We start from the raw sequence: 144,179 nt of genomic DNA on the forward strand, positions 1-144,179 counted from the left end.
ATTCGTTTACGAAAGCGACAAAAATGTTGTAAGCCAAAGATTGGTGGAGAAACTCCAGTTACCAACAAGCTTCCATCCAAATCCAGCAAGGATCAAATTCAGTACATGACAATGTGTGAAAGAAGTATTATGTGATATTGCTCCCACGAACTCTTGTCATCTTCTTTTGAGATGGGCATGGCTTCATTTTAAAACGGTCAATCTTGATGAATGTTCCCTTTATTTGAGGCATGAGGGACATGAAATGAAGTTGAAATTTATGACACCAAGACAAGCCAAGAAGGATCAACATACGTTGAAGGAGAAAATAGAAAAAGAAGAAATATAAACTGGAGAAGGAAGGGAAATTGAAGAAAAATAAAAGGAAGTAAAGAAAAACATTATGGAAAAGGTAGTAGAGAACAAGGTGTTTAATCGAAGGCCAGCCATGTTCAGTTGCATTCGTTTACGAAAGCGACAAAAATGTTGTAAGCCAAAGATTGGTGGAGAAACTCCAGTTACCAACAAGCTTCCATCCAAATCCAGCAAGGATCAAATTCAGTACATGACAATGTGTGAAAGAAGTATTATGTGATATTGCTCCCACGAACTCTTGTCATCTTCTTTTGAGATGGGCATGGCTTCATTTTAAAACGGTCAATCTTGATGAATGTTCCCTTTATTTGAGGCATGAGGGACATGAAATGAAGTTGAAATTTATGACACCAAGACAAGCCAAGAAGGATCAACATACGTTGAAGGAGAAAATAGAAAAAGAAGAAATACAAACTGGAGAAGGAAGGGAAATTGAAGAAAAATAAAAGGAAGTAAAGAAAAAGATTATGGAAAAGGTAGTAGAGAACAAGGTGTTAAATCCAAGGCCACGCATGTTCAGTTGCATTCGTTTACGAAAGCGACAACAATGTTGTAAGCCAAAGATTGGTTGGGAAACTCAAGTTACCAACAAGCTTTCATCCAAATCAAGCAAGGATGCAATTCAGTACATGACAATGTGTGAAAGAAGTATTATGTGAAATTGCTCCCACGAACTCCTGTCATCTTCTTTTGAAATGGGCATGGCTGAATTTTAAAACGGTCAATCTTGATGAACGTTCCCTTTATATGAGGCATGAGGGACATGAAATGAAGTTAAAATTTATGACACCAAGACAAGCCAAGAAGGATCAACATACGTTGACGGAGAAAATAGAAAAAGAAAGAATAGAAAAAGAAGAAATATAAACTGCAGAAGGAAGGGAAATTGAAGAAAAAGAAAAGGAAGTAAAGAAAAAGATTATGGAAAAGGTAGTAGAAAACAAGGTGTTTAATCGAAGGCCACCCATGTTCAGTTGCATTCGTTTACGAAAGTGACAACAATGTTCTAAGCCAAAGATTGGTGGAGAAACTCCAGTTACCAACAAGCTTTCTACCAAATCAAGCAAGGATCAAATTCAGTACAGGACATTGTGTGAAAGAAGTATTATGTGATATTTCTCCCACGAACTCTTGTCATCTTCTTTTGAGATAGGCGTGGCTTCATTTTAAAATGCACAATCTTGATGAACGTTCCCTTTATTTGAGGCATGTGGGACATCAAATGAAGTTGAAATTTATGACACCAAGACAAGCCAAGAAGGATCAACATACGTTGAAGGAGAAAATAGAAAAAGAAGAAATATAAACTGGAGAAGGAAAGGAAATTGAAGAAAAATAAAAGGAAGTAAAGAAAAAGATTATGGAAAAGGTAGTAGAGAACAAGGTGTTTAATCGAAGGCCACCCATGTTCAGTTGCATTCGTTTACGAAAGCGACAACAATGTTGTAAGCCAAACATTGGTGGAGAAACTCAAGTTACCAACAAGCTTTCATCCAAATCAAGCAAGGATCAAATTCAGTACATAACAATGTGTGAAAGAAGTATTATGTGATATTGCTCCCACGAACTCTTGTCATATTCTTTTGAGATAGGCTTGGCTTCATTTTACAACGGTCAATCTTGATGAACGTTTCCTTTATTTGAGCCATGAGGGACGTGAAATGAAGTTGAAATTTATGACACCAAGACAAGCCAAGAAGGATCAACATACATTGAAGGAGAAAATAGAAAAAGAAAGAATAGAAAAAGAAGAAATATAAACTGCAGAAGGAAGGGAAATTGAAGAAATATAAAAGGAAGTAAAGAAAAAGATTATGGAAAAGGTAGTTGAAAAAAACGTGTTTAATCGAAGGCCACCCATGTTTAGTTGCATTCGTTTACGAAAGCGATAATAATGTTGTAAGCCAAAGATTGGTGGAGATACTCCAGTTACCAACAAGCTTTCATCTGAATCAAGAAAGGATCAAATTCGGTACACGACAATGTGTGGAAGAAGTATTATGTGATATTACTCTCACAATCTCTGGTCATCTTCTTTTGAGATGGGCATGGCTTCATTTTAAAATGCGCAATCTCGATGAACGTTCCCTTTATTTGAGGCATGAGGGACATGAAATGAAGTTGAGATTTATTACACCAAGACAAGCCAAGAAGGATCAACATACGTTGAAGGAGAAAATAGAAAAAGAAAGAATAGAAAAAGAAGAAATATAAACTGCAGAAGGAAGGGAAATTGAAGAAAAAGAAAAGGAAGTAAAAAAAAGATTATGGAAAAGGTAGTGGAGAATAAGGTGTTTAATCGAAGGCCACCCATGTTCAGTTGCATTCATTTACGAAAGCAACTGAACATGAGGGACATGAAATGAAGTTGAGATTTATTACACCAAGACAAGCCAAGAAGGATCAACTTACATTGAAGGAGAAAATAGAAAAAGAAAGAATAGAAAAAGAAGAAATATAAACTGCAGAAGGAAGGGAAATTGAAGAAAAAGAAAAGGAAGTAAAAAAAAGATTATGGAAAAGGTAGTGGAGAACAAGGTGTTTAATCGAAGGCCACCCATGTTCAGTTGCATTCGTTTACGAAAGTGACAACAATGTTGTAAGCGAAAGATTGGTGGAGAAACTCCAGTTACCAACAAGCTTTCATCCGAATCAAGCAAGGACCAAATTCAGTACAGGACAATGTGTGAAAGAAGTATTATGCGATATTACTCCCACGAACTCTCGTCATCTTCTTTTGAGATGGGCATGGCTTCATTTTAAAGCGCTCAATCTTGATGAACGTTCCCTATGTTTAAGGCATAGGGGACATGAAATGAAGTTGAAATTTATGACACCAAGACAAGCCAGTAAGGATCAACATAGACTGAAGGAGAAAATAGAAAAAGAAGAAATATAACCTGCAGAAGGAAGGAAAATTGAAGAAAACAAAATGGAAATAAATATAAAGATGATGGAAAAGGAAGTAGAGAAACAAGGTGTTTAATCGAATGCCACCCATGTTCAGTTGCATTCGTTTACGAAAGCCACAACAATGTTGTAAGCCAAAGATTGGTGGAGAAACTCCAGTTACCAACAAGATTTCATCCAAATCAAGCAAGGATCAAATTCGGTACAGGACAATGTGTGAAAGAAGTATTATGTTATATTACTCTCACGAACTCTTGTCATCTTCTTTTGAGATGGGCATGGCTTCATTTTAAAACTCGCAATCTTGATGAACGTTCCCTTTATTTGAGGCATGAGGGACATAAAATGAAGTTGAGATTTATGACACCAAGACAAACCAAGAAGGATCAACATACATTGAAGGAGAAAATAGAAAAAGAAAGAATAGAAAAAGAAGAAATATAAACTGCAGAAGGAAGGGAAATTGAAGAAAAAGAAAAGGAAGTAAAGAAAATGATTATGGAAAAGGTAGTAGAGAACAAGGTGTTTAATCGAAGGCCACCCATGTTCAGTTGCATTCGTTTACGAAAGCGACAACAATGTTGTAAGCCAAAGATTGGTGGAGAAACTCCAGTTACCAACAAGCTTTCATCCGAATCAAGCAAGGAACAAATTCGGTACAGGACAATGTGTGAAAGAAGTATTATGTGATATTACTCTCACGAACTCTTGTCATCTTCGTTTGAGATGGGCATGGCTTCATTTTAAAACGCGCAATCTTGATGAGCGTTCCCTTTATTTGAGCCATGAGGGACATGAAATGAAGTTGAGATTTATTACACCAAGACAAACCAAGAAGGATCAACATAGGCTGAAGGAGAAAATAGAAAAAGAAAGGATAGAAAAAGAAGAAATATAAACTGCAGAAGGAAGGGAAATTGAAGAAAAAGAAAAGGAAGTAAAGATAAAGATGATGGAAAAGGAAGTAGAGAAACAAGGTGTTTAATCGAAGGCCACCCATGTTCAGTTGCATTCGTTTACGAAAGCGACAACAATGTTGTAAGCCAAAGATTGGTGGAGAAACTCCAGTTACCAACAAGCTTACATCCGAATCAAGCAAGGATCAAATTCAGTACAGGACAATGTGTGAAAAAAGTATTGTGTGATATTACTCCCACGAACTCTTGTCATCTTCTTTTGAGATGGCATGGCTTCATTTTAAAGCGCTCAATCTTGATGAACGTTCCCTTTATTTGAGGCATGAGGGACATGAAATGAAGTTGAAATTTATGACACCAAGACAAGCCAGTAAGGATCAACATAGGGTGAAGGAGAAAATAGAAAAAGAAGGAATAGAAAAAGAAGAAATATAAACTGCAGAAGGAAGGAAAATTGAAGAAAAAGAAAAGGAAGTAATGATAAAGATGATGGAAAAGGAAGTAGAGAAACAAAGTGTTTAATCGAAGGCCACTCATGTTCAGTTGCATTCGTTTACGGAAGCGACAACAATGTTCTAAGCCAAAAATTGGTGGAGAAACTCAAGTTACCAACAAGCTTTCATCCAAATCAAGCAAAGATCAAATTCAATACATGACAATGTGTGAAAGAAGTATTATGTTATATTACTCCCACGAACTCTTGTCATCTTCTTTTGAGATGGGCATGGCTTCATGTTAAAGCGCTCAATCTTGATGAGCGTTCGCTTTATTTGAGGCATTAGGGACATGAAATGAAGTTGAAATTTATGACACCAAGACAAGCCAGTAAGGATCAACAAAGGCTGAAGGAGAAAATAGAAAAAGAAAGAATAGAAAAAGAAGAAATATACACCGCAGAAGGAAGGGAAATTGAAGAAAAAGAAAAGGAAGTAAAGATAAAGATGATCGAGAAGGAGGTAGAGAAACAAGGTGTTTAATTCAAGGCCACCCATGTTCAGTTGCATTCGTTTACGAAAGCGACAACAATGTTGTAAGCCAAAGATTGGTGGAGAAACTCCAGTTACCAACAAGCTTACATCCGAATCAAGCAAGGATCAAATTCAGTACAGGACAATGTGTGAAAGAAGTATTGTGTGATATTACTCCCATAAACTCTTGTCATCTTCTTTTGAGATGGGCATGGCTTCATCTTAAAGCTCTCAATCTTGATCAACGTTCCCTTTATTTAAGGCATGAGAGACATGAAATGAAGTTGAAATTTATCACACCAAGACAAGCCAGTAAGGATCAACATAGGGTGAAGTAGAAAATAGAAAAAGAAAGAATAGAAAAAGAAGAAATATAAACTGCAGAAGGAAGGAAAATTGAAGAAAAAGAAAAGGAAGTAAAGATAAAGATGATGGAAAAGGAATTAGAGAAACAAGGTGTTTAATCGAAGGCCACCCATGTTCAGTTGCATTCGTTTACGAAAGCGACAACAATGTTGTAAGCCAAAGATTGGTTGAGAAACTCCAGTTACCAACAAGCTTACATCCGAATCAAGCAAGGATCAAATTCAGTACAGGACAATGTGTGAAAGAAGTATTGTGTGATATTACTCCCACAAACTCTTGTCATCTTCTTTTGAGATGGGCATGGCATCATTTTAAAGCGCTCAATCTTGATCAACGTTCCCTTTATTTGAGGCATTAGGGACATGAAATGAAGTTGAAATTTATGACACCAAGACAAGCCAGTAAGGATCAACAAAGGCTGAAGGAGAAAATAGAAGAAGAAAGAATAGAAAAAGAAGAAATATACACCGCAGAAGGAAGGGAAATTGAAGAAAAAGAAAAGGAAGTAAAGATAAAGATGATCGAGAAGGAGGTAGAGAAACAAGGTGTTTAATTCAAGGCCACCCATGTTCAGTTGCATTCGTTTACGAAAGCGACAACAATGTTGTAAGCCAAAGATTGGTGGAGAAACTCCAGTTACCAACAAGCTTACATCCGAATCAAGCAAGGATCAAATTCAGTACAGGACAATGTGTGAAAGAAGTATTGTGTGATATTACTCCCACGAACTCTTGTCATCTTCTTTTGAGATGGGCATGGCTTCATTTTAAAGCGCTCAATCTTGATGAACGTTCCCTTTATTTGAGGCATGAGGGACATGAAATGAAGTTGAAATTTATGACACCAAGACAAGCTAGTAACGATCAACATAGGCTGAAGGAGAAAATAGAAAAAGAAGAAATAGAAACTGTAGAAGGAAGGGAAATTGAAGAAAAAGAAAAGGAAGTAAAGATAAAGATGATGGAAAAGGAAGTAGAGAAACAAGGTGTTTAATCGAAAGTCACCCATGTTCAGTTGCATTCGTTTACGAAAGCGACAACAATGTTGTAAGCCAAAGATTGGTGGAGAAACTCCAGTTACCAACAAGCTTACATCCGAATCAAGCAAGGATCAAATTCAGTACAGGACAATGTGTGAAAGAAGTATTGTGTGATATTACTCCCACGAACTCTTGTCATCTTCTTTTGAGATGGGCATGGCTTCATTTTAAAGCGCTCAATCTTGATGAACGTTCCCTTTATTTGAGGCATGAGGGACATGAAATGAAGTTGAAATTTATGACACCAAGACAAGCCAGTAAGGATCAACATAGGGTGAAGGAGAAAATAGAAAAAAAAGAATAGAAAAAGAAGAAATATAAACTGCAGAAGGAAGGAAAATTGAAGAAAAAGAAAAGGAAGTAAAGATAAAGATGATGGAAAAGGAAGTAGAGAAACAAGGTGTTTAATCGAAGGCCACCCATGTTCAGTTGCATTCGTTTACGGAAGCGACAACAATATTGTAAGCCAAAGATTAGTGGAGAAACTCAAGTTACCAACAAGCTTTCATCCAAATCAACCAAGCATCAAATTCAGTACATGACAATGAGTGAAAGAAGTATTATGTGATATTACTCCCACGAACTCTTTTCATCTTCTTTTGAGATGGGCATGGCTTCATTTTAAAGCGCTCAATCTTGATGAACGTTCCCTTTATTTGAGGCATGAGGGACATGAAATGAAGTTGAAATTTATGACACCAAGACAAGCCAGTAAAGATCAACATAGGGTGAAGGAGAAAATAGAAAAAGAAAGAATAGAAAAAGAAGAAATATAAACTGCAGAAGGAAGGAAAATTGAAGAAAAAGAAAAGGAAGTAAAGAAAAAGATTATGGAAAAAGTAGTAAGGAACAAGGTGTTTAATCGAAGGCCACCAATGTTCAGTTGCATTTGTTTACGAAAGCGACAACAATGTTGTAAGCCAAAGATTGGTGGAGAAACTCAAGTTACCAACAAACTTTCATTCAAATCAAGGAAGGATCAAATTCAGTACATGACAATGTGGGAAAGAAGTATTATGTGATATTGCTCCCACGAACTCTTGTCATCTTCTTTTGAGATGGGCTTGGCTTCATTTTACAACGGTCAATCTTGATGAACGTTACCTTTATTTGACGCATGAAGGACATGAAATGAAGTTGAAATTTATTACACCAAGGAAAGCCAAGAAGGATTAACATGCATTGAAGGAGAAAATAGAAAAAGAAGAAATATAAACTGCAGAAGGAACGGAAATTAAAGAAAAAGAAAAGGAAGTAAAGAAAAAGATTATGGAAAAGGTAGTAGAGAACAAGGTGCTTAATCGAAGGCCACCCATGTTCAGTTGCATTCGTTTACGAAAGCGACAACAATGTTGTAAGCCAAAGATTGGAGGAGAAACTCCAGTTACCAAGAAGCTTTCATCCGAATCAAGCAAGGATCAAATTCAGTACAGGACAATGTGTGAAAGAAGTATTGTGTGATATTACTCCCACGAACTCTTGTCATCTTCTTTTGAGATGGGCATGGCTTCATTTTAAAGCGCTCAATCTTGATGAACGTTCCCTTTATTTGAGGCATGAGGGACATGAAATGAAGTTGAAATTTATGACACCAAGACAAGCCAGTAAAGATCAACATAGGGTGAAGGAGAAAATAGAAAAAGAAAGAATAGAAAAAGAAGAAATATAAACTGCAGAAGGAAGGAAAATTGAAGAAAAAGAAAAGGAAGTAAAGAAAAAGATTATGGAAAAAGTAGTAGGGAACAAGGTGTTTAATCGAAGGCCACCAATGTTCAGTTGCATTTGTTTACGAAAGCGACAACAATGTTGTAAGCCAAAGATTGGTGGAGAAACTCAAGTTACCAACAAACTTTCATCCAAATCAAGTAAGGATCAAATTCAGTACATGACAATGTGGGAAAGAAGTATTATGTGATATTGCTCCCACGAACTCTTGTCATCTTCTTTTGAGATGGGCTTGGCTTCATTTTACAACGGTCAATCTTGATGAACGTTACCTTTATTTGAGGCATGAAGGACATGAAATGAAGTTGAAATTTATTACACCAAGGAAAGCCAAGAAGGATTAACATGCATTGAAGGAGAAAATAGAAAAAGAAGAAATATAAACTGCAGAAGGAAGGGAAATTGAAGAAAAAGAAAAGGAAGTAAAGAAAAAGATTATGGAAAAGGTAGTAGAGAACAAGGTGTTTAATGGAAGGCCACCCATGTTCAGTTGCATTCGTTTACGAAAGCGACAACAATGTTGTAAGCCAAAGATTGGAGGAGAAACTCCAGTTACCAACAAGCTTTCATCCGAATCAAGCAAGGATCAAATTCAGTACAGGACAATGTTTGAAAGAAGTATTGTGTGATATTACTCCCACGAACTCTTGTCATCTTCTTTTGAGATGGGCATGGCTTCATTTTAAAGCGCTCAATCTTGATGAACGTTCCCTTTATTTGAGGCATGAGGGACATGAAATGAAGTTGAAATTTATGACACCAAGACAAGCCAGTAGAGATCAACATAGGGTGAAGGAGAAAATAGAAAAAGAAAGAATAGAAAAAGAAAGAATAGAAAAAGAAGAAATATAAACGGCAGAAGGAAGGAAAATTGAAGAAAAAGAAAAGGAAGTAAAGAAAAAGATTATGGAAAAGGTAGTAGAGAACAAGGTGTTTAATGGAAGGCCACCGATGTTCAGTTGCATTCGTTTACGGAAGCGACAACAATGTTGTAAGCCAAAGATTGGTGGAGAAACTCAAGTTACCAACAAGCTTTCATCCAAATCAAGCAAAGATCAAATTCAGTACATGACAATGTGTGAAAGAAGTATTATGTGATATTGCTCCCACGAATTCTTGTCATCTTCTTTTGAGATGGGCATGGCTTCATTTTAAAACGGTCAATCTTGATGAACGTTCCCTTTATTTGAGGCATGAGGGACATGAGATGAAGTTGAAATTTATGACACCAAGACAAGCCAAGAAGGATCAACATACGTTGAAGGAGAAAATAGAAAAAGAAGAAATATAAACTGCAGAAGGAAGGGAAATTGAAGAAAAAGAAAAGGAAGTAAAGAAAAAGATTATGGAAAAAGTAGTAGAGAACAAGGTGTTTAATCGAAGGCCACCAATGTTCAGTTGCAATCGTTTACGAAAACGACAACAATGTTGAAGCCAAAGATTGGTGGAGAAACTCAAGTTACCAACAAGCTTTCATCCAAATCAAGCAAGGATCAAATTCAGTACATGACAATGTGTGAAAGAAGTATTATGTGAAATTGCTCCCACGAACTCTTGTCATCTTCTTTTGAGATGGGCATGGCTTCATTTTAAAACGGTCAATCTTGATGAACGTTCCCTTTATTTGAGGCATGAGGGACATGAGATGAAGTTGAAATTTATGACACCAAGACAAGCCAAGAAGGATCAACATACGTTGAAGGAGAAAATAGAAAAAGAAAGAATAGAAAAAGAAGAAATATAAACTGCAGAAGGAAGGGAAATTGAAGAAAAAGAAAAGGAAGTAAAGAAAAAGATTATGGAAAAAGTAGTAGAGAACAAGGTGTTTAATCGAAGGCCACCCATGTTCAGTTGCATTCGTTTACGGAAGCGACAACAATGTTGTAAGCCAAAGATTGGTGGAGAAACTCAAGTTACCAACAAGCTTTCATCCAAATCAAGCAAAGATCAAATTCAGTAGATGACAATGTGTGAAAGAAGTATTATGTTATATTACTCCCACGAACTCTTGTCATCTTCTTTTGAGATGGGCATGGCTTCATTTTAAAGCGCTCAATCTTGATGAGCGTTCCCTTTATTTGAGGCATGAGGGACATGAAATGAAATTGAAATTTATGACACCAAGACAAGCTAGTAACGATCAACATAGGCTGAAGGAGAAAATAGAAAAAGAAGAAATATAAACTGTAGAAGGAAGGGAAATTGAAGAAAAAGAAAAGGAGGTAAAGAAAAAGATTATGGAAAAGGTAGTAGAGAACAAGGTGTTTAATCGAAGGCCACCCATGTTCAGTTGCATTCGTTTACGAAAGCGACAACAATGTTGTAAGCCAAAGAGTGGTGGAGAAACTCCAGTTACCAACAAGATTTCATCCAAATCAAGCAAGGATCAAATTCGGTACAGGACAATGTGTGAAAGAAGTATTATGTGATATTACTCTCACGAACTCTTGTCATCTTCTTTTGAGATGGGCATGGCTTCATTTTAAAACTCGCAATCTTGATGAACGTTCCCTTTATTTGAGGCATGAGGGACATAAAATGAAGTTGAGATTTATGACACCAATACAAACCCAGAAGGATCAACATACATTGAAGGAGAAAATAGAAAAAGAAAGAATAGAAAAAGAAGAAACATAAACTGCAGAAGGAAGGGAAATTGAAGAAAAAGAAAAGGAAGTAAAGAAAAAGATTATGGAAAAGGTAGTAGAGAACAAGGTGTTTAATCGAAGGCCACCCATGTTCAGTTGCATTCGTTTACGAAAGCGACAACAATGTTGTAAGCCAAAGATTGGTGGAGAAACTCCAGTTACCAACAAGCTTTCATCCGAATCAAGCAAGGATCAAATTCGGTACAGGACAATGTGTGAAAGAAGTATTATGTGATATTACTCTCACGAACTCTTGTCATCTTCTTTTGAGATGGGCATGGCTTCATTTTACAACGCGCAATCTTGATGAACGTTCCCTTTATTTGAGCCATGAGGGACATGAAATGAAGTTGAAATTTATGACACCAAGACAAGCCAGTAAGGATCAACATAGGGTGAAGGAGAAAATAGAAAAAGAAAGAATAGAAAAAGAAGAAATATAAACTGCAGAAGGAAGGAAAATTGAAGAAAAAGAAAAGGAAGTAAAGATAAAGATGATGGAAAAGGAAGTAGAGAAACAAGGTGTTTAATTGAAGGCCACCCATGTTCAGTTGCATTCGTTTACGGAAGCGACAACAATGTTGTAAGCCAAAGATTGGTGGAGAAACTCAAGTTACCAACAAGCTTTCATCCAAATCAAGCAAAGATCAAATTCAGAAGATGACAATGTGTGAAAGAAGTATTATGTTATATTACTCCCACGAATTCTTGTCATCTTCTTTTGAGATGGGCATGGCTTCATTTTAAAGCGCTCAATCTTGATGAGCGTTCCCTTTATTTGAGGCATGAGGGACATGAAATGAAGTTGAAATTTATGACACCAAGACAAGCTAGTAACGATCAACATAGGCTGAAGGAGAAAATAGAAAAAGAAGAAATATAAACTGTAGAAGGAAGGGAAATTGAAGAAAAAGAAAAGGAGGTAAAGAAAAAGATTATGGAAAAGGTAGTAGAGAACAACGTGTTTAATCGAAGGCCACCCATGTTCAGTTGCATTCGTTTACGAAAGCGACAACAATGTTGTAAGCCTTAGATTGGTGGAGAAACTCCAGTTACCAACAAGCTTTCAGCCAAATCAAGCAAGGATCAAATTCGGTATAGGACAATGTGTGAAAGAAGTATTATGTGTTATTACTCCTACGAACTCTTGTCATCTTCTTTTGAGATGGGCATGGCTTCATTTTAAAACGCGCAATATTGATGAACGTTCCCTTTATTTGAGCCATGAGGGACATGAACTGAAGTTGAGATTTATGACACCAAGACAAACCAAGAAGGATCAACATACATTGAAGGAGAAAATAGAAAAAGAAAGAATAGAAAAAGAAGAAATATAAACTGCAAAAGGAAGGGAAATTGAAGAAAAAGAAAAGGAAGTAAAGAAAAAGATTATGGAAAAGGTAGTAGAGAAACAAGGTGTTTAATCGAATGCCACCCATGTTCAGTTGCATTCGTTTACGAAAGCCACAACAATGTTGTAAGCCAAAGATTGGTGGAGAAACTCCAGTTACCAACAAGATTTCATCCAAATCAAGCAAGGATCAAATTCGGTACAGGACAATGTGTGAAAGAAGTATTATGTTATATTACTCTCACGAACTCTTGTCATCTTCTTTTGAGATGGGCATGGCTTCATTTTAAAACTCGCAATCTTGATGAACGTTCCCTTTATTTGAGGCATGAGGGACATAAAATGAAGTTGAGATTTATGACACCAAGACAAACCAAGAAGGATCAACATACATTGAAGGAGAAAATAGAAAAAGAAAGAATAGAAAAAGAAGAAATATAAACTGCAGAAGGAAGGGAAATTGAAGAAAAAGAAAAGGAAGTAAAGAAAATGATTATGGAAAAGGTAGTAGAGAACAAGGTGTTTAATCGAAGGCCACCCATGTTCAGTTGCATTCGTTTACGAAAGCGACAACAATGTTGTAAGCCAAAGATTGGTGGAGAAACTCCAGTTACCAACAAGCTTTCATCCGAATCAAGCAAGGAACAAATTCGGTACAGGACAATGTGTGAAAGAAGTATTATGTGATATTACTCTCACGAACTCTTGTCATCTTCGTTTGAGATGGGCATGGCTTCATTTTAAAACGCGCAATCTTGATGAGCGTTCCCTTTATTTGAGCCATGAGGGACATGAAATGAAGTTGAGATTTATTACACCAAGACAAACCAAGAAGGATCAACATAGGCTGAAGGAGAAAATAGAAAAAGAAAGGATAGAAAAAGAAGAAATATAAAGTGCAGAAGGAAGGGAAATTGAAGAAAAAGAAAAGGAAGTAAAGATAAAGATGATGGAAAAGGAAGTAGAGAAACAAGGTGTTTAATCGAAGGCCACCCATGTTCAGTTGCATTCGTTTACGAAAGCGACAACAATGTTGTAAGCCAAAGATTGGTGGAGAAACTCAAGTTACCAACAAGCTTACATCCGAATCAAGCAAGGATCAAATTCAGTACAGGACAATGTGTGAAAGAAGTATTGTGTGATATTACTCCCACGAACTCTTGTCATCTTCTTTTGAGATGGGCATGGCTCCATTTTAAAGCGCTCAATCTTGATGAACGTTCCCTTTATTTGAGGCATGAGGGACATGAAATGGAGTTGAAATTTATGACACCAAGACAAGCCAGTAAGGATCAACATAGGGTGAAGGAGAAAATAGAAAAAGAAAGAATAGAAAAAGAAGAAATATAAACTGCAGAAGGAAGGAAAATTGAAGAAAAAGAAAAGGAAGTAAAGATAAAGATGATGGAAAAGGAAGTAGAGAAACAAGGTGTTTAATCGAAGGCCACCCATGTTCAGTTGCATTCGTTTACGGAAGCGACAACAATGTTGTAAGCCAAAGATTGGTGGAGAATCTCAAGTTACCAACAAGCTTTCATCCAAATCAAGCAAAGATCAAATTCAGTAGATGACAATGTGTGAAAGAAGTATTATGTTATATTACTCCCAGGAACTCTTGTCATCTTCTTTTGAGATGGGCATGGCTTCATTTTAAAACGCGCTATCTTGATGAACGTTCCCTTTATTTGAGGCATGAGGGACATGAAATGAAGTTGAAATTTATGACACCAAGACAAGCCAGTAAGGATCAACATAGGGTGAAGGAGAAAATAGAAAAAGAAAGAATAGAGAAAGAAGAAATATAAACTGCAGAAGGAAGGAAAATTGAAGAAAAAGAAAAGGAAGTAAAGATAAAGATGATGGAAAAGGAAGTAGAGAAACAAGGTGTTTAATCGAAGGCCACCCATGTTCAGTTGCATTCGTTTACGGAAGCGACAACAATGTTGTAAGCCAAAGATTGGTGGAGAAACTCAAGTTACCAACAAGCTTTCATCCAAATCAAGCAAAGATCAAATTCAGTAGATGACAATGTGTGAAAGAAGTATTATGTCATATTACTCCCACGAACTCTTGTCATCTTCTTTTGAGATGGGCATGGCTTCATTTTAAAGCGCTCAATCTTGATGAGCGTTCCCTTTATTTGAGGCATCAGGGACATGAAATGAAGTTGAAATTTATGACACCAAGACAAGCTAGTAACGATCAACATAGGCTGAAGGAGAAAATAGAAAAAGAAGAAATATAAACTGTAGAAGGAAGGGAAATTGAAGAAAAAGAAAAGGAGGTAAAGAAAAAGATTATGGAAAAGGTAGTAGAGAACAAGGTGTTTAATCGAAGGCCACCCATGTTCAGTTGCATTCGTTTACGAAAGCGACAACAATGTTGTAAGCCAAAGATTGGTGGAGAAACTCCAGTTACCAACAAGCTTTCATCCAAATCAAGCAAGGATCAAATTCGGTATAGGACAATGTGTGAAAGAAGTATTATGTGTTATTACTCCTACGAACTCTTGTCATCTTCTTTTGAGATGGGCATGGCTTCATTTTAAAACGCGCAATATTGATGAACGTTCCCTTTATTTGAGCCATGAGGGACATGAACTGAAGTTGAGATTTATGACACCAAGACAAACCAAGAAGGATCAACATACATTGAAGGAGAAAATAGAAAAAGAAAGAATAGAAAAAGAAGAAATATAAACTGCAGAAGGAAGGAAAATTGAAGAAAAAGAAAAGGAAGTAAAGATAAAGATGATGGAAAAGGAAGTAGAGAAACAAGGTGTTTAATTGAAGGCCACCCATGTTCAGTTGCATTCGTTTACGGAAGCGACAACAATGTTGTAAGCCAAAGATTGGTGGAGAAACTCAAGTTACCAACAAGCTTTCATCCAAATCAAGCAAAGATCAAATTCAGAAGATGACAATGTGTGAAAGAAGTATTATGTTATATTACTCCCACGAATTCTTGTCATCTTCTTTTGAGATGGGCATGGCTTCATTTTAAAGCGCTCAATCTTGATGAGCGTTCCCTTTATTTGAGGCATGACGGACATGAAATGAAGTTGAAATTTATGACACCAAGACAAGCTAGTAACGATCAACATAGGCTGAAGGAGAAAATAGAAAAAGAAGAAATATAAACTGTAGAAGGAAGGGAAATTGAAGAAAAAGAAAAGGAGGTAAAGAAAAAGATTATGGAAAAGGTAGTAGAGAACAACGTGTTTAATCGAAGGCCACCCATGTTCAGTTGCATTCGTTTACGAAAGCGACAACAATGTTGTAAGCCTTAGATTGGTGGAGAAACTCCAGTTACCAACAAGCTTTCATCCAAATCAAGCAAGGATCAAATTCGGTATAGGACAATGTGTGAAAGAAGTATTATGTGTTATTACTCCTACGAACTCTTGTCATCTTCTTTTGAGATGGGCATGGCTTCATTTTAAAACGCGCAATATTGATGAACGTTCCCTTTATTTGAGCCATGAGGGACATGAACTGAAGTTGAGATTTATGACACCAAGACAAACCAAGAAGGATCAACATACATTGAAGGAGAAAATAGAAAAAGAAAGAATAGAAAAAGAAGAAATATAAACTGCAAAAGGAAGGGAAATTGAAGAAAAAGAAAAGGAAGTAAAGAAAAAGATTATGGAAAAGGTAGTAGAGAAACAAGGTGTTTAATCGAATGCCACCCATGTTCAGTTGCATTCGTTTACGAAAGCCACAACAATGTTGTAAGCCAAAGATTGGTGGAGAAACTCCAGTTACCAACAAGATTTCATCCAAATCAAGCAAGGATCAAATTCGGTACAGGACAATGTGTGAAAGAAGTATTATGTTATATTACTCTCACGAACTCTTGTCATCTTCTTTTGAGATGGGCATGGCTTCATTTTAAAACTCGCAATCTTGATGAACGTTCCCTTTATTTGAGGCATGAGGGACATAAAATGAAGTTGAGATTTATGACACCAAGACAAACCAAGAAGGATCAACATACATTGAAGGAGAAAATAGAAAAAGAAAGAATAGAAAAAGAAGAAATATAAACTGCAGAAGGAAGGGAAATTGAAGAAAAAGAAAAGGAAGTAAAGAAAATGATTATGGAAAAGGTAGTAGAGAACAAGGTGTTTAATCGAAGGCCACCCATGTTCAGTTGCATTCGTTTACGAAAGCGACAACAATGTTGTAAGCCAAAGATTGGTGGAGAAACTCCAGTTACCAACAAGCTTTCATCCGAATCAAGCAAGGAACAAATTCGGTACAGGACAATGTGTGAAAGAAGTATTATGTGATATTACTCTCACGAACTCTTGTCATCTTCGTTTGAGATGGGCATGGCTTCATTTTAAAACGCGCAATCTTGATGAGCGTTCCCTTTATTTGAGCCATGAGGGACATGAAATGAAGTTGAGATTTATTACACCAAGACAAACCAAGAAGGATCAACATAGGCTGAAGGAGAAAATAGAAAAAGAAAGGATAGAAAAAGAAGAAATATAAAGTGCAGAAGGAAGGGAAATTGAAGAAAAAGAAAAGGAAGTAAAGATAAAGATGATGGAAAAGGAAGTAGAGAAACAAGGTGTTTAATCGAAGGCCACCCATGTTCAGTTGCATTCATTTACGAAAGCGACAACAATGTTGTAAGCCAAAGATTGGTGGAGAAACTCCAGTTACCAACAAGCTTACATCCGAATCAAGCAAGGATCAAATTCAGTACAGGACAATGTGTGAAAAAAGTATTGTGTGATATTACTCCCACGAACTCTTGTCATCTTCTTTTGAGATGACATGGCTTCATTTTAAAGCGCTCAATCTTGATGAACGTTCCCTTTATTTGAGGCATGAGGGACATGAAATGAAGTTGAAATTTATGACACCAAGACAAGCCAGTAAGGATCAACATAGGGTGAAGGAGAAAATAGAAAAAGAAGGAATAGAAAAAGAAGAAATATAAACTGCAGAAGGAAGGAAAATTGAAGAAAAAGAAAAGGAAGTAAAGATAAAGATGATGGAAAAGGAAGTAGAGAAACAAAGTGTTTAATCGAAGGCCACTCATGTTCAGTTGCATTCGTTTACGGAAGCGACAACAATGTTCTAAGCCAAAAATTGGTGGAGAAACTCAAGTTACCAACAAGCTTTCATCCAAATCAAGCAAAGATCAAATTCAATACATGACAATGTGTGAAAGAAGTATTATGTTATATTACTCCCACGAACTCTTGTCATCTTCTTTTGAGATGGGCATGGCTTCATGTTAAAGCGCTCAATCTTGATGAGCGTTCGCTTTATTTGAGGCATTAGGGACATGAAATGAAGTTGAAATTTATGACACCAAGACAAGCCAGTAAGGATCAACAAAGGCTGAAGGAGAAAATAGAAAAAGAAAGAATAGAAAAAGAAGAAATATACACCGCATAAGGAAGGGAAATTGAAGAAAAAGAAAAGGAAGTAAAGATAAAGATGATCGAGAAGGAGGTAGAGAAACAAGGTGTTTAATTCAAGGCCACCCATGTTCAGTTGCATTCGTTTACGAAAGCGACAACAATGTTGTAAGCCAAAGATTGGTGGAGAAACTCCAGTTACCAACAAGCTTACATCCGAATCAAGCAAGGATCAAATTCAGTACAGGACAATGTGTGAAAGAAGTATTGTGTGATATTACTCCCACGAACTCTTGTCATCTTCTTTTGAGATGGGCATGGCTTCATTTTAAAGCGCTCAATCTTGATGAACGTTCCCTTTATTTGAGGCATGAGGGACATGAAATGAAGTTGAAATTTATGACACCAAGACAAGCAGTAAGGATCAACATAGGCTGAAGGAGAAAATAGAAAAAGAAAGAATAGAAAAAGAAGAAATATAAACTGCAGAAGGAAGGGAAATTGAAGAAAAAGAAAAGGAAGTAAAGATAAAGATGATCGAAAAGGAATTAGAGAAACAAGGTGTTTAATCGAAGGCCACCCATGTTCAGTTGCATTCGTTTACGAAAGCGACAACAATGTTGTAAGCCAAAGATTGGTTGAGAAACTCCAGTTACCAACAAGCTTACATCCGAATCAAGCAAGGATCAAATTCAGTACAGGACAATGTGTGAAAGAAGTATTGTGTGATATTACTCCCACGAACTCTTGTCATCTTCTTTTGAGATGGGCATGGCTTCATTTTAAAGCGCTCAATCTTGATGAACGTTCCCTTTATTTGAGGCATGAGGGACATGAAATGAAGTTGAAATTTATGACACCAAGACAAGCTAGTAACGATCAACATAGGCTAAAGGAGAAAATAGAAAAATAAGAAATAGAAACTGTAGAAGGAAGGGAAATTGAAGAAAAAGAAAAGGAAGTAAAGATAAAGATGATGGAAAAGGAAGTAGAGAAACAAGGTGTTTAATCGAAAGTCACCCATGTTCAGTTGCATTCGTTTACGAAAGCGACAACAATGTTGTAAGCCAAAGATTGGTGGAGAAACTCCAGTTACCAACAAGCTTACATCCGAATCAAGCAAGGATCAAATTCAGTACAGGACAATGTGTGAAAGAAGTATTGTGTGATATTACTCCCACGAACTCTTGTCATCTTCTTTTGAGATGGGCATGGCTTCATTTTAAAGCGCTCAATCTTGATGAACGTTCCCTTTATTTGAGGCATGAGGGACATGAAATGAAGTTGAAATTTATGACACCAAGACAAGCCAGTAAGGATCAACATAGGGTGAAGGAGAAAATAGAAAAAGAAAGAATAGAAAAAGAAGAAATATAAACTGCAGAAGGAAGGGAAATTGAAGAAAAAGAAAAGGAAGTAACGATAAAGATGATCGAAAAGGAGGTAGAGAAACAAGGTGTTTAATTCAAGGCCACCCATGTTCAGTTGCATTCGTTTACGAAAGCGACAACAATGTTGTAAGCAAAAGATTGGTGGAGAAACTCCAGTTACCAACAAGCTTTCATCCAAATCAAGCAAGGATCAAATTCAGTACAGGACAATGTGTGAAAGAAGTATTGTGTGATATTACTCCCATAAACTCTTGTCATCTTCTTTTGAGATGGGCATGGCTTCATCTTAAAGCTCTCAATCTTGATCAACGTTCCCTTTATTTAAGGCATGAGAGACATGAAATGAAGTTGAAATTTATCACACCAAGACAAGCCAGTAAGGATCAACATAGGGTGAAGTAGAAAATAGAAAAAGAAAGAATAGAAAAAGAAGAAATATAAACTGCAGAAGGAAGGAAAATTGAAGAAAAAGAAAAGGAAGTAAAGAAAAAGATTATGGAAAAGGTAGTAGAGAACAAGGTGTTTAATGGAAGGCCACCCATGTTCAGTTGCATTCGTTTACGGAAGCGACAACAATGTTGTAAGCCAAAGATTGGTGGAGAAACTCAAGTTACCAACAAGCTTTCATCCAAATCAAGCAAAGATCAAATTCAGTACATGACAATGTGTGAAAGAAGTATTATGTGATATTGCTCCCACGAATTCTTGTCATCTTCTTTTGAGATGGGCATGGCTTCATTTTAAAACGGTCAATCTTGATGAACGTTCCCTTTATTTGAGGCATGAGGGACATGAGATGAAGTTGAAATTTATGACACCAAGACAAGCCAAGAAGGATCAACATACGTTGAAGGAGAAAATAGAAAAAGAAGAAATATAAACTGCAGAAGGAAGGGAAATTGAAGAAAAAGAAAAGGAAGTAAAGAAAAAGATTATGGAAAAAGTAGTAGAGAACAAGGTGTTTAATCGAAGGCCACCAATGTTCAGTTGCAATCGTTTACGAAAACGACAACAATGTTGAAGCCAAAGATTGGTGGAGAAACTCAAGTTACCAACAAGCTTTCATCCAAATCAAGCAAGGATCAAATTCAGTACATGACAATGTGTGAAAGAAGTATTATGTGAAATTGCTCCCACGAACTCTTGTCATCTTCTTTTGAGATGGGCATGGCTTCATTTTAAAACGGTCAATCTTGATGAACGTTCCCTTTATTTGAGGCATGAGGGACATGAGTTGAAGTTGAAATTTATGACACCAAGACAAGCCAAGAAGGATCAACATACGTTGAAGGAGAAAATAGAAAAAGAAAGAATAGAAAAAGAAGAAATATAAACTGCAGAAGGAAGGGAAATTGAAGAAAAAGAAAAGGAAGTAAAGAAAAAGATTATGGAAAAAGTAGTAGAGAACAAGGTGTTTAATCGAAGGCCACCAATGTTCAGTTGCATTCGTTTACGAAAACGACAACAATGTTGTAAGCCAAAGATTGGTGGAGAAACTCAAGTTACCAACAAGCTTTCATCCAAATCAAGCAAGGATCAAATTCAGTACATGACAATGTGTGAAAGAAGTATTATGTGAAATTGCTCCCACGAACTCTTGTCATCTTCTTTTGAGATGGGCATGGCTTCATTTTAAAACGGTCAATCTTGATGAACGTTCCCTTTATTTCAGGCATGAGGGACATGAGATGAAGTTGAAATTTATGACACCAAGACAAGCCAAGAAGGATCAACATACGTTGAACCAGAAAATAGGAAAAGAAAGAATAGAAAAAGAAGAAATATAAACTGCAGAAGGAAGGGAAATTGAAGAAAAAGAAAAGGAAGTAAAAAAAAGATTATGGAAAAGGTAGTAGAGAACAAGGTGTTTAATCGAAGGGCACCCATGTTCAGTTGCATTCGTTTACGAAAGCGACAACAATGTTGTAAGCCAAAGATTGGTGGAGAAACTCAAGTTACCAACAAGCTTTCATCCAAATCAAGCAAGGATCAAATTCAGTACATGACAATGTGTGAAAGAAGTATTATGTGAAATTGCTCCCACGAACTCTTGTCATCTTCTTTTGAGATGGGCATGGCTTCATTTTAAAACGGTCAATCTTGATGAACGTTCCCTTTATTTGAGGCAAGAGGGACATGAGATGAAGTTGAAATTTATGACACCAAGACAAGCCAAGAAGGATCAACATACGTTGAACCAGAAAATAGAAAAAGAAAGAATAGAAAAAGAAGAAATATAAACTGCAGAAGGAAGGGAAATTGAAGAAAAAGAAAAGGAAGTAAAGAAAAAGATTATGGAAAAAGTAGTAGAGAACAAGGTGTTTAATCGAAGGCCACCAATGTTCAGTTGCATTCGTTTACGAAAGCGACAACAATGTTGTAAGCCAAAGATTGGTGGAGAAACTCAAGTTACCAACAAACTTTCATCCAAATCAAGCAAGGATCAAATTCAGTACATGACAATGTGGGAAAGAAGTATTACGTGATATTGCTCCCACGAACTCTTGTCATCTTGTTTTGAGATGGGCTTGGCATCATCTTACAACGGTCAATCTTGATGAACGTTACCTTTATTTGAGGCATGAAGGACATGAAATGAAGTTGAAATTTATCACACCAAGGAAAGCCAAGAAGGATTAACATGCATTGAAGGAGAAAATAGAAAAAGAAGAAATATAAACTGCAGAAGGAAGGGAAATTGAAGAAAAAGAAAAGGAAGTAAAGAAAAAGATTATGGAAAAGGTAGTAGAGAACAAGGTGCTTAATCGAAGGCCACCCATGTTCAGTTGCATTCGTTTACGAAAGCAACAACAATGTTGTAAGCAAAGATTGGAAGAGAAACTCCAGTTACCAACAAGCTTTCATCCGAATCAAGCAAGGATCAAATTCAGTACAGGACAAGGTGTGAAAGAAGTATTGTGTGATATTACTCCCACGAACTCTTGTCATCTTCTTTTGAGATGGGCATGGCTTCATTTTAAAGCGCTCAATCTTGATGAACGTTCCCTTTATTTGAGGCATGAGGGACATGAAATGAAGTTGAAATTTATGACACTAAGACAAGCCAGTAAGAATCAACATAGGGTGAAGGAGAAAATAGAAAAAGAAAGAATAGAAAAAGAAGAAATATAAACTGCAGAAGGAAGGGAAATTGAAGAAAAAGAAAAGGAAGTAAAGAAAAAGATTATGGAAAAAGTAGTAGAGAACAAGGTGTTTAATCGAAGGCCACCAATGTTCAGTTGCATTCGTTTACGAAAGCGACAACAATGTTGTAAGCCAAAGATTGGTGGAGAAACTCAAGTTACAAACAAACTTTCATCCAAATCAAGCAAGGATCAAATTCAGTACATGACAATGTGGGAAACAAGTATTACGTGATACTGCTCCCACGAATTCTTGTCATCTTCTTTTGAGATGGGCATGGCTTCATTTTAAAACAATCAATCTTGATGAACGTTCCCTTTATTTGAGGCATGAGGGACATGAGATGAAGTTGAAATTTATGACACCAAGACAAGCCAAGAAGGATCAACATACGTTGAAGGAGAAAGTAGAAAAAGAAGAAATATAAACTGCAGAAGGAAGGGAAATTGAAGAAAAAGAAAAGGAAGTAAAGAAAAAGATTATGGAAAAGGTAGTAGAGAACAAGGTGTTTAATGGAAGGCCACCCATGTTCAGTTGCATTCGTTTACGAAAGCGACAACAATGTTGTAAGCCAAAGATTGGTGGAGAAACTCAAGTTACCAACAAGCTTTCATCCAAATCAAGCAAAGATCAAATTCAGTACATGACAATGTGTGAAAGAAGTATTATGTGATATTACTCCCACGAACTCTTGTCATCTTCTTTTGAGATGGCCATGGCTTCATTTTAAAGCGCTCAATCTTGATGAACGTTCCCTTTATTTGAGGCATGAGGGACATGAAATGAAGTTGAAATTTATGACACCAAGACAAGCCAAGAAGGATCAACATACGTTGAAGGAGAAAATAGAAAAAGAAGAAATATAAATTGCAGAAGGAAGGGAAATTGAAGAAAAAGAAAAGGAAGTAAAGAAAAAGATTATGGAAAAAGTAGTAGAGAACAAGGTGTTTAATCGAAGGCCACCAATGTTCAGTTGCAATCGTTTACGAAAACGACAACAATGTTGAAGCCAAAGATTGGTGGAGAAACTCAAGTTACCAACAAGCTTTCATCCAAATCAAGCAAGGATCAAATTCAGTACATGACAATGTGTGAAAGAAGTATTATGTGAAATTGCTCCCACGAACTCTTGTCATCTTCTTTTGAGATGGGCATGGCTTCATTTTAAAACGGTCAATCTTGATGAACGTTCCCTTTATTTGAGGCATGAGGGACATGAGATGAAGTTGAAATTTATGACACCAAGACAAGCCAAGAAGGATCAACATACGTTGAAGGAGAAAATAGAAAAAGAAAGAATAGAAAAAGAAGAAATATAAACTGCAGAAGGAAGGGAAATTGAAGAAAAAGAAAAGGAAGTAAAGAAAAAGATTATGGAAAAAGTAGTAGAGAACAAGGTGTTTAATCGAAGGCCACCAATGTTCAGTTGCATTCGTTTACGAAAACGACAACAATGTTGTAAGCCAAAGATTGGTGGAGAAACTCAAGTTACCAACAAGCTTTCATCCAAATCAAGCAAGGATCAAATTCAGTACATGACAATGTGTGAAAGAAGTATTATGTGAAATTGCTCCCACGAACTCTTGTCATCTTCTTTTGAGATGGGCATGGCTTCATTTTAAAACGGTCAATCTTGATGAACGTTCCCTTTATTTCAGGCATGAGGGACATGAGATGAAGTTGAAATTTATGACACCAAGACAAGCCAAGAAGGATCAACATACGTTGAACCAGAAAATAGAAAAAGAAAGAATAGAAAAAGAAGAAATATAAACTGCAGAAGGAAGGGAAATTGAAGAAAAAGAAAAGGAAGTAAAAAAAAGATTATGGAAAAGGTAGTAGAGAACAAGGTGTTTAATCGAAGGGCACCCATGTTCAGTTGCATTCGTTTACGAAAGCGACAACAATGTTGTAAGCCAAAGATTGGTGGAGAAACTCAAGTTACCAACAAGCTTTCATCCAAATCAAGCAAGGATCAAATTCAGTACATGACAATGTGTGACAGAAGTATTATGTGAAATTGCTCCCACGAACTCTTGTCATCTTCTTTTGAGATGGGCATGGCTTCATTTTAAAACGGTCAATCTTGATGAACGTTCCCTTTATTTCAGGCATGAGGGACATGAGATGAAGTTGAAATTTATGACACCAAGACAAGCCAAGAAGGATCAACATACGTTGAACCAGAAAATAGAAAAAGAAAGAATAGAAAAAGAAGAAATATAAACTGCAGAAGGAAGGGAAATTGAAGAAAAAGAAAAGGAAGTAAAGAAAAAGATTATGGAAAAAGTAGTAGAGAACAAGGTGTTTAATCGAAGGCCACCAATGTTCAGTTGCATTCGTTTACGAAAGCGACAACAATGTTGTAAGCCAAAGATTGGTGGAGAAACTCAAGTTACCAACAAACTTTCATCCAAATCAAGCAAGGATCAAATTCAGTACATGACAATGTGGGAAAGAAGTATTACGTGATATTGCTCCCACGAACTCTTGTCATCTTGTTTTGAGATGGGCTTGGCTTCATTTTACAACGGTCAATCTTGATGAACGTTAACTTTATTTGAGGCATGAAGGACATGAAATGAAGTTGAAATTTATCACACCAAGGAAAGCCAAGAAGGATTAACATGCATTGAAGGAGAAAATAGAAAAAGAAGAAATATAAACTGCAGAAGGAAGGGAAATTGAAGAAAAAGAAAAGGAAGTAAAGAAAAAGATTATGGAAAAAGTAGTAGAGAACAAGGTGTTTAATCGAAGGCCACCAATGTTCAGTTGCATTCGTTTACGAAAGCGACAACAATGTTGTAAGCCAAAGATTGGTGGAGAAACTCAAGTTACCAACAAACTTTCATCCAAATCAAGCAAGGATCAAATTTAGTACATGACAATGTGGGAAAGAAGTATTACGTGATACTGCTCCCACGAAATCTTGTCATCTTCTTTTGAGATGGGCATGGCTTCATTTTAAAACAATCAATCTTGATGAACGTTCCCTTTATTTGAGGCATGAGGGACATGAGATGAAGTTGAAATTTATGACACCAAGACAAGCCAAGAAGGATCAACATACGTTGAAGGAGAATGTAGAAAAAGAAGAAATATAAACTGCAGAAGGAAGGGAAATTGAAGAAAAAGAAAAGGAAGTAAAGAAAAAGATTATGGAAAAGGTAGTAGAGAACAAGGTGTTTAATGGAAGGCCACCCATGATCAGTTGCATTCGTTTACGGAAGCGACAACAATGTTGTAAGCCAAAGATTGGTGGAGAAACTCAAGTTACCAACAAGCTTTCATCCAAATCAAGCAAAGATCAAATTCAGTACATGACAATGTGTGAAAGAAGTATTATGTGATATTACTCCCACGAACTCTTGTCATCTTCTTTTGAGATGGCCATGGCTTCATTTTAAAGCGCTCAATCTTGATGAACGTTCCCTTTATTTGAGGCATGAGGGACATGAAATGAAGTTGAAATTTATGACACCAAGACAAGCCAAGAAGGATCAACATACGTTGAAGGAGAAAATAGAAAAAGAAGAAATATAAACTGCAGAAGGAAGGGAAATTGAAGAAAAAGAAAAGGAAGTAAAGAAAAAGATTATGGAAAAAGTAGTAGAGAACAAGGTGTTTAATCGAAGGCCACCATTGTTCAGTTGCATTCGTTTACGAAAACGACAACAATGTTGTAAGCCAAAGATTGGTGGAGAAACTCAAGTTACCAACAAGCTATCATCCAAATCAAGCAAGGATCAAATTCAGTACATGACAATGTGTGAAAGAAGTATTATGTGAAATTGCTCCCACGAACTCTTGTCATCTTCTTTTGAGATGGACATGGTTTCATTTTAAAACGGTCAATCTTGATGAACGTTCCCTTTATTTGAGGCATGAGGGACATGAGATGAAGTTGAAATTTATGACACCAAGACAAACCAAGAAGGGTCAACTTACGTTGAAGGAGAAAATAGAAAAAGAAAGAATAGAAAAAGAAGAAATATAAACTACAGAAGGAAGGGAAATTGAAGAAAAAGAAAAGGAAGTAAAGAAAAAGATGATGGAAGAGGAAGTAGAGAAACAAGGTGTTTAATCAAAGGCCACCCATGTTCAGTTGCACTCGTTTACCAAAGCGACAACAATGTTGGAAGCCAAAGATTGGTGGAGAAACTCAAGTTACCAACAAGCTTTCATTCGAATCAAGCAAGGATCAAATTCGGTACAGGACAATGTGTGAAAGAAGTATTATGTGATATTGCTCCCACGAACTCTTGTCATCTTCTCTTGAGATGGGCATTGCTTCATTTTAAAACGCTCAATCTTGAAGAATGTTCCCTTTGTTTGAGGCATGAGGGACATGAAATGAAGTTGAAATTTATGACACCAAGACAAGCCAAGAAGGATCAATATACGTTGAAAGAGAAAATAGAAAAAGAAAGAATAGAAAAAGAAGAAATTTAAACTGCAGAAGGAAGGGAAATTGAAGAAAAAGAAAAGGAAGTAAAGAAAAAGATGATGGAAGAGGAAGTAGAGAAACAAGGTGTTTAATCAAAGGCCACCCATGTTCAGTTGCACTCGTTTACCAAAGCGACAACAATGTTGTAAACCAAAGATTGGTGGAGAAACTCCAGTTACCAACATGCTTTCATTCGATTTAAGCAAGGATCAAATTCGGTACAGGAAAATGTGTGAAAGAAGTATTATGTGATATTGCTCCCACGAACTCTTGTCATCATCTTTTGAAATGGGCATTGCTTCATTTTACCACGCTCAATCTTGATGAACGTTCCCTTTGTTTGAGGCATGAGGGACATGAAATGAAGTTGAAATTTATGACACCAAGACAAGCCAAGAAGGATCAACATACGTTGAAGGAGAAAATAGAAAAAGAAAGAATAGAAAAAGAAGAAATTTAAACTGCAGAAGGAAGGGAAATTGAAGAAAAAGAAAAGGAAGTAAAGAAAAAGATGATGGAAGAGGAAGTAGAGAAACAAGGTGTTTAATCAAAGGCCACCCATGTTCAGTTGCACTCGTTTACCAAAGCGACAACAATGTTGTAAACCAAAGATTGGTGGAGAAACTCCAGTTACCAACAAGCTTTCATTCGAATCAAGCAAGGATCAAATTCGGTACAGGACAATGTGTGAAAGAAGTATTATGTGATATTGCTCCCACGAACTCTTGTCATCTTCTTTTGATATGGGCATTGCTTCATTTTAACACGCTCAATCTTGATGAACGTTCCCTTTCTTTGAGGCATGAGGGACATCAAATGAATTTGAAATTTATGACACCAAGACAAGCCAAGAAGGATCAACATACGTTGAAGGAGAAAATAGAAAAAGAAAGAATAGAAAAAGAAGACATATAAACTGCAGAAGGAAGGGAAATTGAAGAAAAAGAAAAGGAAGTAAAGAAAAAGATGATGGAAGAGGAAGTAGAGAAACAAGGTGTTTAATCAAAGGCCACCCATGTTCAGTTGCAATCGTTTACCAAAGCGACAACAATGTTGTAAACCAAAGATTGGTGGAGAAACTCCAGTTACCAACAAGCATTCATTCGAATCAAGCAAGGATCAAATTCGGTACAGGACAATGTGTGAAAGAAGTATTATGTGATATTACTCCCACGAACTCTTGTCATCTTCTCTTGAGATGGGCATTGCTTCATTTTAAAACGCTCAATCTTGATGAACGTTCCCTTTGTTTGAGGCATGAGGAACATGAAATGAAGTTGAAATTTATGACACCAAGACAAGCCAAGAAGGATCAACATACGTTGAAAGAGAAAATAGAAAAAGAAAGAATAGAAAAAGAAGAAATATAAACTGCAGAAGGAAGGGAAATGGAAGAAAAAGAAAAGGAGGTAAAGAAAAAGATTATGGAATAGGTAGTAGAGAACAACGTGTTTAATCGAAGGCCACCCATGTTTAATTGCGTTCATTTACGAAAGCGACAACAATGTTGGAAGCCAAAGATTGGTGGCGAAACTCAAGTTACTAACAACCTTTCATCCGAATCAAGCAAGGATCAAATTCAGTACATTACAATGTGTGAAAGAAGTATTATGTGATATTGCTCCCACGAACTCTTGTCATCTTCTGTTGAAATGGGCATGGCTTCAATTTAAAACGCTCAATCTTGATGAACGATCCCTTTGTTTGAGGCATGAGGGACATGAAATGAAGTTGAAATTTATGACACAAAGACAAGCCAAGAAGGATCAACATACGTTGAAGGAGAAAATAGAAAAAGAAAGAATAGAAAAAGAAGAAATATAAACTGCAGAAGGAAGGGAAATTGAAGAAAAAGAAAAGGAAGTAAAGAAAAGGAACTCTTGTCATCTTCTTTTGAGATGGGCATGACTTCATTTTAAAACGCTCAATCTTGATGAACGATCCCTTTGTTTGAGGCATGAGGGACATGAAATGAAGTTGAAATTTATGACACCAAGACAAGCCAAGAAGGATCAACATACGTTGAAGGAGAAAATAGAAAAAGAAAGAATAGAAAAAGAAGAAATATAAACTGCAGAAGGAAGGGAAGTTGAAGAAAAAGAAAAGGAAGTAAAGAAAAAGATTATGCAAAAGGTAGTAGAGAACAAGGTGTTTAATCGAAGTCCACCCATGTTCAGTTGCCTTCGTTTACCAAAGCGACAACAATGTTGGAAGCAAAGATTGGTGGAGAAACTCAAGTTACCAACAAGCTTTCATCCGAATCAAGCAAGGATCAAATTCAGTACATGACAATGTCTGAAAGAAGTATTATGTGATATTGCTCCCACGAGCTCTTGTCATCTTCTGTTGAGATGGGCATGGCTTTAATTTAAAACGCTCAATCTTGATGAACGATCCCTTTGTTTGAGGCATGAGGGACATGAAATGAAGTTGAAATTTATGACACCAAGACAACCCAAGAAGGATCAACATACGTTGAAGGAGAAAATAGAAAAAGAAAGAATAGAAAAAGAAAAAATATAAACTGCAGAAGGAAGGGAAATTGAAGAACAAGAAAAGGAAGTAAAGAAAAGGAACTCTTGTCATCTTCTTTTGAGATGGGCATGACTTCATTTTAAAACGCTCAATCTTTATGAACGATCCCTTTGTTTGAGGCATGAGGGACATGAAATGATGTTGAAATTTATGACACCAAGACAAGCCAAGAAGGATGAACATACGTTGAAGGAGAAAATAGAAAAAGAAAGAATAGAAAAAGAAGAAATATAAACTGCAGAAGGAAGGGAAATTGAAGAAAAAGAAAAGGAAGTAAAGAAAAAGATTATGCAAAAGGTAGTAGAGAACAAGGTGTTTAATCGAAGGCCACCCATGTTCAGTTGCATTCGTTTACCAAAGCGACAACAATGTTGTAAGCCAAAGATTGGTGGAGAAACTCAAGTTACCAACAAGCTTTCATTCGAATCATGCAAGGATCAAATTCGGTACAGGACAATGTGTGAAAGAAGTATTATGTGATATTGCTCCCACGAACTCTTGTCATCTTCTTTTGAGATGGGCATTGCTTCATTTTAAAACCCTCAATCTTGATGAACGTTCCCTTTGTTTGAGGCATGAGGGACATGAAATGAAGTTGAAATTTATGACACCAAGACAAGCCAAGAAGGATCAACATACGTTGAAGGAGAAAATAGAAAAAGAAAGAATAGAAAAAGAAGAAATATAAACTGCAGAAGGAAGGGAAATTGAAGAAAAAGAAAAGGAAGTAAAGAAAAAGATTATGGAAAAGGTAGTAGAGAACAACGTGTTTAATCGAAGGCCACCCATGTTTTGTTGCGTTCATTTACGAAAGCGACAACAATGTTGTAAGCCAAAGATTGGTGGCGAAACTCAAGTTACCAACAACCTTTCATCCGAATCAAGCAAGGATCAAATTCAGTACATGACAATGTGTGAAAGAAGTATTATGTGATATTGCTCCCACGAACTCTTGTCATCTTCTGTTGAGATGGGCATGGCTTCAATTTAAAACGCTCAATCTTGATGAACGATCCCTTTGTTTGAGGCATGAGGGACATGAAATGAAGTTGAAATTTATGACACCAAGACAAGCCAAGAAGGATCAACATACGTTGAAGGAGAAAATAGAAAAAGAAAGAATAGAAAAAGAAGAAATATAAACTGCAGAAGGAAGGGAAATTGAAGAAAAAGAAAAGGAAGTAAAGAAAAGGAACTCTTGTCATCTTCTTTTGAGATGGGCATGACTTCATTTTAAAACGCTCAATCTTGATGAACGATCCCTTTGTTTGAGGCATGAGGGACATGAAATGAAGTTGAAATTTATGACACCAAGACAAGCCAAGAAGGATCAACATACGTTGAAGGAGAAAATAGAAAAAGAAAGAATAGAAAAAGAAGAAATATAAACTGCAGAAGGAAGGGAAGTTGAAGAAAAAGAAAAGGAAGTAAAGAAAAAGATTATGCAAAAGGTAGTAGAGAACAAGGTGTTTAATTGAAGGCCACCCATGTTCAGTTGCATTCGTTTACCAAAGCGACAACAATGTTGTAAGCCAAAGATTGGTGGAGAAACTCAAGTTACCAACAAGCTTTCATCCGAATTAAGCAAGGATCAAATTCAGTACATGACAATGTGTGAAAGAAGTATTATGTGATATTGCTCCCACGAACTCTTGTCATCTTCTTTTGAGATGGGCATGGCTTCAATTTAAAACGCTCAATCTTGATGAACGATCCCTTTGTTTGAGGCATGAGGGACATGAAATGAAGTTGAAATTTATGACACCAAGACAAGCCAAGAAGGATCAACATACGTTGAAGGAGAAAATAGGAAAAGAAAGAATAGAAAAAGAAGAAATATAAACTGCAGAAGGAAGGGAAATTGAAGAGAAAGAAAAGGAAGTAAAGAAAAGGAACTCTTGTCATCTTCTTTTGAGATGGGCATGACTTCATTTTAAAACGCTCAATCTTGATGAACGATCCCTTTGTTTGAGGCATGAGGGACATGAAATGAAGTTGAAATTTATGACACCAAGACAAGCCAAGAAGGATCAACATACGTTGAAGGAGAAAATAGAAAAAGAAAGAATAGAAAAAGAAGAAATATAAACTGCAGAAGGAAGGGAAATTGAAGAAAAAGAAAAGGAAGTAAAGAAAAGGAACTCTTGTCATCTTCTTTTGAGATGGGCATGACTTCATTTTAAAACGCTCAATCTTGATGAACGATCCCTTTGTTTGAGGCATGAGGGACATGAAATGAAGTTGAAATTTATGACACCAAGACAAGCCAAGAAGGATCAACATACGTTGAAGGAGAAAATAGAAAAAGAAAGAATAGAAAAAGAAGAAATATAAACTGCAGAAGGAAGGGAAGTTGAAGAAAAAGAAAAGGAAGTAAAGAAAAAGATTATGCAAAAGGTAGTAGAGAACAAGGTGTTTAATTGAAGGCCACCCATGTTCAGTTGCATTCGTTTACCAAAGCGACAACAATGTTGTAAGCCAAAGATTGGTGGAGAAACTCAAGTTACCAACAAGCTTTCATCCGAATTAAGCAAGGATCAAATTCAGTACATGACAATGTGTGAAAGAAGTATTATGTGATATTGCTCCCACGAACTCTTGTCATCTTCTTTTGAGATGGGCATGGCTTCAATTTAAAACGCTCAATCTTGATGAACGATCCCTTTGTTTGAGGCATGAGGGACATGAAATGAAGTTGAAATTTATGACACCAAGACAAGCCAAGAAGGATCAACATACGTTGAAGGAGAAAATAGGAAAAGAAAGAATAGAAAAAGAAGAAATATAAACTGCAGAAGGAAGGGAAATTGAAGAGAAAGAAAAGGAAGTAAAGAAAAGGAACTCTTGTCATCTTCTTTTGAGATGGGCATGACTTCATTTTAAAACGCTCAATCTTGATGAACGATCCCTTTGTTTGAGGCATGAGGGACATGAAATGAAGTTGAAATTTATGACACCAAGACAAGCCAAGAAGGATCAACATACGTTGAAGGAGAAAATAGAAAAAGAAAGAATAGAAAAAGAAGAAATATAAACTGCAGAAGGAAGGGAAGTTGAAGAAAAAGAAAAGGAAGTAAAGAAAAAGATTATGCAAAAGGTAGTAGAGAACAAGGTGTTTAATCGAAGTCCACCCATGTTCAGTTGCATTCGTTTACCAAAGCGACAACAATGTTGGAAGCAAAGATTGGTGGAGAAACTCAAGTTACCAACAAGCTTTCATCCGAATCAAGCAAGGATCAAATTCAGTACATGACAATGTGTGAAAGAAGTATTATGTGATATTGCTCCCACGAACTCTTGGCATCTTCTGTTGAGATGGGCATGGCTTCAATTTAAAACGCTCAATCTTGATGAACGATCCCTTTGTTTGAGGCATGAGGGACATGAAATGAAGTTGAAATTTATGACACCAAGACATGCCAAGAAGGATCAACATACGTTGAAGGAGAAAATAGAAAAAGAAAGAATAGAAAAAGAAGAAATATAAACTGCAGATGGAAGGGAAATTGAAGAAAAAGAAAAGGAAGTAAAGAAAAGGAACTCTTGTCATCTTCTTTTGAGATGGGCATGACTTCATTTTAAAACGCTCAATCTTTATGAACGATCCCTTTGTTTGAGGCATGAGGGACATGAAATGATGTTGAAATTTATGACACCAAGACAAGGCAAGAAGGATGAACATACGTTGAAGGAGAAAATAGAAAAAGAAAGAATAGAAAAAGAAGAAATATAAACTGCAGAAGGAAGGGAAATTGAAGAAAAAGAAAAGGAAGTAAAGAAAAAGATTATGCAAAAGGTAGTAGAGAACAAGGTGTTTAATCGAAGGCCACCCATGTTCAGTTGCATTCGTTTACCAAAGCGACAACAATGTTGTAAGCCAAAGATTGGTGGAGAAACTCAAGTTACCAACAAGCTTTCATTCGAATCATGCAAGGATCAAATTCGGTACAGGACAATGTGTGAAAGAAGTATTATGTGATATTGCTCCCACGAACTCTTGTCATCTTCTTTTGAGATGGGCATTGCTTCATTTTAAAACCCTCAATCTTGATGAACGTTCCCTTTGTTTGAGGCATGAGGGACATGAAATGAAGTTGAAATTTATGACACCAAGACAAGCCAAGAAGGATCAACATACGTTGAAGGAGAAAATAGAAAAAGAAAGAATAGAAAAAGAAGAAATATAAACTGCAGAAGGAAGGGAAATTGAAGAAAAAGAAAAGGAAGTAAAGAAAAAGATTATGGAAAAGGTAGTAGAGAACAACGTGTTTAATCGAAGGCCACCCATGTTTTGTTGGGTTCATTTACGAAAGCGACAACAATGTTGTAAGCCAAAGATTGGTGGCGAAACTCAAGTTACCAACAACCTTTCATCCGAATCAAGCAAGGATCAAATTCAGTACATGACAATGTGTGAAAGAAGTATTATGTGATATTGCTCCCACGAACTCTTGTCATCTTCTGTTGAGATGGGCATGGCTTCAATTTAAAACGCTCAATCTTGATGAACGATCCCTTTGTTTGAGGCATGAGGGACATGAAATGAAGTTGAAATTTATGACACCAAGACAAGCCAAGAAGGATCAACATACGTTGAAGGAGAAAATAGAAAAAGAAAGAATAGAAAAAGAAGAAATATAAACTGCAGAAGGAAGGGAAATTGAAGAAAAAGAAAAGGAAGTAAAGAAAAGGAACTCTTGTCATCTTCTTTTGAGATGGGCATGACTTCATTTTAAAACGCTCAATCTTGATGAACGATCCCTTTGTTTGAGGCATGAGGGACATGAAATGAAGTTGAAATTTATGACACCAAGACAAGCCAAGAAGGATCAACATACGTTGAAGGAGAAAATAGAAAAAGAAAGAATAGAAAAAGAAGAAATATAAACTGCAGAAGGAAGGGAAGTTGAAGAAAAAGAAAAGGAAGTAAAGAAAAAGATTATGCAAAAGGTAGTAGAGAACAAGGTGTTTAATCGAAGTCCACCCATGTTCAGTTGCATTCGTTTACCAAAGCGACAACAATGTTGGAAGCAAAGATTGGTGGAGAAACTCAAGTTACCAACAAGCTTTCATCCGAATCAAGCAAGGATCAAATTCAGTACATGACAATGTGTGAAAGAAGTATTATGTGATATTGCTCCCACGAACTCTTGTCATCTTCTGTTGAGATGGGCATGGCTTCAATTTAAAACGCTCAATCTTGATGAACGATCCCTTTGTTTGAGGCATGAGGGACATGAAATGAAGTTGAAATTTATGACACCAAGACAAGCCAAGAAGGATCAACATACGTTGAAGGAGAAAATAGAAAAAGAAAGAATAGAAAAAGAAGAAATATAAACTGCAGAAGGAAGGGAAATTGAAGAAAAAGAAAAGGAAGTAAAGAAAAGGAACTCTTGTCATCTTCTTTTGAGATGGGCATGACTTCATTTTAAAACGCTCAATCTTGATGAACGATCCCTTTGTTTGAGGCATGAGGGACATGAAATGAAGTTGAAATTTATGACACCAAGACAAGCCAAGAAGGATCAACATACGTTGAAGGAGAAAATAGAAAAAGAAAGAATAGAAAAAGAAGAAATATAAACTCCAGAAGGAAGGGAAGTTGAAGAAAAAGAAAAGGAAGTAAAGAAAAAGATTATGCAACAGGTAGTAGAGAACAAGGTGTTTAATCGAAGTCCACCCATGTTCAGTTGCATTCGTTTACCAAAGCGACAACAATGTTGGAAGCAAAGATTGGTGGAGAAACTCAAGTTACCAACAAGCTTTCATCCGAATCAAGCAAGGATCAAATTCAGTACATGACAATGTCTGAAAGAAGTATTATGTGATATTGCTCCCACGAACTCTTGTCATCTTCTGTTGAGATGGGCATGGCTTCAATTTAAAACGCTAAATCTTGATGAACGATCCCTTTGTTTGAGGCATGAGGGACATGAAATGAAGTTGAAATTTATGACACCAAGACAAGCAAAGAAGGATCAACATACGTTGAAGGAGAAAATAGAAAAAGAAAGAATAGAAAAAGAAGAAATATAAACTGCAGAAGGAAGGGAAATTGAAGAAAAAGAAAAGGAAGTAAAGAAAAGGAACTCTTGTCATCTTCTTTTGAGATGGGCATGACTTCATTTTAAAACGCTCAATCTTGATGGACGATCCCTTTGTTTGAGGCATGAGGGACATGAAATGAAGTTGAAATTTATGACACCAAGACAAGCCAAGAAGGATCAACATACGTTGAAGGAGAAAATAGAAAAAGAAAGAATAGAAAAAGAAGAAATATAAACTGCAGAAGGAAGGGAAATTAAAGAAAAAGAAAAGGAAGTAAAGAAAAAGATTATGCAAAAGGTAGTAGAGAACAAGGTGTTTAATCGAAGGCCACCCATGTTCAGTTGCATTCGTTTACCAAAGCGACAACAATGTTGTAAGCCAAAGATTGGTGGAGAAACTCAAGTTACCAACAAGCTTTCATTCGAATCATGCAAGGATCAAATTCGGTACAGGACAATGTGTGAAAGAAGTATTATGTGATATTGCTCCCACGAACTCTTGTCATCTTCTTTTGAGATGGGCATTGCTTCATTTTAAAACCCTCAATCTTGATGAACGTTCCCTTTGTTTGAGGCATGAGGGACATGAAATGAAGTTGAAATTTATGACACCAAGACAAGCCAAGAAGGATCAACATACGTTGAAGGAGAAAATAGAAAAAGAAAGAATAGAAAAAGAAGAAATATAAACTGCAGAAGGAAGGGAAATTGAAGAAAAAGAAAAGGAAGTAAAGAAAAAGATTATGGAAAAGGTAATAGAGAACAACGTGTTTAATCGAAGGCCACCCATGTTTTGTTGCGTTCATTTACGAAAGCGACAACAATGTTGTAAGCCAAAGATTGGTGGCGAAACTCAAGTTACCAACAACCTTTCATCCGAATCAAGCAAGGATCAAATTCAGTACATGACAATGTGTGAAAGAAGTATTATGTGATATTGCTCCCACGAACTCTTGTCATCTTCTGTTGAGATGGGCATGGCTTCAATTTAAAACGCTCAATCTTGATGAACGATCCCTTTGTTTGAGGCATGAGGGACATAAAATGAAGTTGAAATTTATGACACCAAGACAAGCCAAGAAGGATCAACATACGTTGAAGGAGAAAATAGAAAAAGAAAGAATAGAAAAAGAAGAAATATAAACTGCAGAAGGAAGGGAAATTGAAGAAAAAGAAAAGGAAGTAAAGAAAAGGAACTCTTGTCATCTTCTTTTGAGATGGGCATGACTTCATTTTAAAACGCTCAATCTTGATGAACGATCCCTTTGTTTGAGGCATGAGGGACATGAAATGAAGTTGAAATTTATGACACCAAGACAAGCCAAGAAGGATGAACATACGTTGAAGGAGAAAATAGAAAAAGAAAGAATAGAAAAAGAAGAAATATAAACTGCAGAAGGAAGGGAAATTGAAGAAAAAGAAAAGGAAGTAAAGAAAAAGATTATGCAAAAGGTAGTAGAGAACAAGGTGTTTAATCGAAGTCCACCCATGTTCAGTTGCATTCGTTTACCAAAGCGACAACAATGTTGGAAGCAAAGATTGGTGGAGAAACTCAAGTTACCAACAAGCTTTCATCCGAATCAAGCAAGGATCAAATTCAGTACATGACAATGTCTGAAAGAAGTATTATGTGATATTGCTCCCACGAACTCTTGTCATCTTCTGTTGAGATGGGCATGGCTTCAATTTAAAACGCTCAATCTTGATGAACGATCCCTTTGTTTGAGGCATGAGGGACATGAAATGAAGTTGAAATTTATGACACCAAGACAACCCAAGAAGGATCAACATACGTTGAAGGAGAAAAAAGAAAAAGAAAGAATAGAAAAAGAAGAAATATAAATTGCAGAAGGAAGAGAAATTGAAGAAAAAGAAAAGGAAGTAAAGAAAAGGAACTCTTGTCATCTTCTTTTGAGATGGGCATGACTTCATTTTAAAACGCTCAATCTTTATGAACGATCCCTTTGTTTGAGGCATGAGGGACATGAAATGATGTTGAAATTTATGACACCAAGACAAGCCAAGAAGGATGAACATACGTTGAAGGAGAAAATAGAAAAAGAAAGAATAGAAAAAGAAGAAATATAAACTGCAGAAGGAAGGGAAATTGAAGAAAAAGAAAAGGAAGTAAAGAAAAAGATTATGCAAAAGGTAGTAGAGAACAAGGTGTTTAATCGAAGGCCACCCATGTTCAGTTGCATTCGTTTACCAAAGCGACAACAATGTTGGAAGCAAAGATTGGTGGAGAAACTCAAGTTACCAACAAGCTTTCATCCGAATCAAGCAAGGATCAAATTCAGTACATGACAATGTCTGAAAGAAGTATTATGTGATATTGCTCCCACGAACTCTTGTCATCTTCTGTTGAGATGGGCATGGCTTCAATTTAAAACGCTCAATCTTGATGAACGATCCCTTTGTTTGAGGCATGAGGGACATGAAATGAAGTTGAAATTTATGACACCAAGACAACCCAAGAAGGATCAACATACGTTGAAGGAGAAAATAGAAAAAGAAAGAATAGAAAAAGAAGAAATATAAACTGCAGAAGGAAGGGAAATTGAAGAAAAAGAAAAGGAAGTAAAGAAAAGGAACTCTTGTCATCTTCTTTTGAGATGGGCATGACTTCATTTTAAAACGCTCAATCTTAATGAACGATCCCTTTGTTTGAGGCATGAGGGACATGAAATGATGTTGAAATTTATGACACCAAGACAAGGCAAGAAGGATGAACATACGTTGAAGGAGAAAATAGAAAAAGAAAGAATAGAAAAAGAAGAAATATAAACTGCAGAAGGAAGGGAAATTGAAGAAAAAGAAAAGGAAGTAAAGAAAAAGATTATGCAAATGGTAGTAGAGAACAAGGTGTTTAATCGAAGGCCACCCATGTTCAGTTGCATTCGTTTACCAAAGCGACAACAATGTTGTAAGCCAAAGATTGGTGGAGAAACTCAAGTTACCAACAAGCTTTCATTCGAATCATGCAAGGATCAAATTCGGTACAGGACAATGTGTGAAAGAAGTATTATGTGATATTGCTCCCACGAACTCTTGTCATCTTCTTTTGAGATGGGCATTGCTTCATTTTAAAACCCTCAATCTTGATGAACGTTCCCTTTGTTTGAGGCATGAGGGACATGAAATGAAGTTGAAATTTATGACACCAAGACAAGCCAAGAAGGATCAACATACGTTGAAGGAGAAAATAGAAAAAGAAAGAATAGAAAAAGAAGAAATATAAACTGCAGAAGGAAGGGAAATTGAAGAAAAAGAAAAGGAAGTAAAGAAAAAGATTATGGAAAAGGTAGTAGAGAACAACGTGTTTAATCGAAGGCCACCCATGTTTTGTTGCGTTCATTTACGAAAGCGACAACAATGTTGTAAGCCAAAGATTGGTGGCGAAACTCAAGTTACCAACAACCTTTCATCCGAATCAAGCAAGCATCAAATTCAGTACATGACAATGTGTGAAAGAAGTATTATGTGATATTGCTCCCACGAACTCTTGTCATCTTCTGTTGAGATGGGCATGGCTTCAATTTAAAACGCTCAATCTTGATGAACGATCCCTTTGTTTGAGGCATGAGGGACATGAAATGAAGTTGAAATTTATGACACCAAGACAAGCCAAGAAGGATTAACATACGTTGAAGGAGAAAATAGAAAAAGAAAGAATAGAAAAAGAAGAAATATAAACTGCAGAAGGAAGGGAAATTGAAGAAAAAGAAAAGGAAGTAAAGAAAAGGAACTCTTGTCATCTTCTTTTGAGATGGGCATGACTTCATTTTAAAACGCTCAATCTTGATGAACGATCCCTTTGTTTGAGGCATGAGGGACATGAAATGAAGTTGAAATTTATGACACCAAGACAAGCCAAGAAGGATCAACATACGTTGAAGGAGAAAATAGAAAAAGAAAGAATAGAAAAAGAAGAAATATAAACTGCAGAAGGAAGGGAAATTGAAGAAAAAGAAAAGGAAGTAAAGAAAAAGATTATGCAAAAGGTAGTAGAGAACAAGGTGTTTAATCGAAGTCCACCCATGTTCAGTTGCATTCGTTTACCAAAGCGACAACAATGTTGGAAGCAAAGATTGGTGGAGAAACTCAAGTTACCAACAAGCTTTCATCCGAATCAAGCAAGGATCAAATTCAGTACATGACAATGTCTGAAAGAAGTATTATGTGATATTGCTCCCACGAACTCTTGTCATCTTCTGTTGAGATGGGCATGGCTTCAATTTAAAACGCTCAATCTTGATGAACGATCCCTTTGTTTGAGGCATGAGGGACATGAAATGAAGTTGAAATTTATGACACCAAGACAACCCAAGAAGGATCAACATACGTTGAAGGAGAGAAAAGAAAAAGAAAGAATAGAAAAAGAAGAAATATAAATTGCAGAAGGAAGAGAAATTGAAGAAAAAGAAAAGGAAGTAAAGAAAAGGAACTCTTGTCATCTTCTTTTGAGATGGGCATGACTTCATTTTAAAACGCTCAATCTTTATGAACGATCCCTTTGTTTGAGGCATGAGGGACATGAAATGATGTTGAAATTTATGACACCAAGACAAGGCAAGAAGGATGAACATACGTTGAAGGAGAAAATAGAAAAAGAAAGAATAGAAAAAGAAGAAATATAAACTGCAGAAGGAAGGGAAATTGAAGAAAAAGAAAAGGAAGTAAAGAAAAAGATTATGCAAAAGGTAGTAGAGAACAAGGTGTTTAATCGAAGGCCACCCATGTTCAGTTGCATTCGTTTACCAAAGCGACAACAATGTTGGAAGCAAAGATTGGTGGAGAAACTCAAGTTACCAACAAGCTTTCATCCGAATCAAGCAAGGATCAAATTCAGTACATGACAATGTCTGAAAGAAGTATTATGTGATATTGCTCCCACGAACTCTTGTCATCTTCTGTTGAGATGGGCATGGCTTCAATTTAAAACGCTCAATCTTGATGAACGATCCCTTTGTTTGAGGCATGAGGGACATGAAATGAAGTTGAAATTTATGACACCAAGACAACCCAAGAAGGATCAACATACGTTGAAGGAGAAAATAGAAAAAGAAAGAATAGAAAAAGAAGAAATATAAACTGCAGAAGGAAGGGAAATTGAAGAAAAAGAAAAGGAAGTAAAGAAAAGGAACTCTTGTCATCTTCTTTTGAGATGGGCATGACTTCATTTTAAAACGCTCAATCTTAATGAACGATCCCTTTGTTTGAGGCATGAGGGACATGAAATGATGTTGAAATTTATGACACCAAGACAAGGCAAGAAGGATGAACATACGTTGAAGGAGAAAATAGAAAAAGAAAGAATAGAAAAAGAAGAAATATAAACTGCAGAAGGAAGGGAAATTGAAGAAAAAGAAAAGGAAGTAAAGAAAAAGATTATGCAAAAGGTAGTAGAGAACAAGGTGTTTAATCGAAGGCCACCCATGTTCAGTTGTATTCGTTTACCAAAGCGACAACAATGTTGTAAGCCAAAGATTGGTGGAGAAACTCAAGTTACCAACAAGCTTTCATTCGAATCATGCAAGGATCAAATTCGGTACAGGACAACGTGTGAAAGAAGTATTATGTGATATTGCTCCCACGAAATCTTGTCATCTTCTTTTGAGATGGGCATGGCTTCAATTTAAAACGCTCAATCTTGATGAACGATCCCTTTGTTTGAGGCATGAGGGACATGAAATGAAGTTGAAATTTATGACACCAAGACAAGCCAAGAAGGATCAACATACGTTGAAGGAGAAAATAGAAAAAGAAAGAATAGAAAAAGAAGAAATATAAACTGCAGAAGGAAGGGAAATTGAAGAAAAAGAAAAGGAAGTAAAGAAAAAGATTATGGAAAAGGTAGTAGAGAACAACGTGTTTAATCGAAGGCCACCCATGTTTTGTTCCGTTCATTTACGAAAGCGACAACAATGTTGTAAGCCAAAGATTGGTGGCGAAACTCAAGTTACCAACAACCTTTCATCCGAATCAAGCAAGGATCAAATTCGGTACAGGACAATGTGTGAAAGAAGTATTATGTGATATTGCTCCCACGAACTCTTGTCATCTTCTGTTGAGATGGGCATGGCTTCAATTTAAAACGCTCAATCTTGATGAACGATCCCTTTGTTTGAGGCATGAGGGACATGAAATGAAGTTGAAATTTATGACACCAAGACAACCCAAGAAGGATCAACATACGTTGAAGGAGAAAATAGAAAAAGAAAGAATAGAAAAAGAAGAAATATAAACTGTAGAAGGAAGGGAAATTGAAGAAAAAGAAAAGGAAGTAAAGAAAAGGAACTCTTGTCATCTTCTTTTGAGATGGGCATGACTTCATTTTAAAACGCTCAATCTTGATGAACGATCCCTTTGTTTGAGGCATGAGGGACATGAAATGAAGTTGAAATTTATGACACCAAGACAAGCCAAGAAGGATCAACATACGTTGAAGGAGAAAATAGAAAAAGAAAGAATAGAAAAAGAAGAAATATAAACTGCAGAAGGAAGGGAAATTGAAGAAAAAGAAAAGGAAGTAAAGAAAAAGATTATGCAAATGGTAGTAGAGAACAAGGTGTTTAATCGAAGGCCACCCATGTTCAGTTGCATTCGTTTACCAAAGCGACAACAATGTTGTAAGCCAAAGATTGGTGGAGAAACTCAAGTTACCAACAAGCTTTCATTCGAATCATGCAAGGATCAAATTCGGTACAGGACAATGTGTGAAAGAAGTATTATGTGATATTGCTCCCACGAACTCTTGTCATCTTCTTTTGAGATGGGCATTGCTTCATTTTAAAACCCTCAATCTTGATGAACGTTCCCTTTGTTTGAGGCATGAGGGACATGAAATGAAGTTGAAATTTATGACACCAAGACAAGCCAAGAAGGATCAACATACGTTGAAGGAGAAAATAGAAAAAGAAAGAATAGAAAAAGAAGAAATATAAACTGCAGAAGGAAGGGAAATTGAAGAAAAAGAAAAGGAAGTAAAGAAAAAGATTATGGAAAAGGTAGTAGAGAACAACGTGTTTAATCGAAGGCCACCCATGTTTTGTTGCGTTCATTTACGAAAGCGACAACAATGTTGTAAGCCAAAGATTGGTGGCGAAACTCAAGTTACCAACAACCTTTCATCCGAATCAAGCAAGGATCAAATTCAGTACATGACAATGTGTGAAAGAAGTATTATGTGATATTGCTCCCACGAACTCTTGTCATCTTCTGTTGAGATGGGCATGGCTTCAATTTAAAACGCTCAATCTTGATGAACGATCCCTTTGTTTGAGGCATGAGGGACATGAAATGAAGTTGAAATTTATGACACCAAGACAAGCCAAGAAGGATTAACATACGTTGAAGGAGAAAATAGAAAAAGAAAGAATAGAAAAAGAAGAAATATAAACTGCAGAAGGAAGGGAAATTGAAGAAAAAGAAAAGGAAGTAAAGAAAAGGAACTCTTGTCATCTTCTTTTGAGATGGGCATGACTTCATTTTAAAACGCTCAATCTTGATGAACGATCCCTTTGTTTGAGGCATGAGGGACATGAAATGAAGTTGAAATTTATGACACCAAGACAAGCCAAGAAGGATCAACATACGTTGAAGGAGAAAATAGAAAAAGAAAGAATAGAAAAAGAAGAAATATAAACTGCAGAAGGAAGGGAAATTGAAGAAAAAGAAAAGGAAGTAAAGAAAAAGATTATGCAAAAGGTAGTAGAGAACAAGGTGTTTAATCGAAGTCCACCCATGTTCAGTTGCATTCGTTTACCAAAGCGACAACAATGTTGGAAGCAAAGATTGGTGGAGAAACTCAAGTTACCAACAAGCTTTCATCCGAATCAAGCAAGGATCAAATTCAGTACATGACAATGTCTGAAAGAAGTATTATGTGATATTGCTCCCACGAACTCTTGTCATCTTCTGTTGAGATGGGCATGGCTTCAATTTAAAACGCTCAATCTTGATGAACGATCCCTTTGTTTGAGGCATGAGGGACATGAAATGAAGTTGAAATTTATGACACCAAGACAACCCAAGAAGGATCAACATACGTTGAAGGAGAAAAAAGAAAAAGAAAGAATAGAAAAAGAATAAATATAAATTGCAGAAGGAAGAGAAATTGAAGAAAAAGAAAAGGAAGTAAAGAAAAGGAACTCTTGTCATCTTCTTTTGAGATGGGCATGACTTCATTTTAAAACGCTCAATCTTTATGAACGATCCCTTTGTTTGAGGCATGAGGGACATGAAATGATGTTGAAATTTATGACACCAAGACAAGGCAAGAAGGATGAACATACGTTGAAGGAGAAAATAGAAAAAGAAAGAATAGAAAAAGAAGAAATATAAACTGCAGAAGGAAGGGAAATTGAAGAAAAAGAAAAGGAAGTAAAGAAAAAGATTATGCAAAAGGTAGTAGAGAACAAGGTGTTTAATCGAAGGCCACCCATGTTCAGTTGCATTCGTTTACCAAAGCGACAACAATGTTGGAAGCAAAGATTGGTGGAGAAACTCAAGTTACCAACAAGCTTTCATCCGAATCAAGCAAGGATCAAATTCAGTACATGACAATGTCTGAAAGAAGTATTATGTGATATTGCTCCCACGAACTCTTGTCATCTTCTGTTGAGATGGGCATGGCTTCAATTTAAAACGCTCAATCTTGATGAACGATCCCTTTGTTTGAGGCATGAGGGACATGAAATGAAGTTGAAATTTATGACACCAAGACAACCCAAGAAGGATCAACATACGTTGAAGGAGAAAATAGAAAAAGAAAGAATAGAAAAAGAAGAAATATAAACTGCAGAAGGAAGGGAAATTGAAGAAAAAGAAAAGGAAGTAAAGAAAAGGAACTCTTGTCATCTTCTTTTGAGATGGGCATGACTTCATTTTAAAACGCTCAATCTTAATGAACGATCCCTTTGTTTGAGGCATGAGGGACATGAAATGATGTTGAAATTTATGACACCAAGACAAGGCAAGAAGGATGAACATACGTGGAAGGAGAAAATAGAAAAAGAAAGAATAGAAAAAGAAGAAATATAAACTGCAGAAGGAAGGGAAATTGAAGAAAAAGAAAAGGAAGTAAAGAAAAAGATTATGCAAAAGGTAGTAGAGAACAAGGTGTTTAATCGAAGGCCACCCATGTTCAGTTGTATTCGTTTACCAAAGCGACAACAATGTTGTAAGCCAAAGATTGGTGGAGAAACTCAAGTTACCAACAAGCTTTCATTCGAATCATGCAAGGATCAAATTCGGTACAGGACAACGTGTGAAAGAAGTATTATGTGATATTGCTCCCACGAAATCTTGTCATCTTCTTTTGAGATGGGCATGGCTTCAATTTAAAACGCTCAATCTTGATGAACGATCCCTTTGTTTGAGGCATGAGGGACATGAAATGAAGTTGAAATTTATGACACCAAGACAAGCCAAGAAGGATCAACATACGTTGAAGGAGAAAATAGAAAAAGAAAGAATAGAAAAAGAAGAAATATAAACTGCAGAAGGAAGGGAAATTGAAGAAAAAGAAAAGGAAGTAAAGAAAAAGATTATGGAAAAGGTAGTAGAGAACAACGTGTTTAATCGAAGGCCACCCATGTTTTGTTCCGTTCATTTACGAAAGCGACAACAATGTTGTAAGCCAAAGATTGGTGGCGAAACTCAAGTTACCAACAACCTTTCATCCGAATCAAGCAAGGATCAAATTCGGTACAGGACAATGTGTGAAAGAAGTATTATGTGATATTGCTCCCACGAACTCTTGTCATCTTCTGTTGAGATGGGCATGGCTTCAATTTAAAACGCTCAATCTTGATGAACGATCCCTTTGTTTGAGGCATGAGGGACATGAAATGAAGTTGAAATTTATGACACCAAGACAACCCAAGAAGGATCAACATACGTTGAAGGAGAAAATAGAAAAAGAAAGAATAGAAAAAGAAGAAATATAAACTGTAGAAGGAAGGGAAATTGAAGAAAAAGAAAAGGAAGTAAAGAAAAGGAACTCTTGTCATCTTCTTTTGAGATGGGCATGACTTCATTTTAAAACGCTCAATCTTGATGAACGATCCCTTTGTTTGAGGCATGAGGGACATGAAATGAAGTTGAAATTTATGACACCAAGACAAGCCAAGAAGGATCAACATACGTTGAAGGAGAAAATAGAAAAAGAAAGAATAGAAAAAGAAGAAATATAAACTGCAGAAGGAAGGGAAATTGAAGAAAAAGAAAAGGAAGTAAAGAAAAAGATTATGCAAATGGTAGTAGAGAACAAGGTGTTTAATCGAAGGCCACCCATGTTCAGTTGCATTCGTTTACCAAAGCGACAACAATGTTGTAAGCCAAAGATTGGTGGAGAAACTCAAGTTACCAACAAGCTTTCATTCGAATCATGCAAGGATCAAATTCGGTACAGGACAATGTGTGAAAGAAGTATTATGTGATATTGCTCCCACGAACTCTTGTCATCTTCTTTTGAGATGGGCATTGCTTCATTTTAAAACCCTCAATCTTGATGAACGTTCCCTTTGTTTGAGGCATGAGGGACATGAAATGAAGTTGAAATTTATGACACCAAGACAAGCCAAGAAGGATCAACATACGTTGAAGGAGAAAATAGAAAAAGAAAGAATAGAAAAAGAAGAAATATAAACTGCAGAAGGAAGGGAAATTGAAGAAAAAGAAAAGGAAGTAAAGAAAAAGATTATGGAAAAGGTAGTAGAGAACAACGTGTTTAATCGAAGGCCACCCATGTTTTGTTGCGTTCATTTACGAAAGCGACAACAATGTTGTAAGCCAAAGATTGGTGGCGAAACTCAAGTTACCAACAACCTTTCATCCGAATCAAGCAAGGATCAAATTCAGTACATGACAATGTGTGAAAGAAGTATTATGTGATATTGCTCCCACGAACTCTTGTCATCTTCTGTTGAGATGGGCATGGCTTCAATTTAAAACGCTCAATCTTGATGAACGATCCCTTTGTTTGAGGCATGAGGGACATGAAATGAAGTTGAAATTTATGACACCAAGACAAGCCAAGAAGGATCAACATACGTTGAAGGAGAAAATAGAAAAAGAAAGAATAGAAAAAGAAGAAATATAAACTGCAGAAGGAAGGGAAATTGAAGAAAAAGAAAAGGAAGTAAAGAAAAGGAACTCTTGTCATCTTCTTTTGAGATGGGCATGACTTCATTTTAAAACGCTCAATCTTGATGAACGATCCCTTTGTTTGAGGCATGAGGGACATGAAATGAAGTTGAAATTTATGACACCAAGACAAGCCAAGAAGGATCAACATACGTTGAAGGAGAAAATAGAAAAAGAAAGAATAGAAAAAGAAGAAATATAAACTGCAGAAGGAAGGGAAGTTGAAGAAAAAGAAAAGGAAGTAAAGAAAAAGATTATGGAAAAGGTAGTAGAGAACAACGTGTTTAATCGAAGGACACCCATGTTTTGTTGCGTTCATTTACGAAAGCGACAACAATGTTGTAAGCCAAAGATTGGTGGCGAAACTCAAGTTACCAACAACCTTTCATCCGAATCAAGCAAGGATCAAATTCAGTACATGACAATGTGTGAAAGAAGTATTATGTGATATTGCTCCCACGAACTCTTGTCATCTTCTGTTGAGATGGGCATGGCTTCAATTTAAAACGCTCAATCTTGATGAACGATCCCTTTGTTTGAGACATGAGGGACATGAAATGAAGTTGAAATTTATGACACCAAGACAAGCCAAGAAGGATCAACATACGTTGAAGGAGAAAATAGAAAAAGAAAGAATAGAAAAAGAAGAAATATAAACTGCAGAAGGAAGGGAAATTGAAGAAAAAGAAAAGGAAGTAAAGAAAAGGAACTCTTGTCATCTTCTTTTGAGATGGGCATGACTTCATTTTAAAACGCTCAATCTTGATGAACGATCCCTTTGTTTGAGGCATGAGGGACATGAAATGAAGTTGAAATTTATGACACCAAGACAAGCCAAGAAGGATCAACATACGTTGAAGGAGAAAATAGAAAAAGAAAGAATAGAAAAAGAAGAAATATAAACTGCAGAAGGAAGGGAAGTTGAAGAAAAAGAAAAGGAAGTAAAGAAAAAGATTATGGAAAAGGTAGTAGAGAACAACGTGTTTAATCGAAGGACACCCATGTTTTGTTGCGTTCATTTACGAAAGCGACAACAATGTTGTAAGCCAAAGATTGGTGGCGAAACTCAAGTTACCAACAACCTTTCATCCGAATCAAGCAAGGATCAAATTCAGTACATGACAATGTGTGAAAGAAGTATTATGTGATATTGCTCCCACGAACTCTTGTCATCTTCTGTTGAGATGGGCATGGCTTCAATTTAAAACGCTCAATCTTGATGAACGATCCCTTTGTTTGAGGCATGAGGGACATGAAATGAAGTTGAAATTTATGACACCAAGACAAGCCAAGAAGGATCAACATACGTTGAAGGAGAAAATAGAAAAAGAAAGAATAGAAAAAGAAGAAATATAAACTCTAGAAGGAAGGGAAGTTGAAGAAAAAGAAAAGGAAGTAAAGAAAAAGATTATGCAACAGGTAGTAGAGAACAAGGTGTTTAATCGAAGTCCACCCATGTTCAGTTGCATTCGTTTACCAAAGCGACAACAATGTTGGAAGCAAAGATTGGTGGAGAAACTCAAGTTACCAACAAGCTTTCATCCGAATCAAGCAAGGATCAAATTCAGTACATGACAATGTCTGAAAGAAGTATTATGTGATATTGCTCCCACGAACTCTTGTCATCTTCTGTTGAGATGGGCATGGCTTCAATTTAAAACGCTCAATCTTGATGAACGATCCCTTTGTTTGAGGCATGAGGGACATGAAATGAAGTTGAAATTTATGACACCAAGACAAGCAAAGAAGGATCAACATACGTTGAAGGAGAAAATAGAAAAAGAAAGAATAGAAAAAGAAGAAATATAAACTGCAGAAGGAAGGGAAATTGAAGAAAAAGAAAAGGAAGTAAAGAAAAGGAACTCTTGTCATCTTCTTTTGAGATGGGCATGACTTCATTTTAAAACGCTCAATCTTTATGAACGATCCCTTTGTTTGAGGCATGAGGGACATGAAATGAAGTTGAAATTTATGACACCAAGACAAGCCAAGAAGGATCAACATACGTTGAAGGAGAAAATAGAAAAGGAAAGAATAGAAAAAGAAGAAATATAAACTGCAGAAGGAAGGGAAATTGAAGAAAAAGAAAAGGAAGTAAAGAAAAAGATTATGCAAAAGGTAGTAGAGAACAAGGTGTTTAATCGAAGGCCACCCATGTTCAGTTGCATTCGTTTACCAAAGCGACAACAATGTTGTAAGCCAAAGATTGGTGGAGAAACTCAAGTTACCAACAAGCTTTCATTCGAATCATGCAAGGATCAAATTCGGTACAGGACAATGTGTGAAAGAAGTATTATGTGATATTGCTCCCACGAACTCTTGTCATCTTCTTTTGAGATGGGCATTGCTTCATTTTAAAACCCTCAATCTTGATGAACGTTCCCTTTGTTTGAGGCATGAGGGACATGAAATGAAGTTGAAATTTATGACACCAAGACAAGCCAAGAAGGATCAACATACGTTGAAGGAGAAAATAGAAAAAGAAAGAATAGAAAAAGAAGAAATATAAACTGCAGAAGGAAGGGAAATTGAAGAAAAAGAAAAGGAAGTAAAGAAAAAGATTATGGAAAAGGTAGTAGAGAACAAGGTGTTTAATCGAAGGCCACCCATGTTCAGTTGCATTCGTTTACCAAAGCGACAACAATGTTGGAAGCAAAGATTGGTGGAGAAACTCAAGTTACCAACAAGCTTTCATCCGAATCAAGCAAGGATCAAATTCAGTACATGACAATGTCTGAAAGAAGTATTATGTGATATTGCTCCCACGAACTCTTGTCATCTTCTGTTGAGATGGGCATGGCTTCAATTTAAAACGCTCAATCTTGATGAACGATCCCTTTGTTTGAGGCATGAGGGACATGAAATGAAGTTGAAATTTATGACACCAAGACAAGCCAAGAAGGATCAACATACGTTGAAGGAGAAAATAGAAAAAGAAAGAATAGAAAAAGAAGAAATATAAACTGCAGAAGGAAGGGAAATTGAAGAAAAAGAAAAGGAAGTAAAGAAAAGGAACTCTTGTCATCTTCTTTTGAGATGGGCATGACTTCATTTTAAAACGCTCAATCTTGATGAACGATCCCTTTGTTTGAGGCATGAGGGACATGAAATGAAGTTGAAATTTATGACACCAAGACAAGCCAAGAAGGATCAACATACGTTGAAGGAGAAAATAGAAAAAGAAAGAATAGAAAAAGAAGAAATATAAACTGCAGAAGGAAGGGAAGTTGAAGAAAAAGAAAAGGAAGTAAAGAAAAAGATTATGGAAAAGGTAGTAGAGAACAACGTGTTTAATCGAAGGACACCCATGTTTTGTTGCGTTCATTTACGAAAGTGACAACAATGTTGTAAGCCAAAGATTGGTGGCGAAACTCAAGTTACCAACAACCTTTCATCCGAATCAAGCAAGGATCAAATTCAGTACATGACAATGTGTGAAAGAAGTATTATGTGATATTGCTCCCACGAACTCTTGTCATCTTCTGTTGAGATGGGCATGGCTTCAATTTAAAACGCTCAATCTTGATGAACGATCCCTTTGTTTGAGGCATGAGGGACATGAAATGAAGTTGAAATTTATGACACCAAGACAAGCCAAGAAGGATCAACATACGTTGAAGGAGAAAATAGAAAAAGAAAGAATAGAAAAAGAAGAAATATAAACTGCAGAAGGAAGGGAAATTGAAGAAAAAGAAAAGGAAGTAAAGAAAAGGAACTCTTGTCATCTTCTTTTGAGATGGGCATGACTTCATTTTAAAACGCTCAATCTTGATGAACGATCCCTTTGTTTGAGGCATGAGGGACATGAAATGAAGTTGAAATTTATGACACCAAGACAAGCCAAGAAGGATCAACATACGTTGAAGGAGAAAATAGAAAAAGAAAGAATAGAAAAAGAAGAAATATAAACTCCAGAAGGAAGGGAAGTTGAAGAAAAAGAAAAGGAAGTAAAGAAAAAGATTATGCAACAGGTAGTAGAGAACAAGGTGTTTAATCGAAGTCCACCCATGTTCAGTTGCATTCGTTTACCAAAGCGACAACAATGTTGGAAGCAAAGATTGGTGGAGAAACTCAAGTTACCAACAAGCTTTCATTCGAATCATGCAAGGATCAAATTCGGTACAGGACAACGTGTGAAAGAAGTATTATGTGATATTGCTCCCACGAAATCTTGTCATCTTCTTTTGAGATGGGCATGGCTTCAATTTAAAACGCTCAATCTTGATGAAGATCCCTTTGTTTGAGGCATGAGGGACATGAAATGAAGTTGAAATTTATGACACCAAGACAAGCCAAGAAGGATCAACATACGTTGAAGGAGAAAATAGAAAAAGAAAGAATAGAAAAAGAAGAAATATAAACTGCAGAAGGAAGGGAAATTGAAGAAAAAGAAAAGGAAGTAAAGAAAAAGATTATGGAAAAGGTAGTAGAGAACAACGTGTTTAATCGAAGGCCACCCATGTTTTGTTCCGTTCATTTACGAAAGCGACAACAATGTTGTAAGCCAAAGATTGGTGGCGAAACTCAAGTTACCAACAACCTTTCATCCGAATCAAGCAAGGATCAAATTCGGTACAGGACAATGTGTGAAAGAAGTATTATGTGATATTGCTCCCACGAACTCTTGTCATCTTCTGTTGAGATGGGCATGGCTTCAATTTAAAACGCTCAATCTTGATGAACGATCCCTTTGTTTGAGGCATGAGGGACATGAAATGAAGTTGAAATTTATGACACCAAGACAACCCAAGAAGGATCAACATACGTTGAAGGAGAAAATAGAAAAAGAAAGAATAGAAAAAGAAGAAATATAAACTGTAGAAGGAAGGGAAATTGAAGAAAAAGAAAAGGAAGTAAAGAAAAGGAACTCTTGTCATCTTCTTTTGAGATGGGCATGACTTCATTTTAAAACGCTCAATCTTGATGAACGATCCCTTTGTTTGAGGCATGAGGGACATGAAATGAAGTTGAAATTTATGACACCAAGACAAGCCAAGAAGGATCAACATACGTTGAAGGAGAAAATAGAAAAAGAAAGAATAGAAAAAGAAGAAATATAAACTGCAGAAGGAAGGGAAATTGAAGAAAAAGAAAAGGAAGTAAAGAAAAAGATTATGCAAATGGTAGTAGAGAACAAGGTGTTTAATCGAAGGCCACCCATGTTCAGTTGCATTCGTTTACCAAAGCGACAACAATGTTGTAAGCCAAAGATTGGTGGAGAAACTCAAGTTACCAACAAGCTTTCATTCGAATCATGCAAGGATCAAATTCGGTACAGGACAATGTGTGAAAGAAGTATTATGTGATATTGCTCCCACGAACTCTTGTCATCTTCTTTTGAGATGGGCATTGCTTCATTTTAAAACCCTCAATCTTGATGAACGTTCCCTTTGTTTGAGGCATGAGGGACATGAAATGAAGTTGAAATTTATGACACCAAGACAAGCCAAGAAGGATCAACATACGTTGAAGGAGAAAATAGAAAAAGAAAGAATAGAAAAAGAAGAAATATAAACTGTAGAAGGAAGGGAAATTGAAGAAAAAGAAAAGGAAGTAAAGAAAAAGATTATGGAAAAGGTAGTAGAGAACAACGTGTTTAATCGAAGGCCACCCATGTTTTGTTGCGTTCATTTACGAAAGCGACAACAATGTTGTAAGCCAAAGATTGGTGGCGAAACTCAAGTTACCAACAACCTTTCATCCGAATCAAGCAAGGATCAAATTCAGTACATGACAATGTGTGAAAGAAGTATTATGTGATATTGCTCCCACGAACTCTTGTCATCTTCTGTTGAGATGGGCATGGCTTCAATTTAAAACGCTCAATCTTGATGAACGATCCCTTTGTTTGAGGCATGAGGGACATGAAATGAAGTTGAAATTTATGACACCAAGACAAGCCAAGAAGGATCAACATACGTTGAAGGAGAAAATAGAAAAAGAAAGAATAGAAAAAGAAGAAATATAAACTGCAGAAGGAAGGGAAATTGAAGAAAAAGAAAAGGAAGTAAAGAAAAGGAACTCTTGTCATCTTCTTTTGAGATGGGCATGACTTCATTTTAAAACGCTCAATCTTGATGAACGATCCCTTTGTTTGAGGCATGAGGGACATGAAATGAAGTTGAAATTTATGACACCAAGACAAGCCAAGAAGGATCAACATACGTTGAAGGAGAAAATAGAAAAAGAAAGAATAGAAAAAGAAGAAATATAAACTGCAGAAGGAAGGGAAGTTGAAGAAAAAGAAAAGGAAGTAAAGAAAAAGATTATGGAAAAGGTAGTAGAGAACAACGTGTTTAATCGAAGGACACCCATGTTTTGTTGCGTTCATTTACGAAAGCGACAACAATGTTGTAAGCCAAAGATTGGTGGCGAAACTCAAGTTACCAACAACCTTTCATCCGAATCAAGCAAGGATCAAATTCAGTACATGACAATGTGTGAAAGAAGTATTATGTGATATTGCTCCCACGAACTCTTGTCATCTTCTGTTGAGATGGGCATGGCTTCAATTTAAAACGCTCAATCTTGATGAACGATCCCTTTGTTTGAGGCATGAGGCACATGAAATGAAGTTGAAATTTATGACACCAAGACAAGCCAAGAAGGATCAACATACGTTGAAGGAGAAAATAGAAAAAGAAAGAATAGAAAAAGAAGAAATATAAACTGCAGAAGGAAGGGAAATTGAAGAAAAAGGAAAGGAAGTAAAGAAAAGGAACTCTTGTCATCTTCTTTTGAGATGGGCATGACTTCATTTTAAAACGCTCAATCTTGATGAACGATCCCTTTGTTTGAGGCATGAGGGACATGAAATGAAGTTGAAATTTATGACACCAAGACAAGCCAAGAAGGATCAACATACGTTGAAGGAGAAAATAGAAAAAGAAAGAATAGAAAAAGAAGAAATATAAACTCCAGAAGGAAGGGAAGTTGAAGAAAAAGAAAAGGAAGTAAAGAAAAAGATTATGCAACAGGTAGTAGAGAACAAGGTGTTTAATCGAAGTCCACCCATGTTCAGTTGCATTCGTTTACCAAAGCGACAACAATGTTGGAAGCAAAGATTGGTGGAGAAACTCAAGTTACCAACAAGCTTTCATCCGAATCAAGCAAGGATCAAATTCAGTACATGACAATGTCTGAAAGAAGTATTATGTGATATTGCTCCCACTAACTCTTGTCATCTTCTGTTGAGATGGGCATGGCTTCAATTTAAAACGCTAAATCTTGATGAACGATCCCTTTGTTTGAGGCATGAGGGACATGAAATGAAGTTGAAATTTATGACACCAAGACAAGCAAAGAAGGATCAACATACGTTGAAGGAGAAAATAGAAAAAGAAAGAATAGAAAAATAAGAAATATAAACTGCAGAAGGAAGGGAAATTGAAGAAAAAGAAAAGGAAGTAAAGAAAAGGAACTCTTGTCATCTTCTTTTGAGATGGGCATGACTTCATTTTAAAACGCTCAATCTTTATGAACGATCCCTTTGTTTGAGGCATGAGGGACATGAAATGAAGTTGAAATTTATGACACCAAGACAAGCCAAGAAGGATCAACATACGTTGAAGGAGAAAATAGAAAAAGAAAGAATAGAAAAAGAAGAAATATAAACTGCAGAAGGAAGGGAAATTGAAGAAAAAGAAAAGGAAGTAAAGAAAAAGATTATGGAAAAGGTAGTAGAGAACAACGTGTTTAATCGAAGGCCACCCATGTTTTGTTGCGTTCATTTACGAAAGCGGCAACAATGTTGTAAGCCAAAGATTGGTGGAGAAACTCAAGTTACCAACAAGCTTTCATTCGAATCATGCAAGGATCAAATTCGGTACAGGACAATGTGTGAAAGAAGTATTATGTGATATTGCTCCCACGAACTCTTGTCATCTTCTTTTGAGATGGGCATTGCTTCATTTTAAAACCCTCAATCTTGATGAACGTTCCCTTTGTTTGAGGCATGAGGGACATGAAATGAAGTTGAAATTTATGACACCAAGACAAGCCAAGAAGGATCAACATACGTTGAAGGAGAAAATAGAAAAAGAAAGAATAGAAAAAGAAGAAATATAAACTGCAGAAGGAAGGGAAATTGAAGAAAAAGAAAAGGAAGTAAAGAAAAAGATTATGGAAAAGGTAGTAGAGAACAACGTGTTTAATCGAAGGCCACCCATGTTTTGTTGCGTTCATTTACGAAAGCGACAACAATGTTGTAAGCCAAAGATTGGTGGCGAAACTCAAGTTACCAACAACCTTTCATCCGAATCAAGCAAGGATCAAATTCGGTACAGGACAATGTGTGAAAGAAGTATTATGTGATATTGCTCCCACGAACTCTTGTCATCTTCTGTTGAGATGGGCATGGCTTCAATTTAAAACGCTCAATCTTGATGAACGATCCCTTTGTTTGAGGCATGAGGGACATGAAATGAAGTTGAAATTTATGACACCAAGACAACCCAAGAAGGATCAACATACGTTGAAGGAGAAAATAGAAAAAGAAAGAATAGAAAAAGAAGAAATATAAACTGCAGAAGGAAGGGAAATTGAAGAAAAAGAAAAGGAAGTAAAGAAAAGGAACTCTTGTCATCTTCTTTTGAGATGGGCATGACTTCATTTTAAAACGCTCAATCTTGATGAACGATCCCTTTGTTTGAGGCATGAGGGACATGAAATGAAGTTGAAATTTATGACACCAAGACAAGCCAAGAAGGATCAACATACGTTGAAGGAGAAAATAGAAAAAGAAAGAATAGAAAAAGAAGAAATATAAACTGCAGAAGGAAGGGAAATTGAAGAAAAAGAAAAGGAAGTAAAGAAAAAGATTATGCAAAAGGTAGTAGAGAACAAGGTGTTTAATCGAAGGCCACCCATGTTCAGTTGCATTCGTTTACCAAAGTGACAACAATGTTGTAAGCCAAAGATTGGTGGAGAAACTCAAGTTACCAACAAGCTTTCATTCGAATCATGCAAGGATCAAATTCGGTACAGGACAATGTGTGAAAGAAGTATTATGTGATATTGCTCCCACGAACTCTTGTCATCTTCTGTTGAGATGGGCATGGCTTCAATTTAAAACGCTCAATCTTGATGAACGATCCCTTTGTTTGAGGCATGAGGGACATGAAATGAAGTTCAAATTTATGACACCAAGACAAGCCAAGAAGGATCAACATACGTTGAAGGAGAAAATAGAAAAAGAAAGAATAGAAAAAGAAGAAATATAAACTGCAGAAGGAAGGAAAATTGAAGAAAAAGAAAAGGAAGTAAAGAAAAGGAACTCTTGTCATCTTCTTTTGAGATGGGCATGACTTCATTTTAAAACGCTCAATCTTGATGAACGATCCCTTTGTTTGAGGCATGAGGGACATGAAATGAAGTTGAAATTTATGACACCAAGACAACCCAAGAAGGATCAACATACGTTGAAGGAGAAAATAGAAAAAGAAAGAATAGAAAAAGAAGAAATATAAACTGCAGAAGGAAGGGAAGTTGAAGAAAAAGAAAAGGAAGTAAAGAAAAAGATTATGCAAAAGGTAGTAGAGAACAAGGTGTTTAATCGAAGTCCACCCATGTTCAGTTGCATTCGTTTACCAAAGCGACAATAATGTTGTAAGCCAAAGATTGGTGGAGAAACTCAAGTTACCAACAAGCTTTCATCCGAATTAAGCAAGGATCAAATTCAGTACATGACAATGTCTGAAAGAAGTATTATGTGATATTGCTCCCACGAACTCTGGTCATCTTCTGTTGAGATGGGCATGGCTTCAATTTAAAATGCTCAATCTTGATGCACGATCCCTTTGTTTGAGGCATGAGGGACATGAAATGAAGTTGAAATTTATGACACCAAGACAACCCAAGAAGGATCAACATACGTTGAAGGAGAAAAAAGAAAAAGAAAGAATAGAAAAAGAAGAAATATAAATTGCAGAAGGAAGAGAAATTGAAGAAAAAGAAAAGGAAGTAAAGAAAAGGAACTCTTGTCATCTTCTTTGGAGATGGGCATGACTTCATTTTAAAACGCTCAATCTTTATGAACGATCCCTTTGTTTGAGGCATGAGGGACATGAAATGATGTTGAAATTTATGACACCAAGACAAGGCAAGAAGGATGAACATACGTTGAAGGAGAAAATAGAAAAAGAAAGAATAGAAAAAGAAGAAATATAAACTGCAGAAGGAAGGGAAATTGAAGAAAAAGAAAAGGAAGTAAAGAAAAAGATTATGCAAAAGGTAGTAGAGAACAAGGTGTTTAATCGAAGGCCACCCATGTTCAGTTGCATTCGTTTACCAAAGCGACAACAATGTTGGAAGCAAAGATTGGTGGAGAAACTCAAGTTACCAACAAGCTTTCATCCGAATCAAGCAAGGATCAAATTCAGTACATGACAATGTTTGAAAGAAGTATTATGTGATATTGCTCCCACGAACTCTTGTCATCTTCTGTTGAGATGGGCATGGCTTCAATTTAAAACACTCAATCTTGATGAACGATCCCTTTGTTTGAGGCATGAGGGACATAAAATGAAGTTGAAATTTATGACACCAAGACAAGCCAAGAAGGATCAACATACGTTGAAGGAGAAAATAGAAAAAGAAAGAATAGAAAAAGAAGAAATATAAACTGCAGAAGGAAGGGAAATTGAAGAAAAAGAAAAGGAAGTAAAGAAAAGGAACTTTTGTCATCTTCTTTTGAGATGGGCATGACTTCATTTTAAAACGCTCAATCTTGATGAACGATCCCTTTGTTTGAGGCATGAGGGACATGAAATGAAGTTGAAATTTATGACACCAAGACAAGCCAAGAAGGATCAACATACGTTGAAGGAGAAAATAGAAAAAGAAAGAATAGAAAAAGAAGAAATATAAACTGCAGAAGGAAGGGAAGTTGAAGAAAAAGAAAAGGAAGTAAAGAAAAAGATTATGCAAAAGGTAGTAGAGAACAAGGTGTTTAATCGAAGTCCACCCATGTTCAGTTGAATTCGTTTACCAAAGCGACAATAATGTTGTAAGCCAAAGATTGGTGGAGAAACTCAAGTTACCAACAAGCTTTCATCCGAATTAAGCAAGGATCAAATTCAGTACATGACAATGTCTGAAAGAAGTATTATGTGATATTGCTCCCACGAACTCTGGTCATCTTCTGTTGAGATGGGCATGGCTTCAATTTAAAATGCTCAATCTTGATGCACGATCCCTTTGTTTGAGGCATGAGGGACATGAAATGAAGTTGAAATTTATGACACCAAGACAACCCAAGAAGGATCAACATACGTTGAAGGAGAAAAAAGAAAAAGAAAGAATAGAAAAAGAAGAAATATAAATTGCAGAAGGAAGAGAAATTGAAGAAAAAGAAAAGGAAGTAAAGAAAAGGAACTCTTGTCATCTTCTTTGGAGATGGGCATGACTTCATTTTAAAACGCTCAATCTTTATGAACGATCCCTTTGTTTGAGGCATGAGGGACATGAAATGATGTTGAAATTTATGACACCAAGACAAGGCAAGAAGGATGAACATACGTTGAAGGAGAAAATAGAAAAAGAAAGAATAGAAAAAGAAGAAATATAAACTGCAGAAGGAAGGGAAATTGAAGAAAAAGAAAAGGAAGTAAAGAAAAAGATTATGCAAAAGGTAGTAGAGAACAAGGTGTTTAATCGAAGGCCACCCATGTTCAGTTGCATTCGTTTACCAAAGCGACAACAATGTTGGAAGCAAAGATTGGTGGAGAAACTCAAGTTACCAACAAGCTTTCATCCGAATCAAGCAAGGATCAAATTCAGTACATGACAATGTTTGAAAGAAGTATTATGTGATATTGCTCCCACGAACTCTTGTCATCTTCTGTTGAGATGGGCATGGCTTCAATTTAAAACGCTCAATCTTGATGAACGATCCCTTTGTTTGAGGCATGAGGGACATAAAATGAAGTTGAAATTTATGACACCAAGACAAGCCAAGAAGGATCAACATACGTTGAAGGAGAAAATAGAAAAAGAAAGAATAGAAAAAGAAGAAATATAAACTGCAGAAGGAAGGGAAATTGAAGAAAAAGAAAAGGAAGTAAAGAAAAGGAACTCTTGTCATCTTCTTTTGAGATGGGCATGACTTCATTTTAAAACGCTCAATCTTGATGAACGATCCCTTTGTTTGAGGCATGAGGGACATGAAATGAAGTTGAAATTTATGACACCAAGACAAGCCAAGAAGGATCAACATACGTTGAAGGAGAAAATAGAAAAAGAAAGAATAGAAAAAGAAGAAATATAAACTGCAGAAGGAAGGGAAATTGAAGAAAAAGAAAAGGAAGTAAAGAAAAAGATTATGCAAAAGGTAGTAGAGAACAAGGTGTTTAATCGAAGTCCACCCATGTTCAGTTGCATTCGTTTACCAAAGCGACAACAATGTTGGAAGCAAAGATTGGTGGAGAAACTCAAGTTACCAACAGGCTTTCATCCGAATCAAGCAAGGATCAAATTCAGTACATGACAATGTCTGAAAGAAGTATTATGTGATATTGCTCCCACGAACTCTTGTCATCTTCTGTTGAGATGGGCATGGCTTCAATTTAAAACGCTCAATCTTGATGAACGATCCCTTTGTTTGAGGCATGAGGGACATGAAATGAAGTTGAAATTTATGACACCAAGACAACCCAAGAAGGATCAACATACGTTGAAGGAGAAAAAAGAAAAAGAAAGAATAGAAAAAGAAGAAATATAAATTGCAGAAGGAAGAGAAATTGAAGAAAAAGAAAAGGAAGTAAAGAAAAGGAACTCTTGTCATCTTCTTTTGAGATGGGCATGACTTCATTTTAAAACGCTCAATCTTTATGAACGATCCCTTTGTTTGAGGCATGAGGGACATGAAATGATGTTGAAATTTATGACACCAAGACAAGGCAAGAAGGATGAACATACGTTGAAGGAGAAAATAGAAAAAGAAAGAATAGAAAAAGAAGAAATATAAACTGCAGAAGGAAGGGAAATTGAAGAAAAAGAAAAGGAAGTAAAGAAAAAGATTATGCAAAAGGTAGTAGAGAACAAGGTGTTTAATCGAAGGCCACCCATGTTCAGTTGCATTCGTTTACCAAAGCGACAACAATGTTGGAAGCAAAGATTGGTGGAGAAACTCAAGTTACCAACAAGCTTTCATCCGAATCAAGCAAGGATCAAATTCAGTACATGACAATGTCTGAAAGAAGTATTATGTGATATTGCTCCCACGAACTCTGGTCATCTTCTGTTGAGATGGGCATGGCTTCAATTTAAAATGCTCAATCTTGATGCACGATCCCTTTGTTTGAGGCATGAGGGACATGAAATGAAGTTGAAATTTATGACACCAAGACAACCCAAGAAGGATCAACATACGTTGAAGGAGAAAAAAGAAAAAGAAAGAATAGAAAAAGAAGAAATATAAATTGCAGAAGGAAGAGAAATTGAAGAAAAAGAAAAGGAAGTAAAGAAAAGGAACTCTTGTCATCTTCTTTGGAGATGGGCATGACTTCATTTTAAAACGCTCAATCTTTATGAACGATCCCTTTGTTTGAGGCATGAGGGACATGAAATGATGTTGAAATTTATGACACCAAGACAAGGCAAGAAGGATGAACATACGTTGAAGGAGAAAATAGAAAAAGAAAGAATAGAAAAAGAAGAAATATAAACTGCAGAAGGAAGGGAAATTGAAGAAAAAGAAAAGGAAGTAAAGAAAAAGATTATGCAAAAGGTAGTAGAGAACAAGGTGTTTAATCGAAGGCCACCCATGTTCAGTTGCATTCGTTTACCAAAGCGACAACAATGTTGGAAGCAAAGATTGGTGGAGAAACTCAAGTTACCAACAAGCTTTCATCCGAATCAAGCAAGGATCAAATTCAGTACATGACAATGTTTGAAAGAAGTATTATGTGATATTGCTCCCACGAACTCTTGTCATCTTCTGTTGAGATGGGCATGGCTTCAATTTAAAACGCTCAATCTTGATGAACGATCCCTTTGTTTGAGGCATGAGGGACATAAAATGAAGTTGAAATTTATGACACCAAGACAAGCCAAGAAGGATCAACATACGTTGAAGGAGAAAATAGAAAAAGAAAGAATAGAAAAAGAAGAAATATAAACTGCAGAAGGAAGGGAAATTGAAGAAAAAGAAAAGGAAGTAAAGAAAAGGAACTCTTGTCATCTTCTTTTGAGATGGGCATGACTTCATTTTAAAACGCTCAATCTTGATGAACGATCCCTTTGTTTGAGGCATGAGGGACATGAAATGAAGTTGAAATTTATGACACCAAGACAAGCCAAGAAGGATCAACATACGTTGAAGGAGAAAATAGAAAAAGAAAGAATAGAAAAAGAAGAAATATAAACTGCAGAAGGAAGGGAAATTGAAGAAAAAGAAAAGGAAGTAAAGAAAAAGATTATGCAAAAGGTAGTAGAGAACAAGGTGTTTAATCGAAGTCCACCCATGTTCAGTTGCATTCGTTTACCAAAGCGACAACAATGTTGGAAGCAAAGATTGGTGGAGAAACTCAAGTTACCAACAGGCTTTCATCCGAATCAAGCAAGGATCAAATTCAGTACATGACAATGTCTGAAAGAAGTATTATGTGATATTGCTCCCACGAACTCTTGTCATCTTCTGTTGAGATGGGCATGGCTTCAATTTAAAACGCTCAATCTTGATGAACGATCCCTTTGTTTGAGGCATGAGGGACATGAAATGAAGTTGAAATTTATGACACCAAGACAACCCAAGAAGGATCAACATACGTTGAAGGAGAAAAAAGAAAAAGAAAGAATAGAAAAAGAAGAAATATAAATTGCAGAAGGAAGAGAAATTGAAGAAAAAGAAAAGGAAGTAAAGAAAAGGAACTCTTGTCATCTTCTTTTGAGATGGGCATGACTTCATTTTAAAACGCTCAATCTTTATGAACGATCCCTTTGTTTGAGGCATGAGGGACATGAAATGATGTTGAAATTTATGACACCAAGACAAGGCAAGAAGGATGAACATACGTTGAAGGAGAAAATAGAAAAAGAAAGAATAGAAAAAGAAGAAATATAAACTGCAGAAGGAAGGGAAATTGAAGAAAAAGAAAAGGAAGTAAAGAAAAAGATTATGCAAAAGGTAGTAGAGAACAAGGTGTTTAATCGAAGGCCACCCATGTTCAGTTGCATTCGTTTACCAAAGCGACAACAATGTTGGAAGCAAAGATTGGTGGAGAAACTCAAGTTACCAACAAGCTTTCATCCGAATCAAGCAAGGATCAAATTCAGTACATGACAATGTCTGAAAGAAGTATTATGTGATATTGCTCCCACGAACTCTTGTCATCTTCTGTTGAGATGGGCATGGCTTCAATTTAAAACGCTCAATCTTGATGAACGATCCCTTTGTTTGAGGCATGAGGGACATGAAATGAAGTTGAAATTTATGACACCAAGACAACCCAAGAAGGATCAACATACGTTGAAGGAGAAAATAGAAAAAGAAAGAATAGAAAAAGAAGAAATATAAACTGCAGAAGGAAGGGAAATTGAAGAAAAAGAAAAGGAAGTAAAGAAAAAGATTATGCAAAAGGTAGTAGAGAACAAGGTGTTTAATCGAAGGCCACCCATGTTCAGTTGTATTCGTTTACCAAAGGGACAACAATGTTGTAAGCCAAAGATTGGTGGAGAAACTCAAGTTACCAACAAGCTTTCATTCGAATCATGCAAGGATCAAATTCGGTACAGGACAATGTGTGAAAGAAGTATTATGTGATATTGCTCCCACGAAATCTTGTCATCTTCTTTTGAGATGGTCATGGCTTCAATTTAAAATGCTCAATCTTGATGAACGATCCCTTTGTTTGAGGCATGAGGGACATGAAATGAAGTTGAAATTTATGACACCAAGACAACCCAAGAAGGATCAACATACGTTGAAGGAGAAAATAGAAAAAGAAAGAATAGAAAAAGAAGAAATATAAACTGCAGAAGGAAGGGAAATTGAAGAAAAAGAAAAGGAAGTAAAGAAAAGGAACTCTTGTCATCTTCTTTTGAGATGGGCATGACTTCATTTTAAAACGCTCAATCTTGATGAACGATCCCTTTGTTTGAGGCATGAGGGACATGAAATGAAGTTGAAATTTATGACACCAAGACAAGCCAAGAAGGATCAACATACGTTGAAGGAGAAAATAGAAAAAGAAAGAATACAAAAAGAAGAAATATAAACTGCAGAAGGAAGGGAAATTGAAGAAAAAGAAAAGGAAGTAAAGAAAAAGATTATGCAAAAGGTAGTAGAGAACAAGGTGTTTAATCGAAGGCCACCCATGTTCAGTTGCATTCGTTTACCAAAGTGACAACAATGTTGTAAGCCAAAGATTGGTGGAGAAACTCAAGTTACCAACAAGCTTTCATTCGAATCATGCAAGGATCAAATTCGGTACAGGACAATGTGTGAAAGAAGTATTATGTGATATTGCTCCCACGAACTCTTGTCATCTTCTGTTGAGATGGGCATGGCTTCAATTTAAAACGCTCAATCTTGATGAACGATCCCTTTGTTTGAGGCATGAGGGACATGAAATGAAGTTGAAATTTATGACACCAAGACAAGCCAAGAAGGATCAACATACGTTGAAGGAGAAAATAGAAAAAGAAAGAATAGAAAAAGAAGAAATATAAACTGCAGAAGGAAGGGAAATTGAAGAAAAAGAAAAGGAAGTAAAGAAAAGGAACTCTTGTCATCTTCTTTTGAGATGGGCATGACTTCATTTTAAAACGCTCAATCTTGATGAACGATCCCTTTGTTTGAGGCATGAGGGACATGAAATGAAGTTGAAATTTATGACACCAAGACAAGCCAAGAAGGATCAACATACGTTGAAGGAGAAAATAGAAAAAGAAAGAATAGAAAAAGAAGAAATATAAACTGCAGAAGGAAGGGAAGTTGAAGAAAAAGAAAAGGAAGTAAAGAAAAAGATTATGCAAAAGGTAGTAGAGAACAAGGTGTTTAATCGAAGTCCACCCATTTTCAGTTGCATTCGTTTACCAAAGCGACAATAATGTTGTAAGCCAAAGATTGGTGGAGAAACTCAAGTTACCAACAAGCTTTCATCCGAATTAAGCAAGGATCAAATTCAGTACATGACAATGTCTGAAAGAAGTATTATGTGATATTGCTCCCACGAACTCTGGTCATCTTCTGTTGAGATGGGCATGGCTTCAATTTAAAATGCTCAATCTTGATGAACGATCCCTTTGTTTGAGGCATGAGGGACATGAAATGAAGTTGAAATTTATGACACCAAGACAACCCAAGAAGGATCAACATACGTTGAAGGAGAAAAAAGAAAAAGAAAGAATAGAAAAAGAAGAAATATAAATTGCAGAAGGAAGAGAAATTGAAGAAAAAGAAAAGGAAGTAAAGAAAAGGAACTCTTGTCATCTTCTTTGGAGATGGGCATGACTTCATTTTAAAACGCTCAATCTTTATGAACGATCCCTTTGTTTGTGGCATGAGGGACATGAAATGATGTTGAAATTTATGACACCAAGACAAGGCAAGAAGGATGAACATACGTTGAAGGAGAAAATAGAAAAAGAAAGAATAGAAAAAGAAGAAATATAAACTGCAGAAGGAAGGGAAATTGAAGAAAAAGAAAAGGAAGTAAAGAAAAAGATTATGCAAAAGGTAGTAGAGAACAAGGTGTTTAATCGAAGGCCACCCATGTTCAGTTGCATTCGTTTACCAAAGCGACAACAATGTTGTAAGCTAAAGATTGGTGGAGAAACTCAAGTTACCAACAAGCTTTCATTCGAATCATGCAAGGATCAAATTCGGTACAGGACAATGTGTGAAAGAAGTATTATGTGATATTGCTCCCACGAAATCTTGTCATCTTCTTTTGAGATGGGCATGGCTTCAATTTAAAACGCTCAATCTTGATGAACGATCCCTTTGTTTGAGGCATGAGGGACATGAAATGAAGTTGAAATTTATGACACCAAGACAAGCCAAGAAGGATCAACATACGTTGAAGGAGAAAATAGAAAAAGAAAGAATAGAAAAAGAAGAAATATAAACTGCAGAAGGAAGGGAAATTGAAGAAAAAGAAAAGGAAGTAAAGAAAAAGATTATGGAAAAGGTAGTAGAGAACAAGGTGTTTAATCGAAGGCCACCCATGTTCAGTTGCATTCGTTTACCAAAGCGACAACAATGTTGGAAGCAAAGATTGGTGGAGAAACTCAAGTTACCAACAAGCTTTCATCCGAATCAAGCAAGGATCAAATTCAGTACATGACAATGTCTGAAAGAAGTATTATGTGATATTGCTCCCACGAACTCTTGTCATCTTCTGTTGAGATGGGCATGGCTTCAATTTAAAACGCTCAATCTTGATGAACGATCCCTTTGTTTGAGGCATGAGGGACATGAAATGAAGTTGAAATTTATGACACCAAGACAACCCAAGAAGGATCAACATACGTTGAAGGAGAAAATAGAAAAAGAAAGAATAGAAAAAGAAGAAATATAAACTGCAGAAGGAAGGGAAATTGAAGAAAAAGAAAAGGAAATAAAGAAAAGGAACTCTTGTCATCTTCTTTTGAGATGGGCATGACTTCATTTTAAAACGCTCAATCTTAATGAACGATCCCTTTGTTTGTGGCATGAGGGACATGAAATGATGTTGAAATTTATGACACCAAGACAAGGCAAGAAGGATGAACATACGTTGAAGGAGAAAATAGAAAAAGAAAGAATAGAAAAAGAAGAAATATAAACTGCAGAAGGAAGGGAAATTGAAGAAAAAGAAAAGGAAGTAAAGAAAAAGATTATGCAAAAGGTAGTAGAGAACAAGGTGTTTAATCGAAGGCCACCCATGTTCAGTTGCATTCGTTTACCAAAGCGACAACAATGTTGTAAGCTAAAGATTGGTGGAGAAACTCAAGTTACCAACAAGCTTTCATTCGAATCATGCAAGGATCAAATTCGGTACAGGACAATGTGTGAAAGAAGTATTATGTGATATTGCTCCCACGAAATCTTGTCATCTTCTTTTGAGATGGGCATGGCTTCAATTTAAAACGCTCAATCTTGATGAACGATCCCTTTGTTTGAGGCATGAGGGACATGAAATGAAGTTGAAATTTATGACACCAAGACAAGCCAAGAAGGATCAACATACGTTGAAGGAGAAAATAGAAAAAGAAAGAATAGAAAAAGAAGAAATATAAACTGCAGAAGGAAGGGAAATTGAAGAAAAAGAAAAGGAAGTAAAGAAAAAGATTATGGAAAAGGTAGTAGAGAACAACGTGTTTAATCGAAGGCCACCCATGTTTTGTTGCGTTCATTTACGAAAGCGACAACAATGTTGTAAGCCAAAGATTGGTGGCGAAACTCAAGTTACCAACAACCTTTCATCCGAATCAAGCAAGGATCAAATTCAGTACATGACAATGTCTGAAAGAAGTATTATGTGATATTGCTCCCACGAACTCTTGTCATCTTCTGTTGAGATGGGCATGGCTTCAATTTAAAACGCTCAATCTTGATGAACGATCCCTTTGTTTGAGGCATGAGGGACATGAAATGAAGTTGAAATTTATGACACCAAGACAACCCAAGAAGGATCAACATACGTTGAAGGAGAAAATAGAAAAAGAAAGAATAGAAAAAGAAGAAATATAAACTGCAGAAGGAAGGGAAATTGAAGAAAAAGAAAAGGAAGTAAAGAAAAGGAACTCTTGTCATCTTCTTTTGAGATGGGCATGACTTCATTTTAAAACGCTCAATCTTGATGAACGATCCCTTTGTTTGAGGCATGAGGGACATGAAATGAAGTTGAAATTTATGACACCAAGACAAGCCAAGAAGGATCAACATACGTTGAAGGAGAAAATAGAAAAAGAAAGAATAGAAAAAGAAGAAATATAAACTGCAGAAGGAAGGGAAATTGAAGAAAATGAAAAGGAAGTAAAGAAAAAGATTATGCAAAAGGTAGTAGAGAACAAGGTGTTTAATCGAAGGCCACCCATGTTCAGTTGCATTCGTTTACCAAAGCGACAACAATGTTGTAAGCCAAAGATTGGTGGAGAAACTCAAGTTACCAACAAGCTTTCATTCGAATCATGCAAGGATCAAATTCGGTACAGGACAATGTGTGAAAGAAGTATTATGTGATATTGCTCCCACGAACTCTTGTCATCTTCTTTTGAGATGGGCATTGCTTCATTTTAAAACCCTCAATCTTGATGAACGTTCCCTTTGTTTGAGGCATGAGGGACATGAAATGAAGTTGAAATTTATGACACCAAGACAAGCCAAGAAGGATCAACATACGTTGAAGGAGAAAATAGAAAAAGAAAGAATAGAAAAAGAAGAAATATAAACTGCAGAAGGAAGGGAAATTGAAGAAAAAGAAAAGGAAGTAAAGAAAAAGATTATGGAAAAGGTAGTAGAGAACAACGTGTTTAATCGAAGGCCACCCATGTTTTGTTGCGTTCATTTACGAAAGCGACAACAATGTTGTAAGCCAGAGATTGGTGGCGAAACTCAAGTTACCAACAACCTTTCATCTGAATCAAGCAATGATCAAATTCAGTACATGACAATGTCTGAAAGAAGTATTATGTGATATTGCTCCCACGAACTCTTGTCATCTTCTGTTGAGATGGGCATGGCTTCAATTTAAAACGCTCAATCTTGATGAACGATCCCTTTGTTTGAGGCATGAGGGACATGAAATGAAGTTGAAATTTATGACACCAAGACAACCCAAGAAGGATCAACATACGTTGAAGGAGAAAATAGAAAAAGAAAGAATAGAAAAAGAAGAAATATAAACTGCAGAAGGAAGGGAAATTGAAGAAAAAGAAAAGGAAGTAAAGAAAAGGAACTCTTGTCATCTTCTTTTGAGATGGGCATGACTTCATTTTAAAACGCTCAATCTTGATGAACGATCCCTTTGTTTGAGGCATGAGGGACATGAAATGAAGTTGAAATTTATGACACCAAGACAAGCCAAGAAGGATCAACATACGTTGAAGGAGAAAATAGAAAAAGAAAGAATAGAAAAAGAAGAAATATAAACTGCAGAAGGAAGGGAAATTGAAGAAAAAGAAAAGGAAGTAAAGAAAAAGATTATGCAAAAGGTAGTAGAGAACAAGGTGTTTAATCGAAGGCCACCCATGTTCAGTTGCATTCGTTTACCAAAGCGACAACAATGTTGTAAGCCAAAGATTGGTGGAGAAACTCAAGTTACCAACAAGCTTTCATTCGAATCATGCAAGGATCAAATTCGGTACAGGACAATGTGTGAAAGAAGTATTATGTGATATTGCTCCCACGAACTCTTGTCATCTTCTTTTGAGATGGGCATTGCTTCATTTTAAAACCCTCAATCTTGATGAACGTTCCTTTTGTTTGAGGCATGAGGGACATGAAATGATGTTGAAATTTATGACACCAAGACAAGCCAAGAAGGATCAACATACGTTGAAGGAGAAAATAGAAAAAGAAAGAATAGAAAAAGAAGAAATATAAACTGCAGAAGGAAGGGAAATTGAAGAAAAAGAAAAGGAAGTAAAGAAAAAGATTATGGAAAAGGTAGTAGAGAACAACGTGTTTAATCGAAGGCCACCCATGTTTTGTTGCGTTCATTTACGAAAGCGACAACAATGTTGTAAGCCAGAGATTGGTGGCGAAACTCAAGTTACCAACAACCTTTCATCCGAATCAAGCAAGGATCAAATTCAGTACATGACAATGTCTGAAAGAAGTATTATGTGATATTGCTCCCACGAACTCTTGTCATCTTCTGTTGAGATGGGCATGGCTTCAATTTAAAACGCTCAATCTTGATGAACGATCCCTTTGTTTGAGGCATGAGGGACATGAAATGAAGTTGAAATTTATGACACCAAGACAACCCAAGAAGGATCAACATACGTTGAAGGAGAAAATAGAAAAAGAAAGAATAGAAAAAGAAGAAATATAAACTGCAGAAGGAAGGGAAATTGAAGAAAAAGAAAAGGAAGTAAAGAAAAGGAACTCTTGTCATCTTCTTTTGAGATGGGCATGACTTCATTTTAAAACGCTCAATCTTGATGAACGATCCCTTTGTTTGAGGCATGAGGGACATGAAATGAAGTTGAAATTTATGACACCAAGACAAGCCAAGAAGGATCAACATACGTTGAAGGAGAAAATAGAAAAAGAAAGAATAGAAAAAGAAGAAATATAAACTGCAGAAGGAAGGGAAATTGAAGAAAAAGAAAAGGAAGTAAAGAAAAAGATTATGCAAAAGGTAGTAGAGAACAAGGTGTTTAATCGAAGGCCACCCATGTTCAGTTGCATTCGTTTACCAAAGCGACAACAATGTTGTAAGCCAAAGATTGGTGGAGAAACTCAAGTTACCAACAAGCTTTCATTCGAATCATGCAAGGATCAAATTCGGTACAGGACAATGTGTGAAAGAAGTATTATGTGATATTGCTCCCACGAACTCTTGTCATCTTCTTTTGAGATGGGCATTGCTTCATTTTAAAACCCTCAATCTTGATGAACGTTCCCTTTGTTTGAGGCATGAGGGACATGAAATGAAGTTGAAATTTATGACACCAAGACAAGCCAAGAAGGATCAACATACGTTGAAGGAGAAAATAGAAAAAGAAAGAATAGAAAAAGAAGAAATATAAACTGCAGAAGGAAGGGAAATTGAAGAAAAAGAAAAGGAAGTAAAGAAAAAGATTATGGAAAAGGTAGTAGAGAACAACGTGTTTAATCGAAGGCCACCCATGTTTTGTTGCGTTCATTTACGAAAGCGACAACAATGTTGTAAGCCAGAGATTGGTGGCGAAACTCAAGTTACCAACAACCTTTCATCCGAATCAAGCAAGGATCAAATTCAGTACATGACAATGTCTGAAAGAAGTATTATGTGATATTGCTCCCACGAACTCTTGTCATCTTCTGTTGAGATGGGCATGGCTTCAATTTAAAACGCTCAATCTTGATGAACGATCCCTTTGTTTGAGGCATGAGGGACATGAAATGAAGTTGAAATTTATGACACCAAGACAACCCAAGAAGGATCAACATACATTGAAGGAGAAAATAGAAAAAGAAAGAATAGAAAAAGAAGAAATATAAACTGCAGAAGGAAGGGAAATTGAAGAAAAAGAAAAGGAAGTAAAGAAAAGGAACTCTTGTCATCTTCTTTTGAGATGGGCATGACTTCATTTTAAAACGCTCAATCTTGATGAACGATCCCTTTGTTTGAGGCATGAGGGACATGAAATGAAGTTGAAATTTATGACACCAAGACAAGCCAAGAAGGATCAACATACGTTGAAGGAGAAAATAGAAAACGAAAGAATAGAAAAAGAAGAAATATATACTGCAGAAGGAAGGGAAATTGAAGAAAAAGAAAAGGAAGTAAAGAAAAAGATTATGCAAAAGGTAGTAGAGAACAAGGTGTTTAATCGAAGGCCACCCATGTTCAGTTGCATTCGTTTACCAAAGCGACAACAATGTTGTAAGCCAAAGATTGGTGGAGAAACTCAAGTTACCAACAAGCTTTCATTCGAATCATGCAAGGATCAAATTCGGTACAGGACAATGTGTGAAAGAAGTATTATGTGATATTGCTCCCACGAACTCTTGTCATCTTCTTTTGAGATGGGCATTGCTTCATTTTAAAACCCTCAATCTTGATGAACGTTCCCTTTGTTTGAGGCATGAGGGACATGAAATGAAGTTGAAATTTATGACACCAAGACAAGCCAAGAAGGATCAACATACGTTGAAGGAGAAAATAGAAAAAGAAAGAATAGAAAAAGAAGAAATATAAACTGCAGAAGGAAGGGAAATTGAAGAAAAAGAAAAGGAAGTAAAGAAAAAGATTATGGAAAAGGTAGTAGAGAACAACGTGTTTAATCGAAGGCCACCCATGTTTTGTTGCGTTCATTTACGAAAGCGACAACAATGTTGTAAGCCAGAGATTGGTGGCGAAACTCAAGTTACCAACAACCTTTCATCCGAATCAAGCAATGATCAAATTCAGTACATGACAATGTCTGAAAGAAGTATTATGTGATATTGCTCCCACGAACTCTTGTCATCTTCTGTTGAGATGGGCATGGCTTCAATTTAAAACGCTCAATCTTGATGAACGATCCCTTTGTTTGAGGCATGAGGGACATGAAATGAAGTTGAAATTTATGACACCAAGACAACCCAAGAAGGATCAACATACGTTGAAGGAGAAAATAGAAAAAGAAAGAATAGAAAAAGAAGAAATATAAACTGCAGAAGGAAGGGAAATTGAAGAAAAAGAAAAGGAAGTAAAGAAAAGGAACTCTTGTCATCTTCTTTTGAGATGGGCATGACTTCATTTTAAAACGCTCAATCTTGATGAACGATCCCTTTGTTTGAGGCATGAGGGACATGAAATGAAGTTGAAATTTATGACACCAAGACAAGCCAAGAAGGATCAACATACGTTGAAGGAGAAAATAGAAAAAGAAAGAATAGAAAAAGAAGAAATATAAACTGCAGAAGGAAGGGAAATTGAAGAAAAAGAAAAGGAAGTAAAGAAAAAGATTATGCAAAAGGTAGTAGAGAACAAGGTGTTTAATCGAAGGCCACCCATGTTCAGTTGCATTCGTTTACCAAAGCGACAACAATGTTGTAAGCCAAAGATTGGTGGAGAAACTCAAGTTACCAACAAGCTTTCATTCGAATCATGCAAGGATCAAATTCGGTACAGGACAATGTGTGAAAGAAGTATTATGTGATATTGCTCCCACGAACTCTTGTCATCTTCTTTTGAGATGGGCATTGCTTCATTTTAAAACCCTCAATCTTGATGAACGTTCCCTTTGTTTGAGGCATGAGGGACATGAAATGAAGTTGAAATTTATGACACCAAGACAAGCCAAGAAGGATCAACATACGTTGAAGGAGAAAATAGAAAAAGAAAGAATGGAAAAAGAAGAAATATAAACTGCAGAAGGAAGGGAAATTGAAGAAAAAGAAAAGGAAGTAAAGAAAAAGATTATGGAAAAGGTAGTAGAGAACAACGTGTTTAATCGAAGGCCACCCATGTTTTGTTGCGTTCATTTACGAAAGCGACAACAATGTTGTAAGCCAAAGATTGGTGGCGAAACTCAAGTTACCAACAACCTTTCATCCGAATCAAGCAAGGATCAAATTCAGTACATGACAATGTCTGAAAGAAGTATTATGTGATATTGCTCCCACGAACTCTTGTCATCTTCTGTTGAGATGGGCATGGCTTCAATTTAAAACGCTCAATCTTGATGAACGATCCCTTTGTTTGAGGCATGAGGGACATGAAATGAAGTTGAAATTTATGACACCAAGACAACCCAAGAAGGATCAACATACGTTGAAGGAGAAAATAGAAAAAGAAAGAATAGAAAAAGAAGAAATATAAACTGCAGAAGGAAGGGAAATTGAAGAAAAAGAAAAGGAAGTAAAGAAAAGGAACTCTTGTCATCTTCTTTTGAGATGGGCATGACTTCATTTTAAAACGCTCAATCTTGATGAACGATCCCTTTGTTTGAGGCATGAGGGACATGAAATGAAGTTGAAATTTATGACACCAAGACAAGCCAAGAAGGATCAACATACGTTGAAGGAGAAAATAGAAAAAGAAAGAATAGAAAAAGAAGAAATATAAACTGCAGAAGGAAGGGAAATTGAAGAAAAAGAAAAGGAAGTAAAGAAAAAGATTATGCAAAAGGTAGTAGAGAACAAGGTGTTTAATCGAAGGCCACCCATGTTCAGTTGCATTCGTTTACCAAAGCGACAACAATGTTGTAAGCCAAAGATTGGTGGAGAAACTCAAGTTACCAACAAGCTTTCATTCGAATCATGCAAGGATCAAATTCGGTACAGGACAATGTGTGAAAGAAGTATTATGTGATATTGCTCCCACGAACTCTTGTCATCTTCTTTTGAGATGGGCATTGCTTCATTTTAAAACCCTCAATCTTGATGAACGTTCCCTTTGTTTGAGGCATGAGGGACATGAAATGAAGTTGAAATTTATGACACCAAGACAAGCCAAGAAGGATCAACATACGTTGAAGGAGAAAATAGAAAAAGAAAGAATAGAAAAAGAAGAAATATAAACTGCAGAAGGAAGGGAAATTGAAGAAAAAGAAAAGGAAGTAAAGAAAAAGATTATGGAAAAGGTAGTAGAGAACAACGTGTTTAATCGAAGGCCACCCATGTTTTGTTGCGTTCATTTACGAAAGCGACAACAATGTTGTAAGCCAAAGATTGGTGGCGAAACTCAAGTTACCAACAACCTTTCATCCGAATCAAGCAAGGATCAAATTCAGTACATGACAATGTCTGAAAGAAGTATTATGTGATATTGCTCCCACGAACTCTTGTCATCTTCTGTTGAGATGGGCATGGCTTCAATTTAAAACGCTCAATCTTGATGAACGATCCCTTTGTTTGAGGCATGAGGGACATGAAATGAAGTTGAAATTTATGACACCAAGACAACCCAAGAAGGATCAACATACGTTGAAGGAGAAAATAGAAAAAGAAAGAATAGAAAAAGAAGAAATATAAACTGCAGAAGGAAGGGAAATTGAAGAAAAAGAAAAGGAAGTAAAGAAAAGGAACTCTTGTCATCTTCTTTTGAGATGGGCATGACTTCATTTTAAAACGCTCAATCTTGATGAACGATCCCTTTGTTTGAGGCATGAGGGACATGAAATGAAGTTGAAATTTATGACACCAAGACAAGCCAAGAAGGATCAACATACGTTGAAGGAGAAAATAGAAAAAGAAAGAATAGAAAAAGAAGAAATATAAACTGCAGAAGGAAGGGAAATTGAAGAAAAAGAAAAGGAAGTAAAGAAAAAGATTATGCAAAAGGTAGTAGAGAACAAGGTGTTTAATCGAAGGCCACCCATGTTCAGTTGCATTCGTTTACCAAAGCGACAACAATGTTGTAAGCCAAAGATTGGTGGAGAAACTCAAGTTACCAACAAGCTTTCATTCGAATCATGCAAGGATCAAATTCGGTACAGGACAATGTGTGAAAGAAGTATTATGTGATATTGCTCCCACGAACTCTTGTCATCTTCTTTTGAGATGGGCATTGCTTCATTTTAAAACCCTCAATCTTGATGAACGTTCCCTTTGTTTGAGGCATGAGGGACATGAAATGAAGTTGAAATTTATGACACCAAGACAAGCCAAGAAGGATCAACATACGTTGAAGGAGAAAATAGAAAAAGAAAGAATAGAAAAAGAAGAAATATAAACTGCAGAAGGAAGGGAAATTGAAGAAAAAGAAAAGGAAGTAAAGAAAAAGATTATGGAAAAGGTAGTAGAGAACAACGTGTTTAATCGAAGGCCACCCATGTTTTGTTGCGTTCATTTACGAAAGCGACAACAATGTTGTAAGCCAAAGATTGGTGGCGAAACTCAAGTTACCAACAACCTTTCATCCGAATCAAGCAAGGATCAAATTCAGTACATGACAATGTCTGAAAGAAGTATTATGTGATATTGCTCCCACGAACTCTTGTCATCTTCTGTTGAGATGGGCATGGCTTCAATTTAAAACGCTCAATCTTGATGAACGATCCCTTTGTTTGAGGCATGAGGGACATGAAATGAAGTTGAAATTTATGACACCAAGACAACCCAAGAAGGATCAACATACGTTGAAGGAGAAAATAGAAAAAGAAAGAATAGAAAAAGAAGAAATATAAACTGCAGAAGGAAGGGAAATTGAAGAAAAAGAAAAGGAAGTAAAGAAAAGGAACTCTTGTCATCTTCTTTTGAGATGGGCATGACTTCATTTTAAAACGCTCAATCTTGATGAACGATCCCTTTGTTTGAGGCATGAGGGACATGAAATGAAGTTGAAATTTATGACACCAAGACAAGCCAAGAAGGATCAACATACGTTGAAGGAGAAAATAGAAAAAGAAAGAATAGAAAAAGAAGAAATATAAACTGCAGAAGGAAGGGAAATTGAAGAAAATGAAAAGGAAGTAAAGAAAAAGATTATGCAAAAGGTAGTAGAGAACAAGGTGTTTAATCGAAGGCCACCCATGTTCAGTTGCATTCGTTTACCAAAGCGACAACAATGTTGTAAGCCAAAGATTGGTGGAGAAACTCAAGTTACCAACAAGCTTTCATTCGAATCATGCAAGGATCAAATTCGGTACAGGACAATGTGTGAAAGAAGTATTATGTGATATTGCTCCCACGAACTCTTGTCATCTTCTTTTGAGATGGGCATTGCTTCATTTTAAAACCCTCAATCTTGATGAACGTTCCCTTTGTTTGAGGCATGAGGGACATGAAATGAAGTTGAAATTTATGACACCAAGACAAGCCAAGAAGGATCAACATACGTTGAAGGAGAAAATAGAAAAAGAAAGAATAGAAAAAGAAGAAATATAAACTGCAGAAGGAAGGGAAATTGAAGAAAAAGAAAAGGAAGTAAAGAAAAAGATTATGGAAAAGGTAGTAGAGAACAACGTGTTTAATCGAAGGCCACCCATGTTTTGTGGCGTTCATTTACGAAAGCGACAACAATGTTGTAAGCCAGAGATTGGTGGCGAAACTCAAGTTACCAACAACCTTTCATCCGAATCAAGCAATGATCAAATTCAGTACATGACAATGTGTGAAAGAAGTATTATGTGATATTGCTCCCACGAACTCTTGTCATCTTCTGTTGAGATGGGCATGACTTCAATTTAAAACGCTCAATCTTGATGAACGATCCCTTTGTTTGAGGCATGAGGGACATGAAATGAAGTTGAAATTTATGACACCAAGACAAGCCAAGAAGGATCAACATACGTTGAAGGAGAAAATAGAAAAAGAAAGACTAGAAAAAGAAGAAATATAAACTGCAGAAGAAAGGGAAATTGAAGAAAAAGAAAAGGAAGTAAGGAAAAGGAACTCTTGTCATCTTCTTTTGGGATGGGCATGACTTCATTTTAAAACGCTCAATCTTGATGAACGATACCTTTGTTTGAGGCATGAGGGACATGAAATGAAGTTGAAATTTATGACACCAAGACAAGCCAAGAAGGATCAACATACGTTGAAGGAGAAAATAGAAAAAGAAAGAATAGAAAAAGAAGAAATATAAACTGCAGAAGGAAGGGAAGTTGAAGAAAAAGAAAAGGAAGTAAAGAAAAAGATTATGCAAAAGGTAGTAGAGAACAAGGTGTTTAATCGAAGTCCACCCATGTTCAGTTGCATTCGTTTACCAAAGCGACAACAATGTTGGAAGCAAAGATTGGTGGAGAAACTCAAGTTACCAACAAGCTTTCATCCGAATCAAGCAAGGATCAAATTCAGTACATGACAATGTGTGAAAGAAGTATTATGTGATATTGCTCCCACGAACTCTTGTCATCTTCTGTTGAGATGGGCATGGCTTCAATTTAAAACGCTCAATCTTGATGAACGATCCCTTTGTTTGAGGCATGAGGGACATGAAATGAAGTTGAAATTTATGACACCAAGACAACCCAAGAAGGATCAACATACGTTGAAGGAGAAAATAGAAAAAGAAAGAATAGAAAAAGAAGAAATATAAACTGCAGAAGGAAGGGAAATTGAAGAAAAAGAAAAGGAAGTAAAGAAAAGGAACTCTTGTCATCTTCTTTTGAGATGGGCATGACTTCATTTTAAAACGCTCAATCTTTATGAACGATCCCATTGTTTGAGGCATGAGGGACATGAAATGATGTTGAAATTTATGACACCAAGACAAGCCAAGAAGGATGAACATACGTTGAAGGAGAAAATAGAAAAAGAAAGAATAGAAAAAGAAGAAATATAAACTGCAGAAGGAAGAGAAATTGAAGAAAAAGAAAAGGAAGTAAAGAAAAAGATTATGGAAAAGGTAGTAGAGAACAACGTGTTTAATCGAAGGCCACCCATGTTTTGTTGCGTTCATTTACGAAAGCGACAACAATGTTGTAAGCCAAAGATTGGTGGCGAAACTCAAGTTACTAACAACCTTTCATCCGAATCAAGCAAGGATCAAATTCAGTACATGACAATGTGTGAAAGAAGTATTATGTGATATTGCTCCCACGAACTCTTGTCATCTTCTGTTGAGATGGGCATGGCTTCAATTTAAAACGCTCAATCTTGATGAACGATCCCTTTGTTTGAGGCATGAGGGACATGAAGTGAAGTTGAAATTTATGACACCAAGACAACCCAAGAAGGATCAACATACGTTGAAGGAGAAAATAGAAAAAGAAAGAATAGAAAAAGAAGAAATATAAACTGCAGAAGGAAGGGAAATTGAAGAAAAAGAAAAGGAAGTAAAGAAAAGGAACTCTTGTCATCTTCTTTTGAGATGGGCATGACTTCATTTTAAAACGCTCAATCTTTATGAACGATCCCATTGTTTGAGGCATGAGGGACATGAAATGATGTTGAAATTTATGACACCAAGACAAGCCAAGAAGGATGAACATACGTTGAAGGAGAAAATAGAAAAAGAAAGAATAGAAAAAGAAGAAATATAAACTGCAGAAGGAAGGGAAATTGAAGAAAAAGAAAAGGAAGTAAAGAAAAAGATTATGGAAAAGGTAGTAGAGAACAACGTGTTTAATCGAAGGCCACCCATGTTTTGTTGCGTTCATTTACGAAAGCGACAACAATGTTGTAAGCCAAAGATTGGTGGCGAAACTCAAGTTACTAACAACCTTTCATCCGAATCAAGCAAGGATCAAATTCAGTACATGACAATGTGTGAAAGAAGTATTATGTGATATTGCTCCCACGAACTCTTGTCATCTTCTGTTGAGATGGGCATGGCTTCAATTTAAAACGCTCAATCTTGATGAACGATCCCTTTGTTTGAGGCATGAGGGACATGAAATGAAGTTGAAATTTATGACACCAAGACAACCCAAGAAGGATCAACATACGTTGAAGGAGAAAATAGAAAAAGAAAGAATAGAAAAAGAAGAAATATAAACTGCAGAAGGAAGGGAAATTGAAGAAAAAGAAAAGGAAGTAAAGAAAAGGAACTCTTGTCATCTTCTTTTGAGATGGGCATGACTTCATTTTAAAACGCTCAATCTTGATGAACGATCCCTTTGTTTGAGGCATGAGGGACATGAAATGAAGTTGAAATTTATGACACCAAGACAAGCCAAGAAGGATCAACATACGTTGAAGGAGAAAATAGAAAAAGAAAGAATAGAAAAAGAAGAAATATAAACTACAGAAGGAAGGGAAGTTGAAGAAAAAGAAAAGGAAGTAAAGAAAAAGATTATGCACAAGGTAGTAGAGAACAATGTGTTTAATCGAAGTCCACCCATGTTCAGTTGCATTCGTTTACCAAAGCGACAACAATGTTGGAAGCAAAGATTGGTGGAGAAACTCAAGTTACCAACAAGCTTTCATCCGAATCAAGCAAGGATCAAATTCAGTACATGACAATGTTTGAAAGAAGTATTATGTGATATTGCTCCCACGAACTCTTGTCATCTTCTGTTGAGATGGGCATGGCTTCAATTTAAAACGCTCAATCTTGATGAACGATCCCTTTGTTTGAGGCATGAGGGACATGAAATGAAGTTGATATTTATGACACCAAGACAACCCAAGAAGGATCAACATACGTTGAAGGAGAAAATAGAAAAAGAAAGAATAGAAAAAGAAGAAATATAAACTGCAGAAGGAAGGGAAATTGAAGAAAAAGAAAAGGAAGTAAAGAAAAGGAACTCTTGTCATCTTCTTTTGAGATGGGCATGACTTCATTTTAAAACGTTCAATCTTTATGAACGATCCCTTTGTTTGAGGCATGAGGGACATGAAATGATGTTGAAATTTATGACACCAAGACAAGGCAAGAAGGATGAACATACGTTGAAGGAGAAAATAGAAAAAGAAAGAATAGAAAAAGAAGAAATATAAACTGCAGAAGGAAGGGAAATTGAAGAAAAAGAAAAGGAAGTAAAGAAAAAGATTATGCAAAAGGTAGTAGAGAACAAGGTGTTTAATCGAAGGCCACCCATGTTCAGTTGCATTCGTTTACCAAAGCGACAACAATGTTGTAAGCCAAAGATTGGTGGAGAAACTCAAGTTACCAACAAGCTTTCATTCGAATCATGCAAGGATCAAATTCGGTACAGGACAATGTGTGAAAGAAGTATTATGTGATATTGCTCCCACGAACTCTTGTCATCTTCTTTTGAGATGGGCATGGCTTCAATTTAAAACGCTCAATCTTGATGAACGATCCCTTTGTTTGAGGCATGAGGGATATGAAATGAAGTTGAAATTTATGACACCAAGACAAGCCAAGAAGGATGAACATACGTTGAAGGAGAAAATAGAAAAAGAAAGAATAGAAAAAGAAGAAATATAAACTGCAGAAGGAAGGGAAATTGAAGAAAAAGAAAAGGAAGTAAAGAAAAAGATGATGGAAAAGGAAGTAGAGAAACAAGGTGTTTAATCAAAGGCCACCCATGTTCAGTTGCACTCGTTTACCAAAGCGACAACAATGTTGTAAACCAAAGATTGGTGGAGAAACTCCAGTTACCAACAAGCTTTCATTCGAATCAAGCAAGGATCAAATTCGGGACAGGACAATGTGTGAAAGAAGTATTATGTGATATTGCTCCCACGAACTCTTGTCATCTTCTTTTGAGATGGGCATTGCTTCATTTTAAAACGCTCAATCTTGATGAACGTTCCCTTTGTTTGAGGCATGAGGGACATGAAATGAAGTTGAAATTTATGACACCAAGACAAGCCAAGAAGGATCAACATCTGTTGAAGGAGAAAATAGAAAAAGAAAGAATAGAAAAAGAAGAAATATAAACTGCAGAAGGAAGGGAAATTGAAGAAAAAGAAAAGGAAGTAAAGAAAAAGATTATGGAAAAGGTAGTAGAGAACAACGTGTTTAGTCGAAGGCCACCCATGTTTTGTTGCGTTGATTTACGAAAGCGACAACAATGTTGTAAGCCAAAGATTGGTGGCGAAACTCAAGTTACCAACAACCTTTCATCCGAATCAAGCAAGGATCAAATTCAGTACATGACAATGTCTGAAAGAAGTATTATGTGATATTGCTCGCACGAACTCTTGTCATCTGTTGTTGAGATGGGCATGGCTTCAATTTAAAACGCTCAATCTTGATGAACGATCCTTTTGTTTGAGGCATGAGGGACATGAAATGAAGTTGAAATTTATGACACCAAGACAACCCAAGAAGGATCAACATACGTTGAAGGAGAAAATAGAAAAAGAAAGAATAGAAAAAGAAGAAATATAAACTGCAGAAGGAAGGGAAATTGAAGAAAAAGAAAAGGAAGTAAAGAAAAGGAACTCTTGTCATCTTCTTTTGAGATGGGCATGACTTCATTTTAAAACGCTCAATCTTTATGAACGATCCCTTTGTTTGAGGCATAAGAGACATGAAATGATGTTGAAATTTATGACACCAAGACAAGCCAAGAAGGATGAACATACGTTGAAGGAGAAAATAGAAAAAGAAAGAATACAAAAAGAAGAAATATAAACTGCAGAAGGAAGGGAAATTGAAGAAAAAGAAAAAGAAGTAAAGAAAAAGATTATGCAAAAGGTAGTAGAGAACAAGGTGTTTAATCGAAGGCCACCCATGTTCAGTTGCATTCGTTTACCAAAGCGACAACAATGTTGTAAGCCAAAGATTGGTGGAGAAACTCAAGTTACCAACAAGCTTTCATTCGAATCATGCAAGGATCAAATTCGGTACAGGACAATGTGTGAAAGAAGTATTATGTGATATTGCTCCCAAGAACTCTTGTCATCTTCTTTTGAGATGGGCATTGCTTCATTTTAAAACCCTCAATCTTGATGAACGTTCCCTTTGTTTGAGGCATGAGGGACATGAAATGAAGTTGAAATTTATGACACCAAGACAAGCCAAGAAGGATCAACATACGTTGAAGGAGAAAATAGAAAAAGAAAGAATAGAAAAAGAAGAAATATAAACTGTAGAAGGAAGGGAAATTGAAGAAAAAGAAAAGGAAGTAAAGAAAAAGATGATGGAAAAGGAAGTAGAGAAACAAGGTGTTTAATCAAAGGCCACCCATGTTCAGTTGCACTCGTTTACCAAAGCGACAACAATGTTGTAAACCAAAGATTGGTGGAGAAACTCCAGTTACCAACAAGCTTTCATTCGAATCAAGCAAGGATCAAATTCGGGACAGGACAATGTGTGAAAGAAGTATTATGTGATATTGCTCCCACGAACTCTTGTCATCTTCTTTTGAGATGGGCATTGCTTCATTTTAAAACCCTCAATCTTGATGAACGTTCCCTTTGTTTGAGGCATGAGGGACATGAAATGAAGTTGAAATTTATGACACCAAGACAAGCCAAGAAGGATCAACATCTGTTGAAGGAGAAAATAGAAAAAGAAAGAATAGAAAAAGAAGAAATATAAACTGCAGAAGGAAGGGAAATTGAAGAAAAAGATGATGGAAAAGGAAGTAGAGAAACAAGGTGTTTAATCAAAGGCCACCCATGTTCAGTTGCACTCGTTTACCAAAGCGACAACAATGTTGTAAACCAAAGATTGGTGGAGAAACTCCAGTTACCAACAAGCTTTCATTCGAATCAAGCAAGGATCAAATTCGGGACAGGACAATGTGTGAAAGAAGTATTATGTGATATTGCTCCCACGAACTCTTGTCATCTTCTTTTGAGATGGGCATTGCTTCATTTTAAAACGCTCAATCTTGATGAACGTTCCCTTTGTTTGAGGCATGAGGGACATGAAATGAAGTTGAAATTTATGACACCAAGACAAGCCAAGAAGGATCAACATCTGTTGAAGGAGAAAATAGAAAAAGAAAGAATAGAAAAAGAAGAAATATAAACTGCAGAAGGAAGGGAAATTGAAGAAAAAGAAAAGGAAGTAAAGAAAAAGATTATGGAAAAGGTAGTAGAGAACAACGTGTTTAGTCGAAGGCCACCCATGTTTTGTTGCGTTGATTTACGAAAGCGACAACAATGTTGTAAGCCAAAGATTGGTGGCGAAACTCAAGTTACCAACAACCTTTCATCCGAATCAAGCAAGGATCAAATTCAGTACATGACAATGTCTGAAAGAAGTATTATGTGATATTGCTCGCACGAACTCTTGTCATCTGTTGTTGAGATGGGCATGGCTTCAATTTAAAACGCTCAATCTTGATGAACGATCCTTTTGTTTGAGGCATGAGGGACATGAAATGAAGTTGAAATTTATGACACCAAGACAACCCAAGAAGGATCAACATACGTTGAAGGAGAAAATAGAAAAAGAAAGAATAGAAAAAGAAGAAATATAAACTGCAGAAGGAAGGGAAATTGAAGAAAAAGAAAAGGAAGTAAAGAAAAGGAACTCTTGTCATCTTCTTTTGAGATGGGCATGACTTCATTTTAAAACGCTCAATCTTTATGAACGATCCCTTTGTTTGAGGCATAAGAGACATGAAATGATGTTGAAATTTATGACACCAAGACAAGCCAAGAAGGATGAACATACGTTGAAGGAGAAAATAGAAAAAGAAAGAATACAAAAAGAAGAAATATAAACTGCAGAAGGAAGGGAAATTGAAGAAAAAGAAAAAGAAGTAAAGAAAAAGATTATGCAAAAGGTAGTAGAGAACAAGGTGTTTAATCGAAGGCCACCCATGTTCAGTTGCATTCGTTTACCAAAGCGACAACAATGTTGTAAGCCAAAGATTGGTGGAGAAACTCAAGTTACCAACAAGCTTTCATTCGAATCATGCAAGGATCAAATTCGGTACAGGACAATGTGTGAAAGAAGTATTATGTGATATTGCTCCCAAGAACTCTTGTCATCTTCTTTTGAGATGGGCATTGCTTCATTTTAAAACCCTCAATCTTGATGAACGTTCCCTTTGTTTGAGGCATGAGGGACATGAAATGAAGTTGAAATTTATGACACCAAGACAAGCCAAGAAGGATCAACATCTGTTGAAGGAGAAAATAGAAAAAGAAAGAATAGAAAAAGAAGAAATATAAACTGCAGAAGGAAGGGAAATTGAAGAAAAAGAAAAGGAAGTAAAGAAAAAGATTATGGAAAAGGTAGTAGAGAACAACGTGTTTAGTCGAAGGCCACCCATGTTTTGTTGCGTTGATTTACGAAAGCGACAACAATGTTGTAAGCCAAAGATTGGTGGCGAAACTCAAGTTACCAACAACCTCTCATCCGAATCAAGCAAGGATCAAATTCAGTACATGACAATGTCTGAAAGAAGTATTATGTGATATTGCTCGCACGAACTCTTGTCATCTTCTGTTGAGATGGGCATGGCTTCAATTTAAAACGCTCAATCTTGATGAACGATCCTTTTGTTTGAGGCATGAGGGACATGAAATGAAGTTGTAATTTATGACACCAAGACAACCCAAGAAGGATCAACATACGTTGAAGGAGAAAATAGAAAAAGAAAGAATAGAAAAAGAAGAAATATAAACTGCAGAAGGAAGGGAAATTGAAGAAAAAGAAAAGGAAGTAAAGAAAAGGAACTCTTGTCATCTTCTTTTGAGATGGGCATGACTTCATTTTAAAACGCTCAATCTTTATGAACGATCCCTTTGTTTGAGGCATAAGAGACATGAAATGATGTTGAAATTTATGACACCAAGACAAGCCAAGAAGGATTAACATACGTTGAAGGAGAAAATAGAAAAAGAAAGAATAACAAAAGAAGAAATATAAACTGCAGAAGGAAGAGAAATTGAAGAAAAAGAAAAGGAAGTAAAGAAAAAGACTATGCAAAAGGTAGTAGAGAACAAGGTGTTTAATCGAAGGCCACCCATGTTCAGTTGCATTCGTTTACCAAAGCGACAACAATGTTGTAAGCCAAAGATTGGTGGAGAAACTCAAGTTACCAATAAGCTTTCATTCGAATCATGCAAGGATCAAATTCGGTACAGGACAATGTGTGAAAGAAGTATTATGTGATATTGCTCCCAAGAACTCTTGTCATCTTCTTTTGAGATGGGCATTGCTTCATTTTAAAACCCTCAATCTTGATGAACGTTCCCTTTGTTTGAGGCATGAGGGACATGAAATGAAGTTGAAATTTATGACACCAAGACAAGCCAAGAAGGATCAACATACGTTGAAGGAGAAAATAGAAAAAGAAAGAATAGAAAAAGAAGAAATATAAACTGCAGAAGGAAGGGAAATTGAAGAAAAAGAAAAGGAAGTAAAGAAAAAGATGATGGAAAAGGAAGTAGAGAAACAAGGTGTTTAATCAAAGGCCACCCATGTTCAGTTGCACTCGTTTACCAAAGCGACAACAATGTTGTAAACCAAAGATTGGTGGAGAAACTCCAGTTACCAACAAGCTTTCATTCGAATCAAGCAAGGATCAAATTCGGGACAGGACAATGTGTGAAAGAAGTATTATGTGATATTGCTCCCACGAACTCTTGTCATCTTCTTTTGAGATGGGCATTGCTTCATTTTAAAACGCTCAATCTTGATGAACGTTCCCTTTGTTTGAGGCATGAGGGACATGAAATGAAGTTGAAATTTATGACACCAAGACAAGCCAAGAAGGATCAACATCCGTTGAAGGAGAAAATAGAAAAAGAAAGAATAGAAAAAGAAGAAATATAAACTGCAGAAGGAAGGGAAATTGAAGAAAAAGAAAAGGAAGTAAAGAAAAGGAACTCTTGTCATCTTCTTTTGAGATGGGCATGACTTCATTTTAAAACGCTCAATCTTTATGAACGATCCCTTTGTTTGAGGCATAAGAGACATGAAATGATGTTGAAATTTATGACACCAAGACAAGCCAAGAAGGATGAACATACGTTGAAGGAGAAAATAGAAAAAGAAAGAATACAAAAAGAAGAAATATAAACTGCAGAAGGAAGGGAAATTGAAGAAAAAGAAAAGGAAGTAAAGAAAAAGATTATGGAAAAGGTAGTAGAGAACAACGTGTTTAGTCGAAGGCCACCCATGTTTTGTTGCGTTGATTTACGAAAGCGACAACAATGTTGTAAGCCAAAGATTGGTGGAGAAACTCAAGTTACCAACAAGCTTTCATTCGAATCATGCAAGGATCAAATTCGGTACAGGACAATGTGTGAAAGAAGTATTATGTGATATTGCTCCCAAGAACTCTTGTCATCTTCTTTTGAGATGGGCATTGCTTCATTTTAAAACCCTCAATCTTGATGAACGTTCCCTTTGTTTGAGGCATGAGGGACATGAAATGAAGTTGAAATTTATGACACCAAGACAAGCCAAGAAGGATCAACATACGTTGAAGGAGAAAATAGAAAAAGAAAGAATAGAAAAAGAAGAAATATAAACTGCAGAAGGAAGGGAAATTGAAGAAAAAGAAAAGGAAGTAAAGAAAAAGATGATGGAAAAGGAAGTAGAGAAACAAGGTGTTTAATCAAAGGCCACCCATGTTCAGTTGCACTCGTTTACCAAAGCGACAACAATGTTGTAAACCAAAGATTGGTGGAGAAACTCCAGTTACCAACAAGCTTTCATTCGAATCAAGCAAGGATCAAATTCGGTACAGGACAATGTGTGAAAGAAGTATTATGTGATATTGCTCCCACGAACTCTTGTCATCTTCTTTTGAGATGGGCATTGCTTCATTTTAAAACGCTCAATCTTGATGAACGTTCCCTTTGTTTGAGGCATGAGGGACATGAAATGAAGTTGAAATTTATGACACCAAGACAAGCCAAGAAGGATCAACATCCGTTGAAGGAGAAAATAGAAAAAGAAAGAATAGAAAAAGAAGAAATATAAACTGCAGAAGGAAGGGAAATTGAAGAAAAAGAAAAGGAAGTAAAGAAAAAGATTATGGAAAAGGTAGTAGAGAACAACGTGTTTAGTCGAAGGCCACCCATGTTTTGTTGCGTTGATTTACGAAAGCGACAACAATGTTGTAAGCCAAAGATTGGTGGCGAAACTCAAGTTACCAACAACCTTTCATCCGAATCAAGCAAGGATCAAATTCAGTACATGACAATGTCTGAAAGAAGTATTATGTGATATTGCTCGCACGAACTCTTGTCATCTTCTGTTGAGATGGGCATGGCTTCAATTTAAAACGCTCAATCTTGATGAACGATCCTTTTGTTTGAGGCATGAGGGACATGAAATGAAGTTGTAATTTATGACACCAAGACAACCCAAGAAGGATCAACATACGTTGAAGGAGAAAATAGAAAAAGAAAGAATAGAAAAAGAAGAAATATAAACTGCAGAAGGAAGGGAAATTGAAGAAAAAGAAAAGGAAGTAAAGAAAAGGAACTCTTGTCATCTTCTTTTGAGATGGGCATGACTTCATTTTAAAACGCTCAATCTTTATGAACGATCCCTTTGTTTGAGGCATAAGAGACATGAAATGATGTTGAAATTTATGACACCAAGACAAGCCAAGAAGGATGAACATACGTTGAAGGAGAAAATAGAAAAAGAAAGAATACAAAAAGAAGAAATATAAACTGCAGAAGGAAGGGAAATTGAAGAAAAAGAAAAGGAAGTAAAGAAAAAGATTATGCAAAAGGTAGTAGAGAACAAGGTGTTTAATCGAAGGCCACCCATGTTCAGTTGCATTCGTTTACCAAAGCGACAACAATGTTGTAAGCCAAAGATTGGTGGAGAAACTCAAGTTACCAACAGGCTTTCATTCGAATCATGCAAGGATCAAATTCGGTACAGGACAATGTGTGAAAGAAGTATTATGTGATATTGCTCCCAAGAACTCTTGTCATCTTCTTTTGAGATGGGCATTGCTTCATTTTAAAACCCTCAATCTTGATGAACGTTCCCTTTGTTTGAGGCATGAGGGACATGAAATGAAGTTGAAATTTATGACACCAAGACAAGCCAAGAAGGATCAACATACGTTGAAGGAGAAAATAGAAAAAGAAAGAATAGAAAAAGAAGAAATATAAACTGCAGAAGGAAGGGAAATTGAAGAAAAAGAAAAGGAAGTAAAGAAAAAGATGATGGAAAAGGAAGTAGAGAAACAAGGTGTTTAATCAAAGGCCACCCATGTTCAGTTGCACTCGTTTACCAAAGCGACAACAATGTTGTAAACCAAAGATTGGTGGAGAAACTCCAGTTACCAACAAGCTTTCATTCGAATCAAGCAAGGATCAAATTCGGGACAGGACAATGTGTGAAAGAAGTATTATGTGATATTGCTCCCACGAACTCTTGTCATCTTCTTTTGAGATGGGCATTGCTTCATTTTAAAACGCTCAATCTTGATGAACGTTCCCTTTGTTTGAGGCATGAGGGACATGAAATGAAGTTGAAATTTATGACACCAAGACAAGCCAAGAAGGATCAACATCCGTTGAAGGAGAAAATAGAAAAAGAAAGAATAGAAAAAGAAGAAATATAAACTGCAGAAGGAAGGGAAATTGAAGAAAAAGAAAAGGAAGTAAAGAAAAAGATTATGGAAAAGGTAGTAGAGAACAACGTGTTTAGTCGAAGGCCACCCATGTTTTGTTGCGTTGATTTACGAAAGCGACAACAATGTTGTAAGCCAAAGATTGGTGGCGAAACTCAAGTTACCAACAACCTTTCATCCGAATCAAGCAAGGATCAAATTCAGTACATGACAATGTGTGAAAGAAGTATTATGTGATATTGCTCCCACAAACTCTTGTCATCTTCTGTTGAGATGAGCATGACTTCAATTTAAAACGCTCAATCTTGATGAACGATCCCTTTGTTTGAGGCATGAGGGACATGAAATGAAGTTGAAATTTATGACACCAAGACAAGCCAAGAAGGATCAACATACGTTGAAGGAGAAAATAGAAAAAGAAAGAATAGAAAAAGAAGAAATATAAACTGCAGAAGGAAGGGAAATTGAAGAAAAAGAAAAGGAAGTAAAGAAAAAGATGATGGAAAAGGAAGTAGAGAAACAAGGTGTTTAATCAAAGGCCACCCATGTTCAGTTGCACTCGTTTACCAAAGCGACAACAATGTTGTAAACCAAAGATTGGTGGAGAAACTCCAGTTACCAACAAGCTTTCATTCGAATCAAGCAAGGATCAAATTCGGTACAGGACAATGTGTGAAAGAAGTATTATGTGATATTGCTCCCACAAACTCTTGTCATCTTCTTTTGAGATGGGCATTGCTTCATTTTAACACGCTCAATCTTGATGAACGTTCCCTTTGTTTGAGGCATGAGGGACATGAAATGAAGTTGAAATTTATGACACCAAGACAAGCCAAGAAGGATCAACATACGTTGAAGGAGAAAATAGAAAAAGAAAGAATAGAAAAAGAAGAAATATAAACTGCAGAAGGAAGGGAAATTTAAGAAAAAGAAAAGGAAGTAAAGAAAAATATGATGGAAAAGGAAGTAGAGAAACAAGGTGTGTAATCAAAGGCCACCCATGTTCAGTTGCAATCGTTTACCAAAGCGACAACAATGTTGTAAACCAAAGATTGGTGGAGAAACTCCAGTTACCTACAAGCTTTCATTCGAATCAAGCAAGGATCAAATTCGGTACAGGACAATGTGTGAAAGAAGTATTATGTGATATTGCTCCCACGAACTCTTGTCATCTTCTCTTGAGATGGGCATTGCTTCATTTTAAAACCCTCAATCTTGATGAACGATCCCTTTGTTTGAGGCATGAGGGACATGAAATGAAGTTGAAATTTATGACACCAAGACAAGCCAAGAAGGATCAACATACGTTGAAGGAGAAAATAGAAAAAGAAAGAATAGAAAAAGAAGAAATATAAACTGCAGAAGGAAGGGAAATTGAAGAAAATGAAAAGGAAGTAAAGAAAAAGATGATGGAAAAGGAAGTAGAGAAACAAGGTGTTTAATCAAAGGCCACCCATGTTCAGTTGCACTCGTTTACCAAAGCGACAACAATGTTGTAAACCAAAGATTGGTGGAGAATGTCCAGTTACCAACATGCTTTCATTCGAATCAAGCAAGGATCAAATTCGGTACAGGACAATGTGTGAAAGAAGTATTATGTGATATTACTCCCACGAACTCTTGTCATCTTCTTTTGAGATGGGCATTGCTTCATTTTAACACGCTCAATCTTGATGAACGTTCTCTTTGTTTGAGGCATGAGGGACATGAAATGAAGTTGAAATTTATGACACCAAGACAAGCCAAGAAGGATCAACATACGTTGAAGGAGAAAATAGAAAAAGAAAGAATAGAAAAAGAAGAAATATAAACTGCAGAAGGAAGGGAAATTGAAGAAAAAGAAAAGGAAGTAAAGAAAAAGATTATGGAAAAGGAAGTAGAGAAACAAGGTGTTTAGTCAAAGGCCACCCATGTTCAGTTGCACTCGTTTACCAAAGCGACAACAATGTTGTAAACCAAAGATTGGTGGAGAAACTCCAGTTACCAACAAGCTTTCATTCGATTCAAGCAAGGATCAAATTCGGTACAGGACAATGTGTGAAAGAAGTATTATGTGATATTGCTCCCACGAACTCTTGTCATCTTCTCTTGAGATGGGCATTGCTTCATTTTAAAACGCTCAATCTTGATGAACGTTCCCTTTGTTTGAGGCATGAGGGACATGAAATGAAGTTGAAATTTATGACACCAAGACAAGCCAAGAAGGATCAACATACGTTGAAAGAGAAAATAGAAAAAGAAAGAATAGAAAAAGAAGAAATATAAACTGCAGAAGGAAGGGAAATTGAAGGAAAAGAAAAGGAAGTAAAGAAAAATATTATGGAAAAGGTAGTAGAGAACAACGTGTTTAATCGAAGGCCACCCATGTTTAGTTGCGTTCATTTAAGAAAGCGACAACAATTTTGGAAGCTAAAGATTGGTGGCGAAACTCAAGTAACCAACAACCTTTCATCCGAATCAAGCAAGGATCAAATTCAGTACATGACAATGTGTGAAAGAAGTATTATGTGATATTGCTCCCACAAACTCTTGTCATCTTCTGTTGAGATGGGCATGGCTTCAATTTAAAACGCTCAATCTTGATGAACGATCCCTTTGTTTGAGGCATGAGGGACATGAAATGAAGTTGAAATTTATGACACCAAGACAAGCCAAGAAGGATCAACATACGTTGAAGGAGAAAATAGAAAAAGAAAGAATAGAAAAAGAAGAAATATAAACTGTAGAAGGAAGGGAAATTGAAGAAAAAGAAAAGGAAGTAAAGAAAAAGATGATGGAAAAGGAAGTAGAGAAACAAGGTGTTTAATCAAAGGCCACCCATGTTCAGTTGCACTCGTTTGCCAAAGCGACAACAATGTTGTAAACCAAAGATTGGTGGAGAAACTCCAGTTACCAACAAGCTTTCATTCGAATCAAGCAAGGATCAAATTCGGTACAGGACAATGTGTGAAAGAAGTATTATGTGATATTGCTCCCACGAACTCTTGTCATCTTCTTTTGAGATGGGCATTGCTTCATTTTAAAACGCTCAATCTTGATGAACGTTCCCATTGTTTGAGGCATGAGGGACATGAAATGAAGTTGAAATTTATGACACCAAGACAAGCCAAGAAGGATCAACATACGTTGAAGGAGAAAATAGAAAAAGAAAGAATAGAAAAAGAAGAAATATAAACTGCAGAAGGAAGGGAAATTGAAGAAAAAGAAAAGGAAGTAAAGAAAAAGATTATGGAAAAGGTAGTAGAGAACAACGTGTTTAATTGAAGGCCACCCATGTTTAGTTGCGTTCATTTACGAAAGCGACAACAATGTTGTAAGCCAAAGATTGGTGGCGAAACTGAAGTTACCAACAACCTTTCATCCGAATCAAGCAAGGATAAAATTCAGTACATGACAATGTGTGAAAGAAGTATTATGTGATATTGCTCCCACGAACTCTTGTCATCTTCTGTTCAGATGGGCATGGCTTCAATTTAAAACACTCAATCTTGATGAACGATCCCTTTGTTTGAGGCATGAGGGACATGAAATGAAGTTGAAATTTATGACACCAAGACAAGCCAAGAAGGATTAACATACGTTGAAGGAGAAAATAGAAAAAGAAAGAATAGAAAAAGAAGAAATATAAACTGCAGAAGGAAGGGAAAGTGAAGAAAAAGAAAAGGAAGTAAAGAAAAAGATGATGGAAAAGGAAGTAGAGAAACAAGGTGTTTAATCAAAGGCCACCCATGTTCAGTTGCACTCGTTTACCAAAGCGACAACAATGTTGTAAACCAAAGATTGGTGGAGAAACTCCAGTTACCAACAAGCTTTCATTCGAATCAAGCAAGGATCAAATTCGGTACAGGACAATGTGTGAAAGAAGTATTATGTGATATTGCTCCCACGAACTCTTGTCATCTTCTCTTGAGATGGGCATTGTTTCATTTTAAAACGCTCAATCTTGATGAACGTTCCCTTTGTTTGAGGCATGAGGGACATGAAATGAAGTTGAAATTTATGACACCAAGACAAGCCAAGAAGGATCAACATACGTTGAAAGAGAAAATAGAAAAAGAAAGAATAGAAAAAGAAGAAATATAAACTGCAAAAGGAAGGGAAATTGAAGAAAAAGAAAAGGAAGTAAAGAAAAAGATTATGGAAAAGGTAGTAGAGAACAACGTGTTTAATCGAAGGCCACCCATGTTTAGTTGCGTTCATTTACGAAAGCGACAACAATGTTGGAAGCCAAAGATTGGTGGCGAAACTCAAGTTACCAACAACCTTTCATTGGAATCATGCAAGGATCAAATTCGGTACAGGACAATGTGTGAAAGAAGTATTATGTGATATTGCTCCCACGAACTCTTGTCATCTTCTGTTGAGGTGGGCATGGCTTCAATTTAAAACGCTGAATCTTGATGAACGATCCCTTTGTTTGAGGCATGAGGGACATGAAATGAAGTTGAAATTGATGACACCAAGACAACCCAAGAAGGATCAACATACGTTGAAGGAGAAAATAGAAAAAGAAAGATTAGAAAAAGAAGAAATATAAACCGCAGAAGGAAGGGAAATTGAAGAAAAAGAAAAGGAAGTAAAGGAAAAGATTATGGAAAAGGTAGTAGAGAACGTGTTTAATCGAAGGCCACCCATGTTTAGTTGCGTTCGTTTACGAAAGCGACAACAATGTTGTAAGCCAAAGATTGGTGGCGAAACTGAAGTTACCAACAACCTTTCATCCGAATCAAGCAAGGATCAAATTCAGTACAAGACAATGTGTGAAAGAAGTATTATGTGATATTGCTCCCACGAACTCTTGTCATCTTCTGTTGAGATGGGCATGGCTTCAATTTAAAACACTCAATCTTGACGAACGATCCCTTTGTTTGAGGCATGAGGGACATGAAATGAAGTTGAAATTTATGACACCAAGACAAGCCAAGAAGGATCAACATACGTTGAAGGAGAAAATAGAAAAAGAAAGAATAGAAAAAGAAGAAATATAAACTGCAGAAGGAAAGGAAATTGAAGAAAAAGAAAAGGAAGTAAAGAAAAAGATGATGGAAAAGGAAGTAGAGAAACAAGGTGTTTAATCAAAGGCCACCCATGTTCAGTTGCACTCGTTTACCAAAGCGACAACAATGTTGTAAACCAAAGATTGGTGGAGAAACTCCAGTTACCAACAAGCTTTCATTTGAATCAAGCAAGGATCAAATTCGGTACAGGACAATGTGTGAAAGAAGTATTATGTGATATTGCTCCCACGAACTCTTGTCATCTTCTGTTGAGATGGGCATGGCTTCAATTTAAAACGCTCAATCTTGATGAACGATCCCTTTGTTTGAGGCATGAGGGACATGAAATGAAGTTGAAATTGATGACACCAAGACAACCCAAGAAGGATCAACATACGTTGAAGGAGAAAATAGAAAAAAAAGAAATATAAACCGCAGAAGGAAGGGAAATTGAAGAAAAAGAAAAGGAAGTAAAGGAAAAGATTATGGAAAAGGTAGTAGAGAACAACGTGTTTATTCGAAGGCCACCCATGTTTAGTTCCGTTCGTTTACGAAAGCGACAACAATGTTGTAAGCCAAAGATTGGTGGCGAAACTGAAGTTACCAACAACCTTTCATCCGAATCAAGCAAGGATCAAATTCAGTACATGACAATGTGTGAAAGAAGTATTATGTGATATTGCTCCCACGAACTCTTGTCATCTTCTGTTGAGATGGGCATGGCTTCAATTTAAAACACTCAATCTTGACGAACGATCCCTTTGTTTGAGGCATGAGGGACATGAAATGAAGTTGAAATTTATGACACCAAGACAAGCCAAGAAGGATCAACATACGTTGAAGGAGAAAATAGAAAAAGAAAGAATAGAAAAAGAAGAAATATAAACTGCAGAAGGAAAGGAAATTGAAGAAAAAGAAAAGGAAGTAAAGAAAAAGATGATGGAAAAGGAAGTAGAGAAACAAGGTGTTTAATCAAAGGCCACCCATGTTCAGTTGCACTCGTTTACCAAAGCGACAACAATGTTGTAAACCAAAGATTGGTGGAGAAACTCCAGTTACCAACAAGCTTTCATTCGAATCAAGCAAGGATCAAATTCGGTACAGGACAATGTGTGAAAGAAGTATTATGTGATATTGCTCCCACGAACTCTTGTCATCTTCTCTTGAGATGGGCATGGCTTCAATTTAAAACGCTCAATCTTGATGAACGATCCCTTTGTTTGAGGCATGAGGGACATGAAATGAAGATGAAATTTATGACACCAAGACAACCCAAGAAGGATCAACATACGTTGAAGGAGAAAATAGAAAAAAAAGAAATATAAACCGCAGAAGGAAGGGAAATTGAAGAAAAAGAAAAGGAAGTAAAGGAAAAGATTATGGAAAAGGTAGTAGAGAACAACGTGTTTAATCGAAGGCCACCCATGTTTAGTTCCGTTCGTTTACGAAAGCGACAACAATGTTGTAAGCCAAAGATTGGTGGCGAAACTGAAGTTACCAACAACCTTTCATCCGAATCAAGCAAGGATCAAATTCAGTACATGACAATGTGTGAAAGAAGTATTATGTGATATTGCTCCCACGAACTCTTGTCATCTTCTGTTGAGATGGGCATGGCTTCAATTTAAAACACTCAATCTTGACGAACGATCCCTTTGTTTGAGGCATGAGGGACATGAAATGAAGTTGAAATTTATGACACCAAGACAAGCCAAGAAGGATCAACATACGTTGAAGGAGAAAATAGAAAAAGAAAGAATAGAAAAAGAAGAAATATAAACTGCAGAAGGAAGGGAAATTGAAGAAAAAGAAAAGGAAGTAAAGAAAAAGATGATGGAAAAGGAAGTAGAGAAACAAGGTGTTTAATCAAAGGCCACCCATGTTCAGTTGCACTCGTTTACCAAAGCGACAACAATGTTGTAAACCAAAGATTGGTGGAGAAACCCTAGTTACCAACATGCTTTCATTCGAATCAAGCAAGGATCAAATTCGGTACAGGACAATGTGTGAAAGAAGTATTATGTGATATTGCTCCCACGAACTCTTGTCATCTTCTCTTGAGATGGGCATTGTTTCATTTTAAAACGCTCAATCTTGATGAACGATCCCTTTGTTTCAGGCATGAGGGACATGAAATGAAGATGAAATTTATGACACCAAGCCAAGCCAAGAAGGATCAACATACGTTGAAGGAGAAAATAGAAAAAGAAAGAATAGAAAAAGAAGAAATATAAACTGCAGAAGGAAGGGAAATTGAAGAAAAAGAAAAGGAAGTAAAGAAAAGGAACTCTTGTCATCTTCTTTTGAGATGGGCATGACTTCATTTTAAAACGCTCAATCTTGATGAACGATCCCTTTGTTTGAGGCATGAGGGACATGAAATGAAGTTGAAATTGATGACACCAAGACAACCCAAGAAGGATCAACATACGTTGAAGGAGAAAATAGAAAAAAAAGAAATATAAACCGCAGAAGGAAGGGAAATTGAAGAAAAAGAAAAGGAAGTAAAGGAAAAGATTATGGAAAAGGTAGTAGAGAACAACGTGTTTAATCGAAGGCAACCCATGTTTAGTTCCGTTCGTTTACGAAAGCGACAACAATGTTGTAAGCCAAAGATTGGTGGCGAAACTGAAGTTACCAACAACCTTTCATCCGAATCAAGCAAGGATCAAATTCAGTACATGACAATGTGTGAAAGAAGTATTATGTGATATTGCTCCCACGAACTCTTGTCATCTTCTGTTGAGATGGGCATGGCTTCAATTTAAAACACTCAATCTTGACGAACGATCCCTTTGTTTGAGGCATGAGGGACATGAAATGAAGTTGAAATTTATGACACCAAGACAAGCCAAGAAGGATCAACATACGTTGAAGGAGAAAATAGAAAAAGAAAGAATAGAAAAAGAAGAAATATAAACTGCAGAAGGAAGGGAAATTGAAGAAAAAGAAAAGGAAGTAAAGAAAAAGATGATGGAAAAGGAAGTAGAGAAACAAGGTGTTTAATCAAAGGCCACCCATGTTCAGTTGCACTCGTTTACCAAAGCGACAACAATGTTGTAAACCAAAGATTGGTGGAGAAACCCTAGTTACCAACAAGCTTTCATTCGAATCAAGCAAGGATCAAATTCGGTACAGGACAATGTGTGAAAGAAGTATTATGTGATATTGCTCCCACGAACTCTTGTCATCTTCTCTTGAGATGGGCATTGCTTCATTTTAAAACGCTCAATCTTGATGAACGATCCCTTTGTTTGAGGCATGAGGGACATGAAATGAAGATGAAATTTATGACACCAAGCCAAGCCAAGAAGGATCAACATACGTTGAAGGAGAAAATAGAAAAAGAAAGAATAGAAAAAGAAGAAATATAAACTGCAGAAGGAAGGGAAATTGAAGAAAAAGAAAAGGAAGTAAAGAAAAGGAACTCTTGTCATCTTCTTTTGAGATGGGCATGACTTCATTTTAAAACGCTCAATCTTGATGAACGATCCCTTTGTTTGAGGGATGAGGGACATGAAATGATATTGAAATTTATGACACCAAGACAAGCCAAGAAGGATGAACATACGTTGAAGGAGAAAATAGAAAAAGAAAGAATAGAAAAAGAAGAAATATAAACTGCAGAAGGAAGGGAAATTGAAGAAAAAGAAAAGGAAGTAAAGAAAAAGATTATGCAAAAGGTAGTAGAGAACAAGGTGTTTAATCGAAGGCCACCTATGTTCAGTTGCATTCGTTTACCAAAGCGACAACAATGTTGTAAGCCAAAGATTGGTGGAGAAACTCAAGTTACCAACAACCTTTCATTCGAATCATGCAAGGATCAAATTCGGTACAAGACAATGTGTGAAAGAAGTATTATGTGATACTACTCCCACGAACTCTTGTCATCTTCTCTTGAGATGGGCATTGCTTCATTTTAAAACGCTCAATCTTGATGAACGTTCCCTTTGTTTGAGGCATGAGGGACATGAAATGAAGTTGAAATTTATGACACCAAGACAAGCCAAGAAGGATCAACATACGTTGAAGGAGAAAATAGAAAAAGAAAGAATAGAAAAAGAAGAAATATAAACTGCAGAAGTAAGGGAAATTGAAGAAAAAGAAAAGGAAGTAAAGAAAAAGATTATGGAAAAGGTAGTAGAGAACAACGTGTTTAATCGAAGGCCACCCATGTTTAGTTGCGTTCATTTACGAAAGCGACAACAATGTTTTAAGCCAAAGATTGGTGGCGAAATTGAAGTTACCAACAACCTTTCATCCGAATCAAGCAAGGATCAAATTCAGTACATGACAATGTGTGAAAGAAGTATTATGTGATATTGCTCCCACGAACTCTTGTCATCTTCTGTTGAGATGGGCATGGCTTCAATTTAAAACACTCAATCTTGATGAACGATCCCTTTGTTTGAGGCATGAGGGACATGAAATGAAGTTGAAATTTATGACACCAAGACAAGCCAAGAAGGATCAACATACGTTGAAGGAGAAAATAGAAAAAGAAAGAATAGAAAAAGAAGAAATATAAACTGCAGAAGGAAGGGAAATTGAAGAAAAAGAAAACGAAGTAAAGAAAAAGATGATGGAAAAGGAAGTGGAGAAATAGGTGTTTAATCAAAGGCCACCCATGTTCAGTTGCACTCGTTTACCAAAGCGACAACAATGTTGTAAACCAAAGATTGGTGGAGAAACTCCAGTTACCAACAAGCTTTCATTCGAATCAAGCAAGGATCAAATTCGGTACAGGACAATGTGTGAAAGAAGTATTATGTGATATTGCTCCCACGAACTCTTGTCATCTTCTCTTGAGATGGGCATTGCTTCATTTTAAAACGCTCAATCTTGATGAACGTTCCCTTTGTTTGAGGCATGAGGGACATGAAATGAAGTTGAAATTTATGACACCAAGACAAGCCAAGAAGGATCAACATACGTTGAAGGAGAAAATAGAAAAGGAAAGAATAGAAAAAGAAGAAATATAAACTGCAGAAGGAAGGGAAATTGAAGAAAAAGAAAAGGAAGTAAAGAAAAAGATTATGGAAAAGGTAGTAGAGAACAACGTGTTTAATCGAAGGACACCCATGGTTAGTTGCGTTCATTTACGAAAGCGACAACAATGTTGGAAGCCAAAGATTGGTGGCGAAACTCAAGTTACCAACAACCTTTCATCCGAATCAAGCAAGGATCAAATTCAGTACATGACAATATGTGAAAGAAGTATTATGTGATATTGCTCCCACGAACTCTTGTCATCTTCTGTTGAGATGGGCATGGCTTCAATTTAAAACGCTCAATCTTGATGAACGATCCCTTTGTTTGAGGCATGAGGGACATGAAATGAAGTTGAAATTTATGACACCAAGACAAGCCAAGAAGGATCAACATACGTTGAAGGAGAAAATAGAAAAAGAAAGAATAGAAAAAGAAGAAATATAAACTGCAGAAGGAAGGGAAATTGAAGAAAAAGAAAAGGAAGTAAAGAAAAAGATTATGGAAAAGGTAGTAGAGAACAACGTGTTTAATCGAAGGCCACCCATGGTTAGTTGCGTTCATTTACGAAAGCGACAACAATGTTGGATGCCAAAGATTGGTGGCGAAACTCAAGTTACCAACAACCTTTCATCCGAATCAAGCAAGGATCAAATTCAGTACATGACAATATGTGAAAGAAGTATTATGTGATATTGCTCCCACGAACTCTTGTCATCTTCTGTTGAGATGGGCATGGCTTCAATTTAAAACGCTCAATCTTGATGAACGATCCCTTTGTTTGAGGCATGAGGGACATGAAATGAAGTTGAAATTTATGACACCAAGACAAGCCAAGAAGGATCAACACACGTTGAAGGAGAAAATATAAAAAGAAAGAATAGAAAAAGAAGAAATATAAACTGCAGAAGGAAGGGAAATTGAAGAAAAAGAAAAGGAAGTAAAGAAAAAGATTATGGAAAAGGTAGTAGAGAACAACGTGTTTAATCGAAGGCCACCCATGTTTAGTTGCGTTCATTTACGAAAGCGACAACAATGTTGTAAGCCAAAGATTGGTGGCGAAACTGAAGTTACCAACAACCTTTCATCCGAATCAAGCAAGGATCAAATTCAGTACATGACAATGTGTGAAAGAAGTATTATGTGATATTGCTCCCACGAACTCTTGTCATCTTCTGTTGAGATGGGCATGGCTTCAATTTAAAACACTCAATCTTGATGAACGATCCCTTTGTTTGAGGCATGAGGGACATGAAATGAAGTTGAAATTTATGACACCAAGACAAGCCAAAAAGGATCAACATACGTTGAAGGAGAAAATAGAAAAAGAAAGAATAGAAAAAGAAGAAATATAAACTGCAGAAGGAAGGGAAATTGAAGAAAAAGAAAACGAAGTAAAGAAAAAGATGATGGAAAAGGAAGTAGAGAAACAGGTGTTTAATCAAAGGCCACCCATGTTCAGTTGCACTCGTTTACCAAAGCGACAACAATGTTGTAAACCAATGATTGGTGGAGAAACTCCAGTTACCAACAAGCTTTCATTCGAATCAAGCAAGGATCAAATTCGGTACAGGACAATGTGTGAAAGAAGTATTATGTGATATTGCTCCCACGAACTCTTGTCATCTTCTCTTGAGATGGGCATTGCTTCATTTTAAAACGCTCAATCTTGATGAACGTTCCCTTTGTTTGAGGCATGAGGGACATGAAATGAAGTTGAAATTAATGACACCAAGACAAGCCAAGAAGGATCAACATACGTTGAAGGAGAAAATAGAAAAAGAAAGAATAGAAAAAGAAGAAATATAAACTGCAGAAGGAAGGGAAATTGAAGAAAAAGAAAAGGAAGTAAAGAAAAAGATTATGGAAAAGGTAGTAGAGAACAACGTGTTTAATCGAAGGCCACCCATGGTTAGTTGCGTTCATTTACGAAAGCGACAACAATGTTGGATGCCAAAGATTGGTGGCGAAACTTAAGTTACCAACAACCTTTCATCCGAATCAAGCAAGGATCAAATTCAGTACATGACAATATGTGAAAGAAGTATTATGTGATATTGCTCCCACAAACTCTTGTCATCTTCTGTTGAGATGGGCATGGCTTCAATTTAAAACGCTCAATCTTGATGAACGATCCCTTTGTTTGAGGCATGAGGGACATGAAATGAAGTTGAAATTTATGACACCAAGACAAGCCAAGAAGGATCAACATACGTTGAAGGAGAAAATAGAAAAAGAAAGAATAGAAAAAGAAGAAATATAAACTGCAGAAGGAAGGGAAATTGAAGAAAAAGAAAAGGAAGTAAAGAAAAAGATTATGGAAAAGGTAGTAGAGAACAACGTGTTTAATCGAAGGCCACCCATGTTTAGTTGCGTTCATTTACGAAAGCGACAACAATGTTGTAAGCCAAAGATTGGTGGCGAAACTGAAGTTACCAACAACCTTTCATCCGAATCAAGCAAGGATCAAATTCAGTACATGACAATGTGTGAAAGAAGTATTATGTGATATTGCTCCCACGAACTCTTGTCATCTTCTGTTGAGATGGGCATGGCTTCAATTTAAAACACTCAATCTTGATGAACGATCCCTTTGTTTGAGGCATGAGGGACATGAAATGAAGTTGAAATTTATGACACCAAGACAAGCCAAAAAGGATCAACATACGTTGAAGGAGAAAATAGAAAAAGAAAGAATAGAAAAAGAAGAAATATAAACTGCAGAAGGAAGGGAAATTGAAGAAAAAGAAAACGAAGTAAAGAAAAAGATGATGGAAAAGGAAGTAGAGAAACAGGTGTTTAATCAAAGGCCACCCATGTTCAGTTGCACTCGTTTACCAAAGCGACAACAATGTTGTAAACCAAAGATTGGTGGAGAAACTCCAGTTACCAACAAGCTTTCATTCGAATCAAGCAAGGATCAAATTCGGTACAGGACAATGTGTGAAAGAAGTATTATGTGATATTGCTCCCACGAACTCTTGTCATCTTCTCTTGAGATGGGCATTGCTTCATTTTAAAACGCTCAATCTTGATGAACGTTCCCTTTGTTTGAGGCATGAGGGACATGAAATGAAGTTGAAATTTATGACACCAAGACAAGCCAAGAAGGATCAACATACGTTGAAGGAGAAAATAGAAAAAGAAAGAATAGAAAAAGAAGAAATATAAACTGCAGAAGGAAGGGAAATTGAAGGAAAAGAAAAGGAAGTAAAGAGAAAGATTATGGAAAAGGTAGTAGAGAACAACGTGTTTAATCGAAGGCCACCCATGTTTTGTTGCGTTCATTTACGAAAGCGACAACAATGTTGTAAGCCAAAGATTGGTGGCGAAACTTAAGTTACGAACAACCTTTCATCTGAATCAAGCAAGGATCAAATTCAGTACATGACAATGTGTGAAAGAAGTATTATGTGATATTGCTCCCACGAACTCTTGTCATCTTCTATTGAGATGGGCATGGCTTCAATTTAAAACCCTCAATCTTGATGAACGATCCCTTTGTTTGAGGCATGAGGGACATGAAATGAAGTTGAAATTTATGACACCAAGACAAGCCAAGAAGGATCAACATACGTTGAAGGAGAAAATAGAAAAAGAAAGAATAGAAAAAGAAGAAATATAAACTGCAGAAGGAAGGGAAATTGAAGAAAAAGAAAAGGAAGTAAAGAAAAAGATGATGGAAAAGGAAGTAGAGAAACAAGGTGTTTAATCAAAGGCCACCCATGTTCAGTTGCACTCGTTTACCAAAGCGACAACAATGTTGTAAACCAAAGATTGGTGGAGAAACTCCAGTTACCAACAAGCTTTCATTCGAATCAAGCAAGGATCAAATTCGGTACAGGACAATGTGTGAAAGAAGTATTATGTGATATTGCTCCCACGAACTCTGGTCATCTTCTTTTGAGATGGGCATTGCTTCATTTTAAAACGCTCAATCTTGATGAACGTTCCCTTTGTTTGAGGCATGAGGGACATGAAATGAAATTGAAATTTATGACACCAAGACAAGCCAAGAAGGATCAACATACGTTGAAGGAGAAAATAGAAAAAGAAAGAATAGAAAAAGAAGAAATATAAACTGCAGAAGGAAGGGAAATTGAAGAAAAAGAAAAGGAAGTAAAGAAAAAGATGATGGAAAAGGAAGTAGAGAAACAAGGTGTTTAATCAAAGGCCACCCATGTTCAGTTGCACTCGTTTACCAAAGCGACAACAATGTTGTAAACCAAAGATTGGTGGAGAAACTCCAGTTACCTACAAGCTTTCATTCGAATCAAGCAAGGATCAAATTCGGTACAGGACAATGTGTGAAAGAAGTATTATGTGATATTGCTCCCACAAACTCTTGTCATCTTCTCTTGAGATGGGCATTGCTTCATTTTGAAATGCTCAATCTTGATGAACGTTCCCTTTGTTTGAGGCATGAGGGACATGAAATGAAGTTGAAATTTATGACACCAAGACAAGCCAAGAAGGATCAACATACGTTGAAGGAGAAAATAGAAAAAGAAAGAATAGAAAAAGAAGAAATATAAACTGCAGAAGGAAGGGAAATTGAAGAAAATGAAAAGGAAGTAAAGAAAAAGATGATGGAAAAGGAAGTAGAGAAACAAGGTGTTTAATCAAAGGCCACCCATGTTCAGTTGCACTCGTTTACCAAAGCGACAACAATGTTGTAAACCAAAGATTGGTGGAGAAACTCCAGTTACCAACAAGCTTTCATTCGAATCAAGCAAGGATCAAATTCGGTACAGGACAATGTGTGAAACAAGTATGATGTGATATTTCTCCCACGAACTCAGGTCATCTTCATTTGAGATGGGCATTGCTTCATTTTAAAGCGCTCAATCTTGATGAACGTTCCCTTTGTTTGAGGCATGAGGGACATGAAATGAAGTTGAAATTTATGACACCAAGACAAGCCAAGAAGGATCAACATACGTTGAAGGAGAAAATAGAAAAAGAAAGAATAGAAAAAGAAGAAATATAAACTGCAGAAGAAAGGGAAATTGAAGAAAAAGAAAAGGAAGTAAAGAAAAAGATGATGGAAAAGGAAGTAGAGAAACAAGGTGTTTAATCAAAGGCCACCCATGTTCAGTTGCACTCATTTACCAAAGCGACAACAATGTTGTAAACCAAAGATTGGTGGACAAACTCCAGTTACCAACAAGCTTTCAATCGAATCCAGCAAGGATCAAATTCGGTACATGACAATGTGTGAAAGAAGTATTATGTGATATTGCTCCCACGAACTCTTGTCATCTTCTTTTGAGATGGGCATTGCTTCATTTTAAAACGCTCAATCTTGATGAACGTTCCCTTTGTTTGAGGCATGAGGGACATGAAATGAAGTTGAAATTTATGACACCAAGACAAGCCAAGAAGGATCAACATACGTTGAAGGAGAAAATAGAAAAAGAAAGAATAGAAAAAGAAGAAATATAAACTGCAGAAGGAAGGGAAATTGAAGAAAAAGAAAAGGAAGTAAAGAAAAAGATGATGGAAAAGGAAGTAGAGAAACAAGGTGTTTAATCAAAGGCCACCCATGTTCAGTTGCACTCGTTTACCAAAGCGACAACAATGTTGTAAACCAAAGATTGGTGGAGAAACTCCAGTTACCAACAAGCTTTCATTCGAATCAAGCAAGGATCAAATTCGGTACAGGACAATGTGTGAAAGAAGTATGATGTGATATTGCTCCCACGAACTCTGGTCATCTTCTTTTGAGATGGGCATTGCTTCATTTTAAAACGCTCAATCTTGATGAACGTTCCCTTTGTTTGAGGCATGAGGGACATGAAATGAAGTTGAAATTTATGACACCAAGACAAGCCAAGAAGGATCAACATACGTTGAAGGAGAAAATAGAAAAAGAAAGAATAGAAAAAGAAGAAATATAAACTGCAGAAGGAAGGGAAATTGAAGAAAAAGAAAAGGAAGTAAAGAAAAAGATTATGGAAAAGGTAGTAGAGAAGTACGTGTTTAATCGAAGGCCACCCATGTTTAGTTGCGTTCATTTACGAAAGCGACAACAATGTTGTAAGCCAAAGATTGGTGGCGAAACTGAAGTTACCAACAACCTTTCATCCGAATCAAGCAAGGATCAAATTCAGTACATGACAATGTGTGAAAGAAGTATTATGTGATATTGCTCCCACGAACTCTTGTCATCTTCTGTTGAGATGGGCATGGCTTCAATTTAAAACCCTCAATCTTGATGAACGATCCCTTTGTTTGAGGCATGAGGGACATGAAATGAAGTTGAAATTTATGACACCAAGACAAGCCAAGAAGGATCAACATACGTTGAAGGAGAAAATAGAAAAAGAAAGAATAGAAAAAGAAGAAATATAAACTGCAGAAGGAAGGGAAATTGAAGAAAAAGAAAATGAAGTAAAGAAAAAGATGATGGAAAAGGAAGTAGAGAAACAAGGTGTTTAATCAAAGGCCACCCATGTTCAGTTGCACTCGTTTACCAAAGCGACAACAATGTTGTAAACCAAAGATTGGTGGAGAAACTCCAGTTACCAACAAGCTTTCATTCGAATCAAGCAAGGATCAAATTCGGTACAGGACAATGTGTGAAAGAAGTATGATGTGATATTGCTCCCACGAACTCTGGTCATCTTCTTTTGAGATGGGCATTGCTTCATTTTAAAACGCTCAATCTTGATGAACGTTCCCTTTGTTTGAGGCATGAGGGACATGAAATGAAGTTGAAATTTATGACACCAAGACAAGCCAAGAAGGATCAACATACGTTGAAGGAGAAAATAGAAAAAGAAAGAATAGAAAAAGAAGAAATATAAACTGCAGAAGGAAGGGAAATTGAAGAAAAAGAAAAGGAAGTAAAGAAAAAGATTATGGAAAAGGTAGTAGAGAACTACGTGTTTAATCGAAGGCCACCCATGTTTAGTTGCGTTCATTTACGAAAGCGACAACAATGTTGTAAGCCAAAGATTGGTGGCGAAACTGAAGTTACCAACAACCTTTCATCCGAATCAAGCAAGGATCAAATTCAGTACATGCCAATGTGTGAAAGAAGTATTATGTGATATTGCTCCCACGAACTCTTGTCATCTTCTGTTGAGATGGGCATGGCTTCAATTTAAAACCCTCAATCTTGATGAACGATCCCTTTGTTTGAGGCATGAGGGACATGAAATGAAGTTGAAATTTATAACACCAAGACAAGCCAAGAAGGATCAACATACGTTGAAGGAGAAAATAGAAAAAGAAAGAATAGAAAAAGAAGAAATATAAACTGCAGAAGGAAGGGAAATTGAAGAAAAAGAAAAGGAAGTAAAGAAAAAGATGTTGGAAAAGGAAGTAGAGAAACAAGGTGTTTAATCAAAGGCCACCCATGTTCAGTTGCACTCGTTTACCAAAGCGACAACAATGTTGTAAACCAAAGATTGGTGGAGAATCTCCAGTTACCAACAAGCTTTCATTCGAATCAAGCAAGGATCAAATTCGGTACAGGACAATGTGTGAAAGAAGTATTATGTGATATTGCTCCCACGAACTCTTGTCATCTTCTTTTGAGATGGGCATTGCTTCATTTTAACACGCTCAATCTTGATGAACGTTCCCTTTGTTTGAGGCATGAGGGACATGAAATGAAGTTGAAATTTATGACACCAAGACAAGCCAAGAAGGCTCAACATACGTTGAAGGAGAAAATAGAAAAAAAAAGAATAGAAAAAGAAGAAATATAAACTGCAGAAGGAAGGGAAATTGAAGAAAAAGAAAAGGAAGTAAAGAAAAAGATTATGGAAAAGGTAGTAGAGAACTACGTGTTTAATCGAAGGCCACCCATGTTTAGTTGCGTTCATTTACGAAAGCGACAACAATGTTGTAAGCCAAAGATTGGTGGCGAAACTGAAGTTACCAACAACCTTTCATCCGAATCAAGCAAGGATCAAATTCAGTACATGACAATGTGTGAAAGAAGTATTATGTGATATTGCTCCCACGAACTCTTGTCATCTTCTGGTGAGATGGGCATGGCTTCATTTTAAAACGCTCAATCTTGATGAACGTTCCCTTTGTTTGAGGCATGAGGGACATGAAATGAAGTTGAAATTTATGACACCAAGACAAGCCAAGAAGGATCAACATACGTTGAAGGAGAAAATAGAAAAAGAAAGAATAGAAAAAGAAGAAATATAAACTGCAGAAGGAAGGGAAATTGAAGAAAAAGAAAAGGAAGTAAAGAAAAAGATGATGGAAAAGGAAGTAGAGAAACAAGGTGTTTAATCAAAGGCCACCCATGTTCAGTTGCACTCGTTTACCAAAGCGACAACAATGTTGTAAACCAAAGATTGGTGGAGAATCTCCAGTTACCAACAAGCTTTCATTCGAATCAAGCAAGGATCAAATTCGGTACAGGACAATGTGTGAAAGAAGTATTATGTGATATTGCTCCCACGAACTCTTGTCATCTTCTCTTGAGATGGGCATTGCTTCATTTTAAAACGCTCAATCTTGATGAACGTTCCCTTTGTTTGAGGCATGAGGGACATGAAATGAAGTTGAAATTTATGACACCAAGACAAGCCAAGAAGGATCAACATACGTTGAAAGAGAAAATAGAAAAAGAAAGAATAGAAAAAGAAGAAATATAAACTGCAGAAGGAAGGGAAATTGAAGGAAAAGAAAAGGAAGTAAAGAAAAAGATTATGGAAAAGGTAGTAGAGAACAACGTGTTTAATCGAAGGCCACCCATGTTTAGTTGCGTTCATTTAAGAAAGCGACAACAATGTTGGAAGCTAAAGATTGGTGGCGAAACTCAAGTTACCAACAACCTTTCATCCGAATCAAGCAAGGATCAAATTCAGTACATGACAATGTGTGAAAGAAGTATTATGTGATATTGCTCCCACAAACTCTTGTCATCTTCTGTTGAGATGGGCATGGCTTCAAATTAAAACGCTCAATCTTGATGAACGATCCCTTTGTTTGAGGCATGAGGGACATGAAATGAAGTTGAAATTTATGACACCAAGACAAGCGAAGAAGGATCAACATACGTTGAAGGAGAAAATAGAAAAAGAAAGAATAGAAAAAGAAGAAATATAAACTGCAGAAGGAAGGGAAATTGAAGAAAAAGAAAAGGAAGTAAAGAAAAAGATGATGGAAAAGGAAGTAGAGAAACAAGGTGTTTAATCAAAGGCCACCCATGTTTAGTTGCACTCGTTTGCCAAAGCGACAACAATGTTGTAAACCAAAGATTGGTGGAGAAACTCCAGTTACCAACAAGCTTTCATTCGAATCAAGCAAGGACCAAATTCGGTACAGGACAATGTGTGAAAGAAGTATGATGTGATATTGCTCCCACGAACTCTGGTCATCTTCTTTTGAGATGGGCATTGCTCCATTTTAAAACGCTCAATCTTGATGAACGTTCCCTTTGTTTGAGGCATGAGGGACATGAAATGAAGTTGAAATTTATGACACCAAGACAAGCCAAGAAGGATCAACATACGTTGAAGGAGAAAATAGAAAAAGAAAGAATAGAAAAAGAAGAAATATAAACTGCAGAAGGAAGGGAAATTGAAGAAAAAGAAAAGGAAGTAAAGAAAAAGATTATGGAAAAGGTAGTAGAGAAGTACGTGTTTAATCGAAGGCCACCCATGTTTAGTTGCGTTCATTTACGAAAGCGACAACAATGTTGTAAGCCAAAGATTGGTGGCGAAACTGAAGTTACCAACAACCTTTCATCCGAATCAAGCAAGGATCAAATTCCGTACATGACAATGTGTGAAAGAAGTATTATGTGATATTGCTCCCACGAACTCTTGTCATCTTCTGTTGAGATAGGCATGGCTTCAATTTAAAACCCTCAATCTTGATGAACGTTCCCTTTGTTTGAGGCATGAGGGACATGAAATGAAGTTGAAATTTATGACACCAAGACAAGCCAAGAAGGATCAACATACGTTGAAGGAGAAAATAGAAAAAGAAAGAATAGAAAAAGAAGAAATATAAACTGCAGAAGGAAGGGAAATTGAAGAAAAAGAAAAGGAAGTAAAGAAAAAGATTATGGAAAAGGTAGTAGAGAACAACGTGTTTAATCGAAGGCCACCCATGTTTAGTTGTGTTCATTTAAGAAAGCGACAACAATGTTGGAAGCTAAAGATTGGTGGCGAAACTCAAGTTACCAACAACCTCTCATCCGAATCAAACAAGGATCAAATTCAGTACATGACAATGTGTGAAAGAAGTATTATGTGATATTGCTCCCACAAACTCTTGTCATCTTCTCTTGAGATGGGCATTGCTTCATTTTAAAATGCTCAATCTTGATGAACGTTCCCTTTGTTTGAGGCATGAGGGACATGAAATGAAGTTGAAATTTATGACACCAAGACAAGCCAAGAAGGATCAACATATGTTGAAGGAGAAAATAGAAAAAGAAAGAATAGAAAAAGAAGAAATATAAACTGCAGAAGGAAGGGAAATTGAAGAAAAAGAAAAGGAAGTAAAGAAAAAGATTATGGAAAAGGTAGTAGAGAACAACGTGTTTAATCGAAGGCCACCCATGTTCAGTTGCACTCGTTTACCAAAGCGACAACAATGTTGTAAACCAAAGATTGGTGGAGAAACTCCAGTTACCAACAAGCTTTCATTCGAATCAAGCAAGGATCAAATTCGGTACAGGACAATGTGTGAAAGAAGTATTATGTGATATTGCTCCCACGAACTCTTGTCATCTTCTCTTGAGATGGGCATTGCTTCATTTTAACACGCTCAATCTTGATGAACGTTCCCTTTGTTTGAGGCATGAGGGACATGAAATGAAGTTGAAATTTATGACACCAAGACAAGCCAAGAAGGATCAACATACGTTGAAAGAGAAAATAGAAAAAGAAAGAATAGAAAAAGAAGAAATATAAACTGCAGAAGGAAGGGAAATTGAAGGAAAAGAAAAGGAAGTAAAGAAAAAGATTATGGAAAAGGTAGTAGAGAACAACGTGTTTAATCGAAGGCCACCCATGTTTAGTTGCGTTCATTTAAGAAAGCGACAACAATGTTGGAAGCTAAAGATTGGTGGCGAAACTCAAGTTACCAACAACCTTTCATCCGAATCAAGCAAGGATCAAATTCAGTACATGACAATGTGTGAAAGAAGTATTATGTGATATTGCTCCCACGAACTCTTGTCATCTTCTGGTGAGATGGGCATGGCTTCAATTTAAAACCCTCAATCTTGATGAACGATCCCTTTGTTTGAGGCATGAGGGACATGAAATGAAGTTGAAATTTATGACACCAAGACAAGCCAAGAAGGATCAACATACGTTGAAGGAGAAAATAGAAAAAGAAAGAATAGAAAAAGAAGAAATATAAACTGCAGAAGGAAGGGAAATTGAAGAAAAAGAAAAGGAAGTAAAGAAAAAGATGCTGGAAAAGGAAGTAGAGAAACAAGGTGTTTAATCAAAGGCCACCCATGTTCAGTTGCACTCGTTTACCAAAGCGACAACAATGTTGTAAACCAAAGATTGGTGGAGAATCTCCAGTTACCAACAAGCTTTCATTCGAATCAAGCAAGGATCAAATTCGGTACAGGACAATGTGTGAAAGAAGTATTATGTGATATTGCTCCCACGAACTCTTGTCATCTTCTCTTGAGATGGGCATTGCTTCATTTTAAAACGCTCAATCTTGATGAACGTTCCCTTTGTTTGAGGCATGAGGGACATGAAATGAAGTTGAAATTTATGACACCAAGACAAGCCAAGAAGGATCAACATACGTTGAAAGAGAAAATAGAAAAAGAAAGAATAGAAAAAGAAGAAATATAAACTGCAGAAGGAAGGGAAATTGAAGGAAAAGAAAAGGAAGTAAAGAAAAAGATTATGGAAAAGGTAGTAGAGAACAACGTGTTTAATCGAAGGCCACCCATGTTTAGTTGCGTTCATTTAAGAAAGCGACAACAATGTTGGAAGCTAAAGATTGGTGGCGAAACTCAAGTTACCAACAACCTTTCATCCGAATCAAGCAAGGATCAAATTCAGTACATGACAATGTGTGAAAGAAGTATTATGTGATATTGCTCCCACAAACTCTTGTCATCTTCTGTTGAGATGGGCATGGCTTCAAATTAAAACGCTCAATCTTGATGAACGATCCCTTTGTTTGAGGCATGAGGGACATGAAATGAAGTTGAAATTTATGACACCAAGACAAGCCAAGAAGGATCAACATACGTTGAAGGAGAAAATAGAAAAAGAAAGAATAGAAAAAGAAGAAATATAAACTGCAGAAGGAAGGGAAATTGAAGAAAAAGAAAAAGAAGTAAAGAAAAAGATGATGGAAAAGGAAGTAGAGAAACAAGGTGTTTAATCAAAGGCCACCCATGTTTAGTTGCACTCGTTTGCCAAAGCGACAACAATGTTGTAAACCAAAGATTGGTGGAGAAACTCCAGTTACCAACAAGCTTTCATTCGAATCAAGCAAGGACCAAATTCGGTACAGGACAATGTGTGAAAGAAGTATGATGTGATATTGCTCCCACGAACTCTGGTCATCTTCTTTTGAGATGGGCATTGCTCCATTTTAAAATGCTCAATCTTGATGAACGTTCCCTTTGTTTGAGGCATGAGGGACATGAAATGAAGTTGAAATTTATGACACCAAGACAAGCCAAGAAGGATCAACATACGTTGAAGGAGAAAATAGAAAAAGAAAGAATAGAAAAAGAAGAAATATAAACTGCAGAAGGAAGGGAAATTGAAGAAAAAGAAAAGGAAGTAAAGAAAAAGATTATGGAAAAGGTAGTAGAGAAGTACGTGTTTAATCGAAGGCCACCCATGTTTAGTTGCGTTCATTTACGAAAGCGACAACAATGTTGTAAGCCAAAGATTGGTGGCGAAACTGAAGTTACCAACAACCTTTCATCCGAATCAAGCAAGGATCAAATTCCGTACATGACAATGTGTGAAAGAAGTATTATGTGATATTGCTCCCACGAACTCTTGTCATCTTCTGTTGAGATAGGCATGGCTTCAATTTAAAACCCTCAATCTTGATGAACGTTCCCTTTGTTTGAGGCATGAGGGACATGAAATGAAGTTGAAATTTATGACACCAAGACAAGCCAAGAAGGATCAACATACGTTGAAGGAGAAAATAGAAAAAGAAAGAATAGAAAAAGAAGAAATATAAACTGCAGAAGGAAGGGAAATTGAAGAAAAAGAAAAGGAAGTAAAGAAAAAGATTATGGAAAAGGTAGTAGAGAACAACGTGTTTAATCGAAGGCCACCCATGTTTAGTTGTGTTCATTTAAGAAAGCGACAACAATGTTGGAAGCTAAAGATTGGTGGCGAAACTCAAGTTACCAACAACCTCTCATCCGAATCAAACAAGGATCAAATTCAGTACATGACAATGTGTGAAAGAAGTATTATGTGATATTGCTCCCACAAACTCTTGTCATCTTCTCTTGAGATGGGCATTGCTTCATTTTAAAATGCTCAATCTTGATGAACGTTCCCTTTGTTTGAGGCATGAGGGACATGAAATGAAGTTGAAATTTATGACACCAAGACAAGCCAAAAAGGATCAACATATGTTGAAGGAGAAAATAGAAAAAGAAAGAATAGAAAAAGAAGAAATATAAACTGCAGAAGGAAGGGAAATTGAAGAAAAAGAAAAGGAAGTAAAGAAAAAGATTATGGAAAAGGTAGTAGAGAACAACGTGTTTAATCGAAGGCCACCCATGTTCAGTTGCACTCGTTTACCAAAGCGACAACAATGTTGTAAACCAAAGATTGGTGGAGAAACTCCAGTTACCAACAAGCTTTCATTCGAATCAAGCAAGGATCAAATTCGGTACAGGACAATGTGTGAAAGAAGTATTATGTGATATTGCTCCCACGAACTCTTGTCATCTTCTCTTGAGATGGGCATTGCTTCATTTTAACACGCTCAATCTTGATGAACGTTCCCTTTGTTTGAGGCATGAGGGACATGAAATGAAGTTGAAATTTATGACACCAAGACAAGCCAAGAAGGATCAACATACGTTGAAAGAGAAAATAGAAAAAGAAAGAATAGAAAAAGAAGAAATATAAACTGCAGAAGGAAGGGAAATTGAAGGAAAAGAAAAGGAAGTAAAGAAAAAGATTATGGAAAAGGTAGTAGAGAACAACGTGTTTAATCGAAGGCCACCCATGTTTAGTTGCGTTCATTTAAGAAAGCGACAACAATGTTGGAAGCTAAAGATTGGTGGCGAAACTCAAGTTACCAACAACCTTTCATCCGAATCAAGCAAGGATCAAATTCAGTACATGACAATGTGTGAAAGAAGTATTATGTGATATTGCTCCCACAAACTCTTGTCATCTTCTGTTGAGATGGGCATGGCTTCAATTTAAAACGCTCAATCTTGATGAACGATCCCTTTGTTTGAGGCATGAGGGACATGAAATGAAGTTGAAATTTATGACACCAAGACAAGCCAAGAAGGATCAACATACGTTGAAGGAGAAAATAGAAAAAGAAAGAATAGAAAAAGAAGAAATATAAACTGCAGAAGGAAGGGAAATTGAAGAAAAAGAAAAGGAAGTAAAGAAAAAGATGATGGAAAAGGAAGTAGAGAAACAAGGTGTTTAATCAAAGGCCACCCATGTTTAGTTGCACTCGTTTGCCAAAGCGACAACAATGTTGTAAACCAAAGATTGGTGGAGAAACTCCAGTTACCAACAAGCTTTCATTCGAATCAAGCAAGGATCAAATTCGGTACAGGACAATGTGTGAAAGAAGTATGATGTGATATTGCTCCCACGAACTCTGGTCATCTTCTTTTGAGATGGGCATTGCTCCATTTTAAAACGCTCAATCTTGATGAACGTTCCCTTTGTTTGAGGCATGAGGGACATGAAATGAAGTTGAAATTTATGACACCAAGACAAGCCAAGAAGGATCAACATACGTTGAAGGAGAAAATAGAAAAAGAAAGAATAGAAAAAGAAGAAATATAAACTGCAGAAGGAAGGGAAATTGAAGAAAAAGAAAAGGAAGTAAAGAAAAAGATTATGGAAAAGGTAGTAGAGAACTACGTGTTTAATCGAAGGCCACCCATGTTTAGTTGCGTTCATTTACGAAAGCGACAACAATGTTGTAAGCCAAAGATTGGTGGCGAAACTGAAGTTACCAACAACCTTTCATCCGAATCAAGCAAGGATCAAATTCCGTACATGACAATGTGTGAAAGAAGTATTATGTGATATTGCTCCCACGAACTCTTGTCATCTTCTGTTGAGATAGGCATGGCTTCAATTTAAAACCCTCAATCTTGATGAACGTTCCCTTTGTTTGAGGCATGAGGGACATGAAATGAAGTTGAAATTTATGACACCAAGACAAGCCAAGAAGGATCAACATACGTTGAAGGAGAAAATAGAAAAAGAAAGAATAGAAAAAGAAGAAATATAAACTGCAGAAGGAAGGGAAATTGAAGAAAAAGAAAAGGAAGTAAAGAAAAAGATTATGGAAAAGGTAGTAGAGAACAACGTGTTTAATCGAAGGCCACCCATGTTTAGTTGTGTTCATTTAAGAAAGCGACAACAATGTTGGAAGCTAAAGATTGGTGGCGAAACTCAAGTTACCAACAACCTCTCATCCGAATCAAACAAGGATGAAATTCAGTACATGACAATGTGTGAAAGAAATATTATGTGATATTGCTCCCACAAACTCTTGTCATCTTCTCTTGAGATGGGCATTGCTTCATTTTAAAATGCTCAATCTTGATGAACGTTCCCTTTGTTTGAGGCATGAGGGACATGAAATGAAGTTGAAATTTATGACACCAAGACAAGCCAAGAAGGATCAACATACGTTGAAGGAGAAAATAGAAAAAGAAAGAATAGAAAAAGAAGAAATATAAACTGCAGAAGGAAGGGAAATTGAAGAAAAAGAAAAGGAAGTAAAGAAAAAGATTATGGAAAAGGTAGTAGAGAACAACGTGTTTAATCGAAGGCCACCCATGTTCAGTTGCACTCGTTTACCAAAGCGACAACAATGTTGTAAACCAAAGATTGGTGGAGAAACTCCAGTTACCAACAAGCTTTCATTCGAATCAAGCAAGGATCAAATTCGGTACAGGACAATGTGTGAAAGAAGTATTATGTGATATTGCTCCCACGAACTCTTGTCATCTTCTCTTGAGATGGGCATTGCTTCATTTTAACACGCTCAATCTTGATGAACGTTCCCTTTGTTTGAGGCATGAGGGACATGAAATGAAGTTGAAATTTATGACACCAAGACAAGCCAAGAAGGATCAACATACGTTGAAAGAGAAAATAGAAAAAGAAAGAATAGAAAAAGAAGAAATATAAACTGCAGAAGGAAGGGAAATTGAAGGAAAAGAAAAGGAAGTAAAGAAAAAGATTATGGAAAAGGTAGTAGAGAACAACGTGTTTAATCGAAGGCCACCCATGTTTAGTTGCGTTCATTTAAGAAAGCGACAACAATGTTGGAAGCTAAAGATTGGTGGCGAAACTCAAGTTACCAACAACCTTTCATCCGAATCAAGCAAGGATCAAATTCAGTACATGACAATGTGTGAAAGAAGTATTATGTGATATTGCTCCCACAAACTCTTGTCATCTTCTGTTGAGACGGGCATGGCTTCAATTTAAAACGCTCAATCTTGATGAACGATCCCTTTGTTTGAGGCATGAGGGACATGAAATGAAGTTGAAATTTATGACACCAAGACAAGCCAAGAAGGATCAACATACGTTGAAGGAGAAAATAGAAAAAGAAAGAATAGAAAAAGAAGAAATATAAACTGCAGAAGGAAGGGAAATTGAAGAAAAAGAAAAGGAAGTAAAGAAAAAGATGATGGAAAAGGAAGTAGAGAAACAAGGTGTTTAATCAAAGGCCACCCATGTTTAGTTGCACTCGTTTGCCAAAGCGACAACAATGTTGTAAACCAAAGATTGGTGGAGAAACTCCAGTTACCAACAAGCTTTCATTCGAATCAAGCAAGGATCAAATTCGGTACAGGACAATGTGTGAAAGAAGTATGATGTGATATTGCTCCCACGAACTCTGGTCATCTTCTTTTGAGATGGGCATTGCTCCATTTTAAAACGCTCAATCTTGATGAACGTTCCCTTTGTTTGAGGCATGAGGGACATGAAATGAAGTTGAAATTTATGACATCAAGACAAGCCAAGAAGGATCAACATACGTTGAAGGAGAAAATAGAAAAAGAAAGAATAGAAAAAGAAGAAATATAAACTGCAGAAGGAAGGGAAATTGAAGAAAAAGAAAAGGAAGTAAAGAAAAAGATTATGGAAAAGGTAGTAGAGAACTACGTGTTTAATCGAAGGCCACCCATGTTTAGTTGCGTTCATTTACGAAAGCGACAACAATGTTGTAAGCCAAAGATTGGTGGCGAAACTGAAGTTACCAACAACCTTTGATCCGAATCAAGCAAGGATCAAATTCCGTACATGACAATGTGTGAAAGAAGTATTATGTGATATTGCTCCCACGAACTCTTGTCATCTTCTGTTGAGATAGGCATGGCTTCAATGTAAAACCCTCAATCTTGATGAACGTTCCCTTTGTTTGAGGCATGAGGGACATGAAATGAAGTTGAAATTTATGACACCAAGACAAGCCAAGAAGGATCAACATACGTTGAAGGAGAAAATAGAAAAAGAAAGAATAGAAAAAGAAGAAATATAAACTGCAGAAGGAAGGGAAATTGAAGAAAAAGAAAAGGAAGTAAAGAAAAAGATTATGGAAAAGGTAGTAGAGAACAACGTGTTTAATCGAAGGCCACCCATGTTTAGTTGCGTTCATTTAAGAAAGCGACAACAATGTTGGAAGCTAAAGATTGGTGGCGAAACTCAAGTTACCAACAACCTTTCATCCGAATCAAGCAAGGATCAAATTCAGTACATGACAATGTGTGAAAGAAGTATTATGTGATATTGCTCCCACAAACTCTTGTCATCTTCTGTTGAGATGGGCATGGCTTCAAATTAAAACGCTCAATCTTGATGAACGATCCCTTTGTTTGAGGCATGAGGGACATGAAATGAAGTTGAAATTTATGACACCAAGACAAGCCAAGAAGGATCAACATACGTTGAAGGAGAAAATAGAAAAAGAAAGAATAGAAAAAGAAGAAATATAAACTGCAGAAGGAAGGGAAATTGAAGAAAAAGAAAAAGAAGTAAAGAAAAAGATGATGGAAAAGGAAGTAGAGAAACAAGGTGTTTAATCAAAGGCCACCCATGTTTAGTTGCACTCGTTTGCCAAAGCGACAACAATGTTGTAAACCAAAGATTGGTGGAGAAACTCCAGTTACCAACAAGCTTTCATTCGAATCAAGCAAGGACCAAATTCGGTACAGGACAATGTGTGAAAGAAGTATGATGTGATATTGCTCCCACGAACTCTGGTCATCTTCTTTTGAGATGGGCATTGCTCCATTTTAAAATGCTCAATCTTGATGAACGTTCCCTTTGTTTGAGGCATGAGGGACATGAAATGAAGTTGAAATTTATGACACCAAGACAAGCCAAGAAGGATCAACATACGTTGAAGGAGAAAATAGAAAAAGAAAGAATAGAAAAAGAAGAAATATAAACTGCAGAAGGAAGGGAAATTGAAGAAAAAGAAAAGGAAGTAAAGAAAAAGATTATGGAAAAGGTAGTAGAGAAGTACGTGTTTAATCGAAGGCCACCCATGTTTAGTTGCGTTCATTTACGAAAGCGACAACAATGTTGTAAGCCAAAGATTGGTGGCGAAACTGAAGTTACCAACAACCTTTCATCCGAATCAAGCAAGGATCAAATTCCGTACATGACAATGTGTGAAAGAAGTATTATGTGATATTGCTCCCACGAACTCTTGTCATCTTCTGTTGAGATAGGCATGGCTTCAATTTAAAACCCTCAATCTTGATGAACGTTCCCTTTGTTTGAGGCATGAGGGACATGAAATGAAGTTGAAATTTATGACACCAAGACAAGCCAAGAAGGATCAACATACGTTGAAGGAGAAAATAGAAAAAGAAAGAATAGAAAAAGAAGAAATATAAACTGCAGAAGGAAGGGAAATTGAAGAAAAAGAAAAGGAAGTAAAGAAAAAGATTATGGAAAAGGTAGTAGAGAACAACGTGTTTAATCGAAGGCCACCCATGTTTAGTTGTGTTCATTTAAGAAAGCGACAACAATGTTGGAAGCTAAAGATTGGTGGCGAAACTCAAGTTACCAACAACCTCTCATCCGAATCAAACAAGGATCAAATTCAGTACATGACAATGTGTGAAAGAAGTATTATGTGATATTGCTCCCACAAACTCTTGTCATCTTCTCTTGAGATGGGCATTGCTTCATTTTAAAATGCTCAATCTTGATGAACGTTCCCTTTGTTTGAGGCATGAGGGACATGAAATGAAGTTGAAATTTATGACACCAAGACAAGCCAAAAAGGATCAACATATGTTGAAGGAGAAAATAGAAAAAGAAAGAATAGAAAAAGAAGAAATATAAACTGCAGAAGGAAGGGAAATTGAAGAAAAAGAAAAGGAAGTAAAGAAAAAGATTATGGAAAAGGTAGTAGAGAACAACGTGTTTAATCGAAGGCCACCCATGTTCAGTTGCACTCGTTTACCAAAGCGACAACAATGTTGTAAACCAAAGATTGGTGGAGAAACTCCAGTTACCAACAAGCTTTCATTCGAATCAAGCAAGGATCAAATTCGGTACAGGACAATGTGTGAAAGAAGTATTATGTGATATTGCTCCCACGAACTCTTGTCATCTTCTCTTGAGATGGGCATTGCTTCATTTTAACACGCTCAATCTTGATGAACGTTCCCTTTGTTTGAGGCATGAGGGACATGAAATGAAGTTGAAATTTATGACACCAAGACAAGCCAAGAAGGATCAACATACGTTGAAAGAGAAAATAGAAAAAGAAAGAATAGAAAAAGAAGAAATATAAACTGCAGAAGGAAGGGAAATTGAAGGAAAAGAAAAGGAAGTAAAGAAAAAGATTATGGAAAAGGTAGTAGAGAACAACGTGTTTAATCGAAGGCCACCCATGTTTAGTTGCGTTCATTTAAGAAAGCGACAACAATGTTGGAAGCTAAAGATTGGTGGCGAAACTCAAGTTACCAACAACCTTTCATCCGAATCAAGCAAGGATCAAATTCAGTACATGACAATGTGTGAAAGAAGTATTATGTGATATTGCTCCCACAAACTCTTGTCATCTTCTGTTGAGATGGGCATGGCTTCAATTTAAAACGCTCAATCTTGATGAACGATCCCTTTGTTTGAGGCATGAGGGACATGAAATGAAGTTGAAATTTATGACACCAAGACAAGCCAAGAAGGATCAACATACGTTGAAGGAGAAAATAGAAAAAGAAAGAATAGAAAAAGAAGAAATATAAACTGCAGAAGGAAGGGAAATTGAAGAAAAAGAAAAGGAAGTAAAGAAAAAGATGATGGAAAAGGAAGTAGAGAAACAAGGTGTTTAATCAAAGGCCACCCATGTTTAGTTGCACTCGTTTGCCAAAGCGACAACAATGTTGTAAACCAAAGATTGGTGGAGAAACTCCAGTTACCAACAAGCTTTCATTCGAATCAAGCAAGGATCAAATTCGGTACAGGACAATGTGTGAAAGAAGTATGATGTGATATTGCTCCCACGAACTCTGGTCATCTTCTTTTGAGATGGGCATTGCTCCATTTTAAAACGCTCAATCTTGATGAACGTTCCCTTTATTTGAGGCATGAGGGACATGAAATGAAGTTGAAATTTATGACACCAAGACAAGCCAAGAAGGATCAACATACGTTGAAGGAGAAAATAGAAAAAGAAAGAATAGAAAAAGAAGAAATATAAACTGCAGAAGGAAGGGAAATTGAAGAAAAAGAAAAGGAAGTAAAGAAAAAGATTATGGAAAAGGTAGTAGAGAACTACGTGTTTAATCGAAGGCCACCCATGTTTAGTTGCGTTCATTTACGAAAGCGACAACAATGTTGTAAGCCAAAGATTGGTGGCGAAACTGAAGTTACCAACAACCTTTCATCCGAATCAAGCAAGGATCAAATTCCGTACATGACAATGTGTGAAAGAAGTATTATGTGATATTGCTCCCACGAACTCTTGTCATCTTCTGTTGAGATAGGCATGGCTTCAATTTAAAACCCTCAATCTTGATGAACGTTCCCTTTGTTTGAGGCATGAGGGACATGAAATGAAGTTGAAATTTATGACACCAAGACAAGCCAAGAAGGATCAACATACGTTGAAGGAGAAAATAGAAAAAGAAAGAATAGAAAAAGAAGAAATATAAACTGCAGAAGGAAGGGAAATTGAAGAAAAAGAAAAGGAAGTAAAGAAAAAGATTATGGAAAAGGTAGTAGAGAACAACGTGTTTAATCGAAGGCCACCCATGTTTAGTTGTGTTCATTTAAGAAAGCGACAACAATGTTGGAAGCTAAAGATTGGTGGCGAAACTCAAGTTACCAACAACCTCTCATCCGAATCAAACAAGGATGAAATTCAGTACATGACAATGTGTGAAAGAAATATTATGTGATATTGCTCCCACAAACTCTTGTCATCTTCTCTTGAGATGGGCATTGCTTCATTTTAAAATGCTCAATCTTGATGAACGTTCCCTTTGTTTGAGGCATGAGGGACATGAAATGAAGTTGAAATTTATGACACCAAGACAAGCCAAGAAGGATCAACATACGTTGAAGGAGAAAATAGAAAAAGAAAGAATAGAAAAAGAAGAAATATAAACTGCAGAAGGAAGGGAAATTGAAGAAAAAGAAAAGGAAGTAAAGAAAAAGATTATGGAAAAGGTAGTAGAGAACAACGTGTTTAATCGAAGGCCACCCATGTTCAGTTGCACTCGTTTACCAAAGCGACAACAATGTTGTAAACCAAAGATTGGTGGAGAAACTCCAGTTACCAACAAGCTTTCATTCGAATCAAGCAAGGATCAAATTCGGTACAGGACAATGTGTGAAAGAAGTATTATGTGATATTGCTCCCACGAACTCTTGTCATCTTCTCTTGAGATGGGCATTGCTTCATTTTAACACGCTCAATCTTGATGAACGTTCCCTTTGTTTGAGGCATGAGGGACATGAAATGAAGTTGAAATTTATGACACCAAGACAAGCCAAGAAGGATCAACATACGTTGAAAGAGAAAATAGAAAAAGAAAGAATAGAAAAAGAAGAAATATAAACTGCAGAAGGAAGGGAAATTGAAGGAAAAGAAAAGGAAGTAAAGAAAAAGATTATGGAAAAGGTAGTAGAGAACAACGTGTTTAATCGAAGGCCACCCATGTTTAGTTGCGTTCATTTAAGAAAGCGACAACAATGTTGGAAGCTAAAGATTGGTGGCGAAACTCAAGTTACCAACAACCTTTCATCCGAATCAAGCAAGGATCAAATTCAGTACATGACAATGTGTGAAAGAAGTATTATGTGATATTGCTCCCACAAACTCTTGTCATCTTCTGTTGAGACGGGCATGGCTTCAATTTAAAACGCTCAATCTTGATGAACGATCCCTTTGTTTGAGGCATGAGGGACATGAAATGAAGTTGAAATTTATGACACCAAGACAAGCCAAGAAGGATCAACATACGTTGAAAGAGAAAATAGAAAAAGAAAGAATAGAAAAAGAAGAAATATAAACTGCAGAAGGAAGGGAAATTGAAGGAAAAGAAAAGGAAGTAAAGAAAAAGATTATGGAAAAGGTAGTAGAGAACAACGTGTTTAATCGAAGGCCACCCATGTTTAGTTGCGTTCATTTAAGAAAGCGACAACAATGTTGGAAGCTAAAGATTGGTGGCGAAACTCAAGTTACCAACAACCTTTCATCCGAATCAAGCAAGGATCAAATTCAGTACATGACAATGTGTGAAAGAAGTATTATGTGATATTGCTCCCACAAACTCTTGTCATCTTCTGTTGAGACGGGCATGGCTTCAATTTAAAACGCTCAATCTTGATGAACGATCCCTTTGTTTGAGGCATGAGGGACATGAAATGAAGTTGAAATTTATGACACCAAGACAAGCCAAGAAGGATCAACATACGTTGAAGGAGAAAATAGAAAAAGAAAGAATAGAAAAAGAAGAAATATAAACTGCAGAAGGAAGGGAAATTGAAGAAAAAGAAAAGGAAGTAAAGAAAAAGATGATGGAAAAGGAAGTAGAGAAACAAGGTGTTTAATCAAAGGCCACCCATGTTTAGTTGCACTCGTTTGCCAAAGCGACAACAATGTTGTAAACCAAAGATTGGTGGAGAAACTCCAGTTACCAACAAGCTTTCATTCGAATCAAGCAAGGATCAAATTCGGTACAGGACAATGTGTGAAAGAAGTATGATGTGATATTGCTCCCACGAACTCTGGTCATCTTCTTTTGAGATGGGCATTGCTCCATTTTAAAACGCTCAATCTTGATGAACGTTCCCTTTGTTTGAGGCATGAGGGACATGAAATGAAGTTGAAATTTATGACATCAAGACAAGCCAAGAAGGATCAACATACGTTGAAGGAGAAAATAGAAAAAGAAAGAATAGAAAAAGAAGAAATATAAACTGCAGAAGGAAGGGAAATTGAAGAAAAAGAAAAGGAAGTAAAGAAAAAGATTATGGAAAAGGTAGTAGAGAACTACGTGTTTAATCGAAGGCCACCCATGTTTAGTTGCGTTCATTTACGAAAGCGACAACAATGTTGTAAGCCAAAGATTGGTGGCGAAACTGAAGTTACCAACAACCTTTGATCCGAATCAAGCAAGGATCAAATTCCGTACATGACAATGTGTGAAAGAAGTATTATGTGATATTGCTCCCACGAACTCTTGTCATCTTCTGTTGAGATAGGCATGGCTTCAATGTAAAACCCTCAATCTTGATGAACGTTCCCTTTGTTTGAGGCATGAGGGACATGAAATGAAGTTGAAATTTATGACACCAAGACAAGCCAAGAAGGATCAACATACGTTGAAGGAGAAAATAGAAAAAGAAAGAATAGAAAAAGAAGAAATATAAACTGCAGAAGGAAGGGAAATTGAAGAAAAAGAAAAGGAAGTAAAGAAAAAGATTATGGAAAAGGTAGTAGAGAACAACGTGTTTAATCGAAGGCCACCCATGTTTAGTTGCGTTCATTTAAGAAAGCGACAACAATGTTGGAAGCTAAAGATTGGTGGCGAAACTCAAGTTACCAACAACCTTTCATCCGAATCAAGCAAGGATCAAATTCAGTACATGACAATGTGTGAAAGAAGTATTATGTGATATTGCTCCCACAAACTCTTGTCATCTTCTGTTGAGATGGGCATGGCTTCAAATTAAAACGCTCAATCTTGATGAACGATCCCTTTGTTTGAGGCATGAGGGACATGAAATGAAGTTGAAATTTATGACACCAAGACAAGCCAAGAAGGATCAACATACGTTGAAGGAGAAAATAGAAAAAGAAAGAATAGAAAAAGAAGAAATATAAACTGCAGAAGGAAGGGAAATTGAAGAAAAAGAAAAAGAAGTAAAGAAAAAGATGATGGAAAAGGAAGTAGAGAAACAAGGTGTTTAATCAAAGGCCACCCATGTTTAGTTGCACTCGTTTGCCAAAGCGACAACAATGTTGTAAACCAAAGATTGGTGGAGAAACTCCAGTTACCAACAAGCTTTCATTCGAATCAAGCAAGGACCAAATTCGGTACAGGACAATGTGTGAAAGAAGTATGATGTGATATTGCTCCCACGAACTCTGGTCATCTTCTTTTGAGATGGGCATTGCTCCATTTTAAAATGCTCAATCTTGATGAACGTTCCCTTTGTTTGAGGCATGAGGGACATGAAATGAAGTTGAAATTTATGACACCAAGACAAGCCAAGAAGGATCAACATACGTTGAAGGAGAAAATAGAAAAAGAAAGAATAGAAAAAGAAGAAATATAAACTGCAGAAGGAAGGGAAATTGAAGAAAAAGAAAAGGAAGTAAAGAAAAAGATTATGGAAAAGGTAGTAGAGAAGTACGTGTTTAATCGAAGGCCACCCATGTTTAGTTGCGTTCATTTACGAAAGCGACAACAATGTTGTAAGCCAAAGATTGGTGGCGAAACTGAAGTTACCAACAACCTTTCATCCGAATCAAGCAAGGATCAAATTCCGTACATGACAATGTGTGAAAGAAGTATTATGTGATATTGCTCCCACGAACTCTTGTCATCTTCTGTTGAGATAGGCATGGCTTCAATTTAAAACCCTCAATCTTGATGAACGTTCCCTTTGTTTGAGGCATGAGGGACATGAAATGAAGTTGAAATTTATGACACCAAGACAAGCCAAGAAGGATCAACATACGTTGAAGGAGAAAATAGAAAAAGAAAGAATAGAAAAAGAAGAAATATAAACTGCAGAAGGAAGGGAAATTGAAGAAAAAGAAAAGGAAGTAAAGAAAAAGATTATGGAAAAGGTAGTAGAGAACAACGTGTTTAATCGAAGGCCACCCATGTTTAGTTGTGTTCATTTAAGAAAGCGACAACAATGTTGGAAGCTAAAGATTGGTGGCGAAACTCAAGTTACCAACAACCTCTCATCCGAATCAAACAAGGATCAAATTCAGTACATGACAATGTGTGAAAGAAGTATTATGTGATATTGCTCCCACAAACTCTTGTCATCTTCTCTTGAGATGGGCATTGCTTCATTTTAAAATGCTCAATCTTGATGAACGTTCCCTTTGTTTGAGGCATGAGGGACATGAAATGAAGTTGAAATTTATGACACCAAGACAAGCCAAAAAGGATCAACATATGTTGAAGGAGAAAATAGAAAAAGAAAGAATAGAAAAAGAAGAAATATAAACTGCAGAAGGAAGGGAAATTGAAGAAAAAGAAAAGGAAGTAAAGAAAAAGATTATGGAAAAGGTAGTAGAGAACAACGTGTTTAATCGAAGGCCACCCATGTTCAGTTGCACTCGTTTACCAAAGCGACAACAATGTTGTAAACCAAAGATTGGTGGAGAAACTCCAGTTACCAACAAGCTTTCATTCGAATCAAGCAAGGATCAAATTCGGTACAGGACAATGTGTGAAAGAAGTATTATGTGATATTGCTCCCACGAACTCTTGTCATCTTCTCTTGAGATGGGCATTGCTTCATTTTAACACGCTCAATCTTGATGAACGTTCCCTTTGTTTGAGGCATGAGGGACATGAAATGAAGTTGAAATTTATGACACCAAGACAAGCCAAGAAGGATCAACATACGTTGAAAGAGAAAATAGAAAAAGAAAGAATAGAAAAAGAAGAAATATAAACTGCAGAAGGAAGGGAAATTGAAGGAAAAGAAAAGGAAGTAAAGAAAAAGATTATGGAAAAGGTAGTAGAGAACAACGTGTTTAATCGAAGGCCACCCATGTTTAGTTGCGTTCATTTAAGAAAGCGACAACAATGTTGGAAGCTAAAGATTGGTGGCGAAACTCAAGTTACCAACAACCTTTCATCCGAATCAAGCAAGGATCAAATTCAGTACATGACAATGTGTGAAAGAAGTATTATGTGATATTGCTCCCACAAACTCTTGTCATCTTCTGTTGAGATGGGCATGGCTTCAATTTAAAACGCTCAATCTTGATGAACGATCCCTTTGTTTGAGGCATGAGGGACATGAAATGAAGTTGAAATTTATGACACCAAGACAAGCCAAGAAGGATCAACATACGTTGAAGGAGAAAATAGAAAAAGAAAGAATAGAAAAAGAAGAAATATAAACTGCAGAAGGAAGGGAAATTGAAGAAAAAGAAAAGGAAGTAAAGAAAAAGATGATGGAAAAGGAAGTAGAGAAACAAGGTGTTTAATCAAAGGCCACCCATGTTTAGTTGCACTCGTTTGCCAAAGCGACAACAATGTTGTAAACCAAAGATTGGTGGAGAAACTCCAGTTACCAACAAGCTTTCATTCGAATCAAGCAAGGATCAAATTCGGTACAGGACAATGTGTGAAAGAAGTATGATGTGATATTGCTCCCACGAACTCTGGTCATCTTCTTTTGAGATGGGCATTGCTCCATTTTAAAACGCTCAATCTTGATGAACGTTCCCTTTGTTTGAGGCATGAGGGACATGAAATGAAGTTGAAATTTATGACACCAAGACAAGCCAAGAAGGATCAACATACGTTGAAGGAGAAAATAGAAAAAGAAAGAATAGAAAAAGAAGAAATATAAACTGCAGAAGGAAGGGAAATTGAAGAAAAAGAAAAGGAAGTAAAGAAAAAGATTATGGAAAAGGTAGTAGAGAACTACGTGTTTAATCGAAGGCCACCCATGTTTAGTTGCGTTCATTTACGAAAGCGACAACAATGTTGTAAGCCAAAGATTGGTGGCGAAACTGAAGTTACCAACAACCTTTCATCCGAATCAAGCAAGGATCAAATTCCGTACATGACAATGTGTGAAAGAAGTATTATGTGATATTGCTCCCACGAACTCTTGTCATCTTCTGTTGAGATAGGCATGGCTTCAATTTAAAACCCTCAATCTTGATGAACGTTCCCTTTGTTTGAGGCATGAGGGACATGAAATGAAGTTGAAATTTATGACACCAAGACAAGCCAAGAAGGATCAACATACGTTGAAGGAGAAAATAGAAAAAGAAAGAATAGAAAAAGAAGAAATATAAACTGCAGAAGGAAGGGAAATTGAAGAAAAAGAAAAGGAAGTAAAGAAAAAGATTATGGAAAAGGTAGTAGAGAACAACGTGTTTAATCGAAGGCCACCCATGTTTAGTTGTGTTCATTTAAGAAAGCGACAACAATGTTGGAAGCTAAAGATTGGTGGCGAAACTCAAGTTACCAACAACCTCTCATCCGAATCAAACAAGGATGAAATTCAGTACATGACAATGTGTGAAAGAAATATTATGTGATATTGCTCCCACAAACTCTTGTCATCTTCTCTTGAGATGGGCATTGCTTCATTTTAAAATGCTCAATCTTGATGAACGTTCCCTTTGTTTGAGGCATGAGGGACATGAAATGAAGTTGAAATTTATGACACCAAGACAAGCCAAGAAGGATCAACATACGTTGAAGGAGAAAATAGAAAAAGAAAGAATAGAAAAAGAAGAAATATAAACTGCAGAAGGAAGGGAAATTGAAGAAAAAGAAAAGGAAGTAAAGAAAAAGATTATGGAAAAGGTAGTAGAGAACAACGTGTTTAATCGAAGGCCACCCATGTTCAGTTGCACTCGTTTACCAAAGCGACAACAATGTTGTAAACCAAAGATTGGTGGAGAAACTCCAGTTACCAACAAGCTTTCATTCGAATCAAGCAAGGATCAAATTCGGTACAGGACAATGTGTGAAAGAAGTATTATGTGATATTGCTCCCACGAACTCTTGTCATCTTCTCTTGAGATGGGCATTGCTTCATTTTAACACGCTCAATCTTGATGAACGTTCCCTTTGTTTGAGGCATGAGGGACATGAAATGAAGTTGAAATTTATGACACCAAGACAAGCCAAGAAGGATCAACATACGTTGAAAGAGAAAATAGAAAAAGAAAGAATAGAAAAAGAAGAAATATAAACTGCAGAAGGAAGGGAAATTGAAGGAAAAGAAAAGGAAGTAAAGAAAAAGATTATGGAAAAGGTAGTAGAGAACAACGTGTTTAATCGAAGGCCACCCATGTTTAGTTGCGTTCATTTAAGAAAGCGACAACAATGTTGGAAGCTAAAGATTGGTGGCGAAACTCAAGTTACCAACAACCTTTCATCCGAATCAAGCAAGGATCAAATTCAGTACATGACAATGTGTGAAAGAAGTATTATGTGATATTGCTCCCACAAACTCTTGTCATCTTCTGTTGAGACGGGCATGGCTTCAATTTAAAACGCTCAATCTTGATGAACGATCCCTTTGTTTGAGGCATGAGGGACATGAAATGAAGTTGAAATTTATGACACCAAGACAAGCCAAGAAGGATCAACATACGTTGAAGGAGAAAATAGAAAAAGAAAGAATAGAAAAAGAAGAAATATAAACTGCAGAAGGAAGGGAAATTGAAGAAAAAGAAAAGGAAGTAAAGAAAAAGATGATGGAAAAGGAAGTAGAGAAACAAGGTGTTTAATCAAAGGCCACCCATGTTTAGTTGCACTCGTTTGCCAAAGCGACAACAATGTTGTAAACCAAAGATTGGTGGAGAAACTCCAGTTACCAACAAGCTTTCATTCGAATCAAGCAAGGATCAAATTCGGTACAGGACAATGTGTGAAAGAAGTATGATGTGATATTGCTCCCACGAACTCTGGTCATCTTCTTTTGAGATGGGCATTGCTCCATTTTAAAACGCTCAATCTTGATGAACGTTCCCTTTGTTTGAGGCATGAGGGACATGAAATGAAGTTGAAATTTATGACATCAAGACAAGCCAAGAAGGATCAACATACGTTGAAGGAGAAAATAGAAAAAGAAAGAATAGAAAAAGAAGAAATATAAACTGCAGAAGGAAGGGAAATTGAAGAAAAAGAAAAGGAAGTAAAGAAAAAGATTATGGAAAAGGTAGTAGAGAACTACGTGTTTAATCGAAGGCCACCCATGTTTAGTTGCGTTCATTTACGAAAGCGACAACAATGTTGTAAGCCAAAGATTGGTGGCGAAACTGAAGTTACCAACAACCTTTGATCCGAATCAAGCAAGGATCAAATTCCGTACATGACAATGTGTGAAAGAAGTATTATGTGATATTGCTCCCACGAACTCTTGTCATCTTCTGTTGAGATAGGCATGGCTTCAATGTAAAACCCTCAATCTTGATGAACGTTCCCTTTGTTTGAGGCATGAGGGACATGAAATGAAGTTGAAATTTATGACACCAAGACAAGCCAAGAAGGATCAACATACGTTGAAGGAGAAAATAGAAAAAGAAAGAATAGAAAAAGAAGAAATATAAACTGCAGAAGGAAGGGAAATTGAAGAAAAAGAAAAGGAAGTAAAGAAAAAGATTATGGAAAAGGTAGTAGAGAACAACGTGTTTAATCGAAGGCCACCCATGTTTAGTTGTGTTCATTTAAGAAAGCGACAACAATGTTGGAAGCTAAAGATTGGTGGCGAAACTCAAGTTACCAACAACCTCTCATCCGAATCAAACAAGGATGAAATTCAGTACATGACAATGTGTGAAAGAAGTATTATGTGATATTGCTCCCACAAACTCTTGTCATCTTCTCTTGAGATGGGCATTGCTTCATTTTAAAATGCTCAATCTTGATGAACGTTCCCTTTGTTTGAGGCATGAGGGACATGAAATGAAGTTGAAATTTATGACACCAAGACAAGCCAAGAAGGATCAACATACGTTGAAGGAGAAAATAGAAAAAGAAAGAATAGAAAAAGAAGAAATATAAACTGCAGAAGGAAGGGAAATTGAAGAAAAAGAAAAGGAAGTAAAGAAAAAGATTATGGAAAAGGGAGTAGAGAACAACGTGTTTAATCGAAGGCCACCCATGTTCAGTTGCACTCGTTTACCAAAGCGACAACAATGTTGTAAACCAAAGATTGGTGGAGAAACTCCAGTTACCAACAAGCTTTCATTCGAATCAAGCAAGGATCAAATTCGGTACAGGACAATGTGTGAAAGAAGTATTATGTGATATTGCTCCCACGAACTCTTGTCATCTTCTCTTGAGATGGGCATTGCTTCATTTTAACACGCTCAATCTTGATGAACGTTCCCTTTGTTTGAGGCATGAGGGACATGAAATGAAGTTGAAATTTATGACACCAAGACAAGCCAAGAAGGATCAACATACGTTGAAGGAGAAAATAGAAAAAGAAAGAATAGAAAAAGAAGAAATATAAACTACAGAAGGAAGGGAAATTGAAGAAAAAGAAAAGGAAGTAAAGAAAAAGATGATGGAAAAGGAAGTAGAGAAACAAGGTGTTTAATCAAAGGCCACCCATGTTCAGTTGCACTCGTTTACCAAAGCGACAACAATGTTGTAAACCAAAGATTGGTGGAGAAACTCCAGTTACCAACAAGCTTTCATTCGAATCAAGCAAGGATCAAATTCGGTACAGGACAATGTGTGAAACAAGTATGATGTGATATTGCTCCCACGAACTCAGGTCATCTTCTTTTGAGATGGGCATTGCTTCATTTTAAAACGCTCAATCTTGATGAACGTTCCCTTTGTTTGAGGCATTAGGGACATGAAATGAAGTTGAAATTTATGACAGCAAGACAAGCCAAGAAGGATCAACATACGTTGAAGGAGAAAATAGAAAAAGAAAGAATAGAAAAAGAAGAAATATAAACTGCAGAAGGAAGGGAAATTGAAGAAAAAGAAAAGGAAGTAAAGAAAAAGATGATGGAAAAGGAAGTAGAGAAACAAGGTGTTTAATCAAAGGCCACCCATGTTCAGTTGCACTCGTTTACCAAAGCGACAACAATGTTGTAAACCAAAGATTGCTGGACAAACTCCAGTTACCACAAGCTTTCATTCGAATCAAGCAAGGATCAAATTCGGTACAGGACAATGTGTGAAAGAAGTATTATGTGATATTACTCCCACGAACTCTTGTCATCTTCTTTTGAGATGGGCATTGCTTCATTTTAACACGCTCAATCTTGATGAACGTTCCCTTTGTTTGAGGCATGAGGGACATGAAATGAAGTTGAAATTTATGACACCAAGACAAGCCAAGAAGGATCAACATACGTTGAAGGAGAAAATAGAAAAAGAAAGAATAGAAAAAGAAGAAATATAAACTGCAGAAGGAAGGGAAATTGAAGAAAAAGAAAAGGAAGTAAAGAAAAAGATGATGGAAACGGAAGTAGAGAAACAAGGTGTTTAATCAAAGGCCACCCATGTTCAGTTGCACTCGTTTACCAAAGCGACAACAATGTTGTAAACCAAAGATTGGTGGAGAAACTCCAGTTACCAACAAGCTTTCATTCGAATCAAGCAAGGATCAAATTCGGTACAGGACAATGTGTGAAAGAAGTATTATGTGATATTGCTCCCACGAACTCTTGTCATCTTCTTTTGGGATGGGCATTGCTTCATTTTAAAACGCTCAATCTTGATGAACGTTCCCTTTGTTTGAGGCATGAGGGACATGAAATGAAGTTGAAATTTATGACACCAAGACAAGCCAAGAAGGATCAACATACGTTGAAGGAGAAAACAGAAAAAGAAGAAATACAAACTGCAGAAGGAAGGGAAATTGAAGAAAAAGAAAAGGAAGTAAAGAAAAAGATTATGCAAAAGGTAGTAGAGAACAAGGTGTTTAATCGAAGGCCACCCATGTTCAGTTACATTCGTTTACTAAAGCGACAACAATGTTGTAACCCAAAGATTGGTGGAGAAACTCAAGTTACCAACAACCTTTCATCCGAATCATGCAAGGATCAAATTCGGTACATGACAATGTGTGAAAGAAGTATTATGTGATATTGCTCCCACGAACTCTTGTCATCTTCTGTTGAGATGGGCATTGCTTCATTTTAAAACGCTCAATCTTGATGAACGTTCCCTTTGTTTGAGGCATGAGGGACATGAAATGAAGTTGAAATTTATGACACCAAGACAAGCCAAGAAGGATCAACATACGTTGAAGGAGAAAATAGAAAAAGAAAGAATAGAAAAAGAAGAAATATAAACTGCAGAAGGAAGGGAAATTGAAGAAAAAGAAAAGGAAGTAAAGAAAAAGATGATGGAAACGGAAGTAGAGAAACAAGGTGTTTAATCAAAGGCCACCCATGTTCAGTTGCACTCGTTTACCAAAGCGACAACAATGTTGTAAACCAAAGATTGGTGGAGAAACTCCAGTTACCAACAAGCTTTCATTCGAATCAAGCAAGGATCAAATTCGGTACAGGACAATGTGTGAAAGAAGTATTATGTGATATTGCTCCCACGAACTCTTGTCATCTTCTTTTGGGATGGGCATTGCTTCATTTTAAAACGCTCAATCTTGATGAACGTTCCCTTTGTTTGAGGCATGAGGGACATGAAATGAAGTTGAAATTTATGACACCAAGACAAGCCAAGAAGGATCAACATACGTTGAAGGAGAAAACAGAAAAAGAAGAAATACAAACTGCAGAAGGAAGGGAAATTGAAGAAAAAGAAAAGGAAGTAAAGAAAAAGATTATGCAAAAGGTAGTAGAGAACAAGGTGTTTAATCGAAGGCCACCCATGTTCAGTTGCATTCGTTTACTAAAGCGACAACAATGTTGTAACCCAAAGATTGGTGGAGAAACTCCAGTTACCAACAAGCTTTCATTCGAATCAAGCAAGGATCAAATTCGGTACAGGACAATGTGTGAAAGAAGTATTATGTGATATTGCTCCCACGAACTCTTGTCATCTTCTCTTGAGATGGGCATTGCTTCATTTTAACACGCTCAATCTTGATGAACGTTCCCTTTGTTTGAGGCATGAGGGACATGAAATGAAGTTGAAATTTATGACACCAAGACAAGCCAAGAAGGATCAACATACGTTGAAGGAGAAAATAGAAAAAGAAAGAATAGAAAAAGAAGAAATATAAACTACAGAAGGAAGGGAAATTGAAGAAAAAGAAAAGGAAGTAAAGAAAAAGATGATGGAAAAGGAAGTAGAGAAACAAGGTGTTTAATCAAAGGCCACCCATGTTCAGTTGCACTCGTTTACCAAAGCGACAACAATGTTGTAAACCAAAGATTGGTGGAGAAACTCCAGTTACCAACAAGCTTTCATTCGAATCAAGCAAGGATCAAATTCGGTACAGGACAATGTGTGAAACAAGTATGATGTGATATTGCTCCCACGAACTCAGGTCATCTTCTTTTGAGATGGGCATTGCTTCATTTTAAAACGCTCAATCTTGATGAACGTTCCCTTTGTTTGAGGCATTAGGGACATGAAATGAAGTTGAAATTTATGACAGCAAGACAAGCCAAGAAGGATCAACATACGTTGAAGGAGAAAATAGAAAAAGAAAGAATAGAAAAAGAAGAAATATAAACTGCAGAAGGAAGGGAAATTGAAGAAAAAGAAAAGGAAGTAAAGAAAAAGATGATGGAAAAGGAAGTAGAGAAACAAGGTGTTTAATCAAAGGCCACCCATGTTCAGTTGCACTCGTTTACCAAAGCGACAACAATGTTGTAAACCAAAGATTGCTGGACAAACTCCAGTTACCACAAGCTTTCATTCGAATCAAGCAAGGATCAAATTCGGTACAGGACAATGTGTGAAAGAAGTATTATGTGATATTACTCCCACGAACTCTTGTCATCTTCTTTTGAGATGGGCATTGCTTCATTTTAACACGCTCAATCTTGATGAACGTTCCCTTTGTTTGAGGCATGAGGGACATGAAATGAAGTTGAAATTTATGACACCAAGACAAGCCAAGAAGGATCAACATACGTTGAAGGAGAAAATAGAAAAAGAAAGAATAGAAAAAGAAGAAATATAAACTGCAGAAGGAAGGGAAATTGAAGAAAAAGAAAAGGAAGTAAAGAAAAAGATGATGGAAACGGAAGTAGAGAAACAAGGTGTTTAATCAAAGGCCACCCATGTTCAGTTGCACTCGTTTACCAAAGCGACAACAATGTTGTAAACCAAAGATTGGTGGAGAAACTCCAGTTACCAACAAGCTTTCATTCGAATCAAGCAAGGATCAAATTCGGTACAGGACAATGTGTGAAAGAAGTATTATGTGATATTGCTCCCACGAACTCTTGTCATCTTCTTTTGGGATGGGCATTGCTTCATTTTAAAACGCTCAATCTTGATGAACGTTCCCTTTGTTTGAGGCATGAGGGACATGAAATGAAGTTGAAATTTATGACACCAAGACAAGCCAAGAAGGATCAACATACGTTGAAGGAGAAAACAGAAAAAGAAGAAATACAAACTGCAGAAGGAAGGGAAATTGAAGAAAAAGAAAAGGAAGTAAAGAAAAAGATTATGCAAAAGGTAGTAGAGAACAAGGTGTTTAATCGAAGGCCACCCATGTTCAGTTACATTCGTTTACTAAAGCGACAACAATGTTGTAACCCAAAGATTGGTGGAGAAACTCAAGTTACCAACAACCTTTCATCCGAATCATGCAAGGATCAAATTCGGTACATGACAATGTGTGAAAGAAGTATTATGTGATATTGCTCCCACGAACTCTTGTCATCTTCTGTTGAGATGGGCATTGCTTCATTTTAAAACGCTCAATCTTGATGAACGTTCCCTTTGTTTGAGGCATGAGGGACATGAAATGAAGTTGAAATTTATGACACCAAGACAAGCCAAGAAGGATCAACATACGTTGAAGGAGAAAATAGAAAAAGAAAGAATAGAAAAAGAAGAAATATAAACTGCAGAAGGAAGGGAAATTGAAGAAAAAGAAAAGGAAGTAAAGAAAAAGATGATGGAAACGGAAGTAGAGAAACAAGGTGTTTAATCAAAGGCCACCCATGTTCAGTTGCACTCGTTTACCAAAGCGACAACAATGTTGTAAACCAAAGATTGGTGGAGAAACTCCAGTTACCAACAAGCTTTCATTCGAATCAAGCAAGGATCAAATTCGGTACAGGACAATGTGTGAAAGAAGTATTATGTGATATTGCTCCCACGAACTCTTGTCATCTTCTTTTGGGATGGGCATTGCTTCATTTTAAAACGCTCAATCTTGATGAACGTTCCCTTTGTTTGAGGCATGAGGGACATGAAATGAAGTTGAAATTTATGACACCAAGACAAGCCAAGAAGGATCAACATACGTTGAAGGAGAAAACAGAAAAAGAAGAAATACAAACTGCAGAAGGAAGGGAAATTGAAGAAAAAGAAAAGGAAGTAAAGAAAAAGATTATGCAAAAGGTAGTAGAGAACAAGGTGTTTAATCGAAGGCCACCCATGTTCAGTTGCATTCGTTTACTAAAGCGACAACAATGTTGTAACCCAAAGATTGGTGGAGAAACTCAAGTTACCAACAACCTTTCATCCGAATCATGCAAGGATCAAATTCGGTACATGACAATGTGTGAAAGAAGTATTATGTGATATTGCTCCCACGAACTCTTGTCATCTTCTGTTGAGATGGGCATTGCTTCATTTTAACACGCTCAATCTTGATGAACGTTCCCTTTGTTTGAGGCATGAGGGACATGAAATGAAGTTGAAATTTATGACACCAAGACAAGCCAAGAAGGATCAACATACGTTGAAGGAGAAAATAGAAAAAGAAAGAATAGAAAAAGAAGAAATATAAACTGCAGAAGGAAGGGAAATTGAAGAAAAAGAAAAGGAAGTAAAGAAAAAGATGATGGAAACGGAAGTAGAGAAACAAGGTGTTTAATCAAAGGCCACCCATGTTCAGTTGCACTCGTTTACCAAAGCGACAACAATGTTGTAAACCAAAGATTGGTGGAGAAACTCCAGTTACCAACAAGCTTTCATTCGAATCAAGCAAGGATCAAATTCGGTACAGGACAATGTGTGAAAGAAGTATTATGTGATATTGCTCCCACGAACTCTTGTCATCTTCTTTTGGGATGGGCATTGCTTCATTTTAAAACGCTCAATCTTGATGAACGTTCCCTTTGTTTGAGGCATGAGGGACATGAAATGAAGTTGAAATTTATGACACCAAGACAAGCCAAGAAGGATCAACATACGTTGAAGGAGAAAACAGAAAAAGAAGAAATACAAACTGCAGAAGGAAGGGAAATTGAAGAAAAAGAAAAGGAAGTAAAGAAAAAGATTATGCAAAAGGTAGTAGAGAACAAGGTGTTTAATCGAAGGCCACCCATGTTCAGTTACATTCGTTTACTAAAGCGACAACAATGTTGTAACCCAAAGATTGGTGGAGAAACTCAAGTTACCAACAACCTTTCATCCGAATCATGCAAGGATCAAATTCGGTACATGACAATGTGTGAAAGAAGTATTATGTGATATTGCTCCCACGAACTCTTGTCATCTTCTGTTGAGATGGGCATTGCTTCATTTTAAAACGCTCAATCTTGATGAACGTTCCCTTTGTTTGAGGCATGAGGGACATGAAATGAAGTTGAAATTTATGACACCAAGACAAGCCAAGAAGGATCAACATACGTTGAAGGAGAAAATAGAAAAAGAAAGAATAGAAAAAGAAGAAATATAAACTGCAGAAGGAAGGGAAATTGAAGAAAAAGAAAAGGAAGTAAAGAAAAAGATGATGGAAATGGAAGTAGAGAAACAAGGTGTTTAATCAAAGGCCACCCATGTTCAGTTGCACTCGTTTACCAAAGCGACAACAATGTTGTAAACCAAAGATTGGTGGAGAAACTCCAGTTACCAACAAGCTTTCATTCGAATCAAGCAAGGATCAAATTCGGTACAGGACAATGTGTGAAAGAAGTATTATGTGATATTGCTCCCACGAACTCTTGTCATCTTCTTTTGGGATGGGCATTGCTTCATTTTAAAACGCTCAATCTTGATGAACGTTCCCTTTGTTTGAGGCATGAGGGACATGAAATGAAGTTGAAATTTATGACACCAAGACAAGCCAAGAAGGATCAACATACGTTGAAGGAGAAAACAGAAAAAGAAGAAATACAAACTGCAGAAGGAAGGGAAATTGAAGAAAAAGAAAAGGAAGTAAAGAAAAAGATTATGCAAAAGGTAGTAGAGAACAAGGTGTTTAATCGAAGGCCACCCATGTTCAGTTGCATTCGTTTACTAAAGCGACAACAATGTTGTAACCCAAAGATTGGTGGAGAAACTCCAGTTACCAACAAGCTTTCATTCGAATCAAGCAAGGATCAAATTCGGTACAGGACAATGTGTGAAAGAAGTATTATGTGATATTGCTCCCACGAACTCTTGTCATCTTCTCTTGAGATGGGCATTGCTTCATTTTAACACGCTCAATCTTGATGAACGTTCCCTTTGTTTGAGGCATGAGGGACATGAAATGAAGTTGAAATTTATGACACCAAGACAAGCCAAGAAGGATCAACATACGTTGAAGGAGAAAATAGAAAAAGAAAGAATAGAAAAAGAAGAAATATAAACTACAGAAGGAAGGGAAATTGAAGAAAAAGAAAAGGAAGTAAAGAAAAAGATGATGGAAAAGGAAGTAGAGAAACAAGGTGTTTAATCAAAGGCCACCCATGTTCAGTTGCACTCGTTTACCAAAGCGACAACAATGTTGTAAACCAAAGATTGGTGGAGAAACTCCAGTTACCAACAAGCTTTCATTCGAATCAAGCAAGGATCAAATTCGGTACAGGACAATGTGTGAAACAAGTATGATGTGATATTGCTCCCACGAACTCAGGTCATCTTCTTTTGAGATGGGCATTGCTTCATTTTAAAACGCTCAATCTTGATGAACGTTCCCTTTGTTTGAGGCATTAGGGACATGAAATGAAGTTGAAATTTATGACAGCAAGACAAGCCAAGAAGGATCAACATACGTTGAAGGAGAAAATAGAAAAAGAAAGAATAGAAAAAGAAGAAATATAAACTGCAGAAGGAAGGGAAATTGAAGAAAAAGAAAAGGAAGTAAAGAAAAAGATGATGGAAAAGGAAGTAGAGAAACAAGGTGTTTAATCAAAGGCCACCCATGTTCAGTTGCACTCGTTTACCAAAGCGACAACAATGTTGTAAACCAAAGATTGCTGGACAAACTCCAGTTACCACAAGCTTTCATTCGAATCAAGCAAGGATCAAATTCGGTACAGGACAATGTGTGAAAGAAGTATTATGTGATATTGCTCCCACGAACTCTTGTCATCTTCTCTTGAGATGGGCATTGCTTCATTTTAACACGCTCAATCTTGATGAACGTTCCCTTTGTTTGAGGCATGAGGGACATGAAATGAAGTTGAAATTTATGACACCAAGACAAGCCAAGAAGGATCAACATACGTTGAAGGAGAAAATAGAAAAAGAAAGAATAGAAAAAGAAGAAATATAAACTACAGAAGGAAGGGAAATTGAAGAAAAAGAAAAGGAAGTAAAGAAAAAGATGATGGAAAAGGAAGTAGAGAAACAAGGTGTTTAATCAAAGGCCACCCATGTTCAGTTGCACTCGTTTACCAAAGCGACAACAATGTTGTAAACCAAAGATTGGTGGAGAAACTCCAGTTACCAACAAGCTTTCATTCGAATCAAGCAAGGATCAAATTCGGTACAGGACAATGTGTGAAACAAGTATGATGTGATATTGCTCCCACGAACTCAGGTCATCTTCTTTTGAGATGGGCATTGCTTCATTTTAAAACGCTCAATCTTGATGAACGTTCCCTTTGTTTGAGGCATTAGGGACATGAAATGAAGTTGAAATTTATGACAGCAAGACAAGCCAAGAAGGATCAACATACGTTGAAGGAGAAAATAGAAAAAGAAAGAATAGAAAAAGAAGAAATATAAACTGCAGAAGGAAGGGAAATTGAAGAAAAAGAAAAGGAAGTAAAGAAAAAGATGATGGAAAAGGAAGTAGAGAAACAAGGTGTTTAATCAAAGGCCACCCATGTTCAGTTGCACTCGTTTACCAAAGCGACAACAATGTTGTAAACCAAAGATTGGTGGAGAAACTCCAGTTACCAACAAGCTTTCATTCGAATCAAGCAAGGATCAAATTCGGTACAGGACAATGTGTGAAAGAAGTATTATGTGATATTGCTCCCACGAACTCTTGTCATCTTCTTTTGGGATGGGCATTGCTTCATTTTAAAACGCTCAATCTTGATGAACGTTCCCTTTGTTTGAGGCATGAGGGACATGAAATGAAGTTGAAATTTATGACACCAAGACAAGCCAAGAAGGATCAACATACGTTGAAGGAGAAAACAGAAAAAGAAGAAATACAAACTGCAGAAGGAAGGGAAATTGAAGAAAAAGAAAAGGAAGTAAAGAAAAAGATTATGCAAAAGGTAGTAGAGAACAAGGTGTTTAATCGAAGGCCACCCATGTTCAGTTGCATTCGTTTACTAAAGCGACAACAATGTTGTAACCCAAAGATTGGTGGAGAAACTCAAGTTACCAACAACCTTTCATCCGAATCATGCAAGGATCAAATTCGGTACATGACAATGTGTGAAAGAAGTATTATGTGATATTGCTCCCACGAACTCTTGTCATCTTCTGTTGAGATGGGCATTGCTTCATTTTAACACGCTCAATCTTGATGAACGTTCCCTTTGTTTGAGGCATGAGGGACATGAAATGAAGTTGAAATTTATGACACCAAGACAAGCCAAGAAGGATCAACATACGTTGAAGGAGAAAATAGAAAAAGAAAGAATAGAAAAAGAAGAAATATAAACTGCAGAAGGAAGGGAAATTGAAGAAAAAGAAAAGGAAGTAAAGAAAAAGATGATGGAAACGGAAGTAGAGAAACAAGGTGTTTAATCAAAGGCCACCCATGTTCAGTTGCACTCGTTTACCAAAGCGACAACAATGTTGTAAACCAAAGATTGGTGGAGAAACTCCAGTTACCAACAAGCTTTCATTCGAATCAAGCAAGGATCAAATTCGGTACAGGACAATGTGTGAAAGAAGTATTATGTGATATTGCTCCCACGAACTCTTGTCATCTTCTTTTGGGATGGGCATTGCTTCATTTTAAAACGCTCAATCTTGATGAACGTTCCCTTTGTTTGAGGCATGAGGGACATGAAATGAAGTTGAAATTTATGACACCAAGACAAGCCAAGAAGGATCAACATACGTTGAAGGAGAAAACAGAAAAAGAAGAAATACAAACTGCAGAAGGAAGGGAAATTGAAGAAAAAGAAAAGGAAGTAAAGAAAAAGATTATGCAAAAGGTAGTAGAGAACAAGGTGTTTAATCGAAGGCCACCCATGTTCAGTTACATTCGTTTACTAAAGCGACAACAATGTTGTAACCCAAAGATTGGTGGAGAAACTCAAGTTACCAACAACCTTTCATCCGAATCATGCAAGGATCAAATTCGGTACATGACAATGTGTGAAAGAAGTATTATGTGATATTGCTCCCACGAACTCTTGTCATCTTCTGTTGAGATGGGCATTGCTTCATTTTAAAACGCTCAATCTTGATGAACGTTCCCTTTGTTTGAGGCATGAGGGACATGAAATGAAGTTGAAATTTATGACACCAAGACAAGCCAAGAAGGATCAACATACGTTGAAGGAGAAAATAGAAAAAGAAAGAATAGAAAAAGAAGAAATATAAACTGCAGAAGGAAGGGAAATTGAAGAAAAAGAAAAGGAAGTAAAGAAAAAGATGATGGAAACGGAAGTAGAGAAACAAGGTGTTTAATCAAAGGCCACCCATGTTCAGTTGCACTCGTTTACCAAAGCGACAACAATGTTGTAAACCAAAGATTGGTGGAGAAACTCCAGTTACCAACAAGCTTTCATTCGAATCAAGCAAGGATCAAATTCGGTACAGGACAATGTGTGAAAGAAGTATTATGTGATATTGCTCCCACGAACTCTTGTCATCTTCTTTTGGGATGGGCATTGCTTCATTTTAAAACGCTCAATCTTGATGAACGTTCCCTTTGTTTGAGGCATGAGGGACATGAAATGAAGTTGAAATTTATGACACCAAGACAAGCCAAGAAGGATCAACATACGTTGAAGGAGAAAACAGAAAAAGAAGAAATACAAACTGCAGAAGGAAGGGAAATTGAAGAAAAAGAAAAGGAAGTAAAGAAAAAGATTATGCAAAAGGTAGTAGAGAACAAGGTGTTTAATCGAAGGCCACCCATGTTCAGTTGCATTCGTTTACTAAAGCGACAACAATGTTGTAACCCAAAGATTGGTGGAGAAACTCCAGTTACCAACAAGCTTTCATTCGAATCAAGCAAGGATCAAATTCGGTACAGGACAATGTGTGAAAGAAGTATTATGTGATATTGCTCCCACGAACTCTTGTCATCTTCTCTTGAGATGGGCATTGCTTCATTTTAACACGCTCAATCTTGATGAACGTTCCCTTTGTTTGAGGCATGAGGGACATGAAATGAAGTTGAAATTTATGACACCAAGACAAGCCAAGAAGGATCAACATACGTTGAAGGAGAAAATAGAAAAAGAAAGAATAGAAAAAGAAGAAATATAAACTACAGAAGGAAGGGAAATTGAAGAAAAAGAAAAGGAAGTAAAGAAAAAGATGATGGAAAAGGAAGTAGAGAAACAAGGTGTTTAATCAAAGGCCACCCATGTTCAGTTGCACTCGTTTACCAAAGCGACAACAATGTTGTAAACCAAAGATTGGTGGAGAAACTCCAGTTACCAACAAGCTTTCATTCGAATCAAGCAAGGATCAAATTCGATACAGGACAATGTGTGAAACAAGTATGATGTGATATTGCTCCCACGAACTCAGGTCATCTTCTTTTGAGATGGGCATTGCTTCATTTTAAAACGCTCAATCTTGATGAACGTTCCCTTTGTTTGAGGCATTAGGGACATGAAATGAAGTTGAAATTTATGACAGCAAGACAAGCCAAGAAGGATCAACATACGTTGAAGGAGAAAATAGAAAAAGAAAGAATAGAAAAAGAAGAAATATAAACTGCAGAAGGAAGGGAAATTGAAGAAAAAGAAAAGGAAGTAAAGAAAAAGATGATGGAAAAGGAAGTAGAGAAACAAGGTGTTTAATCAAAGGCCACCCATGTTCAGTTGCACTCGTTTACCAAAGCGACAACAATGTTGTAAACCAAAGATTGCTGGACAAACTCCAGTTACCACAAGCTTTCATTCGAATCAAGCAAGGATCAAATTCGGTACAGGACAATGTGTGAAAGAAGTATTATGTGATATTACTCCCACGAACTCTTGTCATCTTCTTTTGAGATGGGCATTGCTTCATTTTAACACGCTCAATCTTGATGAACGTTCCCTTTGTTTGAGGCATGAGGGACATGAAATGAAGTTGAAATTTATGACACCAAGACAAGCCAAGAAGGATCAACATACGTTGAAGGAGAAAATAGAAAAAGAAAGAATAGAAAAAGAAGAAATATAAACTGCAGAAGGAAGGGAAATTGAAGAAAAAGAAAAGGAAGTAAAGAAAAAGATGATGGAAACGGAAGTAGAGAAACAAGGTGTTTAATCAAAGGCCACCCATGTTCAGTTGCACTCGTTTACCAAAGCGACAACAATGTTGTAACCCAAAGATTGGTGGAGAAACTCAAGTTACCAACAACCTTTCATCCGAATCATGCAAGGATCAAATTCGGTACATGACAATGTGTGAAAGAAGTATTATGTGATATTGCTCCCACGAACTCTTGTCATCTTCTGTTGAGATGGGCATTGCTTCATTTTAAAACGCTCAATCTTGATGAACGTTCCCTTTGTTTGAGGCATGAGGGACATGAAATGAAGTTGAAATTTATGACACCAAGACAAGCCAAGAAGGATCAACATACGTTGAAGGAGAAAACAGAAAAAGAAGAAATACAAACTGCAGAAGGAAGGGAAATTGAAGAAAAAGAAAAGGAAGTAAAGAAAAAGATTATGCAAAAGGTAGTAGAGAACAAGGTGTTTAATCGAAGGCCACCCATGTTCAGTTGCATTCGTTTACTAAAGCGACAACAATGTTGTAACCCAAAGATTGGTGGAGAAACTCAAGTTACCAACAACCTTTCATCCGAATCATGCAAGGATCAAATTCGGTACATGACAATGTGTGAAAGAAGTATTATGTGATATTGCTCCCACGAACTCTTGTCATCTTCTGTTGAGATGGGCATTGCTTCATTTTAAAACGCTCAATCTTGATGAACGTTCCCTTTGTTTGAGGCATGAGGGACATGAAATGAAGTTGAAATTTATGACACCAAGACAAGCCAAGAAGGATCAACATACGTTGAAGGAGAAAATAGAAAAAGAAAGAATAGAAAAAGAAGAAATATAAACTGCAGAAGGAAGGGAAATTGAAGAAAAAGAAAAGGAAGTAAAGAAAAAGATTATGGAAAAGGTAGTAGAGAACAACGTGTTTAATCGAAGGCCATCCATGTTTAGTTGCGTTCGTTTACAAAAGCGACAACAATGTTGTAAGCCAAAGATTGGTGGCGAAACTCAAGTTACCAACAACCTTTCATCCGAATTAAGCAAGGATCAAATTCAGTACATGACAATGTGTGAAAGAAGTATTATGTGATATCGCTCCCACGAACTCTTGTCATCTTCTGTTGAGATGGGCATGCCTTCAATTTAAAACGCTCAATCTTGATAAACGATCCCTTTGTTTGAGGCATGAGGGACATGAAATGAAGTTGAAATTTATGACACCAAGACAAGCCAAGAAGGATCAACATACGTTGAAGGAGAAAATAGAAAAAGAAAGAATAGAAAAAGAAGAAATATAAACTGCAGAAGGAAGGAAAATTGAAGAAAAAGAAAAGGAAGTAAAGAAAAAGATGATGGAAAAGGAAGTAGAGAAACAAGGAGGTTAATCAAAGGCCACCCATGTTCAATTGCACTCGTTTACCAAAGCGACAACAATGTTGTAAACCAAAGATTGGTGGAGAAACTCCAGTTACCAACAAGCTTTCATTCGAATCAAGCAAGGATCAAATTCGGTACAGGACAATGTGTGAAAGAAGTATTATGTGATATTGCTCCCACGAACTCTTGTCATCTTCTTTTGGGATGGGCATTGCTTCATTTTAAAACGCTCAATCTTGATGAACGTTCCCTTTGTTTGAGGCATGAGGGACATGAAATGAAGTTGAAATTTATGACACCAAGACAAGCCAAGAAGGATCAACATACGTTGAAGGAGAAAATAGAAAAAGAAGAAATACAAACTGCAGAAGGAAGGGAAATTTAAGAAAAAGAAAAGGAAGTAAAGAAAAAGATTATGCAAAAGGTAGTAGAGAACAAGGTGTTTAATCGAAGGCCACCCATGTTCAGTTGCATTCGTTTACTAAAGCGACAACAATGTTGTAACCCAAAGATTGGTGGAGAAACTCAAGTTACCAACAACCTTTCATCCGAATCATGCAAGGATCAAATTCGGTACATGACAATGTGTGAAAGAAGTATTATGTGATATTGCTCCCACGAACTCTTGTCATCTTCTGTTGAGATGGGCATTGCTTCATTTTAAAACACTCAATCTTGATGAACGTTCCCTTTGTTTGAGGCATGAGGGACATGAAATGAAGTTGAAATTTATGACACCAAGACAAGCCAAGAAGGATCAACATACGTTGAAGGAGAAAATAGAAAAAGAAAGAATAGAAAAAGAAGAAATAAAAACTGCAGAAGGAAGGGAAATTGAAGAAAAAGAAAAGGAAATAAAGAAAAAGATGATGGAAAAGGAAGTAGAGAAACAAGGAGGTTAATCAAAGGCCACCCATGTTCAGTTGCACTCGTTTACCAAAGCGACAACAATGTTGTAAACCAAAGATTGGTGGAGAAACTCCAGTTACCAACAAGCTTTCATTCGAATCAAGCAAGGATCAAATTCAGTACAGGACAATGTGTGAAAGAAGTATTATGTGATATTGCTCCCACGAACTCTTGTCATCTTCTGTTGGGATGGGCATTGCTTCATTTTAAAACGCTCAATCTTGATGAACGTTCCCTTTGTTTGAGGCATGAGGGACTTGAAATGAAGTTGAAATTTATGACACCAAGACAGGCCAAGAAGGATCAACATACGTTGAAGCAGAAAATAGAAAAAGAAAGAATAGAAAAAGAAGAAATATAAACTGCAGAAGGAAGGGAAATTGAAGAAAAAGAAAAGGAAGTAAAGAAAAAGATTATGGAAAAGGTAGTAGAGAACAACGTGTTTAATCGAAGGCCATCCATGTTTAGTTGCGTTCGTTTACAAAAGCGACAACAATGTTGTAAGCCAAAGATTGGTGGCGAAACTCAAGTTACCAACAACCTTTCATCCGAATTAAGCAAGGATCAAATTCAGTACATGACAATGTGTGAAAGAAGTATTATGTGATATTGCTCCCACGAACTCTTGTCATCTTCTGTTGAGATGGGCATGGCTTCAATTTAAAACGCTCAATCTTGATAAACGATCCCTTTGTTTGAGGCATGAGGGACATGAAATGAAGTTGAAATTTATGACACCAAGAAAAGCCAAGAAGGATCAACATACGTTGAAGGAGAAAATAGAAAAAGAAAGAATTGATAAAGAAGAAATATAAACTGCAGAAGGAAGGGAAATTGTAGAAAAAGAAAAGGAAGTAAAGAAAAAGATTATACAAAAGGTAGTAGAGAACAAGGTGTTTAATCGAAGGCCACCCATGTTCAGTTGCATTCGTTTACCAAAGCGACAACAATATTGTAAGCCAAAGATTGGTGGAGAAACTCAAGTTACCAACAAGCTTTCATTCGAATCAAGCAAGGATCAAATTCAGTACAGGACAATGTGTGAAAGAAGTATTATGTGATATTGCTCCCACGAACTCTTGTCATCTTCTGTTGGGATGGGCATTGCTTCATTTTAAAACGCTCAATCTTGATGAACGTTCCCTTTGTTTGAGGCATGAGGGACTTGAAATGAAGTTGAAATTTATGACACCAAGACAAGCCAAGAAGGATCAACATACGTTGAAGGAGAAAATAGAAAAAGAAAGAATAGAAAAAGAAGAAATATAAACTGCAGAAGGAAGGGAAATTGAAGAAAAAGAAAAGGAAGTAAAGAAAAAGATTATGGAAAAGGTAGTAGAGAACAACGTGTTTAATCGAAGGCCATCCATGTTTAGTTGCGTTCGTTTACAAAAGCGACAACAATGTTGTAAGCCAAAGATTGGTGGCGAAACTCAAGTTACCAACAACCTTTCATCCGAATTAAGCAAGGATCAAATTCAGTACATGACAATGTGTGAAAGAAGTATTATGTGATATTGCTCCCACGAACTCTTGTCATCTTCTGTTGAGATGGGCATGGCTTCAATTTAAAACGCTCAATCTTGATAAACGATCCCTTTGTTTGAGGCATGAGGGACATGAAATGAAGTTGAAATTTATGACACCAAGAAAAGCCAAGAAGGATCAACATACGTTGAAGGAGAAAATAGAAAAAGAAAGAATTGATAAAGAAGAAATATAAACTGCAGAAGGAAGGGAAATTGTAGAAAAAGAAAAGGAAGTAAAGAAAAAGATTATACAAAAGGTAGTAGAGAACAAGGTGTTTAATCGAAGGCCACCCATGTTCAGTTGCATTCGTTTACCAAAGCGACAACAATATTGTAAGCCAAAGATTGGTGGAGAAACTCAAGTTACCAACAAGCTTTCATTTGAATCATGCAAGGATCAAATTCGGTACAGGACAATGTGTGAAAGAAGTATTATGTGATATTGCTCCCATGAACTCTTGTCATTTCTTTTGAGATGGGCATTGCTT

This window comes from Vigna unguiculata, chromosome 7, assembly GCF_037176805.1.
Source record: "Vigna unguiculata cultivar grain cowpea cultivar isolate G323 ecotype 2 chromosome 7, ASM3717680v1, whole genome shotgun sequence".
Classification (NCBI taxonomy): Eukaryota; Viridiplantae; Streptophyta; class Magnoliopsida; order Fabales; family Fabaceae; genus Vigna; species Vigna unguiculata.